We start from the raw sequence: 144,179 nt of genomic DNA on the forward strand, positions 1-144,179 counted from the left end.
TATAGTTTGCTCATTTGCTTAAAGGGTCAGAGTCCCTCGTTTATTACGTTTGCCTCCTTTCCAGGGCAAATGAACGTAGACTGTATCATAGTATGGGATCTTCCTCAACCGGCCAATGGGCTTCTTCCATTAGCTCATCTCCTTCCGTATTCATCGGTAGCTCCTTCCCTCTGCTGATCTCAACATGTAAGACCCTTTGGCTGGTCTCTCAAGATGTGGTATATTTCCAAATTAGTAGTCTTTCGTCGTAAGCAATAAGAGCTAACTCTGGTCAATTTAAAGATAATAGAGAACATATTAGCCTTGTTTGTGGCATGAAAGTTGCATACTCACAAGAACGTGGGAAGGAAGAGCCAAGCCTACAATGGAGACCCCACAGCGGAAATGCCTACGCCTTCTTTAACAAGTGTTTTTAAAAGCAGCCTGATGATGGGAATTGCCTAAGAGTGCTCGTTAAAACTCTGATAGCTGGGTCCAATCTGGACCTTGGAATCAGAACTTGTCAAGGAGTAGCCTGGACTCTGCATACTTAACGGAAAAGGCTAAGAAACATTGAGAGGGGCTCACACTAATTACACTCTCTTGTCCCTCAGGCTCGGCTCCGATTGGCAAATTCTGGGAAGAGATCATCTGATTGGCTCACCCAGGGACAGGTGTCCCTCCTGGTCCATCAGCTATAGTCAGAAGGGTTGTTGTATCAGAGAACCCTGTCCAAGGTGTCAGGAGGTGGTGCCCGAGAAGGAGAAATTATGATCAGGAAAACCACTTCTAGGTCATGCCTGTTATCGAAAAGATGAGCTGTGTACAAGTCACTCTCAAGTCTTTCTGATTCCTTTAGAATTCCGAAATAGAATTCTGAAATAGAAAGAGAAATCAATAATTTTTAAAATTAGGAAACACAGCTGTGCTAGAAAGTTGGAGGAAGTGTCCCACTGGCAAATCCAACCTAGATCGGAAATTTGCGCACAACAAACAGAAAGAAGTCAGACACAGAGTGTGACAGTGGCAAGTGCAGCGTCTGGGACTTCCGCTATGCAAGGCCAACCTCTCTTTTTGTCTCTCAGGCTCGCACCCCGAAATGTCCCCAAACTGGAGTCCATCCCTTTCGAGCTCCATATCAATCAAGTCAGGGTACAAGCTTGGAAAAGTCCCGGCACCTCACTCTTGGCTGGCTTTGGAGAGTTACTTTCGATGTCTCCTGCTCTTCCCCAAGGAGGCCCCATAGTGACTGATTTTGCCAAACGGTGGCAGCTTTACAGACAGACAGTCTTCTTTGTCCAAGGTCTTAGTCACCACGAACATTCAATAGATGGTTTTGCTGCAGGCTCACTTTCAAATGCCAGAAAAGCGTCTGGCAGGGCGGGGTGTTTGGAGGGCCATTGTTAGGGAGATTAAGTGTTGTCCCATGTTCAGTCATTTATTCAACAGCCACACAGGGAACCTCATGAGAGGAGGCACGCGAGGTCTGGGCATTTCGGTGGGTTTTGTGGAGAAGATTTTCTCTCCTTTATGGATTTTATACATAACGCCCAGGAGAAGGGATCTGGACCACAGACAGGTCGTACAGCCTCACTGTGAGGGATGCATGTTCAAGTTGACTCCAGGCAGCGTCTTCGCTCAAAAGGCAGGGCCAGGACAAGAGAAGCTACGAAACTAACTACATTGGCACGTACCAAAGGCGAGTTCACACTTTTCCCAGATTCCTTCCCGCGAGGTGCTTTGTATTGGCCAACGCTGAGAATGTCCCTTGCACGAAGCAGTTTCCACGCAGCGTTAACGCCGCCCGGCGTCCACGCACTCCTCCTCCGGCAGCAGTACTCAGGTTTTCCGGAAGGAAATCAGCCTTCTCTCCTTGTCCTTGGTCCTCCTCGTACCTGTGATGGAGCTGAATCCATTCTCTCCAGGCATGAGCGGGTGAGGTACGCCCGGCCAATCAGAGCAAGGCGTTACGCTAGTCCACAGTGATTGGCTCATGCTCGGGCGCAAGACTCGGTCAGGACCAACTTAACACAAGGAGAATTCGCTGGGATGGTGAGAGAGAAGTACATTCTCTTTTTTGATGGCAAGGCCAGCAGGAAGGATATTGCGAGCCAGTACTTCCAAGAGTCAATGAGTACGACCAGCAGATGCACTTAATTCAGTAGACAGCAGAGCAAAGATAGAGAAAAATGAGCCCTGATGACTCGTTTGTGCTCTTGGCTCCAGCTGTGCCGGAAGCCAGTCTTGTTCCTGAACTTTTCAGTTATATGAGCAAACAAATTCCCTCATTTTCCTTAAGCCAATTTGGTTTGGGTTTTTATCTCCTGCAATTGAGAGTTCTAATTAAAACAGAAATGAACAGAATAATGCACTTTGTTCATTCTGGTCCTTTAAAAACTGTCTCTCGAGCACCTGCCGTGGGCTTCTAAAAAAGTTAAAGGCACTGTCCTTTCACCAAAAGTTACCTAGTCGCTAAAAGAAGGGACAATGTTCATATATGCACAAGGTACAGAAGCACTTCTACTTCGAGCAATAAAGAAAGATTAAGTTTTGTCTGTCGAATGATATACGAAAGGGTTGAGGTGATACAAAGGGAAAGATCCACGTGGCAGGCAGAGGTAGTAGGGTCATCTTGGAGGTGAGCTAACCAGGGTCAGTGTCAAGTTTGACATGTCTTGCTCCTTAGCCAGATGGACCTTGGACCAAAGCGTTGAAGCTGAAGACAGCACTGAGAATCTCGGTCGACTTAGAGATCCACTGGGAAATCTGACCAATTCAACTTCCCTTTCTCTGCTCTTTGGTGAGTTGATTTTAGGGGGGCTAGCCCGATGCTCCAGAAGCCAGGTCAGCTGTAGTCATTGTCATCCTACTGCAATAACTGTTTTTTTAAAAAATGCCTTATCGATGTCACATGAACATTATCTAGAACTCAAGTCAACCGACATCTTTAAGCGTCTGCTGTGGACCTCACACCTTCCTTGGCGGTGAGGGCATTCGAATGTTCCACTACAAGCCACAGACCCTATATTTCAAGAGCTTTAAAATCAGTATTGACCTACACAACAAATTAGATAACCATGAAGTGCTTCTCTTTGTATTAACTGAAGCGCGAGGGTCGGCTCAGGAGGAAGGTGGTCCGAATGGAAGGCAATTCTAACGTTGAAGTTTGCTTCCTGGGCAATTTGTTCCCACTAAGTCCAACACAGGGACTTACAGAGGCACACTCAGAGTATAGCTGTGGGTTAAACGAGGTTTCCTGAAGAAAGTGTCTGAGAATCATATTTGAAAGATACAGGTCAGAGGGTGCGGGTCGCTCTGCTTCTACTTGTAAGATCTCATCTTATGAAGAAACATGCCAGAACTGTCATTGAAAACAGGGTTGGACTGGTTTGACTGGCCTTCTAAAGCCTTGTACATTCACAAGTGACTGAAAGATGGTTTATGAGAGGTGGCGTTGCTGCACGTTGGACCTCGAGCACGTTTCTCCTGTCTAACCTCCCTAGCCTTGCCCTGCTCATTAAAAATCAGAAATCAGAGCAAAGATTGGACATAACTTCATTGTAATTGCTTCAGGTAAAGGAGGCCAAGTCTTAAAGGACAGTGACTTTCCCCTGCTGTGGGAATTTTGCCGGGTCATCTTATTCTCTCACACTCTGTATTCCAACCAAGACTCGAAATGCCATTACCTCTTTTCCAGGACATCATCCCGGCAGATCGTGGCGTGCCCCTCTGTGCCCAGGAGTGGTTGGCGGAGTGAGAATATGTATGTTCAGCCTCCCTGTCTATGTGCCTGACAGTCTGTCACAGCCATCACCAACTGTGTTATCATTACCTTTGTCTATAATCGCCTGGATCGCCTTGCGTCTGCCCTTGCTGTCCTATAGTTTATTCTCCACCCAGCAGCCAGAACGATTTGTTCCAGTGGAAGTCAGATGGTGTCATTCTGCTGCTCAAAAGTCTCACTCCCTTTCTCACTCAAAGTGAAAACCCAAATCCTAATAATGGCCTGGAAGATCTCATACCGGTGGTTCTCACATGGACAGGAAATTAATACAACAATGTCTGTGCTGCACCCAAAGCCAACTGCGCCAACCACTGGAGCTGTTATTTATTCTTAAAGGTTCCCCAAGTGATTCTTTTTTATGTTATTATTATGGCAAATTTTGCACACAAAAGAGCACCTTGACCTCCATGTACCAGGAACCCAGCCCCTCCCCCCCCATCTCTCACACCCATGGCCACGTCGCTGCCTCCACATCCCCATCTTCCGGCCCCATCGTGCATTATTATGGACCAAATCCCAGGCATCTTCTCATTCCACCCATAAATATGTCAGCGTGTCGCTCAAAAAGTCAAGGACTCTGTTTCCCCAGCATGACACACAATACGACCTTCGCACCTAATGGAAGAAACGAACTGCTGTGGGGATCCACTAGGACGACTGACGGCGGCCACCTGCACAGCCTGCCTCCCGTTTCCCACTCGGATGGACCTCATCTGCTTCCTCCCACGCCCGCGCCCCTCCAGTCGCACTGGCTGCCTTGCAGCGCCCCAAACACACCGACCGCCTCGAGCCTTGGTCTCGCCGTTACCCCTGCCCGATGCTCTTCTCCCAGAGGGACACAGAGTCCCTTCCCTTGTCCACTGTCACTTGCTCAGCGAGACTTGCTTTGACCACTCTCTACAAACTTGTCGTCCTCACCCCTACATCCATCCCCCGTCCTACTTTTTATCCATTTCGCTTTGGTAGGTCCCCAACACGTACTGAATTAACAAAACGATATCCCCCCATCAGAATATAACTCCATGAAAGAAAGCACCATATAAATATTTGCTGAATAAACGCATAATGATTCAATATTATTATTATTATTATTATTATTATTATTATTATTATTCCTACATGAGAGCCAATGAGAAGATAGGATAAAGCATAAGAAGTCACAGAAATAAATACTCTATTTCATACATCTCAGAGAAAAACGATAAAATCCATAAAGCCGAAAAGGTGAGAATGATTAAGAAGTGATACATCCACGGTGAGCTATTAATGGGAGCTGGGGTGTCAGAAATAAAAGCCTAAGCTCTCCACAGCAGCAAGGACAACTGTTCTATTATATTAACAGTTCCTTGGGCTGCTTGTACCTTAGAATTAAGCCAGGTGGGTAAAAAGCGTTACCATACAGACATAAAGAAATGGTTGCAATATATCGGTCAAGCTTAGCAGTACCTAAATCCATATGCATGTATTTCTATGTTCTACAGAGAGGGAAAAAAAATTAGTGTGACAGTCCAGGCCCGAGTAGGTACAACCCCAAGCGTCCTCGCCGGCCAAGCATTCACGTTCTCTTTTGCAGGAGAACCGGATGCTGGAGTTTACGGTGTGTGCTGCCGTTTGCAGTGAGACAGGAGCATCGGCCGTCTTCCAGGTGCAGGAAAGGGCAGGACAGTTGACGGTCTCCGAGAGCTGGAGCTGCACACTCGGGTGGAACACAGTAGGGCAGTAAGGCATACTTCACTGCCTGCCTCCTCCAAGGCTGAGGAGAGCAGTTGGAGACCGTCCCTTTGGACACCATCCCTAAAACGGGTTGTTTCAAAGAGGCTGAGAACACTGAGTATTGGCCTCCGACCCTCCGACCCACCGAGTCTCACTCTTCCTGGCCGCCGAGGCAAACACGTCATGCTGTTGTGACCTGGCAGATAAATATTTGAGGGCGTCATCGCTTTGGCAACAGGGGACGTGCGTGCACGAGTGATGGCCTCCAGCCGGGCGCCCACCCCTCTGCGTTAGGAATCCAGGAAATTAGAGAGGTGTCCAGACCGCGAAGATGCTTCTCACTTCTCGACGATGACGTGGGCGTGCTGGAAACCGCCCGACTACCGTGACAGAGACGGCGGTCATCGAAGCAGGGCAATCACCTTCCGGAGTCACGGGCAGAAGTCCAGCCGTGGATGCCACCCGCGCATTGGAGTTGGGGGGTGGGGGAGCCGTACTTGCGGGGGCGGGGCCACCTCCGTTCCACGCCCATCACGCGTGTTTCAGAAACCCAGACTTTTCGCTAAAGTCGCTTGTCCTCGCATTGACTTCCCACGCTCTGCTCTCCGCAGGAAGAGGGGCCACGTCCCCAAACGCCCCGCTGCTTCCTAAACGCACCTCAGGGGAAGGAAGTTTCGCTTAAAACTCACGTGCGTTTTCTTCTGGGCTGTTTTGCAGCTTGCGGGTAGTAGAGACATATAGGCTCATCTTTCCTCCCTATTAGAAGACAGGAGAGTTTTCGCGTGGAGTGATCGGACGTCTGTAGATTCTCTGATCCCTCCCAGAAGTATCGAAATAAGCATCGTGCCGAAGTATCAATTGCTGCGATTTTGCCCAACAGACATTTCCTTTTGCTGGCTTTGGAGAAAGCTGGAAAAAAAAAGTGGGTACTTTCCATGGATTAAACCCACATCTCTCTTTCTGTAACTGCTGGAATGCTGTCATCCACATCCACCCGACCCTTCGAGGAGCCGAATGCAGCTGGCTCCTGGAGCCGCATGGGCGACGACAGAGTGAGCGGCTGGGCGGAAAGGCAACTGGTCTCCCGAGGATGTCGGCAGCAGAACCTGGACGTTTGTATCTGCAGCTCTGCCAAACCTTGAGTACGTTTGTAAACACCACAGACTATGTCACGATGTTTACAGCATATGTCTTATTGTTAAGAACTATTGTAGAAGTATGAGCAGAGTCTATTCCTTAAAATATTTTTTATATAATAGTCATGGCATCCAATTATACAATAGTAATTGTGAATAATTATACCAAACCCCAGTCTGTTTTATGACTACTTCTCACGCTGAGCTCATATACTCTATATAAACACCATCTGTATCAAACATAAAAGTCTTTATTTGTTCTCAGAACACAGGCTCACAAAATGGAGCTTATTAGTTCTGGGGCCGAGCAGTTTTGTGGCTGTTGCCCGGGTCCCCGTGAACCACATTCGCTGTGTTGTTTCTTTGACTTAAGGCCCAGTTACCTGTCTGCTCAGGCTCATGGCAGGGGTCATGGCCCACGTGTACAGACCACGGACACACTTCTGCAGAGTTCTTGTTTAGCATTGAGTATGCTTAAGGGCTCTGCAGAGTTCTGTTCATTTATTACACGCGCAATGATGATTTCAGCACTTGGACTTGGCCAAGAGTGGTACTTTCTGAATTTCCTTCGGTGAAATGTTATCGAGGTGCTTGGATAGCCAGGCTTTTTCCTCCCAAAATCTCGAAATGAAGCTTTTTCCCTGAAGGGGCCCCTCATTATGTACAAGGTTTTAACAATTAAAGAGAATAACTTTAAAAAATGTGACTCTGATCTCTGCACAGTTTTGGGTTCAAGCATTTAAACCTCTATTGACAACTACCTAATTTATTCATGACCCCGACCTTCGTATTTTGTTCATAATATGAACACGGTACATATTTTGTATCCAACAGGCAAATAAATTCGTTCTTCGGCAATAAACAAACTTCAGGAATAATTTAAAAATAAACAGAAATTTCTTCACAGAAATTAAGCCCCAACCCAAGAAAGGTTAATTTGTGTTCATTCTAAAAAGTCATTCTGCTTTGACTGTTTTTGATTTCTGGGCTCTTGATGATCAAAAAGCAAATATTGTCACTTTTTCAACGTATTTAAATCTTGAAAAAATTTCCTGATCATAGTCTTGATCATCTTGCTAACAAGATTTTAGGATTTAAGCTGTGAAAAAACATGCTTTTTTGGGAGAGGGCAGGAGAGAAGTAAGAAATTTCTACCTGCAAATAGCATGAGTGACCATGTTCTACACACAAAGCAATAGAGCATTTACCCCATGGAAATGTGTTCTGCTTTGCAAAGAACTATAGCTGTATTCGTGTTTGTTGGCCAAAATATTCTGAACATTATTAAAAAGTTACATGCTAAGTATGCCAGCATTCGAATGCAATTTGCAAAAATGTTATTGTGAAGAAAAGGGGGCCAGTCCTTCTAGGTAACTGTCCAAACATCCGAAGAGGAATGTCTTGATTTGGCACCCCCCAAAAAAAGTACCCAAGAGGTCAGACTATAAGTAGGTAATTTCCTCAGATGCTATTATTTGTCTACTGGTTCTCCACCAACACCAATTACAAAGGAGAGAATTAAAATGGGCAGAAAAAGTAAGGATGGAAGAGCAAGTCTGAGTCCTCTGGACAAAGATCTTATGTCAACTTTGCAAATTACCGATTAAGGCAGGTTTGAAACATGGCATCAGTTTTGCTTATTGTGACAAACTGAAAATTAAGGCTCCCCTCTGTATGTCGCAGGGATGACCTATAACAAGAAATGTTACCGAAAGAATCTCGGTAGCAACGTATCCTTGGATGTGAGGCCAGCTGGCCAGAAAGACAGAACAGGCCAGAAGTCTGAAAACGAACCTGGATCTTAAAGTATCCACGACTCTGTTGATCCTGGATAAGTCAATCAAAAGCCCCCAAATAGTCAATCTCCATGATGCTCATGTCTGCTCTTCCAGAAGACGGTGTTAGAATTGTCATTCGTCTATAGTCAATCTCAGCAGGTGGCTGTTTGCAAGGGAGCTTCGGAGATCTGTTCAAGTTAAGACAATAATGAAATCTCGTGGACAGGGGATGAAGTATGAGACGTTCTCACCTCTCAATCTCCTTGGACGAGGGGAAGACGGTATCAGGACACACCCCACGGAGCAGTATCAGAGTCGCTGCTGTGTAATCCGTCGGGAGATGCCTCCCCTCTACTGTCATGGACTTGCCATGTTCAATATTGATTCGCTGTGTTCCTTAAATAATGCAAACAAGGCACACCTACCTGATGTTCACCCATCTGAATCTTCCTTAAAACCTGCTTTTTTTCTTTTTAAACATGGAGAGCAACATTATGCTTTGGCACTCTGACGGCACCTCCAGCCCTAAGAGTCGCACGCGACAAGTCAAAGCTGTTTGCCTGAATACAAAATAATTAGAGAGACCTTGTTAGAGAAAACAATCAGACTGGAAAACATTCACACCGAAAAAAAAGTGCCATGTGGCATTATGCCCCATTGAGAACATGGGCTTGGTGACATTCACTCTGGTTTACCGCCTGACTAGCCACGAGGAAAATATGGATTAATTACTCTCTTTGGTACTATATCTGTCACCGACCGAGTCACACACGTATGTATGTACTTATACATCCTGTATATAACTATGACAGATACAAATGTCAAATATATACGCCGCATGTACACAAATTTTAGAAGGTTAATGAAAATAACAGACCTAGAGTGAGACAATGTCGATTCCATTTCTGACCGGCCTCTTATAAGCGAAGGGATACTGGAACGAGCCACGACTCTGTGCCTCAGTTTCCTAACTTGTTACACGAGGTGAACTCCTGCCCTGTCTAGAGAAGGACCCGGATGAGGTAATAATCCACGAGAAACCTGCTTTGAAAAGTACAGAGCACCATACAAATGCTAGGGATAATGAGGTGTTTTACAAAAGAGCATTATTCCTTTGCGAAGAAGTGCGCATCCCCACCCAGTTTCCTATCTGTGAAGGTTCTTCTTTGAAATTAAATTGAGACCATAACCAACATGCCTCCCAGTGCTGCCTGAGGTTTTACTCAGCAACAAAGCAAGGGCTTCTTTTCATCATTCATCGCATTTGAGTTCAAGCACCAAGAGGTACTTTTTACCAGTGGTGAAAATAGCTTTCTTTTCACAGCAGAAACACAGAAAATGATCTTCCTCTCGATGCTCACGGAAGGATAACGCTTCTTCTCCAGTCCGCGCCGACCTCGCCTGGATCCGGCTCTGTCGGCGGAGCGGGCTTGCACCGGGGAGATGGGCAGTGACGAGAGAGGGCACGGAGCGTTATTTATGCATGTGCATAAGGAAAACAGAGGTAACATTTGCCAACAGGAACCTCGTCCCATTTTCCCCTTCAGCTTTTAAAGTGTCTTCTCAAAAGTGAGTTCAGGTAAAATCCTTCGTGCAGTCAGTCAATCACCTGTCATCACAGCCCCCTGACTCAGACACCTTCGGTGGGCTTTGTGAGTTAGACACAAGTCCCTCGCCGGGCAGGTAAGAGCGCAGGCTTCCTTCCCCGCGTTCTCTCTCGCTCACCTGCCCCAGGGCACTGTGCTCTATTTGTCATGTTCTCCGCTGCTGTTTTGATGGTGCCCGTGCTTTCAACATGAATGGTTTTCCCTCCCGCTTTGCCCTATCTGAAGGTATTTCCTCCTCCTACCGGGATACAGCTTCCATCTTGGCCCGCTGAAATCCCACCCAGCCTTCAAGGCGCATCTTAAATGCCAGGAACACCATGCGGTTTTCCCCTATCCAACTGCAAGCTCTTCTCTTTCCAAATACATTTTAATTTCCTCGGGTTAAAAAACCACACACACACACACACACACACACACACACACACACAAAACCACACACACCACCACCACCATCTACATTTGTTCCGAGTCTTTTTGTTGGCACACTAATCATCCTATTTGGCGGGTACTACCTTCCTGGTACAATTTAAAAAATAAAATAAAATTAAGGCTCCTTAAGTTAAGGATGGCTCATTATTGTTTGAACTTCCACCATGGAAAAGTTAGAATATATACAAAGTAAACAGAAGGCCTTGTTTATTTTTGCGTCTCCTGTGGGACCTATCGCAGTGTTTTGCATGTAGCAGAAGTAAATTTAAGTAATTAGGGCCGTAGGCAAATGGAGCCGTCTGCATATGTAGCTCGCTGTTTCCTAGATGGGTGAGCTTTTCCTTGGTAACACGCTGGCACACACAGCCTCACACCTGTAGGATCACCGCCAGTGCGGGGAACGCGTTTATCTTGAAAGTTACTTCAGACAGCCAGCAAAGCTAACTAACTATATTTGAGGGGATGAAGAGAAAAATGTGTACGGTTAAAAATAGTTTCTAAGAGAATTCTTATCTGGTCGTGTATCTGTGTGGTGTGCCTAGCGAGGCATGTTCCTTCTCACTGTGCAATACTTGATGGATACCCTACAAAATCCGAGGGCTTGCTACACATATCAGAAGGAGTTTTTCTTCACTTCATATTATTAACTGATACAAATTTTACTGACATGCTTTCCCCTTCCCAAAACCTCAACCTTAGAGTCTTAAGTCTACTATTTCAGACACTCTGTAAACATGCCTTGAGTTAGCCCAATAATTTTTGCTATTTAATATGTGTGTATCTACTTTGAGGGGCAGAAATGAAATCCTTAAAGCAAAACCAGAATCCTAGAATGAAAGATTCCATGCCCAAGCTGTGTCATATCCAATGAACTCAAATTGACTGTACACTGCATTATTCAGTTAGTGCATGGGAGATCAATAAACATGGGGAAAACCCACCCGGCTCCCCACTTTCCCATCCGATTCTAGAGGGCCGAGGCGGATCATGCTGCTGTGATGTGTGCCACAGCCCCGGCAGGCAGGTGGTGCATAGGCACCATTCAAATTTGGCCTATTGAATCCCAACTCCTCTAACTCACCATTCATGCATAGCAAAACACCATCTGGCTCTATTTTGCCTCCAGCAATCACAGCTGACCAAAAAACGATAATAACAGCTGTTGCAAAACAAAAGCCAAACAAAGGGGCTGGGGATGGGGGAAGGAAAGGTTAGATCGAAGTCCAGTGCTGAAAAACGCTCTGTAAAGTGAGAACTGGGAGAGAGACCACGCAGACGCCCGCGGCCCGCCGAAGGCGCAGGGGAGAGGACTTCTACTTAAACTTGAGATATTAATCCATCTGTCTAGAAAGCCTCCCAACCTCTGTCAGGTGGTAATGTATCGTTGATATCATGCCCCACGAAGGCATTTAAGCTTCTGTTCTCAGAGTAGGGAACTCATGACCCCATTGTTGGCTAAAAAAAAGGAAAACTCCTCACGTTCTTTCATCGCAAGGCGGTACAGGTTAATGCAGGAAAGAGAGAACGCATTTAGCCAGAGTAACAAAATAACGAATAACGTGCACACAGCACGGGGAGAGAGAAGCGAAGGTAAGCCCGATGCAGGTGGAGGCGCGGGGAAGCCTCCTTCATGACCGTCCACCACTTAGGAGGGAAGGCATTTAGGCGGCCCACTAATCACAGAGCCCATCTTCACGCATATCTTTCATTACCCTGATTTATTTCTGACCTGCAACCAAAAAAGTACACCAAGCGTTTACCACGTCTTCGGAGCAGGACCCAGAGCCACGCGTATAAGCCGAAACACAAGCGGGTTTACAATGTTCTTTGGCGACGCCTGAGCAAGATAATCTGGTGCCAAGGTTGGGGGAATTCTTTTCACCGATTCAAGCCTTTTGATGTTTTAAATATAGAGTTTTGCCTGATGACTAATTTTTGAAACCGTAGTAATTGAACGACTACTTTTTTTTTTCTCGAAATTGACCATCAGTGGTTTAGCAGCATTTAATCAAATGTGATAAAACCCAAGATTTTAAAAACCGTTTATGAGATGTTCCAACACCTGCTTCTAACTGCAAACAGTTGAAAACAGACTTCACTTGCAATTAAGTCTTATCACTAGTGACATTTTTTTTTCCAAGCAATACTTCATGGGTTTTCAAAATGACAATTACAGAACTAATACACAATTACTGTCACATGCAGTTTAGCAATTAATTTTGAAGACATTTGTCTAAAGGTTTCACAACAGAATATAAAATGGTTCTTATTGTTATGTAATGTTAGTTTCAATTCACAGAAAATCTTTTACCATCAGCCCTGCTTCTTGACGGGTCTGATGCAAGCAGATTATGTCTTTGTGGAATATAATCGCCCCCTTGTAGACGTGATTAGACATCAAAGACCGTTTGAACACTGATACCTGTCAACTAATGCATCTTATGAGAAGCTTCAATTTAGACATAAATTTTTCTACAGCAAGAAATCTATAAATTTATAATTAGAATCTCTTGCTGTTCAATATTTGTACATAATACAGAGTACGAGAGGATTATGAAATATTGAAAGCTGAATTCATTATTTATAGCCCACAACATACAGCAAATATTCTTTGAAATACAACAACGTGGAGGAATCCATATTCCCTTGTTTTTTGAACGTCCCAGTAACCAGGGACAGTACTTATCACTCCCTCATTTTTTTTTTTTTTTTCCAGATTAGGATTCTGGTCAGGGTTGACACTTGCTGTTTTTAATTTTCATTTTATCATAAGCAGTTTAAGACTGTTGCCAGTGGTAATTTGCAATTTTTATCAAGACCTCTTCATTATAGCTTCTGACGCGACAGATGCTGTAATTAATCATGCAAGACAACTGGGGACCGTGGTCACAGTGTTCTCCAACAGGAGCCACTGAAGAGCGGGAAGAGGGGGTAAGAAATGGGCACTGAGATAATTATTTTGGCTTAAGAATTAGTATTCATCATCAGTTTTAAGAGCAAATAACAACACAAAGCCAGCTAGTTCCAGCCCCATTATAGAAGATGACCTCCCCTATACTCACCTTGCCTCTTGCATCTTAACAAGAAGATAATTACGAATATGTTTTTAATGCTTTGTCATGTTTTTTTTTTTTTTTCAGGGCCTTGGTTTGGGGCAATGCTATCTAAATTCTTAGCTTGTGAGTATCATGTTTCCAGTGGAAAGCGGAAGACAATCTCGGGCTCAAATAGAAGTTGGTACGTGGCCTGTTTCCCCAGCTGATACGTATTCAAGGAACCAAATGTGAAATGTGACATATCATTTTATTTGAAAAGTGAACAGTTTCCTGGTTGTTGCATCAAAATACAGTCCACAGTTTTTACTGAAAGGTGTTTTATTCTATAGCAAGATAAAAGCATTTTCGTTTTAGTTAAGCAAAATACAAACAACTTAATTGCTGCTATCGTAACTCATAAAAAAGTATAAAACAGCATAAAAACACAATAAGCAACGTAGCAATGAATGGTTCATGTCACCAGTGTTTACGTTAAAGCCTCGTTTATGAAAACTTTACAACACATGTTATGAAAACTTACAACTTTGAAAGAAAATATTTACATTGATTATTCGGATGTGGTGCACCTCTTAAATATTCTACCAGTATTACATCATAATAAAAACTCTTGTTTTCTTTTAAATCTTAACTTTTGTAATAACTGTTTTCATTTAAGTTCATTTCCCTTTTAAAAATACAGTGTTTTTATTTTTCGAAACTTGTCACTCAAAACACAGAATATAATATTCACATTCTTTTCTTCTAATCGGAATGAGTATGATGGGCTAACAGCGCTCACGGATATTGTTACGACATGTAGGGTGGTTTGATTTGGAGGAGTCATGGGTAGAAAGTGGAAACGAATCAATAATTGAATCTAATCACTTGCTTTTTTTTTTTTTTCTTTTTTTCTTTTTTTTTCTGGAGAGGTTTCGGAACAAAAATAAGACCTTTGGCAAAAGTCTGTGATTTACATTATTATTATTTTTTTTTTATGACAAAAAAAATGCCATCAACTATTCATGTCATACAAACGATTGTATGAAACTGGATCTTCGTATTTCAGGTAGTTAGGACTGTGCTTTTTATGTCTAGGGTTTCGGAAGTTCAAACAGCCTCGAAGTGAGGGTTTCTTCACTTCTGGAGAACTAAGGCCGTTTCTCATGACTCAGAGAGACCAGTTTACAGTCATCGGCATGTCCCGGGATTCACGAAACGGTCTGATTCACATATTGTAGGTCTAGCCTGAATAAATAAAAAAGGCATCACATAAAAGAGCACAGCTTTTCTCGTTTAAAAACAAAGTGGTTTAGAGTCAGCTAAGAGATGATGCTAGCTACACTGCAGTTCTTATTGCCTATCTAATAGACACCCGAGAGGACCATGTGATCTGTTCCACATGTCTGCATAACCAACACCGACTCACAAGTCTCGGCCACAGACGGTTTACCCTCCGCTCGCCTTCGCGCACGCCAATCCGTCCGCCACGTGCGTCTTCAGAAAATACTGACCTGTGATAATACTTGAGTCTGTGTCTGAGGCTGTATCTGTGACGGATGCTGCTGAGCGGACGGCTGGGGGCTCCCGATGGCCGGGATGGGGGACGTCATCTGAGAGGTGACGGGGGAGTGCTGCCGAGGAGAAGGCTGAGACGGGTGCTGCATGTGCTGCAGCTGCTGCAGCTGGAGCTGCTGCTGCAGCTGCTGCTGCAGCTGCTGTTGGCTGATTTGCTGCTGCAGCTGCTGCTGCTGCTGCTGCTGCAGGTGCTGCTGCATGTGGTGCTGAAAATGCTGCTGCTGCATCTGCTGCTGGATCTGCTGATGCATCTGGTGCTGCTGGAGCTGCTGCTGCTGCATCTGTTGCATCTGCTGTTGCTGCTGCTGCTGCTGCTGCTGCTGCTGCAACTGCATCTGATGCTGCTGGGTTTGCATGGAAGGACTCACCTGGGCGGAGGATGCGGAGCCCACCATGGTGGTGCCCATAGAGCTGATCAGCGGAGCCCCAATGTTCGACGGCATGTTGGCCGCGATGGTGACCGATGTGACAATCTGGTTCATGGGCAGTCTCATGGTTAAAGGCTTGGGAGCGATGGACCTAGGGAGCGACTGCTGCAGAGTCTGAGGTGAGGCTGACACTGTTCCGTGCTGAGAAAGAGGAGGGTTGAGGAGGAGGGAGGACGTCAGATTGGTGGACGCCAGGGTCTGCTGAACAGAACGGATGGTCTGGGCTTCTGCAGATTCGGCGGCAGCCTGCATTTGGGGGAGAATAGTCCAAAACATTGAAATAGACACGTATTTAAAATATTTGGGTATTTTTAAGTATTACGAATGGCTTATAAAAAGCCCACTGTCGTGGGACTTTTTAGCTCATCCCTGAGGTGGAAGCAAATCCCCCACCTCTTGAATCTAGGCTGGCCTCGTGCCTTTGCTCTGATCCACAGACTGTGGTGAAAGCGAGGTCTCGGTAGGCCTTGCACTCTTCCTGCCCTCTTCCCTCCTCTCTCTCTCATCACTGCCACGTGTGTGATGACAGACACGTGTCCCAGTTACCCCTCTCTCAAGAGCCAACTGGCTATCATGTATGTCAATGAGCCCAGCCCCATCTCCCGACTCCCCTGCCTCCAGGACGGCTGCAGACAGATGAGCAGAACTAGCTGATGCTGTCCTCTCTGGCCTAGATCTGGACCACCAAGCCAGCTAACTAATACTCCCTGAGGTAAGTCCTCATCGTTTTAAGCCCCTGGGGTTTATAGCTGCTTGTTACGCAGCACTCCTGTAGCAAGATAACCAATGCACATATCTAAAGCAACAATTCTTCAGCATTGAAGTCTCAACTAACCTCACCACCAAATAGTAACACGAGTCCAGACTGCGTGAGTTCAAATCTGCCTCTATGACTTGACAACTTTGTGATGTTGCTCAAGTTAATTCACTCATTTGTTCCTTGATTTCCTTATCTATAAAATAGGGTTTTATGGTATTTACCTTGTGTAGGTATTTACCTTGTAAATTAATGCATATGTGTGAGGCATTTAGAACAGTGCCTGGTCCATGGAAGCCTTAGTAAATGTTAGCTACTTTTTATTAATTAACAATTACTACAACCAGAAAATTACTGGTCCTAGAAAACTTCAAAGCCCTGTATTTGCATGACCGTTTATAACAGTGATCACTTGAATATAAGAAAAGCGACTGAATTCCTTAGAGATCTTTCACCGAACATTTTCAAAGATTTCCGGAATTTATCAAAGCAGTCACAGTTAAGTGGAGAACGTTCAACACTCAGGTGACAGAATAACCTGTTGTTAAGATCGACAATCTATCTGGGGCTCAACACGGAGGGAAACTACCTATTACATCATTACCTTTGCAAAGATCAAGCTTTTAACTAATGCAACAGTGACTGGAACGATTCCTCCTAAACCATTTCTTCTTCTTTTTCTTCACGAAACTGAGGTTGCTAGAGGGGGAAGGGGGTTACGGAAGCACACAAGGCATCAAACTGATACCCGCTCTTCTAACATGATTTTTGAATGTTTCCTTCTAGATCTTTATTGCTCAGACTTATAAAATATACTATTAGGAAGGAACCTGAGAAGTGACCTTATATGGGGAGTCACTCGATGTTGGAACAGCCATTGTCAACAGCTTCTGTCTGAACACGTTATCATGACTATCAAGCCTCTGTTCATCTTTTTGATTGTTGTGAAGATTAAAAGCGACAGTAGAGTCACGTCTTAAGAGACCGAGTCCTCGGCTCTGAACGCAGAGGCGTAAGTTATTTGCACATGTGATGCGACTCCACTCGTTATTTCTAACGTGGAGGCTGGAAATCCTGTTCCCTGTGGCCTTGCTCCTTGGATGAGTTCTTTCTTTATCTAAGGCACAGAGATGAAACTCCCTCACGTGACGGCCTTCACATTCGAGGATCAACATCGTATGTTCCCAAATCCTCGCTCCCCCGATTCTTTCAATTATTTGAACACGATTTGATTTTCTAGTTCTCGTCACCACGCCGGCAACCCTCCGGAGGGCCTTACACGGGTCGCCATTCCTCTTTAAACGGCGGGGTCCCCACACAGAACCAGCTCTTCCGACGCGGGCCGACCATCACGCTGTACGGTGAGATGTCGCTTCTCGTGAGATGACCATTATTAGAGGCCATTTCACACTTTCGATTCAGGTTGACGTTATTCGAAACGTATACCTCAAGGACTATTCCAGTTGCTAGCCAAGACTCTGAATATAAAGTTAAGATGCCCTCAAAATGCACCTACTTGAGGAAAATACCATCGAGAAACAAATGAACGAACAAACAATATTTTAGATTTATCCTTTTAACGTTAACGTCCATCCTCCTGGTGTTTCGGAGTCACTGGATTCCACTGAGAAATATTTCTGAATCCTGTTTAGAGTATCCAAACACTTGATGAGCCCAACCCTGGTCACTATTTCCTCAATGCCTTTTGAGTTATTGGCTCTTGGCTTAAATCCACGTGTGCTCAATTATTCATGCTTTAATGCACAAAGATCACCTCTGCCTGCTTCTGGGTAAATGAATGAATAAACGATCCACTTAAGAAGTTCAAGCACATCATTACTCTATTCGTGTTACTCTGTCTCATTAGCCATCAACGACTTCTCAATTCTTAATATCTGTCGGCCACACATTCAGTCGCTTCCTGCTAATGAAAAATCCGAGGCCAGAATCGGTACACCGTCTTTCAACGTGTGTCTTGCAGAGTCTCAGAAAGAGGTTTTACTTATTGACCTGAAATTTCCTCTTTCTAACGAAGTGGAAAGTGTCCTACACACTGTCAAAGACAGCGGGACCTCTCTCGCTCTGCTTCTGAGTAGCTGCCAATAGCAGATCTTAGCAAAAAGGAGAAACAGCTCAGGTAAAGAAGAGAAAAAGGGTTAACCCCACTCAAAATGGCTTGGCAAGCGATGCCCGCCATGCCCTACAGGGTACCATAGGCCACAATAAAATGGGATCTCTACCTGCCAGGGGACAAAACCATCAAGAACAAAACCATTAGTTCAAATTATCCCCCCAAAACCTCTCCAAATTCCAGGAAGGCTTAAAGACAAAGTTAATTAAATGTTAAAATAATATAATGGAATAGCTCAGTCTTTTTGGATCAAGGTGATGATAATCTAGAGGGACATTTGTTTCATAATACATCAGGGTCCATTGCATACTCTATGTATAATACAGATACATGTCTTCTTCTTTTTTTTTTTTTCGGTACTTGGAGCATCATTTTATTTTAAATAATCATGAAGTTTATTTATTTATATGATGTGGAACAGTTTGGTCACAAATGCAATCTCCCCGACTGCAATAATGTAACCACTGGAGAAATTTATGATATGATGTCTAAACATGCCTGACAGACACGCCTCCCAGTTTAAGTGGAGGCCGTTACCACACATTTGAGTCCGTGATGAAAAGAAAAATTAAGAGGCTATTTAAAATTTGTCTAAATAGATTCAACACACGCACACAGAGATCAGTGACTCTTTTGGAAACAATTTTGATTTAGCGGCTCGAATTAACTCCTATTTTTTAAGCCCTCACGACAGGAATCTCTCGTGGAAACAAATAAATGGGTGCATTGTTCAAGACGCTCTCGTTTGGTCACCTCTAAGGGGAACTGCGTTTGCGCTTTCAATGCTCAAGGGCTGTTTCCAACTTTCGAACTAAGCTAACTCAGAGACTGGACGCTCTCTCGCTTGCTCTCGGGTGGCGGGGGCGGGGAGGCTTACCTTAGAGACCAGGCTGGCCCTGTACGCAGCCAAGGCCTTCAGGTATTCCTTTTTGGCAGCTTCTGTTTTCCTTTTATACACCTGTTAAAAGACCACAATTAGCGCCACTGTTAGCCTAGAAATTCTGAGCCCTACAATAACCGTTGCACGACTGAGGTCACAGCAAAACTCACGTAAAGAGTTGGTCTCGGTGGCTTTGATGTTTAAGTGTAAACACACACACACACACACACACACACACACACACACACTACATCGAAACAAAACCGAACCCATTTGCCCTCACTGGAGAGCAATTTTGATGTTTACTATTGCAAACAAGAAAGTGTTTTAGGTTGTAGCATGCATTCCTTGAGAGTAACAGCTGAGGGCCTCATGCTAAGGCAGAAAATAAGGGAGCAAAAGGAATGAAATTTGCTGCGAATGGTTTAAATTAGAGAGAGTAACGCGTTTCTCCATCAACATCTTCTCTCCCTCACACACAGTTCTAAACTATACCAAATCAGAGAATGAAAACGCCACCTCCAACAGGTAGAGTGTATGAAGACAGAAGAAAAAAAAAAAAAAAGATGGAGGCCTCTGGACCTTGGTTTTCTTTTGGAGAAGAAAAAAACCAGAAATCAAATAACATGGGAGGTTTTCATTAGTGAGACCAGTGAGTTATACATGTACTTCCCAGCATATGAAACACAATTGGAGATTCTTTTTCTAACAGTGGTCTGGATGGCTGCTGGGTGTTAGACTAAGTGCAACTCTTTCTCTCCAAAGTTTCAAAGTTAGATGCAGCAGTTGAGGCCCTTAGGTTACGTTTCTGGGGTAGAAAAATCCGTCTACTTCATAACAGCAACTCGCTCACCTCAAACAAACAGGGAAAATCTGTAGGCACACTATCCCAACAAAACCAGTGAGTAAAAATGAGTTCGTGGTTTGCAAAGAAAAAAAAAAATCAAGGGTTTTCCACTCGTCGACCCTGAAGCAATTACTCTGTGTTATTACTAATCAGGTCTATCCTTCCGAGGCTGTGTAAAGTTAACTCCTATTCATGGTCACGGGACTTTCGTGCAAGGAGTAAGGGGAGGACAGACCCCCAAGGAAGCCATTTTTTCCTGCACTGTGTGGAGTGGCATGAAGAAGGGAGAACAGGAGACCAGGCCCCACGGAGGCCTCTCACACCAGCACGGCTCATCTCTCAATACTTCTCAGACTGCCGAGCTTTCAAATGAACTTGGAATACAATTTCAAATGCTCGGTGACAATAATGAGACACGTAGAGGCGGCTTCAAAGTTTGGAAACCCACCAGGACAGCACAAGGGTTCAGAAAGATGATCAAAGAAAAGGCAGGCGGGATGGACCCGATCGCTCCGTACTGCCCGTTCTGAACAAAGGAGTGAAACTTCCACCTTCTTTAAAATGAAAAGATTATCATCAAAGTTATCGCTTGCCGGATACTACCTGGATTCCCTCCAACTCTCCTCCGAATGGGTTGTGAACGTGCACCCTTAAGGGGACTGAAAAATCCATAGAATCAGAGAGTGGTTTGGCTTTTATAGGGGGGTGTGTGTGTGTTTTAATTCCACAGCTTAGAAAGGCTTGCATGAGCAGCGGTCCTATGCAGCGAATGTATTCACTCGGAAAAGGTGTAAGGAACACACTGGTAGCTTTGTAACAGGAGGTGGCCGAGATGGGTCTTGGCCTCACCTGCTTTTGTTCTTCTCCGAGGCTGTCCCACATCGATGCCACGATTTTGGAGACCTCTCCAAAGGTAGCGTTGGGGTTTTGACCTTTAATAGCAGCCTGTGTGTCTCTGAAAAACAGGGCATATGCTGACACTGGCTTCTGAGGCTCGTTGGGATCTTTCTTTTTCTTTTTCTTTGGAGTCTTGGGCTTCTTGCCAGAATCTGGAGCGGCTCTCTTCTCTCCAATGGCCTGCAAGGTATGAAGAAAATTCACTGCCTGGAATGCATCTGCGGAGAATGCAGCGAGACTTAACTCAAGTCCACAACTGTCCCTTTAAAGGTTTGGTGAGGCGTCATCAACAGATGAATCAGCACCGGACGTGGGGAAGGGGCGAATTTGCTTAGTTAACTGGACAGCAGAGATTAGCATTTAGAACATTGATTAATGAGACCCAGAAGTATCTTCAATGCATTCACAACATATGCTCTAAATAGCAATTATGAGTAATGAAAAACAGAACACTCTGTACCAGGCGATGTTATATATATGTGCGAGGCCACATGTGTATACATAAACAAAATGTTTTATAATTTCAGAAGTTTCAGACATGAACCTGAAAAATATTCAGGATGTTGATCATAGCCAGCTATTTTAAATGAGGTCTCTTGCCATGGTCATATGCCATATGTGTGATCGGTCTATACTGATTTTTTTTGAGGCTGATTTTCTATTTTACCAGAATGTTACTTTGCTAATGTGTCTCTGGAAACTCAAATGGAAATGAACTAAAATCCCCGAGCTTGTCCAATAACGGTAAGGCCATTTTTATTTTCTAAAATAATAACGTTAGAAAATAGGACAACGAGAAATGTAAAAGCGTCGAAACTCCTCGAACTGGGGAAGGAAGGAAATCGATACTCTTCACAAAACTGAAAACCTGTAACAGAGTAAGAGCTGATGCTTAAACTCACCAAGGCTAAAAAGACTAAGAAGATATTTATTGCGTATGGTAAGTGTGCCCCCCCCCCCCAGAAGAATACGGACGTAGAGAGCTCTGTGAGATCAAAGCCACAGGAATGATATGGTACAGCTCTCCACCGTTATCCATCAGCTCTGCGAGCTCCAGATTCACCTGCCACCATCATTGAATTTCAATGATCATAAAGCATGCTTATCAGAGAAGCAAGGGAGATGATTTATCAACCTCGTTTCATCCCCCTAGATTATAACAGGGCTATATTGAACATACTTTTGCAGTTAATTTCATTGACAACGTTGAAGTGTTTGATGAAACCTGTTTTAAAAGCCAGGCTTGGGCAAGATCAACAGAGACAGATTCAAGTTACTAACAGATTGGCTTTTAATGGCCTTGAGACTTAAATCCTAATGTGCATTTTCCAAGAGTATCATTCCTTTCAGAACCAGGGACATTTGGAACTTAATCCAATTATTAAAATTCTTAGGGAAGAAAGGGTAAGTAACCTGTCTTTGAGAGCCCAGAACTCTTCAGGTTTGGAAAACCAGCGGTCTCCTTCTAGGTAGACTTATTTTTTTTTTTTTTGTATTATTTGAGTGATAACAACATCTGTACTTTATAATTTACATATTTCAGATGGAAGTTAAGACATACCTCACCTCTCCTTCGAAACGTCATCTTTCCTAACTCATACAATTAATTTAATTTTATAGACTGCGTAGTCTTTTATCTAAATTCTCGGAATAGGTAAGACTTGTTTAATTCTAGTTAATGAACCTGAACTTGCAAGGGAGTCAGATGACTTTCAATTAGAGCTTCAACTGGAGCCAAGTTTTCCTTCAATGAAAAAATATTGGTTTCGCTACAAGAAATAAATATAGACATAGATTTTTCTAATTGAGTCAAACATCTATATTCTTTTCTTGGAAGAAAGTTCGGCCCTGTTTGCACCAAAAATAATACCCTGACCATTGACAACATGAAAGCAATTTCCAGGGCAGCTTTTTCCAAATAAGAGGAGTTCAATTTCCTTCTCTGTAAAACAACATTCAAATGTTGACAACCTTTGTATGTCTTTCTTGGATAAACTTGACTTGGCCCAATCATCACTACCTTTTAAGAACAAGCTAGAAATGAAGACTATCTCACAGTTTAAACAAAAGCTCAGAGTTAATTCTCCTAAACAATCTTTTCTGTAGCTGACTCAAAAAGGTTGGGAAAGGTGGAGAAATAGTTTTTCCTAAAAGAGACATGATCAACATTAAAGTTAATCTTTCTTTCTCGGGCAAGTCGCTTAAAAGATAACAAATTGGATTCCTTGTCTTTACACAAAGCCTCGGCCTTCGCTTAAAATGGAGCAAGCTGAGGAGTCACAGAAAAGGTTCTCTGAGACATGACAACTTTCGGATTGGCACAGAGGTCAGTATCGAATCAGTGGAAACGTGAAAGGTGTCCATCTGAACTCTGTATCACCACCTATAACTCGGCCGTGCCTTATTCACGTCCCTTGAGTTGCTTTAATTATGATTTCTCGCTTCCCCTCACTGAAGTCCTCCTGAGTCTGAGCAGGCTGTGGGTGCATTTTCCCACCCATGTCCAACTAGGAGCCAACACGTTGCCATGGATTCAACCCTCTCTGACATCCCTACAATGTGACCCTCACCTCCCTTCTCTTTTCATCCTCTCAGTCTTCTCTAGCTTCTCTTCTTCCATGTGCTATTTAGACATAAATGATGCTCGGGGTGCTGCTGGCTTTGACTTGCCCCGTGCACACGGAGAAATCCCCATGGCTTCCACATCTCCACATCTATGTGCTGATGGTCCCAAGTCCATATATAGTTCCACCTCCAATGAACTTAGACTCAAGAATAAGCACCTCAAATTCAACCCAAACCATGCCAAAGTCTTATCTTCCCCATGGGGAAAAAATAACCCTCTTCTCTCTCTGGGTTGGTCCTCTTAGCTACTGATACCCACGCACTCGAAAGAAACCCAAGTTATCTTCTATTTCCTTCAGGTTCCAGTGGATCACCAAAACTTGATGATTTTCCCTCCGACATGTCTCACGACTCTGGTACCTCAAGTCCATTCCTTTCTTTACTAAAAGGAAACACTTCATAAATAAGGGGCCTTCTCATTGGTTTCCTTTTTTCCAGTCTCTCCTTATGTAATGCCTTCTACATACAGCCGACATGACCTTTTCAGAGAATGGATCTGCTTAGGCCATTGGTCCGTGCAAATCGCCAGCTCTCAAACACCATCAGGAGAAAGCCGACCACATTTCGGCCGTTTCTTTCTTCGATTCCTATTTCTTTCCTCCCAAACTGTTCATGATACCCATGAACTGGCATGTACTTCCACTGCTCCCCTTACCAGCCTCTCTCTTCTGCCTCACCAACGTTTAGGTATGCTCTTAGACCTAATTCGAATATCACCTTCCCGATAAAGCCTTCCTCAGATCATTCTCACGCAGAATCGATTACGACCTCAGCCCACCAGAGGCATCAATTATGCCACTAATCACATTTGCAGGTAGTTTTCCACACTGCTCTTCAGCCCCAGTGGGGAGTCCCGTGGGTAGTAATTCTCTTGTAAATCTTCATATTACCAGGACCAAGTAAAATGCCAAGCACAGAGTAGGTGTACAACACATAATTAACGAATAAGAAATGAGTAACTGAGTGCCCAGAATAAGTAACTTTAATGAAACAGAATACTTTTCTAGGCATTCGGAAAAGTCATATCTGCAACTAAGTTTTTATTTTAAACTGTCTATTTAAATAATATACATTTCCACGGCAAAAACAAAGACATAAAAACAATTAGAACTTAAGAAGCGATCAAGAGCATGGAAGGGGCAAGGCCACCAAACGTGGCAGCTGTCCGGCCAAGTGCCCAGATGAAACTCACCCCCGTGGACAGCGACTCAGAACCAGAGGAGAGTTTAGAGTTACTGGTGAGTCTTCTGCAACCTCCCTTTCTGCAGATTAGGAAAATGAGGCCGATTAAGGGTAAATGACTCGCTCAGAGCCTTACAACTAGTAAAAGCCAGATCTCCCAATTTCCAGTTGAACACTCGTTACACACAAAATAAGTAAAAAGAGTGAAGAAAAAAATTAAGCCATTGCTTATGCAAATACTACTCCAAATCCATGAAGAGAAGAAGGCAATACCATGAATCAAGTTCAAAGACATGAGTGTAGGGTGCTCCCAAATCCTCTGGACGGTCACGCACTACGGCAGTGAACTTACTCTGCTGGCTTCGTCAGCGTCCTCTTCATTGATGGAGCTGGAAGGGGAGGGCGTTGCCGACTTGCTTGCCGGAGGCGAAGGAGAAGTGTGGGGCATGCTGGCGCCTCCCAAATTCAGCCCCAACTGGGCGCTGAGCTGAGACTGGTTGATGGTGGTGAGCTGGGCGGAAGGCATGACCCCGGCGCGAGCAGCATCGGTCATGTGGACGATGGACCTCATGATCAAAGAGGGGTCCTGACGGTACTGTGACACCTGTGTGTGGCTCTGATCCTAAAAAAGGCAACAGAGGGGGGGACGCTCTTGATTTTCCACAATATCAGTGGACTTATTGGGAGTAGGGTAGGGTGGGTGAAATGGGTGAAGGGTGTCCAATGGTACCACCTCCCAGTTATAAAATAACTCGTAGGGATGTAACGCACAGCATGGTGACTGTGGTTACTGCATATTTGAGAGCTGCTAAGAGAGCAGATCTTACAAGTCCTCGTCACAGAAAAAAAATTTTTTCTAACTACTTATGGTGATGGATAGTAACTTGACTTATTGTGGTGACCATTGCATAATATATTCAAATACCAAAGCATTACATTGTACCCCTGAACCTAATATAACGTCAAATGCCGATTACACCCCAATAAAAAAAAAAAAAGAAAAAGAAAATCAATAAAATTAGAACGTTAGCAGTTCCTTAGACAGGTGTGATCTGTTGCAATTTTGATAGGTCTGACCTATTCCAGGATGATGGTCTCTATTAATTTAGTAACTATAAAGACTCATGTCAAAAAGACGAGACATCGAAAGCACGAGGCCCAAATCATCCAGCCTCATCTATTTCATGATAGAACTGTCACTGGGTGACTTAAAAATAAAAGCCCTCTACTGGGTGTTTGCCCCAAAGGTTCGAAAGCCCACATCCAAAAAGATATTTGCACACCGATGTTCATAGAGGCATTATTCTATGAACGTGGCCAGGACATGGAAGCAGCCAAAGTGTCCTACAATAGATGACTGGATAAAGAAGCTGTGGTACGAATATACAATGGATTATCACTCAGCCATAAGAAGAGATGAAATACTGCCACTTGCAACAACATGGATGGACCTCGAGATAATCATGCTAAGCAAAATAAATCAGACAGAAAAAGTTGATATCACTTATATGTGGGATATAAACCTAAAAGCAACAAACGAACAGGACAAACAAACAGACTCATGGACATGGACAACGGACTAGTGGTTACCAGAGGGTAAGGGGGAGGAGGGAGGGGGAAGAGGGAGGGATACGAGGGAGGGGGAGGTAGACGGGGTAAAAAGGGTTAAATATGTGATTGACAGAAAGAAATCTAAATATGGCGGTGAACACACAATGCAATACATATATATATATATATATACCTTACTGCTAAATCGTACACTTGAAACTTACTGGATTTCCTTAACCAATGTCACCATGATAAAAAATAATAATAAGTAGAAGACTATTGGGAAAGAAAAGATCAACTTCCAGCTCTTGCTTCTTCATGAGGAAACGGGTGACAGAGAAAGGGCTGACGCGGAGGTCCAGCCCTTCCAGGCCCACCTGCCCACCAACTGGCTCAGCATCCTTCTCCCACACAGAGCTCCGGTTCCGATACCCTTCGCCCAGCTCTGGGACAGAGGGAGAATCGGCTCTCTCTATTTTATCGCTCCCAGGAATGCATGTGACTTGCACAGAGGATGGGCTGGCTGCACGGCACAGAGCAAACATCTGTTTGCCTCGAGGCATGCTTTCTGCAGAACCCTCCCGTTAACCGGAGGGTCGTCCCATTCTGAATTACGGAGTCAGTGGCATCTGGAAGTCATTCAAAGTCTTTAGGATTGGATTTAGCCTTTTTTCATCTTAAACCTGCTTTGTTTCTTTTTGTTCAACACACGGTGATTTAATGTACTAATGGATGTTTTAAAATATGGGTAAAGAGGAGGTACAGATAATCAGAATTTAAAAACTTCTCTGAAAGTTGCTGCAGTCACTTCAGAATTAGTCTTCTGTTTTTGGCAGTCACATAAAAGGCTTTAATTCCTTTTTTTAATTCCAAAGAATCAAAAAGTGAAGACATGCTTTTCAAACGACTTACTTTAAGACGTGTCATTTAACCTGAGTCTGATTTTATCGAAACCAAATTCTCTTGACTCAGAGTGACCCAGAATCTAATTTTATACACAAGCCTATGAATTCTCCACTGTTCCACTTTTGAGTCTTTCTGATAAGGCTTATTTTTGCTCTTTATAAGAAACAAACGAATTATAAATGACTAAATTGGAACACTTACTTTCATTGTATTAAGTATACAAATGCCACCAAATAAGAAGCCATAGCTATCCATAGAAAACCAGGTGAATAAACTGTGATCTAGCAAACTACAAAGTATTATGAAGCTTTTTTAAAATAATGAATTAGATTTATGGCATTGACCTAGAGCAGGGTTTCTCAAATTGGGTCTGTCAACATTTTGGACCACATAAGTCTTTTTGTGTAGTCTGTTCTTTGCATCCTAGGATGATATAGCAACCTGGTCTCTATTTTCCTGATGCCAGTAATGCCAGTAGCAACAACCTCCCTCTCCCTCCGCTCCACCAGTCATAACAATCAAAAATGTCTCCAGATGGTGTCCCCCAGGGGACAAAATTGCTCCCAGTTGAGAACCACTGACTTAGAGTCACATGTACGACATAGTAAGTGAAAAAGCAAGTTGCAAAATAAACATAAAGCACAGCTCCTTTTTGTTTAAAAAGAAAAGCACATAATCTGAACTCGCAACAATGGTTATATTATCAGAGGTAGGGTTCGAGGAGTAAGAAGGGGGAGGATTTTAACTTTTAACGATTATAAAGACACAAAACAAAATAAACTAAAACACTTTAGTCAGGAAAAACTAAAAAGAAGATATACGTGTAGTTAAAAGTCTATAGCTAATTGCTAGGGTTGAATGCTAAATATATAAAATTTCCATTGTTTAATAATTTTTGAGTTATCAATTTCCTGTGGCCTCCCGGAAAAACATGTCCCATGTATCAGAACAATCCCACTCTTCCTTGTCTCAATGACAATATCCTCTTCCACGCTTCTGAAAATATTACTTTCTGTGGTAGGCATCCCTCTGCAGTCGTACGACAAAAGTGGATTTTATATGATTCGCCTGTCCTGATTTTTTCTTTGTTAGCATTCTACCACATGGTTAGCTGCTTCTCTTCAACAACGCGACTCAGTCACTCTTCCACGTTCTTTGAAAGTTCCACCATTGCTCGCTCATGCCACTTCTCGCCTCCAACTATTGGGGAATCGAGCCATCTAATTCTTACTTTGCTCTTCGTAATATGCCTTTCGGAATGCTTTTCAAAAGCCCTTTCAGACTTATTAAATCCGAATGTTTTAAAATATCTCCAAACTTCCAGAGTACAATTAAATTAAGTACTTTAATCCTGACTGTGTAATAGTAAATTAGTTAACTGGCATGGCCACAAAATATGGCTTGCACAGCTTTCTCACGAAGGGTTGTTTCGCTCTCTATCTATTCCAATACCTATGAGAATCGGACCGTACGGATGCTCGACTGACTCCTCCCACACTGAGAGCATTTTCAGATGGATCTCATGGCCAAACGAAAGGCCAGGAAGTACGTTTTCTTGGCGTCACCAGCTCTTCCCGAATTTCACCTACATTTGATGCTTTTCTCATGGACCTGGTTGCTCGTGAGCTCCTGGTGACCGACAGCCAGGACTCACGTACCGAAACAAACAATAAATGCTTGTTACTCTGTGCCAGGATGTGTGCTAAGCTCATTGTGCATTTTCCAAGTGAATTTTCTAAAGAGCCTCCGGAATTAGATGCCATTATACCCGATCACGGATAAGAGAGATTCCATGGGCCACAGAGCTAGCTAGTAATGCTCGAGGGAAAAGCCGTGCTGTAGGGAGCCACGGTGCCTCAGTGGTGGAGGTGTGCGTGTGCAGACAGAGAACACGCGGGTGTCAGGCTCTCCACTGCCACCAGCTCCCTTTAAGAAATGCAGCTCCATCACTTGTTTTATAAAATTGAGATTCGTTATAACATTGCACTAAACATAATCATCATCATCATCATCATCATCATCATCATCATCTTCTGCAGTGAAGACAGTGAAAACCACCCCGGAAAAATACTGGCGGTGAGGCCAAGGCCTTGCCAAAACTTATAGAGCCATCCAAATAGTTTTCAAAACCCTCGGCCCTATCTTTCCTGTCCCCATTGGACAATATACCAAGATCCTCCAAAATATTTTCAAGGAACCGCTGACGCACATAAACGTACCAGCATAGACCATGCCCCACAGTTATCGGATAACTTTCTATGTGTGAGGATTACAGGATAAGATTAACCATGAAAATGTCTCTTCAGAGATTCGAATTCCTTTAGGGCCACTAATGATTAACAACAGCCTTGGGGAACTTGGTGTTCCTTAAAGACTCAGATCATTTTCCATTAAAAAAAAAAAAAGTTAATCCTTAAAAGATGCTCCCTTTGATCTCAGGATTCCCACTTAAAAAGAAAAAGATGTCAGCCCAGGTCCAAGATATTTATTGAGCACCTACTATGTGCCCGGCCAGAGAAGCCAACACACCAATACTCATATCTTTAAAATTAGAAAGTTATCTTTGTCATTGTTTCAAATATTACTCTAAACATAATTTAGAATGGACTAATAAACTTACTATGACAAAGTGTAGGCAAGAATAATTCATACATTTATATACTCCTTCAAAATAGCTTAATTTTTCCTAGTAGCAATGACATGGTAAGGAAATGTAAACCATGGATATACATTTCTTATCCATTCTTAGGATATAATCTCCCCAAATTTAATGCCATTTATAAATCATTACCTCTGTTATTAAAGTCTTGGAAATTTTACTAATGATGAGTGACAGGCAAAGCAACTAGTGGCTTCTAAGAGGTGGCAGGAACTACTTTAATTATTAGACAAATACAACGAAAATCACCTTGGGGAAGGGGAAGGAGTGTCTAAAAGCCTGTGTCTTATCTGCATGAACAGAAAACATGTACGTAAACAAATAACGACGTCAAATTATGATGAAGAAAATAAATAGGTTATACCAACAAGTGTTTTTGGGAGGGCGATGCCCTTCGATTGGGTCGGTAGCAAAGGCCTCGTCGAGATGACATCTGAACCGAAGCCTAAAGGATGAAGCGGCGTCAACCGCCAAATGAGGGGACCGGCGTGTGCAAAGTCTGAGGCGGGAGCAAGCGTGGCGTGCGTGAGAAACGGGCAGGAGGCCAGTACAGAGGGCGGCCGGGCGAGCACGAGGAAGAGGTCAGTGCGGTGGGCCCGGGAGGCGGGAAGGCGCCACATGATGCCCGGGAGGGATGCGGTGGGCCCGGGAGGCGGGAATGCGCCAGATAATGCCCAGGAGGGAAGTCAGTGGACGCTTCCCTGAGCACGTGACCCACCGAGCCACGGTGTAAAGGAGAGTAGACGCTAACAACGCCAGAGGTGAGGGAAGAGCATCGCAGGCAGAGAAGGTCAAGTGCAAAGGCCAGGGGCGTGAGGAAGCACACCGCGGGAAAGTAAAGGAGAGCGAGGGCTGCTGGGCCGGGAAGGGCAAGGCTGCCCGTGAAAACCAGGAGGCAAGTCATGGCCACAAGGTGACACGGCCTGTGGTCTGTCCTAGGAAGTCTGGATTCTATGCAGTGCGGAAGGGCGTCACTGGGAGTTGAAAGGCTCGGTCTATGTCTGATGGGGTTATTCATTCCGATAAATATTAACGGGTCCTACCTCACGGGCTACCCATCTAAATCAACTGTGGACAATCTGACTTAAATATAAATATAAATCCAGAGCTAACATCTCAACCTGTGATCTGAAGAGTCCCCAAGGATTAGTTTTTGCATTCAGAGGAGGTCACCAGAATGGGAAGGCCTCGGACTTCTAACAGGAAGGGCAATGCCTTCTCTTGGCCTGTAAGGACGCTTCGACAGGGCTGGAATGCTTTGTGGGTGTCTTGGTGGGGGGAGCGCTTGCCTCCTCTCTCCACCTGATGAAAGGGCCTCTTTGTTGTTTGTTTGTTTGTTTGTTTGTTTTTAAACAGGAAACCAGGATATTTCTGGTACTGCTCCTTCATTTCCTGAAACCCAATTTTATTATTGAACATTAATCGTTTGAGTGAGCTGTTAAAACCTAAGTCATTTTATATGAACAAAGGAAACTTGAGCTCACTAGCATAAAGGAAGAACTGAGGTCACCCTCGTTCAATGGAAGACCAAATAAACATTACGGAATAAAAATAACACCGTTAGCATTGTCAAAATGCAGGGTCCTAAGGTTCTGGGAGGGAGTTTTTGCTTTCTCTTATTTAAAAAGGACCGAAGAGAGGTGTGAAGGACATATTAGACCCAAACTGAGACTTCCTCCTTGACTTAATCAGGACAAGAACACCTGAAAGGTGAAAAGCATCCTTACTGAGTAAATCGCTCTACTACATGAGCACGTCCACACTCTACCTGAGGAATGCGAGGGTTTGCCGGGTGGGGCGGGGAGTGGATACGGTTCAGTCTTATTTCCTAAGCCAAGGAAACCCAACTTCCAGTCCCTCCATGCCATCCTCAGCACGGGGTGGGGCGGGGGCTTCTCTCTCCCAGCCCCGGCATTTGTCTTTGAGCTGCCCATATCCACCTGCACCGCGGTGGCGCTCCTTTTGCAAATATAAGACACGAGCTTTCAAATTAATTTTTATTTTAAATATCTCCCTTTATTTTTCGATTTTATCTATTTTTACTTATTATAATGGTGCTTACTTCCACTGGGTTGATTTTATCATAAACATTTCTTTAAAAATCTAATATACGAACAAGTGTAATTTACCCTCCATCTACTATTACAAGCAAATATGCTCTATCATGATCCAAAGTTAGATTTTCGTAATAGAAGAGAATATCTAATTAAGGAGAAATCACCCAAACATATTAAACGGTGTGACTAAATACATTTTTACCATGCTGCTTTTTAAATCAATGCTTCTTGAGAAATGGAGTAATTAAACAATTATCAGTAATAAAAATTGCTTTATGTTAATAAATAAGTATGCTCTTAACAAATATGGAATTAGGGGCTAGTAATTGTATACTCAATTATTGTTATGTTCAATAGCTATGTTATAATTTTATTTCCAAATTAACAATGATCAATCAATAGTCATGCATAGCTACTATATTCCTAACTCCAACAGACCTCAAAACAAATGTAGTTATGCCAAAGGCATGCCAATGATAATTACAGACCTACACACCACAAACTTTTAACTTCATCAAAATATCTGCACTGAAATAGATCATTTTTACTTAATAACTACTCTCAGGGTTATAATCAAACATACCTACATGGGAACATCTTGTGAAAAACAGTCTTCTCAAAAGTTAATTAATAGTTTCTTAGCAAAATAAAATTTTCAAGAGTTTATCATAAAACACTTAATGGTATTTTACTCATATACCCTATCACTCCTTTGTTTTACCAAGAAGTCAGCTCCATGCTTGTTTAACCGAGTCCTAAATTAAAATTTTAAAGAAGACTTCCACTTTTACAGCTGTTTGTACTTTAAACTCCACTCCTCCATTTTGATTTAATAGTTAAAGTGTGCTCTTAAGAACAAATCAGTATTCTTTCATTGTCCTTTCCTTTATTCATATGTATGGTCAACAAATGAAATATTGAGACACACTGTTCCAGGCCAAGGGTGACAGTAATAAATGAGACAGGGGAGGGGAGGGGACAGGCCATGAAATAAGCAAAGGAGACCATCGCGAAGGGTGACAGGTGCGATGGAGAAGAGGAAGCGGGGTACCGGTACGACTCTCGTGCCTCTAAAGGAACGTTCGAGTCACCATGCCAGTGTTGTTCGTGAATCCGAGGGATGTCAAATGGCGTCTCTGCTGTCCCTGAAGTAGATAACTATAGGCTATACGTGCTAAAGACAAGATGCAGGGAAATAAATCACAGCTTGACTTTCTAACAACACTTTTCCTTGAATGTCATACATCAAGCAAGTGATCATGTGTCACACTTCGCGACAGCTAATTGGATTTCGCAGAAGTTTGGACCATACTCCTACTTACATAGATGACCCTAAAGTTAACTCGGCCTTAAAGACAACATCCATGTGTTCAAGGTCAGTAGGTATTTACAGACCAAGAATAAAGACTACTTATTTTAAGCTATGTATACTACAGGGCTTTTTGCTCTACAGAGAAAGGCAGCTCATAAAAATGTCCATGGCCTGGGCGTATCAGGCACACAGTTGTCAAGGTATAGTGACAGCTAAATTCAAGTTGGTTTTTGATGCTAAGAACCCATTAGCTGTCATCAGACTGTGAATTTTGGTAGCATGCAGAAGAGATACCGGTAATCAAAGAAACAATTTTATGAATAGTATCATCAGTCTCTAATTATTAGGAATAAATCATAGCACTTAGTAGGCACTCAGTAAATATCTGCTGAAAGTTAATACAGATTCAATTTCAGTATCTGGGCTTTGGACAGACAGACCCCAGCTCATTCAGAGTTTTTTGCTTACATAAGTTGTGCCTTTTCTATTGTTAACTTATGATAAAAATATGTTGTGGCCATCACTTGACCAAAAATTAGTATTGCTGAAGTAATCATTCAGTCTATATGAAAAATTGTTAAGCTTCCCCCAATGGCTAAGGGTAATCGCCTACAGGACTCAGCTCTGCAGACTCCACTGACAACGGTGTGAACGTGTTCATAACGATAATCAGGACTTGTTTTAATAGAACGTTCCATGCATTAAACACATTAATGACCCATGAAATAACTGTTTTATCTGTAACACATTAAGCAACGTTGCTAAAACAACGTATTAATTGAAAGTCTGCTGGTTCTCTTAATGCAAGATTTTTAAAAGTATACAAATGGCATGCCAGTCATTTTGCAAAAACAAAAATAATTCAACTTCAAAATTAGAGCCATACCAAATGATCGTATATTTAAAAAAAACCAAAAACCAAACTTCTAACATAAGCCTGGTGATTTTAGATGTGTTATTTTTATATATTCACATTTTTTTTTTCTGGTCAAAAATGACATCTGTCTAGATGATGACTTATGAGTCTTATGAATATTTTAGAACCTTGTAACTTTCTTCACTGCATGCTTATTTTCTATGGGACTTTGTTCTCTCTTTCTCTCTTTCCTTAACACGTACAGGGACTACCATACTCAAATATACCTCCCTTACTTCCACCCTTTTCAATTTTCTAATACTATGTTTGACATTTCTAGAGGACCAGTGTAGCATTTTCTATAAACACATGCTACCCCAATTAAATCCAAAACATATCAAACAGAACAGGTCAGTCCTCTAAACACGAACTATAACATACGAAGAAAAAGTATGTTGAATTATCAGTGTGTTTTATAAATTCTCTTTTTGGGGAGCATACAAAATATCAGACTGGAGACAATTATTTTACTGTCTGTTTCTTGGATATCAAAGAGAATTTTGAAATTCATCAAAGCTAACCTTCTGTTATGTACAACAGACTAAGCTGAAAAGAATGTTAACAAGTTCAATTTCCATTCAATCAGCACTACTGCTCTCTGAAATGTTTCATTGCAGGAAAGAAATAAAAATAATCTATATGGTAATTATGAGGATGAATCCCCCAGTAACTTCCAGCTACATGAAAGGTCAGTTCTATTCAAGATATTTTATCAGTCCCCTGCACATACTCCTGTCCTGTCATTTTAAATCTGAACAGCATTTTATTTTCCCATTTACAGCTACCTGCAGAATTAAGTACTTAAGCCAAATAAGAAAAAAAAAAAAAAAAAAGAATGTTGAATGCTGGCAAAGGCTATAATAGCATAGAGATAAATCGTTCAGCTGCTCTGTCTCAAGCCTCTAGGGCTGCAGATTTTTCTTCTCCTGGTGCACTGTGGGTATTCAAAACTTGTTCAACATGATTTCATTTCATTTCAGGCACTGCCTGAGAAAACTAAATTACAGAATCAATCATACAGAAGGTCAGAGTGAGACTTCATTACAAGTATTGCATGCTTGCATGAATATCTTTCATTTATGACTGACCCAATATGTCACAATAGCTGTCTAGTAAAAATAATCCACTTTCTGAAATTGATGTACTACTGATGTCAGTGCTACTCGCTGAGCAGATTATAGAGAGGTGTTAAAAAAAGAAGAAGAAGAAGGAAAAAAAAACCCTTGGGCACGCGCGTTGTAGATTTTTCGGATTGCAATCTTTTGTAGATTAAAATAATTTCCAGATGATCACCTGGACTGGCGATAATGCTTAGAGGTAAGGCATTTTTAACCAGAATATACTGCTGATGTCTATTTGCCAACCACATACTGCTTTAAAAGACGCATATGCACAACAAGCAAACCGAGGCTGTTCTTTGAAGTCACAAACACACCCACTTTCAATTTTTCAGCGACTGGCTTTTGAATACGAGAGCATTATTTGCATATTTTGGAATGTGAATGCTAAGCATGGATCTCGTTTTAATCCCCCCTTTCTGTTCCTCCTTTCTGTTTTTAAATATAATGGCATAAATTTAAGGAAGATAAACATATCGTGCCTGTTGCCAACAAAAATGCAGCTAATCAGTAACGTGACAAACTGTCACTCTTTCGAAAGGAAAACCAATGAGGCTCTGAAGAAAAGCTGGTTCAATACAACATAAACAAGCTGGCGTTTTTTTGTTTTTTTTTTTCCTTATGCGATAGTCTTAATTCACCATAGCAATCCTTCCCAGCCAGCCATATTCATTTGGAAAATAAAACTTCTTCCTTGCATAAGGTATGAAATATCCATGCACACAGAGACGCCGAATGCATGATGTAGAAAGCATTATTTATTATTTTCCTGGTGACCTTCCTGAGGGAGCACTCCGAGGAGCTGCCATGGAGTATTACGATGTAGCCAGCCAACTCGGTGCCCGGAGGGAGATATAGAAGAACCTTGACATAGCCTATTTTTAACCATGCCTCTGGCGATTCTGAATTCAAGTTTATACGTGAACATGGCAGGTAGTACATAGTACAAAGCCAACGACACATTGTATTCATCATAATTCTGTCCTAGTACATTTTATTTTTTCCAACATTTGTGATTTAAAATCCCATGACATTTCTTCAAGGTGAAATTCTACTAGAATTTTCAACAAGACGAGGTTGTTTCGAGCCAAAATAAATACCATTCGGGGTTAGCAAAACTTCAGAAAGGCACCAATAAATGTGATGAGATCCACATTTAATGCCATGATGACAGCCTGCACTTAGCTTAAGTACTTATACTTTTAAAAATCAATGAAATAATTCAACTGCTTTAGTGATTAGCAATACATTACAAAAGCAACATTAAAAATTGAGTCCTCTCTCCCAAAGCCAGTCCGTGAAAGCATTGTTCTTTAAGTGTATGTGAATATCATAATTATTTTATGATTCCATCTTTAGTTCTTTCCAATATAGTAAATTCAATTGACCATGAAATGAAATTTCATAGTCAAAATGCCTCCTTTACACTTTTTTATAGCAGCAATAACAGTTTTATAGCTTTAAGGCAAGGTAATTCATCAGATGTTTAATTTAAAGGCAGATCCTTATATTATTAATAAATATTTACCAATTTAATAAAGTACACATTTTAGCACGCATTGTATGGTCTTTTAACTATTTCCACGACTTTAATGAGCCTCGTCGAGCATCTATGAATGACGGTGAACCCTGGCAAGCTCTCTTGGTGACTAAACACCCTTTTTATTTTTATTATCTTCCAGGCACGACACCGCAAGCATGATCGTAGAGCAACAGAGACAGAACCCTCCTCTTCAGTGTCAAAGGGACAAAAACGTAAGAAAGTCCACAGGAAACAATTATTTGTGATGGCGGGGAACATTTATGAATACTTAATGACCCTTTCCCGACTGTTGGCTGCATTCTTTTCCGACAAAAAAAAAAAAAAAAAAAAGTAAAAATAAAAAGCCCCGATGTTCGGCTCAAACACAAAAGATCACAGGCAAAGAAAATTATGTTGCTGCAATCTTATTGGGGAAAGCAATCTTATATTTCAGAGAGCGCGCAGAATCTCTGCACTGTGAATCCACTACATATTTTGCAATCGTCTGTTGTCATCTGGGAAATTAACAATGAAATCGGTAAACATCACTGGCATGGCCTAATGTGCAGAGAAATATGTAAACAAGCAATAGGATTTGTTTTTTGTTATACCAACACATCTGTTTCATTTTATCAGGGTTAAAAAGAGAGAGAGAGAGAGAAAGCCCTATAAACTATTAATCTTGTTTTAAAATGTCTGCTTAGTACCTCACCTAGATAGACGTGCATGCTTTATAGACTATGGCGGAAAAACAAAACAAAACAAAACAATCCCAGCAGAAGACTTTAAAATGCTTTAGAGGATTTACTCTGGTGATTGCTGACTATAATTGCACGCTAAGAAAAAGAGAACTAAAATTATTGCATTAGTAAACTTGGCTCTCTGGAGTGCCTTATTGGATGTCGATGACAATAAATAACACAATTAGGTATATTCCACACCATAAGCCACTCTAGATTTTCCTCTGCTGGTTCTGAGCAATCATTTTTTCTCCCTGTCTCTGTATCACAGTTTGTTATTTCCTTTGAGGTAGAGGCAGATCGTGTATCATAAACGTTATGTCATAATCCAACAAATGCCAAAGACCTAGGCACCTGATAAGAGCTTCCATCTCCAAAATCTCACCCTGAACTTTCAACTCAAGTAAGCCCCTTGGTTGAACCAAAGGCAAGGGAACACTGGCTGTTTCTAAAGCAATGAATCAGACTCCTTAACAATCATTTCAGATCAGAAAGATCTTGTTGGATCATCCTCTCTCATGTAACTATCAACCATCCCAACACCCTCTTGTCCAATACCAAGGCATGATCTAGCACCTGTGTTCATGTGGCACTAGGAAGTGAACCCCCATGTCCACTGGCAGCTAGGCAGGAGCAAGTCCGTGCAGAACACGGACTCTCAGACCTTCACCACGAGAAGTGCAAAGGATAGAAAGAAACTCCCGAGCAATCAATTGGCCGCCTACCATATGTAACCCACTGCCATGAAGCACGCCATCTTGTTCCACGAGATTTCTTGAGATTGTAATGGAAGGAAGATCCAGGCTCTGTGGGGGAAACTGGGGTGTGAATTCACTTCCCTGGGAAGGCACCGGGTCGCCGAGGCCTTGAAAGGGGAGGAGCACATCCGGCATGCCCAGGGCGGGCTCCGACTCTGGAGGAGGCGTGATCGGGGGGATTTCGAACTCCTCGTCCCCGAGGCTTGGTGTATGGAATGTCTGCTGCAAGGAAACAAAACACAGATATCTTCATAGTCTGTTCCTGTATCTTATTTCTCCCTGGAGGGAAAAAGCGAGATTTTTGCGTGAAAACACGACATAGCTAGGCCAAATATTTATCTCTCCAATGAAAACATCTTAAACACAGATTTCCATATAGAAAGTTTTGCTGATCATTCTGATTAAAGATTTAAGTCTCATTATCATATGGTTTTAATGGAGTATCAGTATTAACAGTTTTTTAATGCGTACTTAATTAGCAACATCTGTCTTTGTTGTTAGTGGGAGCATCAGCGACATTAGATTTGGCTATATAACAAATTGCCACTTTATTGATATGTGAGTGAAACAGCTCAAACCGCTTACATTATCCACATGCTTCATGAAATGCTGACGGTTTTTAGTGCACATACGCATTAATCCAGAAGTGAACATTACACATATTTACTTTCTGTCACAACATATAAAACAAGTCATATTAAATTTGTGGTTTGCTTCTTAAATTTCCTTACTGGTATATTCCCAAGTGTGTTGAAGGCTTCTAGGGAAAGTGTTCCTGTTTGTAAGACATTTTATATAAGGCCTATCACAGCATATAGGCATGGGTTCCGGGGCTTTTATTTAAAGGATAAGAAGTTATTTTCTTTCATATGAAGATTTTGATAAGTATTTATCAGAACATTTTTCTACCAGTGCTCAAATTTTAAAGACCACAGAACGAGTATAGAGATACACTGACATAGATAATATTAATTCCGTTGATACTGCTCACTTATCAGAGTAAATAACGTACTTTTCTTCACTGTTACTTAAAATTCTCAAAGACAGTGTTTCAAAATGCAGCCTCGTGATGTAAACCAGGGCTGCCTTGTTCAATCCCACTAACCATCTTTCTTAAAATAGAACTTGGATTTGGGGGGTCAGGATCTAGGATATTATTTTTGGTAGGGTGAAGAGATTGGAGAATATTTTTTATTTCTAGCTCAGAGGGCCAAAATTATAGTTCGTTCATTCATAGGAATATTTTTTGAAGACTGTACTGGTGTAAGATAATTTGAATTTTTATAACTGGTCAAGAGAATGAATTTAGAGCTGGCAATCATCATCCTTCAAACTAGCAATTGATGATAGAATTTAACAACCAACTGAGAGAAAACAGAAACAAACTAAAGGGGGTGGGGAAGCATTTCTTGCATACAGAAACTGTCAACTGTTATTTTTATCTCACTAGAAATAAAGAGGTCACAAGCTATGGGAGTCCATGGCGGACAACTGAATTAACATCTTGAGATTCTTAGCAGGCTCAGGATATGCAAAACATTACAGCCCGATAACACATTTGAAAGCTAGAATGAAACATTCGATTTTCTGACATATTTACTCTAATAATGACCCCCAAAAGGTGTTGATTTCTTACTGCGGTACCCTGAGTTCTCGAACACAAAGGGACGGATTGGCTGCAAACGTGGCTGGCTAATGAACGTAACCCTATGGCTGCGTTTGCTGTTATGTTGGCACTAATGTGGTCTAGTAACAGATGCAACTGTAATTTGTGACTCATTTGCTACCCCATTACTGCTTAATGAAATCTAACATATCACATTAACAATACGGATAAACACTCATTCTTGATATGTGGCATTTGGCTGTTTTCATTACCACTGTAATTAACACTTGAAATATTATTTCAATAAATATTTAAAGTACTTTAAAAAATGGTCAGGGTAATCATGACACAGACAGAAAATACAAAGCGAATGTGTGAATTTCAAACTCGGAGCATCCCAGTTTCCACGGTGTTATCTATAGGGCAGTATCTGTGGGAAGGAGAATGGTTTCAGGCACTTCATCGACTACACGGCATCAGACCTCCAGTCCTCCTGCATTAGTTCGCACTCATTAAAATGTAAAAAAACCCAAACAAAAAAAAACTAGTTCGCTTTTAATGCAGTGATTGGGAAATCGGGCACCTGCTGTAATGTAGTGGAGTAACAATTTATTTGGGCTTTGTTTTTTGTTAAAAAAAAAAAAGATGTACAGTGAAATCATTATATTAGATTACCTCTTAAACTTAAAAAAAAAAAAAAAAAACAACTTATGCTAGGCAGTCCAAATGTAGGGGGTTTTCATTTTTACTTGTGTTAAGGAATAGAGGAGATATCTTATATAATAGGTCCCTACAGTACAATTTTTTGCAAGACAAATTAATTCTAATTAGAATTTAGTATATTATTATGTCATAACCTAATAAAACAATACAATAAAATTCTATTACAATATATAGCTGAGGAAAAGCTAAAATCTTTAACCACTTTTAAAGAGAGGTAGTATGTTAAATATAAAGTTAAGCATTCCTTGGAGAAAAAAGTACCCAAAACACTGGCTAGTTGAGATTTTTATAAAAATAACCATGTATGGCATCAACAAAAAAATATATTGACTCCTGCCACTACGCCATATGACCAACATCAGATTAATCATTTCGAGTTTCTATGATTCCTTCTTACAGATATTGACTTTTCAGTGTTTGCCTTGAACATGTTAAAGTAGTGTGTACATGGTTAAATACCATCTGTACTGAAATGTTCAAAACATTTGTTCCTTTTGATAAAAATGCAAATCTGGAGAACTGTTGTATCAACATATAACAGCCAATGTCTGACACGGTGAATTATCACAGCTGGAATTAAATTGTCTCTGAGCAGCTGCTGGCAGCAGAGCTTTCATCAATGTTTGATTCAAATGTAGGGGGAAAAAAAACCCTACAGAATGAAACATCATGTTGTCCTTACAGACGGGGCTTGTGTTCATTATCACAAACAACGCAGCAGCCAGTGCCAAACAATTTTCCCTTATCTGGGCTGTCTTCTTGGTTAGAGAGATGATGGTCAGTGTAAAAATGATTGATCTCTGAATACCCTTAATTCTAGATTCCTCATTTTTTTCCCCTAATAATTTCTCAAAGTTAATGTCTTTCCTACCGCTTGCCTCTCCCCCGTACTAAGATCATTTATGAAGCCATTAGGATTTTGACTCTCTGGGGTCAAGCTAGTTCAGTTTCCCATATTTGAATGTATTTTGCAAGATGAAGATTTCTTTTTTTTATCGCAGAGACTGCCAAGAGGAAATGCTCCATTTGGACCAATTTCAGTTCTGTTAGTTCTTGTTTTAAAATCTGAGATCTCACACAGTCTACCATTTTGGGGAAACCGTTTTCTTGATCGAATCAAAATCGAGGTTTTTCTGGAGGGCAGGCCCCATGAACCCAGATGACAGCCCTAGGTCAGTGAGCAAGAAATTCAGGAAAAATAGCGACCAGCAAGTGTTCGTTCCATTCGCTATGATAAACTGTAGACAAACCCGAGGCCAACATGGCGCTGCCTTTACATTCCATCACCCAGTTTTCCCAGCTATGCCTACATCTTAAAGAATGCCCATTCATTCATTCATTCACTCATTCATTCAACAGTTATGGAGCACCTGCTATGTGCCAGGTACTCAGCTGTGTGGATCTAACAAAAACCAAAACACTCATTTCATATCGCTGCCATCGAAGACCCAAGACACTACAACACTCTTCTGCCCGATCGTTTCCCAAACCATGGCGACTAACAAAATTATCCCCAGAGTTACGCGAAGCTCAAGTATTTTCTATTTGAACTTCCGTCCTAGGTTCCAAAATAACCACTTATCTGCTTAGATACCAATATAGTGTGGATAGATACTATAGGCTTTCTTATACATTTACTTTTGTTAGCACGTGTATTTCTTTTCATCAAGAGATGTGTGTTAATTACTATCGTTCTTAACAGCCTATTGACAAGCACCTACCAGATTATTTTATCTCCAATAGGTTTTTTTTTTCTAATTTCTCCTCCAAATTGTTACCTTATGCCGCACCAGAGATACATTTGATACTCTGCTTCTCCTTTAAAGCCTTTTAAATGGTCTAAATCACACACAACACGTGAACAGACACGTCAAGACAGACTTACCTCACTGGCTGCAAAGAAAGCGTTGTTCGCCTCAGCCATATTCATGTAGTTATTGTTATTTGCAAACTGAAAAGAAAACAGATTGTTTTAGGTTACCATGCAGCATAATAAAGAATTCTGGTGGTTTGCTTAATATTTCATGGGATTTGGAAAGAATGCTGGTGTTAAAGAGATAAAAGAGTGATTTTACTGAGAACTGTGACAGGTTTCAAAGCATCATGCTATATATACTATGTCGTCGGCTGGTTCCCCTCAGAAAAATAAAGCACAGAGTTAAGCTACCCCGATCATTCCAGAAAATAGTGTTTTTCATTGAGACTAATGGCAAAGGGAGACAATTACAAACATTTGGCCAATGGGTCACTAGTGGGTGTTGTTGACTGACCTGGCATTTGTCAGAGGTTAGAAGAAAGAGTGTCTCCCCCCGCAAAAAAAAAAAAAAAAAAAAAAAAAAATCACCCTGACATGTTTTTAAAGCATGTTGGGATTTCATAGCTTACTTTTTCAAGAACAGATGTCACAAGTGCGGGTAGGTTAAAATGTGAATTAAATGGAACAGAATCCAATTCCCAGGACGCAGATTCTATTTTCTAGCGAATGGGGTGTGGCATGAATATAAACAAATAATAAGACCAAAGAATATTTTTTTTAAATCTCCAGAGTTTAAAATGATATCTCTATCCATCAGAGCTGTTGAAAATAGTGATACTTAATCTCTCAATGTAACATTAAGTGCAAAGAGGTTTAAAAAATAAGTGGGATCCTATGAACACAGCAATTTTCATTTAATTCCCCGACACAATAGGCCATTCATACCATCACAAATAAGACTGTATCAGCATCTCAGACATAAGCTCTTTACTTCATGAGACCTGTTATCAAAATGTAGAACTTGGATTTGGGCAGAAAATGTATTTTCAGGGTTTGGCTGGTCTAAGTAGGCACGTTTTGTTGCTTTCAACATTCTGTTATCAGTCCGGCAACATGGAAAGGCTCTGCGAACGTAATTATCTGGAGTTTTATTATTTTCATGATTTTTAAATGGGAAAAGAATGCCCTCTTTTTAATAAGGTATGTGATTTCCTTCCTTGCGTGCGTCAAATGCCACATCGGTTGGGCCTCTAAAGGATGAAATGTATATATGCATTCGCTAACATAAATAGGGTTAATAATTATTTAAAGTAGAAGGCACGATCTTCCTCCCCAAAAAAGAGAAACAGGCTCATATATAGGATAGAATGTAGATACTGGCACATAGTTGTGGGAGACCCACATAAATCCTCTCGATAAAGCCACCCGCACATTTCCGGGGGGCTCTCAGCCCGACAAAGAACCTGTAGGACTCGAGAACAGAAGCGGGATTGATATGCTACACTTTATCACGTCAGAGCTCCAAGAACTAAGCAGGATTTATACGAAAGACTCTAACGGTCTCTGAGCGCTGTTACGGTCCACAGAAGCCAAATCCCACTCTGCAGAGCGACACCTCAATACACACCCGCACAATGAGCCCTCAGATTCATTTGGATAAATATCTTTACGAGGATTCCTGAAAGATGTATTTGTTAGCACTTAAGAAAGACCTTTATCTGGTTTCTCTGAAGGCAAGGGATATCAAAAGCACACAGCGATGGCTTCAAACGTATACTTATCTCCAACCCATCAAGTTGTATACATTAGCTACGTACAGGTCTTTGTGTGTCCATCACACCGCCATAAAGTGGTTTAAAAATAACTTGAAAACTGAAACCGCGTGAGCTGGTGCTCATGCACTCACATGCGCGCGCACACACACACACAATCATATTTTTCAAAGTCTCTACAACATTAAATACATGCGAGAAATGGTACAGGGTTCTGTCTTGGACTTTTTGATGAATTAACGATCCCACAGTTTAAATCTCAGGCTTCCATTCTGCACGTTCCTTATAACTATTTATGAGGACCCGGGTCACACTGTGCATGCCACGCACCAGTCCCGGCTCCCCACACCACGTGGCAGCCTTGCCTCTCAACTCCACCGTTATTTAAATGCAGGTTTTGTTGGGGAATTAGAAATCCATTTAAGGCAAACAGCTCATTATCACAGAGTATTTTTTTTTTTTAAGATTAAACTCACTTATTATCTAATAGCACCTAAAACAACAAAGAAAAATAAAATGGCTATTAAACTAAGGGCCTAAACAATTCAAAAAACAAATTAAGCTTGGAGTGAAATAAGAACTGGGTTAGAAATCCTCTTCTGAACAGTTAGTATGCGAATGTAATTACTGAAGAAACTACAGCTAATCAGCTGTGAATTGTATCCATTAATTAGTACTTGCCCTGGAGAAATGAGAAAAATCAGCAACAAGGAGGAAGAGCCACATGAGGTGGCTCCGTGTTGAGTCAGTGGCTCACCTGTCATTTGAGAAGCTCTCACCTGGAGTACTGAGCTGGGCTCACAAAGCAGCCCTCGTCTACCTTTTGTCTCCTCTGTAGCAGGCCATAATTAATGGCTTTCGACTTGGAAACCCTTGGTGATCAGGTGGAAACAGTTATAAATCATTTCAAACAGAAGCGGAGGTTTCTGAGAATAGGGGTAAAACAGTGTGGTGGGGTAGCCAACCAATGCACAGGACGCCCGGTTAAATCTGACTTTTGGATAAACAACTTTTCTTTTCTTTTTTTTTTTTAGTATAAGTATGTCCCATGCCCCATTTGGGATATACTTATACCAAATATATATATATATATATATATATATACATATATATATATGTGTATATATATATATATATATATATATATATATATATATATATATATATATTCTTTACTTATCTGCGATTCGAATTTAACTTGATGCCCTGTACCTTTATTGGATAAATCTGGCCACCTTCCTGTTGTGATCACCTTGATCCATTTGACATGCCTTATCTACTAATGCTAAGTTAGTTTTATTTGTTTTAAAATGTGACCTATGAATCCGGCTTTACTTGTTTGTGTTAAGAACAGATTCGAAAGGAAAAGTGATCCTTTGGGGGTAGATCTCTAACAAAACGAACTCGGAACAATTAACTTTAGCTGAATTGTGTACAGTTAAATCTACTTCACATACTAAGAGCCAGTGACAGCGGTAAACACATTGAATTATTAAAAAAAAAAAATGAAAAACAAAAAACAAAACAAAAACAAAAACAAAGAAAACCTAGGCCCCTTAGAAGCTCCAGGAATAAGGGGCTTTAACTGTGCTCACCACGGTCCTCCTTCAGAACTAAGGCCCCCTGGAGTATCATAAACACTCCAATATTTGTCGAAGAGAAGGAAGGAGAAATTACATTTTACCTTTGGTGTCTCATCATCACCCACCATCACTGGAGTAATTTTATCGCTTATGTTTTTACGATGAGAGCGATAATGATGATGATGACAATGATAATAATAATAGGGTTCACCCAATGAAGCCCTCTACAGACATTACTCAACTTTCCGAAGGGCGACTAAATGTAATTTATCTTCCTGACAACCGGCTAGATTGACAATTACTATCCCCATTTCATAGATTAACAGACTGAGGCTACTCACCTCAAATCAGATACAAACACGGAGTCTGACATCCCTCCGGCTTCACAATGTGTGCCGCTTACATTCCAGCGTCCACACAAAACCTGAACATTTTACTCAGTGATCAATTCAATTTTAAAACATTATTTTTATCAATCTTACAGCTAGTACCTCCCAGAGGGTATTTCAAGGTACCAAAGTCTAGTGAAATGGTCCTCAAGGAAAGGGCTCGACAACCCGGGAAGTCTGTCAAAGGCGGCAGACCACTGTCCTCTCTGGTGAGTCACAACGCCTGCTACAAAATTAAAGGCTCTGACAAGTCCTGTAGTCCATTCTTCAGCAACTATAAATGTGCCTACTATGTGCGAGACAGCACTGGAGACAAAATGGTTAAACTGATGACAAGGTTCCTGTTCAAACCAAGCTTACATTTTTCTTTAAGTGGGAGTCAGTAAACGCTGCCCCCCCAAAAAAATCTGCTGCGGAACACTTCCTTTTGCTTTCTCCCACAATACTCTGTGGGAACGTCCTTTGGGAAACCCCGTTCCGAACCCTCTCTTGACGATGTTCTTTTCCCTGAACCCTCCTTATCAAAGTTAATAACCTAATTTTGCGCCGTGGTAAAGTGTACGCATTTTGTGAGTCAATTAAATAAGAATTTCTAGATTATGCATGCTAAGCCACCCTAATTGGCTATTTCCACTCTCTATTAGCTCTCCACTGACGCTGCTTCAAAGACGCCCGGCTCAACCACAGAAGGGTCTTCTTTGCGATTTGAAGAGTCAAAACAAAATATGACAAGTCAACCGAACGAACCTCGAGTGAAACAGAGTCAACTCCTCTGAGGAGCATATAAAAACATTACAAAAGAAAGCAGCTGACTCCAACTGCTTCGACGTTCACCGAGTGGGAGGGGCATCTGTGCGGCGCACTGGAGGCGCTCAGTCCTTCCCACTTGGATAGGCTCGAAGAGCTGCGATGTCCAAAGGTATAATCCCCGAAGATACGATTACGAGGCAGAACTAAATCACTCTGCGTGGCAAACGTCCGCATCTTAATAATTCCACAAAAGAACATCTTCATTGTGCTTGGAGGTGGACTGGCTTCTGCTGCTTGATGAGTAATTACAGCTTTGGCGAACACAACGTATGAAGGACATCAATTAACAAGCAGCGTTGCAGAATTTAAAAAAAAAAAAACAAAACAAAACATTATCGAAGACCATCGCGTCCGTGGTCCATGGCCTGTCTAACTGTGTGAAGTGCCAAAGTAAATGAAAGGAGATTGTTAAGTCTGGCTCGGCCAGCGAAAGGGCTGGAAGAAAGTAGAACAGCGCAGACAATAACCCATCTGTAATCACGAGACGAACACTTCGGCTTGATGGGTCCACACAACAGCATTTTCACTGAAATTATTTTGACACCCATGTGAAGAATTGTATAGGCTTCTCATAAAGCAGCATTAACGACAGGGGATCAAACAGCTAAATGGCATACATTTAATCCTTAAAAAAAAAAAAGAAAAAGATCATCCTTCAAATTCTCTTTTCCCCCATTCGATGTGTTAGCAGACGCCACCCAATCTGACGTGCCAGGAAGGACATCCGTCAAGTCGCTCCCACAAGTGAACTGCGCCATCGTGGATCGAGAGTGCCACGCACGTTCTCACGATGGCGAAGTGGGCGCTGCAAAGCCCACACACGCTCCAAGGCTCTGGGACCTCTCCCGTGGGGGGCGGCGGGGGGAAGCTCAGCGGAGAGGACCACGTTTTAACCCTTTCAAAATATGAAGCTCAGGAGAATGAACACGAGCCCCCAAGGTGGCAAATGCTAATGACACTGATCGGGGGTGAGTCGGGGCGCCACACGCAGCATCAAGCAAGGGACGGCATAGGGAGTAAAGCCCAAGGCGAGGGGTTCGGCGAGAGCCTGCGAACAAAACCGTAAACAACGGCCCCTGGGGTACGGCGCGCAGCACGCACGCACATTCTGCCGGCCGGGTATCCACAACGAGAGACTTTCGCACACACAGATAACGTTAGACGCACGCACAGTCACAGGTTCGAACGCAAGGTGTTTGGAAAGACGATAAACTGTCAAAAAGATTAATTGCCTTTCCACGTGCTAAGAACTCCTAGACGCTTGGCTCCTGAGCACCAGACTCACGAACACGACTGCCCACCACACTTGCACCTGCATGTCAATAGGCACCTCGGTCACATGAACGAAACCGAACTCATCTTGGCCCCCAGACGTGCGCCAGCCTCAGCCTTCCCCACCTCCTTTGATGGGAACTCACGCAGCTCCGGTGACTCCGGCCAGAACTCATCCTCGAATCCACTTTCTCTCTCGCTTCCCCCCTTAAGCCATCAAAAGGCACAGGTTCGAACGATCTGTCGCCTCATCTTTCCAATATACCCAAAGCTGATCACTTGTCGCCACCTCCCCTGGACTTGCCCAGGCCCGAGCCATCCCCTTCCTCCTGGATCTCTGCTGTGACCCTCCCAGCAGGTCCCAGCTCCCCACACCACAGTCTATTCTCAACACGGAGCCGAAGAGATCCTGTGAAAATCTAAGTCTGATCACATCGCTCCTGCTCAGAACGTTCCAGAGGCTTCCTAGACACTCGGGGAAGAAGCCCGAAGCCTCACGATGGCCGCGGTTTCTTCTCCTGCTACTACTCTAACCTTCGACACCCCCGACACAACCCTGTCTCAGGACTTCTGCCCAAACGGTCACCCCTCCAGACGTCCCCATGGCTTCCGCGCTCCCCTCCCTTTGAGTCCTCCCTCAAATGCCGCCTCCTCATAAACCTTCTTTGCGGCCCTCCCCCACCTCCAGCATTTCCCCTCCCTCTTCCCCTCCTCGATGTCTCCCGTGACACTTTTCGGCATAACATTTACTGACTTTCTCCCCCGACTCGAATGTACGCTTAATGTGGGTAAGAACGTGCTGTCTATTGTTCCCACTGAGGTCCCAGCGTTCAAGAAGAACGTTTGATAAATAGTAGGTGTTCGGCCAATCCCCACTGAACGAACGAACGAACGAACGAAATTCCAGAGGTGAAACGACGGCACACGGGCTCGTTCTCCAAGCCGAGCAGGGCACAGCGCAAGCGCGTGACATTCGCGCGCAAGGGAGAGAGCACATGTCCCTCTCCACCACAAACCACGCCTGTGAGGGAGAAGTGGCCATCGGAAGAGTTACAGGGTCTAATAACACTAATATTCTAAACGCCAGAGATGCTTAGCGGAGAGAAAAAGGCTTTGTTCGAGAAAACGCACTAACCCTGTTAACAGAAGAGAGAGAGAGGCCCGGGCAGGTGAGGATGGAGTTTGCTTGTTTTCGACCAGGTGAGGTTGTTTTCAACCAGGTGAGCTGCAACAAACAGCACGGGTTCCGGCCTGCGGGCCAAAAGCTGGGAGAAGAGAAAGCCAACACCCTGCCACAGAGGGTCCAAGAATTTGAATATATAATTTGGCAGCTGGTTTTTTTTTTTTCCACCCCAATGTAAAGATTCTGTTTTTAAAATTGTTTTGCTTTATAACCTAGGTCAGAGTTTCTTATAACATGTGCTGCTCGGGACCATAGAAGAACCAGATGCTTGATAAAAAATACAGATTATCTGATTTCCGTCCTGGATTGACTGTATCGGGATCTCTCGGCCGTGGAGCCCCCAAACCTGTATTTTCAACTGGCTTCTCAGGAACTCTAAAATACACTCATATTCGAAAAAGACTAGCCCAGTTCATTTCAGATGAATGAGTTGGAAATTTTTAAAAATAATAATAATAAACTTCCCCATATACCCGACGGTCTTACTAAAATGATGATGCATCACCAGCTGCTATGGGGAAATGTAATCACTTGTAAGGTGACCACCAGCCCCGTCTTCCAAGCTCATGACCAGCCGGAGGGACGGAACAGCCTATGCTGGACCACACAGAGCGAGCGAGTCCTGCTGTCGGAGACTTCGACAAGTTTTGTGGACCCACAGAAAGAACAACAATGCCTAAACATATGGACTCTACCCAAACAGGGAGGCCTTTGGATTTTCATGATCTGGACACATTTGAGTCTGTGAATTGCATAACCATCTGGACTAGTTAGAAGTGGCAAAGAAGAAACACACACACACACACACACACACACACACACACACAACTCAACGGCACTTGCTGAACATCAGAAAATAAATTTAAGTAGAGAAGAAGATACTAAGCTTCCCAAATCGAGTTTTCTTTTCAGCAAAAATGGAGCAGTCTTTGGGTTTGTCCCAAGAACCGAGCATGACCGGTATTCGCGGAATGGGACGAAGTAGTCCGGTTTTCCTTAGACGCACACACACGAAAGAGGCCCACAGCGACAGAGAGGCTGCTGGGCGTTCACGCCTTCTGTGGAATTCCGATTTATCTCCCCACCTCCCCCCCAAAAGCCTCACTGACACTTGAGTGAGTGAGTACTTACTAGAGGCTAATGAATAGGCTGCATCTACCTTTTTGAAGACACCGAGAAGCAGCAATACGAGCAGAAGATAGGACTGTGGCTTTTAAGAGATGACGACTCGATTAGGGGGATGGGGCACGAACATTTGTCAAGCTAAGGGCCGATCCAGTGAGCGACGCAGAAGAACGGTCCTCCGGTCTAAGACAAAGACTCAAAAGGAACGGCCGCTCTGAGAAGCAAGTCCTGAACCAAGAAGGCAGGAGGAGAGGGCACCCCAGACGGACCAGCGTGGCTGCTCCAGGGGAAGTGCCAGGCGTTGAGAGCAGGGAGGTGGGCCCGGAGCGGCAGCAGGCAGCCAGGCTCGGGGCGGCCCCGAAGGCCAATCTGAATGTTTTGAAACGTACTCAATAGGAAGAAGGTCCATGAAGGATTCTGTTGGGGGGACGAGGCAGACGGAGAGGTGGAAACTGGAACTCACGAACAGTCTGAGGCGTACAGGTCAATACGGGAAAGACCAGAAGCGAAGAGACCCGTCAGGAGCGGGTCAAGGCTGGTGTGAGGTGGCCGGTGTCTGGACTGGGTGAGGAGAGGCACCAGGAGGAAGCATGGAACAGACTGGACTTCGTCACCAAACTAACTGGCTTTGAACTCCAGGCTCGTCACACTAGCTGTCCACGATAGGCGAGCTACCTAACTTGTCTTGAGCACAAGTTCACATCCCAGAGGAGGTACCTGCAAGCCCTGTAGCCGTGCTCGAGCTATTGGCCTCTGCGCGCTTCGGTTTCCCCGTCTGGAACACAGGGGTAAGCGCGGCCCTGGCCTCATCCCGGGGCCGTGAGGACCTCACGTGGCGGTGACGGAAAGCCACCTTTTCTGTTTGCACTAATGGCCACGGTAGGATTTCAATGAGGCCCGCAGAAATCAAGCAAATCCGCTTTACGACCTGCCATGGTTTACAGGACAGCACGGGAGAGATTCACAACTTAACGCAACGCTGATGGCTTCGCGACGACATTCAGAGTCAAACCTAAACCCCTACCAATTCCCGCGCGATCTGGCTGCCGCTTCCCAAACTGACTCCCTCTTTAGAGGCCGCTCTCGTCCACTGCGCTCCGGGCACCCCACTGACCGGGCCCCGTGCCACCCCCCCGGCGCCCTGCCCTGCCCACTCCCTGCCTGACACCCCCTCCCCAGGGAGGCCTCCCCGGATCGGCGGGGCTAACACGACGCGTGCGCCCCGTCTGCGGTCGCCCCGTCCACTCCCCTGCTTCGTGCCGCTGCCCGACTTCTCCGCATTCAGTTGCCCGTCTCTTCACTGTGTCCTCAGGATGGAGAGCCCATGACAACCAAGAACTCGGCTGGTTCAATGTAGCTGCCTCTGGCCCCGGGCCCGCGGCGGGCTCAGCTAGCAAGCGCTGAACGCAGGAGTAAAGGGATGAGCCAGCCAGCGCTCCAAGTTCAAGTGTCAGCTCTACCGCGCACACGCCGAGCGTCATCGGGAAGATGCCTTTTGGTCCCTCTCTGTTTCCTCAGCTCTAAGGAAGAAAGGCTAGAAGTGCGCGGGGCTGAGCTGTGAACGCAGGAGGGAGATGACAGCCGGTCCCCAGCAGAGTCCTACGTGGGAGAGGCGCTGGGTGACCGTCAGACGACTGAGAGTGAGAAGCCTGGAAAGGCGGGAGGTTGATAATCTGGGGAAAATTAATGGGTCATTGAAACATCTCAGGTAATATTCAGAGCCTACGATATCAAAGACACGGTGGTAAACGGTGGGTGAAAAGACTCCGTTTCTACCCAAGAAAAGCTCTAATGGAAAAAATACCTACGACTCCACCCAGCGGGCGCTAAGGAAGGGTATAAATATATGCCAATGCTCCCCCCGGAAAGTCGGCGGCAGGTTTCAAATGAGAGGGGCCGTTTCAGTGGGATCTCGAAGGATGTGTAGGAGTTTGAGACAAGAGCACCCTGGAGGAGAAAACGACTTGGGCAGAGGCCGAATGTCAGGACGGTGGTCCGGGAAGGCCAAGAACGGAGGGCGTCTGCTCTCCTGGCGGAGAGCAGGGAGGCTTGGAGCGGGAGCCAGCAAGTTCAGACCACACTTTGGAGAGGCTTAGCTCAAACATGCTAGGGGGATAAAAAGGCGTTCACGCTTACACGTCTGTAGGTGGAAGAAAGACGGAACCCGAAGGAGACGATCCGCCGACAAGAAGCGGAAGAATGAGGATGACTTCCAGAAGGTAAGGATAAGGTCTACTCTGTGTGTCTCCTACTGGGTTTGGCCAAGTGTGGGCATCTTTTATGTAACGACAGCAACCTGCTAAATAGAGACGCTTGGTCTGTTTTGGCTTCTTGAACGTCACTGAAATGATAGGTAAGAGAAGCCATTAGTCTGGATGGAAAAGGTGCCTCCTCTCTTTCATGTCACAATAAGGACCAGAAGGACCCTTCCTGGGCCCCAAACAATCAGACATCAACATGCGAATCTCCACTACCAGTACATGCATCCCTTGGGTTAGGAAGGGCTGTGTCTCACGATAAAGTCTAACATCCCAGAGAGGAAAGCGACTTAGCTCTCATCAGTCATGGGCACTTTAGTGTGAATTCATCTATAAGAAGTAGATCCTGCTGAGGCACACAGTAGGTATCATCATTAAAGATGCTCAGAAAACAACTCCTTGGCACAGCCCTCCTTGGAACCACCTTGACCGCCCCGGGCTGGGCTGGATTCTTCTCTTCTAGGCTCCAAGGCAATCTGTACTTCACTCTACACAGTGCTAAAATGATCTATTTCCATGTCTGTCTCTCTTGAGGGCAGAGGCTGTGTGTCTCATCGGAAACTGCAGCACCATGGACTGGCACACAGTAGGTACTCAATTGATAAGGCCATGGCCTCAGGATCAACCCCAAGGGTACTTGCAATTGGCAGCTTCGATGCTGTTAATGGCACGTGTGACTAAGCCATTTGTTTTTCTGTGCACTAGAGTCAGTCCACACCAAATTCAGGGGAACCACTGTTATGGTTTGCCAAAGTAGGCCAAGCCTCAAAACAAAATAGAAATGGAAAGTCATCGGTGATAAAATCTGAGTTTCTGTCCTTGTACCGCCAGACTTTGCAGTTCATGCTGCAGTCAAATGACTAAGGACCTCGGAGACCTTCTGCTGAAAACAAACTTCTGGGTTTCTAATGACACGACGTAGTTATACCACATACCTTAGTAAGTCTCCTGTGGGTTACTTCTCACACAACCAGATGAAATTTCAAATGTGAAAAAGGAACAAATTAAGAAGAAGATGTTCTTCAGTAGTTTTAAATGAAAATATTTTAGCTAAAGTGTTTTTTTTTCTTTAGTTCAGTCACTAAACTCCACCTACCAATGGTAAAACACACATTCTCCAACTTTGATCAAACCCCTCTATAATTTAAAATGAATACCATCAAAACAGCAACGACTCTCTACATTGCTTTCCATTGTTTGATCTCTAAAGTATGAAATTCAACGCAGTTTAAACATCATGTTCAGATGCCTAAAACAAATATACTGATATACAGATGCAGATAACGTGATAGATACAGAGATATATATATATAGGTACATAGATCAGTAATTCTCACCCAGGGGCAACTTCCGTTCCCCCAGGGAGATCTGAAAACATCTAGAAAGATTTTATTGTCGTGACCAGTGGGTGCTTCTGGCCTCTAGTGGGTAGAGGCCAGGGATGCTGCTAACCATCCCACAATGTACGTGGCAGCTCCCGCCCGAGATGTCAACAGTGCAGAGGCTGAGAAACTCCCACCCAGATCAATCCATACATTCCATGTAAACAAAAGATCACGTATTTTCAGACAAATATTACAGGATCATGTAGATGACCCAAACGCAACGGTATTAAGTGGGCACTATGCTGACTTTGGATATATCCACTTATGAGATTATTCGCTGCAATCAAGAGTTACTTTAAATGTTTTAAATATATACCAACTAGCTGGTTGTCAGCTATTGAGCTTTCCACTCATATAAACGTTCAGTTCTTTCGCTTTACCTGCTGCTAAGAATTAAGAAATAGAAATAGTTTAACATGTTCCTCCAAGGTAAACATTTAAAACAGATCAACAGACCCAGAAATTCTTCCCGAAGAATTATAAGTGATTTAATGTGTCTGTTTTTCCAAGCTTGATCGTGTTTGGTGAACCCAGCCCTGGTAGTCTGCTCACCTCAAAAATCATCAATGATGACAAGTCCCCAAGCAGATGGGACAGATAATCAATTAAATCAAAGAGGATTTCGTATGAGGTCTACTCATGTCTATGCATTCAGATCTACCAATGCCAAAGGTTTACAAACGAAACTTGATGAGAAATTATAAGATACGAAACCACGGGTATCCTTCTGGCCACTGAAACATGCCAGGGCTAGTGGTTCATAGTCTAGTGACAGAGAGCTTTTGTCTACACTGCAAGAATCTCTTGATCGCATACATTTCTCTGTGATTTTATGATTGCCTGAATTCTGTAGGGACAACTTTTTACTAGATGGGTGATCGCGTAGCTTTCATTAGTTCTCTGTCTCTCACCAGATTTGTTTGTTTGTTTCTCTAACCAGGAAAAGGCTCACAGGGGACCCTGAACCCCACTTCTGAACGTCCTGGGGCAAAAGGAAGGAGGGGAATTACAGTCCTCCCAAACAACGATTCTGAAATTTGTAATTTAAGATCTGATATCTTATATTTATTTTAAAAAGACGTTGCCGCCCCAGATTTTAATTAGTTTGAGTATGAGGCTAAAGGTTTCTTAAATATAACCATAAAATAGAATCCCTTCAAAGTAGAGGCCATAGGCTTTCATCTTGAAGATAAATAACAGAGTTCAGTCAAGATGTCAGGGTTAATCTGGTGTATAACTCGAACTTATTTTAGCATTTTATGCAAAATAACCATGAATTTCAGTATTCCTAAATAAGAAAGGCGTTTTATTCTTAGAATCCCAAACAGCCGTTGTATACTAATACATTTGAGATTACCTTAACATTTCCTTGCATGAATTTTAAAAGATGTGATTATACAGCAATTTGTAAGCAGCTCTTCTTAAGTCCTATATCAAATTTTATGCACTTCAGCAAAAACCAAATTGTATTCCAAAAGAGTGACTCAACTATATGAAGGCAAATTATACCATGTTGTAAATGCAGAGATGACCAAAAAGGAGATAAAACAGATGTAAAAATCTTAAAACAATCACAAAAGGATATTAGTGAAGCTACTTTTTTTTTTTTTAAGCTAAAGACAGTACGTGAATGAAATATAAAAACTTACTAACCTTCTTGTTATGGCACAGATAACATGCAACCTACTGGGGGAGAAAATTTTTGCTTAGAAACTTAAAAAAAAAAGAAAAAGAAAACCACTTGGCTTTAAAGTAAAATGCTAACACCCAATTAACAGGGACTCTTACACTAAGTGCACTTATTACCAACCTATACTGACTCCATCTATTCCTAGAAAGATTTTTTTTCTCTCATTGCCACTCGTGGAAGAATATATATGGGACAAAGGAAAAATTACTCCACATTCTGCAGTGCTGGTTAATAACTGAGGGAAAAAGCAAGATCCATCATAAAGCCTATCTATAAATTACTTTGGCCATAATAAAAATAAGTTAGAGGTATGATTTTTTTTTTTTAAGAACTGCAGCTGCCGTCATATCAAGATTAATATTGAAAATAACCCCTGTATAATAGGGCCCCTGGGATAAGTAACAGATTTCATGAGGAATGTCTGTCTGGCACTGGCCATAAGCTACGCCCTCCACCACAGTTCTCTCTGAAGACTCCATCCCCAAAATAAGTGCTCACGGAAAGACCACGTCCCCCCAAAAAACACAGGTCACCCAAACTATCTCTTTCATGCTTAATGACACTAATACGATCAGATTTCTCCGTGAGAAAACAAACCCTCCGAAGATAACAGGAAATATATTAAGTCAAAGTTCTTGACCTTGGCATTGACTAGAAGAGCTGGGAAAACAGCCAGAGCTCACCTCACTCCGGGGCTGAACTGGTACTGCCGCCCTTTAACGTGTCTTTTGAAAACAAGAGCGAAAGGGAAACTCTCCCGAACCTGACCCATGCACTCTCGGGCAGAATGTTTAAGAGTTGCTTCCTGTATCAGGGCAGTTTTTAATACAAGAAGAGTGACTTTACCAAAGAGACGAGATGTAACTTCTGATGGCAGAACCTGAAGTCGATGCTTTATGCGGTCATCTGGAACTACAGAAGTATTGTTTGGTGACAAATCGTTCGGACCTTGGTCTTGCGAAATGTGAATGACGGACGGTCCAGACGGTAACACAGAGTTTTCGAAGTAGCAGCGGAATTGAAGCAGAAAACATATCCTGGACGCTAAAAACGATGCAGTATATTTTAAACGGACTCTAAAGGTCATCAGTCCTCATGCACTCCAATAGTGTAGAGAAGCTTTCTTAACTAAACGAGGTCTTTCCAAGAGTCTTATTGCATCAGATACAAGCATTCTAGAAAGGCCGTTATGTCTCAAATTTGTCAATTTAATTTTAAATAATTCTAAAGTGGTTTTAATGACAGGAGAATGGTCATGGTCTAACTTAGAAAACCACAATTCAAAACCACATACGCTGTAATTTTTTCTTTAGTTTTTCGACGCTTTCTAAAATGAGCACCTACTAGTTCTGTGATCAGAAAAAAAAAAAAAAACTGACAATAGAACTCCTCTAGAAGCATTTCCTTAATCTCTCTCAGCACATAAGTAAATAAAAATCCCGAAAATATGAAACAGCCATAATCAATGTCTCCCGTTCATTCGTTTACTCGTTCTGACGACGAACATATTCTGACAGCATCTATGTGCCGGGCCGTTTCCTAAAGTACTGAAAATACAACATGAGCCAAAAAAAAAAAAAAAAAAAGACAGTCCCTGCCTTCAAGGAGCACACAGCAGAGAGATAAGACGGCAATCCAATGATCGCAGAAGAACTACGTGGCGAAACTTCGGCTGTGGAGCACGCCACGAAAAAAAGGACCCGGGGTCCGGGATGGCTCGAGAGATGACAGGAGCAAGGACTGCGGGCCGGGAGCATGAAGACGAAGCCGAGGAGTGGACGGGCCCCGGGGCTTCTCCCCTGCACGCGACAAGGGGGTTCAGGGGGGCGAGCGAGGCACTGTCCACGAACACGGCTAGGTTTGGGGCCTGTGGGACCGGAAGGGTGACGACGCCGTTCCTCGAAACAGAGGACGCTGACCGGGATCGGCCTTGGGGAGGGACGGGTGGTGGCGGGCTAAGTCGTGGGTGCGTTTTCCATGGGTGGGGACCGAGGCAGCAAGAGGTGTCTGCGGTTTGCGGGGAAGGTCTGGAATAGAGACACTTTTTCTCTCAGGCTCATGAGTGGGGATGTTCGAGAAAGCCATCAGCGTGCAGGAGGTCCAGGGGGGGGGGGCAGAACCTCCAGCGGAACCCGAGAAACTGCAATATTTGTCTATGGCCACGCCACCCAGAACGTGCCCGATCTCGGAAGCTACGCAGGGTCGGGCCTGGTTAGCACTCGGATGGGAGACCACCTAGGAAGACCAGGTGCTGTAGGCGTTAAAAAAGAAAAATAAAAGGAAAAGAAACTCCAATATTTAACAACAAACAGGACACTGATCCAGCCAAGGAGAACAAGAAAGAGCGAGATTCCTGACATCGAGAGAAAACTTGCGTAAGAGAGGGTCGGTCATGATAAACACTGCGAAAACTTGGGAGCCGACATTTGTCTGCTGGTTTTGGTGACATCTAGACACTTTGCCACTCACAGAAGGCACGGACTAGAAGTACGAGACAGGGAGAGTGCTGGAGGCCCTCAAGGAGTCAGGAAGACCAGACAGACAGACAGACAGACATGCAACGACATGGAACCATATCCAAAGAAACTCAAACACTCAACTCCAGCTTCGGTGGGAGGAGAAAAGGATGGAGGAGCCGGAGGGAAGGCTGCAGCTAGGGAAGGATTCCATCTACCAAGAAAACGTGCTCAACGCCATCATGTGATCTCGATGTGTTACGGGAGAAGAAAATGAGAAGCGTATCAATTATCCCTTGATAGATAAGCAGAGTCCAAAAACATCTGTAAAGGGAAATTCTTTTAGAATTTGGACAAAAAAGAATTTAGGTCTCAGACGCTGTTGGTCTGGGTGTGATGAGCATTGCGGAGGAGGGTGCGGGGTCCATGCCCATCACCATTTGCTCAAGGGCCACCTGAGCAGCTGAGTCACAGGTGACAAACGAGAAAAAAAGAAGAAAAAAGTCCTCTTCAGCACTGAGTGCTGACAGAAAGGGGGAAAATGAATTTTCATGACGTCCTCTCACTGTTAGGAAACGTCGTATATTAAAAGGCATCCTAGACTGACTTCACCATTTTCACATAGGGATAGTTGGAATTCAAACACACGTGCATTGCCTAAGAAACACGTCCCGTCTCTAACTGCGGTCGTCCGCACCCTGTAAGGGTGAGGAGCTCCCCGGATGTGTTCAGGAGGAAACGACGTCGGCCGGAGGAGCCGGGGTGGAAAGCATCGCTTCGGTCTCTGGGACGACGAAGCTGTGAGTGAAGCTGCCATTGTCGCGTGTCTCCTCCAAACCGTTTTAGAAACGAGGGAGCCAGGCTAGATTTTACACTCGAAGTTAATGCACGAAACGGTAACCAGAACTTCGTAATCAAGTTCGAAACCATGTCTCATGCGGCAATTTGGTTTGCATGAATGTCGACGGTGCGGCACTTTGACGCTGACGGATTTGTCTACGAAGCAATGTGAATTCCTACGAGTCTAAAGATTTTGCAATCAAACATTTAATAACTGGGAAAAGTGAGCTCCCCCCCACGCCCCCAACCCGATTCTCGCAGGTGTAAAGAGCAAAGTCCACACTCGCCGCGTCGAACCTCTGCCCTGTCCATCTGAGGTCCTGTCAGCTCTACCGAGTAAGCAGAAGATCCACTTCCGGGGCTCTGAACCTGAAAACGAGTCACTAACAGACTGCACTTTCTCTACACACGGCCTTGAGTTCCTGAACCCACACATCCCACGTTGTCCCGACTTCAGGCTCTCTCCTCCATCGGAAATGCTGAGTCCATCTCCCCTTCCTACACCCCCCTGCCCCCCGCTAGTGGCCTCCTGTTAGAACCCCACGCATTCACCACACCTCCTCTCTGCCCTAGGAACACACCCCCCTGCCCTCTCTCAGCTCAGGCCACCAGCGCTGCTGTCAACTTTGGGATCTTCGGAGCCCCCCGCCTTCTCCATCTCTTTTACGACAGTCAGCGTGTGCCGATAATAATGAATTCTTACTGCGCTTGATCAGAAGAGTCACAGGGCCCAGGACTCTTGCAGGACTAGCTCCGCACGAGGCTCTACCCAGAGAAGGAACACAGCGAGTATTTAATTTTTCATTCTCACGTGAACTTTTTTTTTTTTTTTTAGTGGAAGAGGAAATACACACTGAAAAGAAACCAAAGGTCAAAAAAAAGTAAGACACAAGGAAAAGGGATTCGCACCTTGACACTGTATTACTTGGGCTCCAGGAACCCTCCCTGCCACAAAGTGCTATCAAATCTACAATGGATTCATTTATTCAGCAGATGTGTATAAGCCTTCATTATGGAACACACACACACACACACACACACACACACACACACACACACACGGTTAGTAAGCCTCGGTGACGTGAGCACCATTATGTATCACCCACACGCATGAACACTTTTTTCCTTTAATTGCAAAATAACTGGCATACAACAGCCTTTAAGTTTCAGGTGCACATCACTCCGAGTCGATATTTGTACACATCACAAGACAACCGCTGCGGTAAGTCTAGTCACCATCTGCCGCCACGCGAAGTTATTGCTTTATCATTGACTGTGGCCCCCATGCCGGACGTTCCATCCCCGCGACTTAGTTGTGTGATGGCTGGAGGTTTGTCCCATTTAATCCCCTTCGCCTACCTCGCTCGCCCTCCACCAGTAGGCATGATCTCTTTATTATTAGGTTTCGGATCTCAGCAGAGCCCCCCGCGAGCTCCGGCAATCCCCGATAACTCCTCCTGTCCACTTCTCACGGCGGCTCTGCCGAACCCCTGCCCCTCCCCTCTGCCCCCCAGCTCTCGGCTCCGATCCTCGTCCACTAACAGAGTTTGTCTCTTACCAAGAAAACTGGCCATCGGGCGTGAAATTCTTCCTCTGCCAAGGAAAGTGTGTTCCTTCGTCCGCCTCTGCTCTACACCCTCTTCCCTCCTAGACCGGGCTCCATCGACTCACCTCACCTCCGGCTCCCCAGCCTCTCCCCCTCCCCTGCTTCCTCCCTCAACTTACCATGTTCGCCTCTCCTTCATCCTTGGGGGAGGGGACAGCGAGGGCCACTGAGCCCCTCTCAGATAAATCTCTCACCTCGCGCTCACCTGGCTTCCACCTCCACACCTCGACCTTGCCTTCGCCCTCACCCTCCTGCATCCATCTTCCTCTGTTCAGTGAGCTGCTGCCGCTCGGTCTACTGGGGACCCCTAATTTCTAAATCCCACAGACCCTTCGCCATGCTCTCTCTGTCTCAAACGGTCACTTTCGCTCCTCTGACCCGTTGAACCATTCCGTCTCTGCAAGTCACTCCCAGCCGGTTCGCCCATCCCTCAGATTTGTTTTTGTTTAACACGTGCCCTGACAAATGTATCACGTCAGAAACATCAGCCACCACCAACACCCCCCGGTCTCAATCCATGTCATCGTCCTGAGTTGCAAAGTTCCAGCTCCTTCTGACTCTTGGATGCCTTACCAAGAGTTCAAACCCAACAAATCCAGCACGGAGCTCACCTTCGCCGGCATCTCCAACATGTTCCTCTCAAGTAACGCGTCCCTCTCTGGGAAACGTCCCACCCAAGACGTTCCCCCTGGTCCTCGCTCTCGTCCTCTGCAGAAGGTCTGCCTCCTGCCTGCACACGCACCTTTCGCCTCGCTTCCCCAATGGCTTTGTCGCCCCTACCCAGCCTCGGGTCCGTTCCTCCTCCCCCATCCTCCCTCCATACTGTGTCCGGAGCGAGCTTTCTTTCCATTTATCGTCTTGATAAGAGTTTTATTGTAAAAAAATATGTATATACTAAAATGTATGAATAACGGAAAGAGTGTCGCACAGCCTGGCCCTCAGATGATCGCTCGTCACTTCGGCATGACACGTTCCCGTCTCTGTCGCTTCTCATTTCCGCAGCGTTTGCTACCTTTAAAGACAAAACTGGGGCCAGAGGGTATACGTGTCATACACTTTGTAAACGTCGAGACAGTCCGCAACCATGCTCCTCGCCGGCACCTTCTGTGATTTCTAACAGCCGCTCGGCCGCCAACGCGTGGGGCTACAGCATAGTTCACTTAACCAGTTCTCAGTGGGGTTAGCTTCCAGAATAGGAATCTGATTATACTTGACCCTGTCGGACTTAAAATCCTGCAAGGCTGACGAGAGCCTGCTGATCACAAGCTTCGTTCCTCGGCAGCGGGGAGGGCCATTCACTAGGCGACGCCCCCTCATCTATCCAGCCTCACCCCTTTCTCTTCCTCTCCGGGCCCAGCCGCACCCCGTCTGCTCCCATGATCCTTCGCTTCTTGTTCTTCCAATCCCTCTCCCAGAGCTGTCTTTCCTTCTTCCTGCCCAGTGGTGATGGGTCGTGTTGCTGAGATGCCCAGGCTGCCTTTGATAGTAAATATAACTGGCTTCTTCCTCCTTCTCCCTAATGAGACCGAGCGCCCCTCCTCTAGAAGAAACACCATGTTACCGCACATCCAAAGACTCATAGCCACCCCTCGAATTTGCGTTAAAAGAATAGAAACATTGGTTTTTCATTCGGGGGTGTCACCGGATTCTGACTCGGCTGTGTCATACTTATAACAACAGGTGCTCACACTGATCGGATGCCAAGTATGTGCCGTGTATGATGTTCGAGCCTCAAAGCTGTGATTTCACACGTACGTGGGTCATCATTTGACCGATGTACTTGCCCTGCCCGCTGACTGTCAATGAAACAAGGGGATCACATCCCTTGTTCGCTCCTTTGTTGAGTATTAAATGCCTACTGTGGGGCTCAGCGGGTACTAACTACTTCCTCTCTAGTGAATACTTGGCCCTGCGACGTCTTAATGGCGCTCTCTTCATCCTCGGAAAGTGGAAGCTGAACCACAAGCACTTTGGTGGTTTCACACCAAAAAATCAGAAGTTGACATTGTCGGCATCTTTCGAGGTCCTGTAATTTTTCTGAAGGCTTCTCGTCTCTCGTGAAAGAAGGCACCCACGGCCACAGGCCAAACCACGCTCAAGGCCATAGGCCCCATTGCCAGGGGCACTAGGAAGTCTGGCTTTCGAAGGACCCCAATCTGAACAGCTCTGCCAAGCCCCCTGGCCATGCCAGAGGCCGACTTTGAAATAGTACTCCTTAGTTGTTCCTCGCTGTATGAGTAAGATTCAGTTCTCGAAATGGACCTATACAATGCACTTAGGTATCAAACTACTTTGGAATATTTTGAAATTTTTTAATGGAACTATATTGTTGTTAGTCACTTTTAAAACTACAAAAATAAAAAAAATCCTTAACATTCTACAGAGAACGTTCATGAGAAACTGAATGTTCATGTATTGTATCTGGGACCTAAGACAGACAGCCAATCAAAATTAAGTCGCTGTTCCCCTTCCCAATTGAGTCGGGGCTCTAAATGTTACCCGGTGGTGTCGGATAACACGAGAAAAATAAAAAGCCATATCTTTGCTTCTGATCGGCAGGATGATGAAAAGCATCTTCGCTTTTTTTTTTTTCCCTCCAGAGTAGATTCTTTCAACTCCCAATTTTGTTTCCATGAGAGGCACAAGGTAGAGCAGACGAACGAACTGAAAATAAAAATAATAATAATAAAAAAAATAGTCCACCTCACTTTCATTCTGAGAACGGTCAGATGAAAAGAATTTGTTTGAAGGCAAAACAGGTGGGTTTCCCCCCCTTTCTACGCACAAGTGAAACGAGCGTGGACTGTGCACATCCGCTGAACACAGAATAAGTGGACATCACTTTAATACTCACACCTGGAAAGGCTCCCATCTTGCAAAAATAACAGGCGTCTGGAACCGGTGACCTACCACTGGGCGCAGGGAACAGGACGTCAGGACGGCATTCGAAAGGGCTTGTGCAGAATCATGTGCGAGGAAGAAATCGACGTGAGGCGATGTCGCAAAACACCGAACCCCGGGCACACACCCCCGTGCACCCCAACCCTCTTCCTCTCAGGACCCGGCGCTTTGAAAAAGCGACAGGTTTCCTTTCATCCAAGTTCGGCATTCCCATAAATCGGACCATAAAATAAAAGCGGTAATGGTGAGCTCCCAGGAGAGGCTAAAAAATAAATGTATAAATAAGCTACGGGGTGATGAAAAGCAATAAAGCACATGTTACACCAAACACTGTCTGAGGAGAGTTACTTATTGGCAAGAATAAAGACAATTGGTTATAAAGATCTGACAACTCTCAACACTCGCTTTTGTCTCTCCCAACCCACGTTTCTTATAAGAAAATTGCGACGTCTCATTTTCATCGCAGTCCACCTCGGGACCTTCTTAGAAGTATGTCTTCTTTAGAGAACGTGCCTCCTTCTTCATCCAAACGCCAAGCGCCTTCGCTCCTACCTCTTGCAACCCCACCGCTCCTACAAAATCCCCCCCTTCCTTTGGGAGGGAGGTGGTAATTATTTCCCAGACTCCTCTCTGTTTAAGCGCGTAATTCCCCAGACAGCTCTTCAGTCACCGCCACACTCCCGTTCGATGTCAATACTCGAGATGCCTTCCCGGTGTTTCTCCCCCTGTGGGCAGGCGCTCCTTAAACATTTATCTTCACCAATATTGAAAGGCTTGAATTTCCTATCTTAGGAGAGCAGATATTTTCTGACCGATGATCCAAAACATCCCTATAACCCTTCCACCCACAATTTTAGGAATAATTTTATAATCCCTTCTTCCAACTCCCAAAAGAATCCTCTCCTGCTGGCAAACAAATCTGCTTGTCATTGGTGGCAGTCACAGCTAATCATTTTCTAAAAGTCTCATTCCCCTTTCCGTGGCGGAGAACGGCTGGCTATCTCTACCCGCCTGGCATTTTGGTGGGGCCGTGCCGTCAGCTCTCGACGACGCAGTGTGAACCGAGTGTGGCTTCTCCACCTTCTGCTCCCCCTGCCCACCCCTCTGGCTGTTGGCACTTAAAAAAAGATGGCAGAGCCTCCATCAGCCTAGGTCCACTGCCAACCAGACTGACCTCGAGCTGTACAGGTGACCAAGAACTACACCTCTATTATGTTCACCTTAGTCTCCGTTTGGCATCTATTTCTGACGGCTCATTAGATTATTCTGATGAGGCTACCATCTCCCATTTACTCATTTCTACTTCTCACAGTTTTCGAGACCACCTCGATGGTTCTACAGCACCCAAATTAGTCTGCATCCTTCTAGCCTTCAAAGCTCTGATCAAACCCATCTCTGTAATAAAAACGGCCATCGGCATCCTCTCAACACGGAGATCATCTATATGACACTCACCTGCACCTGGTTCCATCACTCTTTCAATCCCTCCATCAAAAGATATTCAGGACTCTTGAGTCGGATGCAGTTGTTTCGCCAACGGGATTACACTGATTTTTTTTTTCCTTTGGATGCTCGCTTTCCTGTGACAAACCACCCACTTGTGTCATAGGTGGATAAAAGAGTTTACGTCAAACGGCCCACAGGGTTTATCAGCTCGCTTATGACAACGACCTCCTCGGCACCGCACGGGGAAGGGTGGTTAAGAAACCTTTCAGGAAGAAGTTAGTCTCCTTAAAACAGGAGTGCTGCCCACTGTGGTAGGACAGGGCATGGGTTTGCAGTCTGGGGGACACGGGTTCGAATCCCACACAACCGGCTGGGGTTATGTAAGCGCTTTAGAAATGTCTTAAACCCTCTGGGCTCCCATTTCCTCATCTAGAGAATGGAGATAATACCGCGGCTGACCTTGAAGGTCCGCTGCCCATCGGCTCACGAGAGATGTGAAGAACTCCCTTGGACCCTAAGACATCACAACAGTCCCTCAAACGACTTAGGAGTTTGGAAAGTATTTTTACATCTTTCTCCCTGAAACGTAATTCCTCGAAACCTTATTTTCTCTTCAAAACTCATTTTTTTCGGAAGGTATGGAGAACTACCATGCGATCCGACCTTCCACAAATAATAATAATTAAATAATTTGCTGGCAAGAGGAAAGTACTAAAGTTATCACCCTGGACCAACTTTTCCAAATCTCGCTGGCTCTAAAGCAGCGAACAGAGAGACCGTATGCATCGCAACATTCATTGGTGTTTTGAGCACCTTTTCCCCTTGATCATAACCCCAGGAGGGAAATATTATTCTCTCCCTAGGTTGCAGATGCAGCAGGTGATTCTCAGAGAAGTTTAGCATCCACTTCAAAAGCCACACAGTACCTGCGCATGTCGTGGACAGAGGATTTGAAGCCAGTCTGTCTGATGCCGGATGGTGCGGTCTTAACGACCACCGCAGGGTGCAGACACAGCCCCTGTCCTTCCAGAGCACCCAGAGAATCTCCAAATTCCCCCAAAATTCATCTAGAAATTCTCCAAATTATCAGGAGGGTGGGCAAAAGATTATCTATAAATCTCTATTTCGGGATAGTGAAACTTGAGTATTAATACATTTTCTTCCATTGACTGTCACTAGAATTTTGGCATGAGAAACTCTGAAAATAACCTCTACCCCATCATCAACACTGATCCAATATGACCGTGATGGACCTCACCCCACCCCCCGGCCGATGAAAAGAAGCGCTATATCCAGTTTTACTAAACGCTGTTCACAGAAAGAGTATGGAATTCTACCGATGACTTTCTCTCATTATTTTCTAACTGAAGACTTAAAAGCCCACATAAAACAGGAACTAGGAGTATAAAAAAAACACACACACACATGTAAAATACCATATAATCAAGATTGTTTAAATGTATAAAACTGTCAAGTAGATTATCCTTTATGCAATTCAAATGAGCCTTTGGGAGACAGAATTAACCGAGGGCAAACAAGAGCTTACCTTTAGAAGACAAAGAGTTGGCTTACATCAAGTTGACACTTCCAGATAAGATACTGCATTATACCAGGTTATACTCGCACTAATAATTTTTGATTGGCATATCATTTGCCACTAACGACTGCTCAGCCTCCATGGAGCACACACAACCTACTATACACCAATATGAAAGATGACTCTGTATTGTTCAATATTTACAGGGTGCATTATTTTATAAACGCTTGAGTTGGCATCAGTTTTTTTGTTTTTTTTCTTTTTAAAGGCATTAAACCTTTCAGATCAAAACGATCCCCTTTGTCTCACCAAAGAAGTACTTTCGAAAGACAGGTGACAATTCTGTTCAGAAATTTTCACACACAGGCTAAGCAAATGTTCAGTGGTAAAAGCCGAATTGCTTCGTCTGGCTGCACAGATTTGTACAATGCCTCTATTTGTGTATTCCTGAATATCTTCTTTCACAGTCCACTTTTATGGGGAGCAAAATCAATTTTCTTCTGGACAAAAAAAAGTGAGATCTGGTCTAATGATTTTAATCTTTTAAATAAACATGAACTAAACTTGGAGCACAAGCTTTTCCCTTAAGAAAAGATCTTTGTTGCTCAGAAAAATCTCTTTCAACCGATGAACAGTTAATGCCAGCAACAATCTAACCTGGAAAAAAGAGATGAAAAATACGTCTATCTACCAGTGTTCTTTGAAAAGAAACAGCAAATGTTTAACACACACACACACACACACACACACACACACACACACACACACAAATCTTGCAACCAAAATGATCCTGCCCCAAATGCAGACTGATGTTAAGTTTAATTTTCGAAGCAAATTAGGTTCCCCAATTCAATTTTAAACAAATAGAAAATGAGAAACAGAAAACTATAACATAAAACTTTTATTGCTACTTTGCTAAAAAAAAAAAAAAAAAAAAAAAAAAAAGCACACTCATGTTTATGAAATAGAGTCTCCCTGAGCTTCAAAAGGGGAATTATGCTGAGATTCGGCAATGCTTCTGGAGCCCCACAAACACCAGCCCAGTGCAGCTTTTCTGGGCCTGTCTCAGGCCTGCTAATAGTTATTGTTTGTACAACTGTAACTAAGTACATTACCAACCAGTTGTTCAATCTATATAAATTTAAGAAACACACATTGCCAAGGAGTGACTCATATATCAGTCTATTATATGCTATGGGGCTGACTGTATTAAACAAATCACTCTGCCTACAGCTGAAGAATGGGAGCTATATACGGAGCAGAGGTTATTGTCTAATTTAAATCTTGGCTCGCTTCCCAGTGCTGTACAAGATTCCAATTTGTGGAAATGTTGCTCTTTGCTACTGCCAGAAAGGCTGCAGAAAATGGTATTGGGAGCCTTCCAGAAATATGTCTGTGCAATGCCAATCAACAAGTCACTAAAGATTAACAGTATGACTGTACCAAATTAATTTAAATTATAGAAACATATGGCTAGGATGTTTGCTTTGCACTTAAGACAACACCTACCTCACAAAGAGCTATACGTTTCTTACCCCGCATCACATAATATCCCAATGTTCGGATTCCTGCAAAATGTGAACATCAGCTAATAAATCGGGGGCTAGATGTCCTTGCCGAGCCAATCAGTTTGCCTGTTTTAGAGTCTTATCCGTAATATAGTTGAGGCATATGGGAACATACTTGTTATTACAAGGTATTTCTTTCTCCCACAAAGATATAAAGAAAAAAATCAACATTATTCAGCGACTGAAAACAATTTGCTCTATAACGTGAAGAAAATTCTAGCTGTACTGAGATTCGCCAAAGAACTCGGAGGATGATGCAGTCTACTGCACATTATTCCCAATTCTAAAATACGATATTGGGCTAAGAATTTAATATACAGCCAAGAGAAATTCACCAATTACATGACCAAATCGTGAAAATCAAAAGACAACACAATTTACACCCCACCAGCTGCTCTCGGGATATATTATATTCATGCTGCCTCCCCATTATTTTCATGGGAATCTTTAATATATACAATCATGTCATCAGCCAAAAGGGGGGAAATCAATGGTACTTCAAGTCGCAGTAATACATTAGTGTGCGCTGTATTTCAACTGAATATAAAGGGAACTGTTTTATGTTTCTCTCCACTGCTTTTCTATTATTGCCTAGCTAATGGAAATACATCAAACAAATGTTTTACAAGAGCAATAAATATTAAAGTTGACCTATCCGTCTGGGAGAAATGAGAACAATACTGCTCACTTTTAGCCCAAATATGACACTGATAAATGGAGCGACGAGATCCCATCACACTTTCAACAACCTGGGCCGGGAGCCCCCCGCGTGATCCCGGTACCAACAATTTTCTTCATTCATCTTCATTAGGCAGTCACTTGACCTGCCTCCCGACGTCCCTGTCAAATCGGCACCTTTGGGGGGCTTGTGCTCTCTAACGACACAGCCTAAACCTGCTCTTTGTGTGTGTGCGTGTGTGTGTGTTTTTTATTATTATTCTTTTTAAAAAAACCCAGAAGGCCTTGATGTGAATCAAAGAGGGTGCAAACAATCCTGCCAGAGGCGAAGAGATATGAAACGTTACTCGTGATTAAAAGGGAAACCACAGTATGTAACTGGTCCACGTGGCCTCCTGCTCGCCAGCCCATCGCCCGCGTGGCGGGAGGACCCCCCAGTGTGAGAACGGGCAGCCCCCCTTGTGCCATAAGAAGACAATTACGTATTCAAACGAAGGGCATACGCCAGGCCCCATCACAGAGGTGGAAACGCGCTCCGTTTGCTTGCTCGGTCACAGTTGGAAGGGAGCCGGGATAGGAGAGGAGGGCGTTCTCACCCTCACGCAGCCGGTGGGTTCCATCACATTAGCGGCTTCACATTAGTGCCATTATTTTCTATTTCGACGGCATAATAAAGAGAGGTGCTGATTTGATTATTCCGTAATAGTGGAAATGAATGCCAACGCAATATAAAATTGCTGTGATAACACAAAAGCTACTAATATGATTCACAAGGCCCCCTGGAAATCAGGTTTTATAACTATGATCACAGGGGAAAAATTAGCAAGCCAGTAGGCAGGAAGGCAGGAAGGTGCCACCGTGCCGGTCTTAGCGACACAGGCAGCTGCTCAGATAAAGCCAGGCGGCGTTCGCTTCGGAAAGATGCGAAATCCGGCCCCTGTGAACTCTCCGAGAGGTATTCCTTTCGTTTTTCTTCATGGCACGCGTTCCAAATACTCATCATGGTAACTAAAGCCATTTGTGAATGCAGTAGTCGCACAAGGTTTGCTGAGTCATTAAAAACAAAAACAAAAACAAACAAAAACAAACATCAAGGAGAGGATGCCAGGGAAAATGCAAAGAACCCATCACTTCTGGAATCAGAGTTTTAGGACCAGACTTAGTCTAATGACTCACAATAAATACAGTGATGAAGCGAAACTGCTGAGGGTTTTGGTCGAAGGCCTTCTTTTATTCCTGTCTCCCGGCCTGAATTAAAAAAAAAAAAAAAAAAAGTAAACCTCTGCTGTGATATTTCTAAACCAATCTCTTCCCTGGGAGTCTGGAAGGATCTAAGACCCACCTGAGGATACTCTCAGCTGGCAAAGTGCACACCTGGACTCGCGGTTCTGCCAAGCCGAAACTATGCTTTCCCCATGGTTTCAAACACAGACCTGCCTGGACAGGTAAAGGTGAGCAGAGAAGCAGCTGAACAACCCTAGCGTCATCCCAGGTACCAGGTAAGAATGCAAGGCCCTCTGCGAAAGCTCCGTCCGAGCCAGTTCTCTGTCACGTGTTCTGAGAATGGGCAAGACATCTGAGATGAGCAGAGAACCAAGGCAGGCATCAGTCTTTGGCCTACACACCCCAGAATCTGTGGCTCTAATGCAAGAGCTGCGATGTTCTGCCCTGACCCAAAGTCAAGGGATGATACCTGACGCAGGCCAGAAGTCTCCCATGTCTGCAGAGACAAGGTGTTCTAGAAACGGGAAAGGGTTTGCTGATCATGCTTTTCATCTCCAAATAAAAGCGATTATGCTAAATCTAAGATTTTTTAAAACTTTCTAATATTTAATTGGCAAAAGAAGCCACATCGCATCCAATCGTACCTGTTCCTGGCGCTGTGCCTTTTCTGTGTTTAAACGTCTCAGTAATTGGAGGAAGCAACTCTGTGACTCGAACAATAACGAAGGGGTGTGTAAATAAAACAGGTACATCTCACGCACACCGCCTCCTGCCACAGCCTAATTATCAACAAATCGGCCCCGTTAACTGACCAGGGCTGGTACTTCATCAGTATTTGGTCATGTGAACCGATAGCATCACGCAGGGATGTTTTGCAAATTTTGGAGAACGCTAAAATGCTGCCATGTTTCTCTTAAGCTGGGTCCCATAGAAGCATTTCTTTCCAAGAGCGGTGAAGGCTGAAATCTGTGTTCCTACTGGATACCAAGGGCTGGTCTCCAAAACCCTCCGACTACTGCCACTGTGTTCTGGTTTCTCGTGTCCGTTTTAGAATAATCTCTATGCCAATGTGTCTTAAGAGTAATAATATTATCTATTGAGCATCTTCTGTATGCGAGGCATTATCTTATTTATCCTTCACCACGAGCTTATAAAGTAGGAGCTATCAAATTTCAGAGAATCTAAGACACTACCAATAGTAGGACACAATCCAACGACATGTTAAAAATAGGAAAAAATGTGTGCCTGGGTCAAATATAGCAATTATGATGATGATGATGATGATGATGATGATGATTGCAGTCCCATTTACCACTAAGGAAGCAAAGCTCAGAGAAGTTAAGCAACTTGTCCACAATCACACAGTAAGAAAGCTGAGGCTCAAACCAAGAATGATTTGATCCTGAAATCTTAAATGCTAAATGAGCAGTGTCTAATTTTTTATTACGCGCCTCTGGTAAAGATGTTCATGTAGATAATAATAGTTAACATTTCCATATTACTTACCAAGGTGTCAAGCAGTTCAAAACCCGTCCCACACATATGCTAACTCGTTAATTCCTCACAACCACCGCCAGACAGGCACCATCGCTACACCTGCTCTACAGGGGACCTTGGACCAGGACACGGGGTGAGGCAGACACACGAGCTCCGGGGTCCACACTATGGAGCCCCTGTACTGCCTTTCTAAAAATGTGGGCACCCGCCCCCAACCTTGGCAGGTTTACTTATTTACAACTTTTATACGCAATTACCCCCATTCTGATATTTTATGCATATTTCCAAAAACATACCAAAAAAATTATAACAAGAAAGGATAATAGAAAACATAGAGATAATTACCGATATTTTCTTCTCCAATCCTAAAGGCCACTCGCTGTGCTATGTGGACCATGCTGGGGAAAACTCCTGCCCTGAGCCGCTAATCTAAACAGATTTCTTTGATAACCCTCCCTATCTAGAATGATTTATAAGAGACGACCAAGCCACCAACTGAGGCCCCCTCTGCCTTCCTTCTTATGGGGTAGGGTGGACTCTTCTCACCATCCTGCAATTATTTGAGAGAAGGAAACAACAGAAAGGGAAGAAAGATATCATAGTTTCCTATAATCTGAATACTCACCCAATAAAATCCGGGCCATATCACTATGAAAGAAAGGGGTCACACTATCTTCCCAGGTGGCTTCTCAATGCATGATTTCTGAGACGCTGCCACTCCGTTTTTTTTTCCCTGCAAGTTCCTTCCAGTTCTATAATCAGACAAACAGTTAGGCATTTCCTGAGTGCCCACTGTTTGCTAACCTGTGCGCAATACCAGGAAGACAAAAATAAAAGCTACGGCCATTCGGGAAGAAGATTTCAAATTTGAAAAAAAAAAAAAAAAGGAAATCGAACACGAGTGGAGAAAGCTACACTCTCCCATGCTTCAAGTTTAATTCTCATTTCCAAAATGTCTTCCCTTAGATACTAGCCAGAGAGCCAGTTTCCGGCAAGATAAGCAGCAATAAATATTATGCAAGTCAAACCTGCAATATCTTCGAGAAAAGGAAACAATTTCCAATCAAAATGTAAAAGTCTGCTCTCAACGAAAAGTACAGATTGAGAAAATATTGCAACAGCAAAGAAGGGAAATTACCATTGATCCAGCCTGCCATGTCTGCTAAAAAAAAAAAAAAAAAAAAAAATAGTAAGGTTTTTAAGAAAATCTTTAGTGTTGAGGTTCAACCAATAAATTAATTACATTGTACTCAAAATGAAGAGCCCTCAAATACAACTTTTTAACACAACTAAGAGCAGAGGAAGTAGTTTAAAATCATCACAAAAATAAGAATTCTTTGATATTCTAATGAAGACTGAGCCTCATTAACTCAGTTTCTGGTAATTTCAAAACAGTGTCCTATAATACTGCTGCTTGTGTTAAGTGAAATATTGGCTTGTTGGGAGTATAATATTAACAATAACAATGCATTTTCGCATGTTATTTTAAACCAGGATCAGCAAACTTTTCCCCAGAGGACTAGAGAGTAGACATTTTAGGCTCCGGGCCAGCCGTTCTCCACTGCCACCACTCAGCTCTGTCTGCTACAGCAAGAAGCAACCGCAGAAGGCAGGCAGTAAATAAATGAATGAGTGTGGCGGTGTTCCAATAAAACTTTATTTATAAAAACAGGCACTTGACCCACAGGCCACAGTTCACTGGTCCCTCATTCGAATTAATTTGCGTATTTACTTTATTTTTTCAAAAGGTTGATATTTACTGGAGTCTTTCTATCATAAACATTGTTTGTTCACTAAAGAAATCTGGTAAAGTCAAAAATTCAGAATGAAGAAAGAGCCTTGACCTACAAAGTCACACAAGGCTGGGTTCTAGGCCAGCTGCGGGACCCTGGGCAAATGACCCACCATGTCCGGGTGTCTGTTTTAGCACCTGTAAAATGGAGACGATGACAGTCCTGCCCTCTTTGGGTCATTCATTGTGAGGCCCAGACAAGTTCATGGGTGTAAGGCATAACCCTATCGGCCACCCTGGGCCAACTGCAGCTACCAATCTCATTCTGCCTGACCTCTAAGATATTATCAGCATACCCAGCACAATGGCGACATGAGTAGGTACCCATATTAAAGGAGTGAGTAAATAAATGAAAGGAGGGAGAGAGATGGCAAAATTTTACCTTAGTTTCCAAACTAAAGTATGACCTGTATCTTCTAAGGCTTTACAAAAAAAAAGAAAGGCAACAGAAAGTAATAGTGAATATTTAAACCACACCGATACGTTTTCTAGAGGAAATCCTATAGCATTTGTTTTTCTCTAACTGCCACAGAATAAGAAATCACAAGTAAAGGAAAAGAGATGTCGTTTTACAACGTTACTTGAACCAAAGGATGTGCTTCTGGGAACCACACACATTTATAAATTAACCCGTTTCGATATGATGAAACCGGAGTCCAAGAACAAACGTGTCGGATAATTACACGTCGCTCCAAAGCCTGCTTTGTTGTAGTTTCCAACGTCGAGCAGTCATACTCTGGTATTTGTTCTCCAACAGAATCACCACTTTCCTATTCACTACAGCATGTGATGAGATATTTAATAAACAATAGGTCATGGAAACCCGGGGATTAAGTAGTTTTTTTGTTTGTTTGTTTGTTTGTTTCAGCAACGCTGAAAATGAGGGCAACACGTGCCAACCATTTTTGGTGGTGCAACAGTTTTCGTTGCTGGGAAAGGAGGAGAAAGCCCGGTATGGAGCAGCTCGGGCTCCAGCACGAAGGGAAATGAGAACCGCGTGTGGCACGCACGGCCCCGCACGCTCACATCCGCGGGGCCGCGCGGTCGCGTCTGCGTCCTCTCCTGCTCGCGGGGCACTTCCAAGCACAGGCGAGAGAGTCGAAGCATGGCAGAGATGCGGTTTGCTTCACCGATGAAACAAGAGCGGCTCTTAAACACCTACCGGGGTAGATGAGTGAAGGATCAAGCAGGGAAAGGCGAGGCAAGGGACCCGACCTAGGGAAACAGAGTGGAGACCCGAGGGGCCCCGGGGCACAGCAGTCCCTGGCGATGTCCTAAAAGGCGAGAAACTCTGAAAGACATGGTGGGTGGAGCTGGGGATCCCTGTGTCGTCCCGTTTTGCTACTCTCATTTGGGTCACCGAGGCGCTTAAGATTTAATGACTAATCTATGCCACCAATAGCTGTGATTTTGATTAACCTTTCATTCAAATAACAATAATCGTCTGGCTAATCCATTTCGTCAGAGGGCTCACTTGTCGGCTCGTTTTGTTAGTTATAATAAACTCTAAATGCCAGGGTCTCCACACTACGCATTAAACAAATCGATTGATGATTTGGAAGCGTAGGAGTAATTGCACACAACGTTCAACAACAGAACTAGATTGGGTTTTCGGGAAGCTGATGGATGCCTGGATTTTGCCCCCAAAATCACAAACCATTTTGTCATCCAGGGAACGGTGTCATGGGTAAGCCCCAAGTTGCTCCTGGAGAATGCAAAACAGTCCGAATCACATTCGACAAGCTAACCATTTCATATCACAGGAATTAAGGATCTCTAGGAAAGTCTTGATTTTTATCTAAACCTATTTGAAACCTTGATGGTGAATTTTAGTAACTTAGCCCTGAATTGATACTCTTAGTTAAAATTAAAATCATCATATAAGAAGGGTCTTGATATGAAACTGTAAGCCTATTTTATCTACATCCAAGTATTTGGGGAGCGCGGTTCAATGAAAACTCTTCTTGGGCTAAAAACGATTCACAAAGCGCCCCTTGGTTTCAAGTCTCACTGGGCACCTGCCTGAAACACACAAAATGCTCAAGCTCCATTCCTCAAGGGCCTAAAAGACAAGAACCAACAGGAGCATTTCCCCCAACAGGTAGATGCCAAGCCCAAGGTGGAGAAAGGAGAGAAAATAAAGAAGATGAGATTTCCGAACAGAGTCATCATTGCTTTCATCTCAACCTAACCCACCAAGCAACATATCTGATTGGATCACAGACAGATTAATTATAGACGGGCTGCCGTGTACAATGCAAGGGCTTCGTGGATTCTTGGTCTTTCTTTTAAAGTAGGAGAGTTCTAGAACAGTGGTATAACCCATCATAGGGTCATGGTGGCCAGCCCTCTACCATGAGATGCTCATCAAGACAAGCACATCGGTCAAGTTCATGCAGTAATCAGGACCCTTTACAGGCTGCAGGCAAGGTGCAGGCAAGAGGATTCTTACCGAAGGGGAGGAAATTGTTGGGGGGGGGGGGACACCATTTATAATGATTTTAAAGATTCGAAAACATGACTAAATCACACATTAACACTCTCCTCCTTAGAACTCTGACTCTCCTTAGGATGTCCTTCTAAATTTACTCCTTCTAAGAGGAGCTAGCATTTATAATGCAGTATTGTTTGAGTCAGATTCTCAAAGGAGATTATCATTGGAGGCTAGTGCATTTAAATAGCTGGAAACCTTGCTCAGGGTCACCCACAGAGATGTGAATCCTGCTCAGACTGTTCAAGGCTTCTGACAAAGCAGAATGACCCTCAAGGCGATGGGACCCGAGTAGTTCATATTTCATGTTAAAATGTGTGGCACCCCACTTTTTAAAACAGGGGTTACACAGACACCTAAGAATTACATTAAAATCTCTCAAAGTTCCTCAAGAAAGTTGATAGTTTCCCAGAAAATCAAATTACTCAAAGAATCAGGGGCAGAGGCAGCCATGACTTTTGTATGATCGCAGAGGTACTATGTGAAAGAATGCAAAATCTGTGTTTGGAGAGTCAAACGAGAGGCTTGGAGGAACTGCTGCGAGCCGAGTGACCTTGAACATGATTCCTGCACCTGCCTGGCCATCAGCGTGCTTCCGTGACGGTTTAGAAAGACGAGCCCGAAAGGGGTCCTGAAGTCTTCATTCCAGCATGTACACTTCTCCGCATGTATTTCAGTAAGCAAAACAAGCCACGAATGAGGAAAGATTTAGGAAAGTATTATGTCAAAAATTATTTTTGAGGAGAATAATATATACCCAACTACTTCCACATTGATCGAGCAAATGAAGGCCATGGATAACCCATAATATCAGTTAGTCCAGAACTCATACTGAAGTCCAGAAGTTATATACTGAGAACTGAAATCATTACGTAATTTTTAGTTTGCCTACGATCTTAATTACACTTTACTAGGGCTCAATACTATCTTTTTTCTTTCTTTCTCATATCTATCTATATTGTATTATTTGAAAATGACTTCCACTCATGTCAGGCGGCAGAAGAAAGCCCAGGAAGGAGTAAAAGTAAATCAAATGACTCAGGTATGTCACAAGGTAGCTCTAGAGTTTGCATAACTACGACAATGTTATAATGAGTTTCCGTTTCACCAGTGAACATGTTTAATATTTGATCAAAAATACTGAGCGATTTTGACTAAGCACTGTAAGCTAAGACACACACTAGTCACAGCAGAACTCCTGTAAGTTTCCACTACAAAAGTTACCCTTTGATTTAGAGAATTAATTAGCCATACAATTATCTGGAGACGTTATGACGAAGCCAGATCTGGAGGGGAAGGTAAACACAGATACATTCTGGGGAAGAGTTCGACATCACCTACTCGAGCACAATACCCTGCCCCAAACCCAAGCGCCGCCCCTGAGTGAACACGTGACAGGAACTCTTGCATGTCGCACTGGGGCAGAGACACAAGGGTGTCTGCAGGATATCACTCAGAACAACAAAGCGTGGGTAACAAACGTCCGCCAACAGAGATGGCGCGTGCTTACGGTGGGACGGTGTACAGGAGCGAGCAAAAGTACTACAGCCCCGTGCATCAACTTAGACGAACATCAGAAAAATGATAATGGGGCGGGGGGGGGGAAGGGGGAGGGAGGAGCGAGTCAGAAAAGAAAAGGTACAATATAATTCCGTGTATTAAAACAATCAGAAAGACGCAAAATTGAACAAGATAGTGTTTAACGAGATGTCTGGTAAAACTATTTAAAAAAAACAAGGGAATGATAAATATAAAATGCAGACACGTGAGTACTTTTGGGGGTGGGGTTGGAGGGAGTGGGAGACGGGAAGGACATGGGGGGCTTCGACATTATTAATAACTCAGTTTCATTGGTCGTTGGGCAAGTAGGTGATTATTATATCATTATTCTTCAGGCGCACTCATTAATTATCTAATTGTACGTAAGATATATTTCATAATTTAAATTCACACGTACAGCTATTTATACATGTATGCATTACATATGTAACAATTAAGGTTAACATGCAATAAAAGACTGAATAACACTAACAATCAAAAATGACTGCTGTTGATAAAGTAATTCAAAAGGAAGCATTAGAGTATTTCCAGAAATCCTGGTTTTGCGACGTTCAACCTGAGATAATAAAGTTTAGGATGTTCCACTTTGTGTATCTTTCTTCTAAATGTCAAATATGAATAAATGTTTATTTGGAATTATCTCTATAACCATGCTTGAAGCTAATGGTGCAAGTAAAGCTCTTTATATAGCCTCATTGTGGGGTTTGAATGCTTGTCATTGCCGTTTTATTACAAAGAACAGCTAAAAGATTTCTTCCCAAGCTAAGAAAAAAATAGTGCTATAATAAGGTATCTTAGATTAGTGGGTAAAAATACTCCTTTTAGAGAACAAAATATAATTAGTTTCTATTCCAAGTCTGTCGGTGTACGCTGGTAACCCCGACAACGATACACGAACCTTTTAATTAGTATGTTATCTTTGGTGCAATTAATAACTTGTACCTCATGCTATAGGCAAATTAAAGTTTTCCCACTAAAACCAAATTTTTCAGTGTAGTTCTCAAAGTGTTTTGCCATTTAAATGAAATTTTAACATTCAGACCTCTTGCTCCAAAACACATAAGCCATTTTTTCCCAAGCTAAACAGCTTTTCGCTATCAACAGTCTTTCAAATATTTTACCTAAGACAGAAAATCTCATATTAAATTCAATTTCACACTTGCCAATCACACGTACTCACTTGCAATTCCTCCAGATAATGCGATGTGGCCTAATGTGTGTGTGTGTGTGTGTGTGTGTAAATGTGCACACACAAACACTCATAATGTTGAAGTACATACAAACACGTTTACTGCTAAGTATTGGTTAAAACAAACAGACTTTTAGCATATCCTCTTATTATGTATTGAACATGTTTGACATTAGCAGCTCTATTAATTAACCTTTAAATCTGAATTGGTAAGTCATAGGTTTAAGGTCCACAGTACTGGTTCTCAAGCTGATGTCATAATGTCGAGTCATAGTATTTGCAAGATGAAATCTAAAAGGACCCCCAGTCCCACCCCTCCCAGAAACCAGAGATATTCGCTGCTGGTACTGATGAAGATGGAACTTGCCAGTACAAAATCAGTGATGATTTGCTAAAAATGAAGCCGCTTACAAGTGAAAATGCAAGGTCCTTTTTTACCTGTCTTTCCCTTTTCTCTTATGACAAGTGTGGAGAATCTCAAAATATTTGTGTCCATAAAGTGATTACAACGAAATGATGGACAAGACATAAAATACTAAAGAGAAAGGAATAAAAGTCATACTTAGGATGAAGGCCTTAAAAATTTAGAGGAGATATGTTGAGCAGAAATACACATAAACGTTTATATTAGAAAATAAAAACTGAATTTAGTATTGCTGGATTTAAATTGGAAATAGCTATCTGAACTCATGACTTTAACAAAAAGTTATCTTTTCAGCTCTCTTCCTGAAATGACCTAACAGTGGGAGTCTTCCTTCCAGAGGCCCTGGAATGGAACGATGTCCGAATTTTAGACTCTAATACTATTCTCTGCTAAAAGGAATCAGAAGTCCTTGGAGAAAAGTTGATTCCACATGTCCGGACTGAAGAACATCAAGATCAACTGGAACCTCCCACAGTTCTCCGAAAACAGAAGTGCTTTCGGGAGTGTCTGGGGTGATGCCCAGAGGGCCAAAGAGAAGTTTAAGGAGACACCCACGGGTCACGCTCTGACCATCTGAGCATCAGCAGATTATGAATTATAACTAATCAGAACATGTGCATCCTATTAAAAGCTCTGAATCCAGGCCATTACAATAGAAAAACGAACGTAAAGTATACCACAAAAAGGTATCTATAATAGGAAAGAACCATGAGTGTGAGATATTTTAAAGCAAATTTGAATGGGTGGCGAAGGGTTCACAGATTTGGATGTCGTGTTTCTCCTATCAGACATGTACTTCTTTATAAAATACAGGTCTGCGTTGTTCCTTACGCATGTTGTTTGAAAGAATGAACACAAGAGCTCTGAGTAATCCAAAGAGTTCTAGAAAAGTGAGGACTAGTCCAAGAAAACACAAAGGACCCCAGCCATCGGTTGGAAGAGTGAGTCTTAAGGTCTTAAGAAATGTGAAAATGATGGCTTTAAAAATGTGGTACACTTTTAAAAAATTCGGCACGAAACCGTGTTCGACTTCATAATTTCAAAGAATACTTAAAACCGAACGCTACGGCTAACCAAACATTTTTTTGAAAAAAAAGTTAATAAACCTCCCTCCTCAAGTAAAGTAAGGATCAAACACAAGATGATATATGGAAACTGCCGATCCCTGTGGCTTGTTGGTACCTGGTAGTTCATCTTTGAGACAGGTTGACCATGAAAAGAGTAAGATATTTGTTACCATACCCCAGAAATCAGGACACATTCTGGAAAAGACACAGAAATATTGGCTCAAATAGATTTTCTTTCAACTGAATTAAAGGGATAAAAATGTGTCTCAGAAACAGTTGCCCAAGCGCCAGGGAGGATTTTTAAGGAAAAACTACAAAGCTGACGGATTATGTTTCACTCCCTCAAAAGGATTCCAACCCAAAATGTTCTGTAACCCAGAACTTTACTCCAAGGGTATTTCAACCATCGTGAGCCTCTGCTTTTCTATTTACCCAGAGTCAATGCTCGATGTCAATTTACACCACAAACACGATGTTTATTATTATACGCCAGGTACTATTCTTTGTGCTTAAGATGCAGTTAGCAACGAAAGAGACCAAGGTCCCTGACCTTGATGAGTGCGGACAGGCAAAGAGACATGCATAAGAACCTCAGATGAAGAAAATAAGATTATGTGACTTAAAACAACGGGGTGGGAAGGATACTTTTGAGAAGGGGTATAGATAGAGAGGCTTCTCAGAGGAGGTGACGTTTTGAGCTGAGAAATAAATGAGAAGGAGCTGGCCTGACCAAGAGTTGGCGGAAGCATTCCTTGCAGAAGAAAGAACGAGTGGAAAAGCCCTGGCATTTAAAAGAAAAAGAGGAAAAAAGAAAGAAAGCTGATATGGTTTAAGCAACATGAATGCAGCAGGGATGATACCTTCAACATGGACATAAAGGAAGGAACTCAGAGAACATGGTGTGAGCCACGTAAGCAAAAAGAATACAGAATGCCACTTAAGATCGGAAAGTTTATCAGTTTTCTTCTTGCAATTCCAAAACCTGTGTATGTCCATAATATCACATGGAGTCCCAGAGCTGTGGACGACATGAACCACGAAAACGCAGACAAGACAGATTCTTTTAAGGGCTTAAGAAAAAAGACGTGGAGATGCCAACACGAAAGGCTGAACCGATCGCAGCCCAGCCCAGAGAGGACTATTAAGGACATGCTCTGTAGCGGAGGCGACTGGTCCTCCATGCTCACACGTGCCCGCCGGAGCCATCGTGATGGGCAACCCCATCCTCCAGTCGACGAAATGCAGCGCCACCTCCGTGTTCCAGAAACACTCTGTGTCCTAACTGCGGACACGTGGCGCAGTCATCACGATATAGTTCACGTATGAAAATACCGAGGGCCAGGCCTATACTCCCGAACATTCACGTAACTAAAACCATCGCAAGGGCAAAGGCATGAGTGAAAATTACAGACATCTAGACGAGACAGAAATGGAAAAGACACTGAAAACTACTTCTCTAGCAGCTAAAATGGGGCAATATATGCAAAGCTCCTCGCGGAATACCTACAATACTGTGAGGGTACAGCAAATGTTAGTTCTTCAAAAGAAAAAAAAAAGTAACATGATTTTTCTGTGTTGCTTCTATTCTGTTTCTAAAACTAACTCTGTTGAGTAAAAGCACAGTGACCTAGAATCGGGAAGGAAAAGCCAATCTAAAATTGAAAAACCTAGAGTGTAGAACTTTTAAAAATAATGGGAATTTCCCTACTCATTTGATTCATTAAAAATACTTAAAAGGAGGACATCTTTTCCTAGAGGCTTTACATATGTGACTCTTATAATGGGCCTGAGGTAAGTATCCTAGCTCTTTATTCCTGAAGAAATCAGGGTTTGGAAACATTAAATGATGTAAACAAATGCATGAAGCTAATAAATGGCAATGGCAAGAGTGAAACCCAGAGTTTTTAGGCTCCAAATCTGTATTTTTTTCCATTATGAGACTGCCTGTCAAATATACAAGTTTAACAAATTTCAGATTATTGAGGCTTAAATAGATATCTTTATTATTATTATTATTATTATTATTATTATTAAACATCGTAGGTCTACCCTTGTGATTTTGAGGGTCACCTCAGCCATAAAGAGACAATGCTTACAGATTTACCTCCACATGGCTGGCTTTGTGCAAGAACCCGGCTGGTACTTAACTATTAAACTACTCACAGCACACGTCACCCGTCTTTCAAACAGCCATTTAAAAAGGAGAAAAAGTAGGTATTGTTTTCTCAACATCATTATAAATGCTAAGCATAGTTCTAGAAAGTTCAGTAGAACCAGAATTAGAAGGCTTGCAAAGACGGTGGTAGGATAAGTATATTGGAAGAAGACCAGTAGGTTCAAAATCTAAGAAAAGGTATTTACATGGGAGATAGGAATTACCTTGGAGAAAGAGGCAAGCTTTAAAAAACCAGAAAGAACATATAACTTTGTAAAAGAACCCAAGAGAATACAAGTCCCATGAGAGCAAAGCTTGTTTTGTCCCGTGGTAGATGCTCAACAGGTGATGAATGAATGAATGAAGCGAATGGATCACTTACAAGCATAGCTATAAAGAATCTACTAAAACATTTTGTTTTAAGTGGGGAGAGGCATGCTTTGCCCCTGTCCTTGGTGCTGAATAATTGCATTTGTCTAGATGTGAGAGCATTTCTGAATCCCGGCCCACTGGGGTCCAAATTCTACCAATTTTTCTCTGAATTTTCATCCTTATGAAATTTTTTTAAAAAGGGTTTTTGTTTTTTTTTTGAGCTGTAGAACAAATAATTCCGCAACTCCTGTTCTGAGTCTGCGTAGCCTACTGCACACACTTTCAGCACTTTTTCCGTGCTTAACACTTAGAAATATTTTCCTTCCTCCCTTGGGGATGTTGGGCGTTCTGCGTTTCTCAGCCTCCCCTGATGTTATCCTTTAGTTTAAAAATAACAGTCATTATCACTCAATTATTCAGCGATCAAGTGTAACGCCAGGTGCAAACGAAAAGCTTTGACAACACAAAACACGGGAAACGCGCCCTGGTCGCCGCAAAGGGTGCAAGAGCCTGGCAAGGGAGCACGTCGGTCGCTCCCTAAACCTGAAGGAGGTAAAACAGAAGAATAGAGTAAGCAAATTGTTTTTTCTTTCTGTCCTTATTTTGGCATTTTTCTTCATATCAAGACAAGGGTACCTGAAACAAAAAGTGTTACTTGGCTTTTCAACTTCTTCACAGTTCGCAGTGGTATGATCAAAATCTAGAATGTTTTCTACTTCATTTATCTTTGCAATTGATCTTTTGAACTAGTGAGTCTAAAATATCACTAGCATGACCACTCTACGTTTTCCTCTTTTCTTTCCCATTTATAATTCATATGCATGTGAATCTCTATATGCACACCTACACATGCATAAATCAAATACGCACATATATTCATTTTTTTAATTAAAAAAAAAAACTCAGAGAATTAATTATATATTTCAAAACTGACTTCATCTGGTCCAAAACCTTGAGATTGCAGATGACCTCAAATGTAAAATAACTTTCGAATTTCACAGATATCCAACCGAACAAAGATTATTAATATGGTTGAATTAAAAAATCATCTGATTTAATATTTTTATCCATTTTCAAATTTCAGAAACTAAGTCTATAGAGCCCTGTGGACCTAACACTATAAGAGACAAATTACATTATTTCCCCATATAAAAATAGGATGAAATAGAAACAAAAAAGTTTAATTGTAGGAGAAAAGGACCTGGACATTACTTACATGCTTCTAGAATAATCTTTCTCATTCATCAGCAACAATGAAGGAGGAAACTTGGCAAGAGAGCCAATTATACTTATTTTCCTAAGTAACAAATAATCCGGGGTATTTAAAAATCTTTTTCACTATAACCGATATAAACTTTTTACTCAAATTTCTGACATTTCCTCTTTCTGATAATGACTCGACATTGCCAAAACGTGGCCGAAAAATGAAAAAATTAAAATATACATGCTAACCATAAAGGTTTAGCAATGTAGATATATCTAAACATTTACATACCTACTTGTTTAACTCAGTTGCCTAAAACATAATGTACATCATAAACATCGTGCAGACAGGGCAGATCAGCGGTAGGGGCTACGGTGGGCAATGGGCCAAGGGAAACTTTTTGAGGTGATAGAAGCATTCTATATCATAGTGGAAGTTGTCACGACTATACGTATTTATCAGAACAAAATGGGCGAATTTTATTATATGCGAATACCATATCAATAAATCTGACCAAATGCGCCTGCGCGCGCGCGCGCACACACACACGATATACCATGACACCTAAAAATAATTTCTATAGAGTACCTATCTAGAACAGAATGTAAACATAATTAAATATGACCCGACATAATACTACAAAATACACAAATAGTGATTTTCCTATAAAACTACCCACGCACGTGTGCGCACAACACATACACATACAAATTATGTTACGGCATACTAAGTACAAGAATTACACACCCCAAATACAGAGCAGAAAACAGATTTCCTACGCCCTGCCCTAACTATCCCTTACTCAGGCCCATCCAGGCTAGGGCTACACTGGAGAATTTCAGGGAGTGTCTTAACTCACACACTCTAGAAACTGGGACTCTAGAGACTGGTTCCAGACACTTCGGTCTAGTCTCACCTGACACCCAAAGATTTTGACTAGGAGAAAAAAGTGGCCCGCCTACACCTATACCTCTGCTATTCATACCAGAAAGAATTATTTGGCAGAGAAAGAAATTCAAACACTGGAAGGAAAAGAACGGAATGGCAAAGCCAGGATGGTTTGTTGTGGCAAAACCCTGTGACACAATGACAGCTCCCTCCTCCTTGCTGATACCCTGGCCGGCCCCCAGGAGTGTCTACAAATAGAAGAGAAAAACTAATCATGACAAGTGTAACATATTCAATAATTTACAAAGGGACAGGCTTCATGCATCTTCCCTACAAGTTCAGTATTTAAAATCCTAACCGCCCTCTACACTGACACCACACCAAGAAAATTAATAAATTGGAGACACTGCAGTCTTTCCAAGCAGGTTAAACATACCAAGACCACTCTGAAAATATATAGTAAAATGCAAAAGTAGAACAAAACGATAGTTTTAAAAACATAAACTATTATGAATACGAAAAGAAGTGTCTATTTAGTCCATGTGTGATCCCTCTCCAAGTAAAGGGGACACGCATTTCTGCTTCCAAAAAAAAAAAAAGTCTTTGCAAACTCTGTAATACATACATGTGCTTTCAATTTTATTTAATAAAAAGTAGGGCAAAGTGAAAAACAGGTGTCTCTACAGATGGAGTGTGCTAAACACATGTAACACCTCTGATAATGCTGAATTCCCTACCCCCACTTTTGGAATTTAAAACATCCCTAAAAACCTGCATTTTCAAATATTGCTAAATATTTAGAATCTAAAGGAATGGGGTTTGTTACTTCGCACAGTAACACGGCTTCAAATAATATTCCAGGCTCGTTTTGAAGAACTGCATCGATATCTTTTCCATATATACTTAACCTCCTACAGATTTATTTGATTCTCAATAATTACTATTCTCTGGTAAAAGGCATATGTTATTACAGTGCACTGCGCTCCTACAAGCTGTCCGTTCAGTGTGTTTTAATAAATCTCTGCCAGAGCTGTATAAATTTGATCCTGTTTAAATTTAATAAGGATCAGAATATATCAAAGCACAAATACCCATGGGAGAAATAGATATTTTGCATAGTTATTGAATGGCCTATTCAGGGATACAATATGTAAGAGCCAGACCATCAACCTTGAATTAAAAAGAGAGATTAATGTGTTCAAAGCTGGCTACTTGTTAAATAACAGATGAAATTAGTATTTAATAAAACATCTTCTCTATATTGCTGCTAATGGTATCAGTCCTAACACAGCTTTAATATCAATATTCCCACGCAGAATTCTAATATTTACAAGAATTGTCAGCAACATATTTCTCAAATATCTACATTTACTTTGATAAAATGCAGTACTAACAATACTGTATGGCACAGAGATAGACGGCAGCTTACATTAATTTAGAAATGGGGCTTAATGTCCATCTGAACAACATAAATTTTAAAAAATCTACTCTACTTCATATATTTCTCACAGATTTCAAGCATGATGAACAAGGAACTGCTTTTCCAAACATTCTCATCCATGATAGAGAGGATGTTTCTGATTTCGATCCTAGTTCGATGATCATTCATATTCTGTGGTTGAGTAAATCATTTCTATTTCTATCCTAATGTGTACTTGATTGTAAACACAAAGGACAATGACTAATGGGCCCAGATTCAGAAGGGGCAAGAAAGTACAAAATGGCAAAATGTCACTTCTCAGGAAATCCTCTCTCGAAGTGAGGGCGACTTTTGAGACACCTACTTGTGAAGGACATCAAAGAGAAACGGTACCATCACAGAGAAGACAGGTGTAACCCCCAGCCATCACTTCTTACTCAGGAAGAAGCCGTAAAATGACCTACAAATACAATACCCCAATGGCCAACGGAACTGGAATGTAAACATGTCAGGTAGGGCCAATTTCATGAGGTACTGGTATATACGAGCCTAACATAAAAAAGCAGGTCTGTAAGAGTAATTAGTGCATTCAAAAAAGAAAAAAAATTCCTGAGATGGTCTCTCTAAATCCATTTAAAAAGTGGCTCTTGGCGGAAAGCCTTCAGTTTAAAAAAAAAAAAAAAGTAGTATAGTTCATTATACTATAACTTTTCGTGAGAGGCAGCAGGACCAGCGCCTTATCTTAGGCAAAATACAGTTATAACAAAGAGAGATACAAACGTGGGCAGCGTGTTAATAGCGAGCAAAAGCTGAGAAATTCTGTTAGATGTTACGTTTGTGCTGTTCACATTAATAGACTCTCCCCGAATTTAGGCTCTTGCCTCTAGATCGGTGTCTGCCAAATTTCAATGATTTGTATACCAACTTGATGAAATTTGCCATTTAAAGCGGGTCCACATTCCTCCTTAGCCAGAATCTTGGGGGCGGATGTGCTTCACAGTTGAGAGTTTTTAAAATTTAGAAAAGTAATACAGAACATATTCCATCTACTACATAATACCTCTAGTGGCCTGGGGACAGCACCCCATAATTAAACACACAGGTATTTCTGCAGCAAAACGTCTGAATATCACACAAAGGGACATAAATACGGAACAAAAACAGGATCAAAGGAGTTCAGTTCGGGTTCTGCTACAAATGTGTTGCCATAAACTAATTGTTTGTTTCTAAAACTTTGTTTTTCAGGAACTTTAGAATTTGGGAATTATGGAAAAGGTATTGTGAACTTTTATTTCTCTATCATTTCAGTCTTTTGAATACAAACAATTGTTTCTTTATTAACAAAAAATTTTATATCATAAGTGGAAAACAAGTATCCCTTGCCATCAATTGAATATAACCACCAAAATAAATACAAAAGCAAAGTAACCTATTTAATTCTAGCAAACTCCTAACTACAGAAGGATTTGTAACAGAGTCCTGCATTCTGACCCCTCCCTCCATCCCTCCCTCACTCCCTGGGCTCCCTCTCTCTCCTTCCCTCCATCTGCCTTTGCCTCTCTCTCCCTCTCTCAATGTCTCCATAGAAAAAAAGAGTTAAGCGAGCATTAGGTGATAAAGATATACTGGCACCAAACTGAGATTTTTCTCATTGATATAGTAAGAGAGGCTTGAAAGGGAAAAAGAAATGAAATGCTTTCTGTGTAATTCAATATGCTTTAATGACATGTCTTTGTGGCTAAAAATCAAATCTCGTCGTAGCCATGGTGGAAGCTCACCACCTGTGGCTTCCTCCAGTCCTATGCCAACTCATCCTAGGGTTATCTCGTGTCCCCGCCGGATGTTTGAAAGTACCGAGCTCTTCAGTATTCAGCTGAAAAGAAACTTAAGCTATATAAGACTATAGGGGTCCAGGAAGTGCTTCATTGTACATAGAACCAATTTTGTGCTTATTAAATAAGTTTTGCATTTGTCTAATGGCTCCCTGTGCAGAAGACACTAACGACCAGAGTAATCAAGTATGACAGCAGAGATCAACTGCGTGCACACAGCCCCAGTGGATGCAAGCACACTCTCTCCGATGGTCCCACGGCCCTTCAGAAGTCTTGGGGTGGTTCAGAGCAGTGGAGCTCAAACTGAGATCCCCAGACCTGCACCATCACAACCTGGGAGTTCGTTTGCAAATTCTCAGACCTCATCCCAGACCAACTGAATTAGAAACGCTGGGCGTGGGGCCGGGCATTCTGGATTCTAACAAGCGCTCCAGGTGATGCCGATGCTGTGCGTTAAAATCTGAGAAGCACGGGGTAAGGAGCATGAACCAGACCGTTGATCTATCCCTCCTAGGCGATGACCTTAAGCGAGCGGTTTAATCCAGCCATGCCTCTATTCCGTCATCGGTAAATGATGACATTTGCATGCTTTACATTTATGAGGTACTCACCTCATAGAGTTGTAGAGGGTGAAATTTATTAATACATGCAAACTGCTTAGAATAGTTCTTGGAAATATTCCACGAATGTGAATATCATTCCATGCCGGTTACACAAAACGTTTACCTACAGCTAATAACGATCTTTCTTTTCTTTGAACGATGAAGACGTTTAGTAACTAAGTGCCTGATTTAGCACTCGGAATCAAGGTGCACGGGCCTCGTCTCCAGACGAACTGGAAGTCCAGCTCTACTTCAGCAGAGGAGGCCCCGCGACAGCCCACAGGCTACATAAGTGACCCTTCAACAGCTTTGGGTGAGTTGCCAACATTTTTTAAAAACTGAAAAATATCAGAGTCAAGATTTCTGGCTCCCATTGAAAAATGGGGTGCTCAAACAACACTGGCCTACAGTTCCCTGGAGCTACTGGTGGTCAAAGGGCACTATTCTTTAAAGGAGCCAAGTTCTGCTCACCACGCCCCCTGCAGGTCAGCTGCAGTAGTGTACCATCTTCCTGGTGTCCATGACATGTAGGTTTGCCAGCCCTGTCCTCCTGCAAACTCCATGAGCTGCAAGGATCCTCTCTGTTCATAGGATGATCAAGCATCCAAGGTTGCCCGAGACTAAGGGGGTTCCCAGGACACAGGTCTTTCATGCTAAAACCAGTAGCGCCCCCCCCCAAAACAGGGATGAGTTGGTCACCCTATCCGACTCACACATGTCACTCCCAAATCTATATTCCCAGTGTCCCTCTTGATAGCCTACTCCCCATTTCCAACTACCCTGGGGAATACTTCCCTTGTGAATCCCACCTTTGCCTCAAAAGACACTTTCCTTCATTCATTCGTGTATTCTGCAAATACTTCTTGAACACCTCGTGTAATGAATGGCTGGTACGTTTCAGGCAAAAGGGAGGAAACAATGAAGAAACGAGACAAAAGTCTCTGCCCTCGCAAGGTGACGGTCTAGCATGGCAGAGGCAGGCCATCAGTAAAATAGTGCATGTTTTAAGACCAAACGCCCGGAGAAAAATGAGGCCGAGAAGGGGGATGGAAAGTATCAGGGAAAGGGAAGAGGATTCGGGTTTAGATAGGAAGACCCAGAGCAAAGACACTGTGGAGGACAGGGCTTAAGGAAGTGAGGAGGGAAGACAGGAAAATAATATCTGAAGAAAAAGGGTTTGAGGCAGAAAGGAGGAAACCAAAGGCCTCGAGGTGGACACATGCCTGGAGTTTCTCAGCGAACACAGCTGCACAGGTGTGTGGCGGGCGTGCCGTGAGGCAGGCCTAGGAGATGACGTCAGAGAGACCGTGGCAGCCACCAAGTCAAGGCCGTGCAGGCCTTCGTGGGGCCTTGACTCTTAGTGTGAATGAATCAGAGAGCCACTGGAGGGCTCTGGGCAGAAAAAAGTTAACAGCACTAACCGGACCCAGCTCAATTATTTTTCTAGGATAGTCATCTACATACAGTTATTTATTTTTTTTGTATGCAACTCAGTCAGTTTGAAGAAACTAGACCCCACTGCTATAATCTTAGCACCCTTCCCATTAAACACGGGAACCACATTTAACAGCAGGGGGTCCTCTGGCGACAAACTCCAACCCAGAATCAAAGAGTGAAAAGCAAAGCTGAGCTCGGCTCAGCTACTGGGGTTTACGCACGGCGGCCTAACCCACCATTTCCCCGGAATATCTCTGTTTGTGAAAACATTCTGATGAACGACACCTTTTTTCAGTTCATGAAATTTTCAATATCAGAGAACCCTGAATTCCTGTTCTGAAACCCATTGGGCCATTTTTATCCTGCCTGTATTTTAATACAGCATCAATATTTAACTACTCATTAAATGAAGTGTGACTTTTATAGTGAAAATGTCAGTCTTTGCAGTTCATTAAATTCATTTAAAGTATAGCTGCTTGATATTTTTTTTTCCCCTGGAAGAATAAAGGGACCGTGAATTGAAGGCATAAACTTAAATTTAAGCATGTGTTTTCTTCAAAATTAACATTCAAGATCTGTAACATTATTCCTAAGATTGGGGGACTGGTTTCATCCTCTTGCCTTCCACTTAGTGACTGTCATTTTTATAGGGTATGGAGCTGTTTATCACAGTTGGTTATGACCAGTGATGTCACTGTGAGCATTAAGATGTCATAAGCTATTATGAATCTCTGGAATTCTGCAGGTACTATTAAAAAAACATTACCTTGAACTATGGCATCAGAAAAAATCAACCATGGAAGATGTGAGACTTTAATAACTCACTGTATCCAACAGGGCCTATAAGTGGTCTATTTCAGTTTTTAAAAAAATTATTCTTATAAGAAATTAGGCTGCATGAAAGAAAAGGATGTATTAAAGATGGGATTTGCGAAGTGAATTCAAATGAATTTTTTAGATGTTTGCAATCCTTTCTTCCTAAAATTGCCATGATTTACATGTGTGGAGCAGTAAATGCAAATGGTTTCAAATCACCCCAGGGACGTGTACATGATCACAAAGTCTCCCAATGAGATTTCGGGAGACTTTGCGGAACAAGACGTAAAGGAAATGAATACTTCGATGCCCTTCCCCTTCCTACGAAAGGCTAAAGGGACCCGAGTCTTGTGACAAGAATAGGCCACGCCCCTCCCCTCCTCCCCTCCGCACTCTCCCCTCGCACTGGCTCCTGCCGCTTTCTCATGTTTAGAGAGCTAAGCATGACCCTCGGTGTGGCCCGGTCTGGAAAGTGCCTAAAAGATGCCCAGACGCTGAAGCGTGACAGGCAAAACCCTTCGTCATCGGTCCCCAACTCTGCGCCCCCCCCGGGGAACCCCATGTTCTGCCTTTCCGTGACTCCCCGCCTTCCTCTGCAGGATGCTGCTCCCTCGGCCTGGCTCCCCCACCCCGACGTTCTCCCGTGAAGGTAGCGTCCCACCCCCTCCCTCCGCGAAAAAGTTTCTTCAGCCGGAGTGATCATTGTAAGAGAAAACGTCCAACGCTGTTCTATTCTGGTTTCAAACATCCAAAAGGCAAGAAAGAGGGGGAAAAAAAATGGTTTGGGGTTGCTTTTTTTAAAAAAAATAAAGTTGCAGTACCTGACGCTTCACGCCTTGTCGGTGCTAAGCGCAGTGCACCTGATCAGGTACAGTACATGAAATATCGCGAGACTCCTGCCGATGACTGCAAAGGCGTTAGACTGGGGAGGGGGCATTGGCCACGCATTTGCAAGGAATACATTGCGGTTGGTTTTTCTTTATTCTTTTCCTTTAGTCCTTGTCCCTGAAGCCTTCCTACTAAGAAGGGAATGGAAGGAAAACTCACCTGGAGTCCCGGGCACCTATGTAAGGTACTAAGAGCACATGCGAAATAAAATAATACATCAAATTCTACGTGGGGCGTCTGGCCACTCGCTCAGGAGCATGCACTTTACCAGTTTGTCGCCCCTAGAGGGACAAATGGTCGTTTCAATTCGGTGGCGACTGCCAAGCATTCGTGGATTTATCTCGTTGCTTCTGCGCCATCATCAGGGGTAGTGGGGGGCATGAACCACAAAGGCAGAAATTACAGGCTGGCCTCTGATCATGCCCCTGCACTTTCCCAATATCGGGGAGTCCATCTAGGTGCCCTGGGGCAGGTGACATGCACGCACATACGCGTACACACACACACACACACACACACACACACACACACACACACACACCTTCCAACATTTTGCCCCCTCCCTCCCTTCCCCATTGTAGGTAAGGACAGTCATACTGTAATGCGAACCCGCCAGGTACACCCAAGAGAGAAACTGAAAAGAAAATGCACCACGCGGCCCCCATCGGAAGATGCCCGTAATTGAATTATGTGTTCCCATCTTTAAGCAGGAAAAGTATGGGTCTGCCCGTGAAGAACGAAACATTCCCCCATTTTCGTCTAGGTCTTCCGGAATTGGCTCTACAGGACTCGCCACGTTGTCCCACGTAGCTATTTTTTACAAGAATTTCCCACTGCCTCTAAAAAGACATGCTCCAACATTCCCACCGGCTTAAGTGTTTCTCATAGTTTTCAGCCTAACGTTGTAGTTCCTCAAGTTTAATTGCCCCAGAACCAGCCCAACACCGACAACCAACTGAAAGAGGATGGAATTTTTCCTCCATAAAAATCTATTCATTGAGATTCTACCAAGCCTGGAACGGCCAGAGAAAGGTTCAATAACCAGGGGGAGAAATGAGGTGCAGAAACTCAAAGAGAACAGAATCGCCAGGGCAGGAGATTAGGAAGCCAGGAGATGAGGGCTCACTGAATTAAACATTCTTAAGCAGACTTACATACATAATGAATTGGTCAATTCTGTCCAATGTTTCTGAAAGAGATTACCCTTCCGACAAGCCAAATGAGTGTTCGAGGAGGGGTAGCTCAGATGGATTCCCGAACAAAATAAGTGTTAATCACTTTATCTCCCCCATCTTTGTGTGTGTGTGTGTGTGTGTGTGTGTGTGTGTGTGTGTGTGAAGAAGAGCAACTTTTCATTTCCATAAAGCCTTGAAATCGTTGGCTGGCGGAGGATGGGGGTTGGGGGAGGGCTGGTTAGAGGATGCAGACAATGAAGTCCCTGAAAAGGGGGATTTCCTGACAATAAAACCCTGATCAGAGCCAGAGAGGGGACATTGTCTGCAGTGCGAGCCCCTCCCTTTGGGAATTCCAGGCATGGGGGGGAGGGGAGGGCCGGGCCGCAGTGACCACCGCTGTGGGAAGGGTCGCTGTGGGACGGGTCGACCAGGTAGGCTCTGAGACTCACTGCTTGGGAAACGCTGGACCGGACAACACATTTGCTTGGAATTTGTTCTCTGAAACCCACGGGCTTTCTTAAGACATCCTGGTAACCGCTCAAAAAAAAATGTGTCGAGTAATCAGCCTATAACATCTTTAAGCAAAGGATACTGAATATCAGCATAAATTCTCAAGACTAGTTACGGTATCAGGAGTTTCCTCCACTCTCGGGCTCAGGGCTGGGGACCGAGCAGCGAACAAAACAGACATGGCCACCGCTCTCCACAAGTCACAGTTCTAAGGCCAAAACCATTCCTCAAAATCCTACACACCCCATGCCACAGGCAGTAGCCCTTCTGTACCTATGTAAGGAATGCATGAAGGAAGACAGGACTTCTGAGCTTGGGATTCATGCGTCTCAACTTAATAACAATAACGAGTAGATGTACTGGGAACAAGCAAGCACGTGAAAGAATCGATGTGAGTTGAGTGTGGCCCCACAAAATCAGAAGGAGGAATGGGACGAGATACGTAAATACTTAGTCTGTAGATCCTGGCTATTAAGCTAAGACAGCCAATGCGCAGCACCGGTCCTTGGTGGTGTTCTGACATTCCATCCCAGACAGCTCTGCGACGGGGTTCAGGGACCTCGAGACACAGGTGGGCCTAACTGAGCCAATTCCCCAGTTCAGGCACGACCGTTCCCTATAATGAATGAACGCAGACCTTTTCTTCTCAATCCACAGAATCACACAGCTTTGTAAATTTTGAAGACATTTTACTAACCAGAGAGGTGACCCAACAGAAAGGAAAAAAAAAACAGTTGGCAGGTGGCAAGACGGGTGATTCTTGCACCTGGTCCACAAGCCTCCTTCCGTGGCCACTGGCTACCCCTCACGATAGACACTGGCCTTCTTAGCTATGTATAGTGGCACGTGCTGATGGAGGCTCCCTTTAGCACCAACAGACCCGAGAAATAAGTGCCCTGTATTGATTGAGATAGGTGCCCCTTGTAACAAAGGAGTAACTCTTCCCAGTTAGCACTTTCTAAATGACAAAATCGGAAAGTTTTCCGAATTATTCCTCCAGCTCAGTGGCTCTCAACCAAGGGTGATTTTGGCTCCCAGGGAATATTTGGCAATGTCTAGAGATATTTTTGGTCATCATAACCGGGGGTACTACTGGCGTGTACTGGGGCAGAGACCAGGGATGCTGCTAAGCATCCTACAGTGCACGGGACGGTCCCCCGCAAAGGATTACCTGGCCTAAAACATCAACACTGCCAAGGATGAGAAACCCTGCTCAAGTTATACACCAAGAACAGAGGAGATGTTTTGTATATAAATGGAATATTACTCAGCCATAAAAAAGGAGGAACTCTTGGTATCTGCAACAACAACATGGGTGGACCTAGACGGTATTGTGCCGAGTGGAGTAAGTCAGACAGAGAATGGCAAATGTCATTTTGCCATTTCACTTACATGTGGAATCTAAAGAACAAAATAAACAAAACAGAAACTCACTCCTAGGTACAGAGGGGAAAGGGATTAAGAGGTACAAATCGGCAGTTACAAGACAGTCACGAGAATGTGGAGTACAGCCCAGGGAACACCGTCAATAACACTGCGTAAGTATGCATGGTGTCAGACGGGTACTAGATTTATCGGGGTGATCATTTTGTAAGTTATATAAATATCTAATCACGATCTCAATACACCTGAAACTAATATAATGCTGTATGTTAATTGCAATTAAAAAAATGTTTTAAATAAATAAAATAAATAAATCTGGGGCGAATGCACCTTAAAAAAAAATAAAAGGTCCATCCGCCAATGCTTAAGGTGTGAAGTCCTCCCAATAGTTCTGTTAAAATATGGGGGTGTTTTTGAGGCAAGATTCTTCTCCTATAGTCTACGTTCAGCAGTCTATCCACGTGCTAAGAAATTCACCTGAGCTAGGAATATAACACTAAGTTAGAATATTATGATGACAGTAGCTAACACAAATAAAGTGCTCGGTAAAGAGCTACAGTCAATATTTACAGCTACCTGATGTCGTAAAGGCTATTACTACTCTCTACAAGGTGTGCTTGTTTATTACCTACAATGACCCCATGTAGGAGACGGCCGGAGAGTCCGTTCGAACGTAAGTGCCCTCTGTGAGGCGGGACTCCGCCTGCTCGGATCACCGCTGTCTGCGCAGCACCCGGCACAGCTGGGCACCCCTTTTAGAGACAGGGACAATGAGAGGCACAAGGACATGCTGGAGCTCAGAGCCCATGGGTGGCGGAAACTGGTTCCAAGGGGCCTCCGCCCTCACACCTGCCAGCCCGCCCACTGCCCCACATTCGGGCATCACCGAAACCCACTAGGCCGCCTGGGTCTAAGAACCTCAGATACACCGCACCAACAACCACGTGAAGTCGGAATGAGTCAGGCTGCCTTCTGAAGCTACCAAAATAAAGTTTTCCGCTGTTCAGGAAGCTGATTAAACAAAAGGGTGACCCCGAGACAATGGCGAAGGACATCCGCGTCGCCACGCGTCACGCTAAAGCAATCTCAGAAGGTGGCCGCTTTTACGAGAGGCTTGCTCACTGCTTCTCTCGATTCGAGCAAGGCTCCTGCGGGCACCGGGCCGGCTCCCCCAAGCCGACACAGCAGCGCCTTCTCCAAGGACAAAGTCCCTGGGCGGGCTCAGAAACGCCTTCCAAGCGCACAGGGGCCAAGTCGTGGGTCGCTGGGAGGCACCCGTGGCCCAGTCAACCCCTGACCACTGGTACGATGGACCCCACCCCAATGCCAGGCTAATCTTAGCGCAGTCTTCGCGTGAAGCGAAAACCACATCTTACTCCATGAACGCGGACGCCGATTACGGTGCGATGTGAACTTTCAGGAATTCATGCTTTTTAAATGATCGGGGAGTCCAAATATTAATTTAAAGGCTTGGGAGTGTGCCAAATTTCCACTTTTCATCATTTCAATAGATTCCATAATTCCGAAGGAAATATTCTATAACGAACACAAATTCTAACAAGTGCTTTAAACTGAGAATTATATTCACCCCTATAAAAAGACCAAAAGGAGAAGGGATAAGAGTTTGTTCTATAGCTTTACAATATTGACACAACGCACAGACTTTTTTAACGTGGAAATTTCTCTTGTAGAAAGATACAAAAAGTACCCTTGACACTATACAAACACATTTGTTGCACTTATAAGTATTTATTCATAACCTGCATTTCTCCACAAAAGAATCAGGGTTGACTTTTAAAAGTATATTTGATTCTAAAAAGAAGGATAATACTAAGAATCGAGGCAAAGAAAAATGAATGTTAAGACAGTAACAAAGCCAGGATGACCAGCACATAGGAATTTATATCCTCCTGTTTTGGACAATTATTAAATGGATTTCATGTTAAACTCCAAGTTTCTTGGCAGCCAATGGAAAGAGAGAGAGAGAGAAAAAAAAAAAAAAAAACAAGAATAACAAGATTAATAGTACCCATAAGATAAGTGATTTTTTTCAGCTCTTCCTGATACAGTAATGTAAGATTTTCTGGTAAATCGTCATAAAAAAGACATGGTGATATATAATGAGCGATGTTCTAGACAGAACCCCCCAAAAAGGACATTCACAGGACTCTTATTCATGATTCTCCTCAATGCAAAGTGATGTCCCGTAGGGGCAGTGTGTGCGAGTCCACGAGAGGGACGGACCCCGCGAAGGCAACTGTGGGGCGGGGTGCACGACAGCGCCCCGTGCACCTGGCAGTCCGGCGGAAGCCTCGCATTGAACTAGGTCACCTTCCCAGAAAGCTCCGCCTCTTCCCCAGGTCATTCTCCACAAACCTATTTTCCTACAGCACGGTTTGCAAGAAAGTGAAAAAGGACTGAGTCGCTGACTTCAAGACTCCAGTTTCCGAGAAAACGCTAAAGGGCCAAACTTCCGTGTCAACAAGGACGTAGGACAGCAACATGTAGATCAAGTTAGAGATGAAGGTTTGAGGCCCTGGGGTAGATGGCGAAAACGGCCGCCATTCTTCATACCTCCTCGTGCCCATGCCTCTGTGATGCGATTTCGCGGCTCCTCCCTTTGAAAAAACTGGAATCTATTTCCTTCCTCTTGCCCTGACTCTTGACCTGCGTCGGGCAGCAGAATGCAAAGACTGTGACCTTTCGTAGCCCGTGCTCAAGGGCGCTTGTGTGCTCCTCGGAATGCCGCTGTCATGAGGGCTCTGGTGTGCACCTCGGCATGTTAGAGGTGACAGACGACATGCCAAAAGAGAGACCGCAGCCGACAGCCAGCCAACCTCCAGGAGCAAAGCCTCCTAGCCAACCTGGAGGAGTCTAGAAATACAACGAGGAGAAGAATGCCTCCCCACTGACTTCAGCCTGAACGGCCGACTTGCAGAATCACGGGGGGGGGGGGGGGGGGGGGGGAGTTTTTGTTTTGAGCCATAAAGTTTAATTTGTTACACAGCAATAGGTAACTGATACAAATCACGTCAGGGTGGGAACAGCTAAAGGCAGAGAGCAAGATCTACATGCTACGTGGAAAAGAGACAGAGTCGTAAGAGGAAGGCCAGGCTCTGGAAGGATGGTCCCAACGGCTGGAAAGAGAAGAGGAAGCAGCGGTCGAGGAGGGCCCGAGGAGGGACGACGAGGGGCCCTCGGGAAAGATGTCTTCCTCGAGGAGCTGCTCAGAGAGATGCTCAGGAAGGCGTCCACAGCGTCAGACCGAAGTGTAGCTGTAGATGGTCCTTTCTCTAGACTTGACGACTGCTAGTGCAGCCGGGGGCCAGAAGCACCAGCATCCCCAGCATTCCCAGCATCCAGCACCCCCTGGGGATGTGTCAGCTACACCAACGCGAAGGCCCCCCCCCCCCCGCCCGCCCCAGACCTGCTGAGCCGCCTTCCAGCCGGACCCTGGATGGTGACAGGCACAGGGGTAATGACCGGCGCCCTGCCGTGGCCTCTCTCTTCTCTCCCTCCCTCCATCTCTCTCTACCCTCAATCCCGCTCCTACCATCTTTTCCACTGAACTTATACATCTGGATCTTCGGCCACCTTCTCTTTCTGCCCTCGTAGCTCAAAGAAAGAGTTAGCAAGCTTCGTTTCCAGGCTCACTCCCCTGTCGCTTACACCAGCTGACCGCCCTACCCACCTTTCATCCCTCTCTCTCTGCGTGACTCTTTACTCTCTCCCTCGAACCTTCTCAGGTGCCGTCCTGAAAATACCTTCTCATTAGCTCACCCTCCTCACTCGAACTGCCACCCGCACATTCCTCTGCGTAAACACATACTCACGTACACACACGAATGTACCTACCCACGCACGGTACCAGCACCTTCTAAATCAGATTCGGATCTTTCACCAAACACTCTAGCGCCTCCCCGGTTTGGTCTCAACCGACCACATGTCCCACAAGAGAAAACTTCTACACAGATGCGAATTTATCCCCATAGGTCGCCCCATGGGGACCCCCTGCAAAGGCCTCCCTCGGGACCTCGGCCACGGTGTCACGCTCTGCCTGAAATTCCCTTCCCCTGTCTCTCCTCCTCCGAAACCCCACAGGTCCTCCTCATCCAGTCCAAGCCTGACAGCTGCCCCGAGCTCCTTTACCCGATGGCACACGCCATCCTTCGGGGACCTCCCCGCTCACCCAGTCTGGTGCTCCTGGAGCACTCTCGCCCACACTGATCGCCTTCGTGGCCCCCTTAGGTACACACGACAACGCACGCGTGCACTGCACGAGCACGCACATGCACACGCACATGCACACGCACACGCAGCTGCCCTGCCAAACCGGAGGCTCCTCAAGGCGGAGCGCACCTCAGCCCGGCCCCTGGCCAGAACCGCGTTCCTGGGAAGCATCGAATGAATGGCAGCGATGCCACCCGCACCGAACGAGCACAGGCCACTTCTGGTGTCCACGCGGCAGCAGCAGCATGGCGGCCCGAGCCCGGGGAAGTCCTCGCCGTCGTCACACGCCGCTCCATCCAGCACCTTCTAGGGACTTTCCTCCCCGCCCCGCCCCTGCCCTCCCTCGCTGCGACAGCAGCATCTCGCCCTTCCGCTGAAGAACCACGAGGACGGCCGTAGCCACCGCCATTCCCGAGACGTGACTTGGGGCCTCGGCACGGGACCCAAGTCCGCCCGACAGGCCTCAGACCCAGAGAAAGCCCGAAGGCAAGCGGGCAGAGAGGCTCTCGGTGTCGGGGAGGCTGAGCTGTGGGCCTGTGACGTGGAGCTGCTTACGGGACATCCTGCCCCCCCACCCCGAGGGGAGCCAAAGAGGGGACACGGCTAATATGAGAAAGGCTGAAAACCCCTTGAAACTCGGGGTCCAGCGACGCTGGGAACAAAACTTACCATTTCTTTGATATTTAACTTGAGGACTTTTTACCACTTGCAACCAAAGGGATTGTCACTAATAACAACAGTTTTAACCACGCCTCCATTAAAGGTTTTTATTAGAATTTTTTAAGTAAGTCAAATAATACGAGTTGAGTGTCTCGTTAAAGACATGTACCAAACGGACCCATTGAGTATGCTTTTGAAGTACTCCCTATTTCCAGACTTAACTTACACTTTTAAAAAAAAAAATCACTTCCAACCAATCATACATATTTCATACAAGTTTTCCCGTCAGGTCAGCATTTGGGACTTCTACTTCCTATATGGAGAAGATTTTTAAAAGGAAGTGTAAAATTGATTATTCTACAGTACACCAAAATCCCTTGCTCGTTACAAATTAGCTATAGAAATTGCTGGAAAACCTTACAACATGGTATATCTACTTCCACTACGTCGATGTAAAATATGAAAAAAACTCCCATCGCCGTATTTAATATAATTCTGCAGAAACAATTTAGTCAATGTAGAAAAGGCCATATTGAACTTGCAACATTTGGAACAGAAGGGCCCAGCTTGAAATCTATCTCCTCCAAAAGAATGACTCTATTATCATTCAAATATGTATTTAGAATGAAATACTTCTTGATACTGGCCAATTTGTTTAGCTTACGGACTGTCAAGACCGTCCAATTATTCTTTTATAAACAAAGTAAAATTAAATTAAGATTAAAGGCAGAATGTTAGACATATTAGAAGGGCCATTTTCCAATATCTGGTGTGTTTTACTCAAGCATGGAACGTATCTAAAAGAACGCAGTCTCCCCAAGTATGAGATTAAGGGTACAAACGCGGGAAACAAAGAAATAAAATGATCTACTATGAAACCCACCAAAGGCTCATATAAACCTCGAATGAAAGCTTCCACACCTTATATTTTAAACAAGTATTTTTGTTTGGGCTTTTTTTTTTTTTTAACAGCTGGATCCAACCCTCAAGATATATTAAGTTTATAAGCATACTTAGCAAAAATCCTATCTTTCTTTATTGCACAGAAAACAGATTCTCCAAGATACTTATGACATCAATAACATGTCACAAAATCCAATCTGAAAGTGCGCGGCCTACACTAGAAACAAAAAGATGTTTTAACTCATAAATGGCTGATAGGGTTTTAAATTGTATTACTGCAAATTTTGCATCATTCCCACTTAATGACAACCCTTGAAGAATGTTTCTTTCCAAATGGCTATTAAGGTAGAAAGGACACATCATCATGCAAACACACACGCACCCCTTTATAGTGGTGCAGTAGGGCTCCCCAATTTTCTGAGTTCCATACGCTACTTCCTGAATCGCTGTCCCTCTACCTGGGAAGTTGCACTAGCGAACACCGACCCACCCTCAAGACCAAGGAGTCACATCCATTGCCATCGCTGTACTGCACACCGCAAGACTTGACTTGGGTCCTTTAGCCCTGAGCTCTCGTGAGTTCCAGGGCGCAGGTGCAATTGCCTGCCTACTCGATGTCTCTCTGGCAATCATCCACCAAAACAGCCAAAATCAACTCTTCCCTCCAAAACCAGCTTCTCCTCTTGACATCTCTGCTCCTGTCCAAGGTCACGCCATTCATCTAGGGCCCAAGTTCAAACACCCTGAGTCATCACTGCCTCCTCTTTCTCCCTTCTCAAGATACAGAGACGCTCTGTGCAGGGCCTTCCTCTCCTTCACACGCGCATCTCCTTGGTCCAAACCCTTCTCACGCCTGTAGTTCGACTGCATAAAGGCACCCCCTTTGATCCCCCTCATCTCTTGTTGGACCTACACTATTGTCGTCAAAAGCACAGATGCACCTTCAGAAAGCACGATTCCAACCAAACCGCTGGCCCCCTCGAAGTCACGCAGATGTGCTCAGTAGCAGGCAGTGTTCACAGTCTTCTTCCTTGCTAACAGAGCATAACACCAACTACACCCATGAGACCCTGTGCCCAGCCCCAGCAGATGTAAGAATGGTCCAAGCAGATCACTACAATCCAATCTCTTCCTCCTTGTTCAATGATTGGCCCAGGGGTGAACATGTGATTTTTTTTTTTTTTCTGGTCAATGAGATAAAGTCCAGTGGAACTGTCGCCAAGAAAGCTTTTCCTTCTTGGCAACAGATGCACAGAGAAGACGGCGCTCTTCAGCCATCGCTCCCGCCCCCGCCACGACCGCTCCTTCGCTTCCGCGTTTTGCGTGCTGTCATGCAAGGATGCAATGTCCAGAGCTACGGCAGCCACCTTGTGACCATGAGGAGACCGGTAACATGCCACGGATGGCGGAATAAAAAGAAGAGCAAAGAGGGCCCTGGAAGACGTGACTTAATCACCCGACACGGCCTGAGACTGCCCATGTAAAGACTTCTTTATCAGTTAACAAGTGTCCTTCACGTTTACGCCACTGTTTGTTGGGCGCTCTGTTGCCTGGGGCCCAGAGCGCTCTAACTGATAAACTTACAAAGAACAAACTCTATCTTACCACTGATGGCCCTCCGTGACATGCTACTTGCCACACAACATCAGCGTCACCTGGGAACGCCACTGCAGACTCATGATGCGGCTCCTCCGGAGTATCCTCTGTGCCCTAGAAAGTTCTCCAGGTGATTCCTGTGCATGCTGACGACCGAGAAACACTGCTCTATAACACGATCACAAATTACCTTTTCCCATTTCACCTACTAACCCACATACCACGAAGGACGCTTGGTTAGTATTTCTCCAGGAACAACGACCTCACTTTTTACTAGGTTTGAGCATCATTTGTCGCCTGTTTAATGTCATCTCTTCTTAATCAGTTTTCCAACTTGAAGCCTCCGGGGACCTGCGAGGACTACAGAGGGCTGGATATGAGAAACGGCAAGCTGTGGGGTACATGGTCACTTTGGGGACAACCAGCAGAAGGCACCATGCAAGGGTACAGGTCCGGTATGGCCAAATTTATGATTACTTCTAAAGAAAAGCTGGAAACCCAGATTTGCATACGAAGATTTTTAGATGCAGATGACTAACTGAATTTTTTAAAAGACTGTTGACAATGCGGTCCCCAAGTGGGTTCAGTGTCCCCAATGTGTCACTTGAGACCTGAAGAAGATGGTACTTGAAACACCTGCACGTCCTTTCGAGTGTTGTGGTCACATACACACACGGACTTCATCTAAAATGACTACCATTAACTTTCCTGGGTAACTGTGGGCTAGTCTCCACCGAACACGGGACTTTCATAAATATGCCACTGTTCTGAGTGGCAGAATGAGGAGCCCATACACCTCTAGTTAGTGGCGGCGTGTTTAATCCATGAGTCACGATAAACCAGACACTTAGAACGACAAGCTTCTCGGGCGCTGACCAAAAAAAAAAAAAAAAAAAAAAAAAGCTTAAAATATGAGAAAAAAATTAATTGGCCACACCACACACACACACACACACCACAAAATTTAAATTAACAGATGCTTCACTAAACATCTACAAAATGCGAACTTAAGTCAACTAATCAACAGTCACTCAAGAGGTGGTATATCATCACCTCAGAGTTAGGATGTGAACGCATCCCGACGTCTGACACCGGGCAGGGAAGAGCCCGGCCCAGCGGTGCTCAGAGCCTGCCGGGGTCCTGGGAGGCCCTGCGTGCCGCCCGCCACCAACCTTCCTGTCCTAAACCCCGTCTTCGCCATCGCAAACTTCTTTCCCCAGTTCCTCCGCTCACTCCCAAGCAGGATCCTCAGCCTTAAATGGGGTTTTCAACGGTGGCTGCAGATTGGAATCACCTTGGAGCTTTTAAAAAAAAAAAAACACTGCTGACCTGGGGCCCATCTGGAAAGAGTCTTATTGGGGAAAGGTGGGGTCCGAGTATCCTTAACAAGCCCCCTCCCCCACAGCCAGGGCCGAAGAAGAACAGCCAGGGCTGAGAAGCCACCATTCCAGAAGCATTTCTGAGAAACGTTCTCTGAGACAGTAATCTTTTCCCATTGTTCCATCCCGTTAGCTAGATTTTCTGCCTACTGCTGAGGCTTGGCACAAAGCAAGATCATCAAGTGGTCTGATTATCTAGAATAAGAGTCAGCAAACTTTTCCTGTAAAAGGACAAACGATAAATGTTTCAGGTTTTGCAGGCCATAGAGTCTGTCACGAGGATGCAGCTCCGCCCCCGTGGCATGAAAGCAAGCGCGGAAACACATAAACAAGTAAACAAATGAGTGGGGCCGTGTTCTAATAAAACTTTATTGATGGAAGCAAACGTGAGTTTCATGTAATCTTCACGGTCATGCAATATTCTTCTTCTCCTGACTTATTTCGACCATTTAAAAAACGTACAAACCATCCTTAACTCGCGGACCATGCAAGAGTGGGCAGCAGGCCAGATGTGACCCAACGTCTGCACTGTGCCGACCCCCGATCTGGAACGATTCTACCAACTAGAATTAACCCACGACAGAATCCGAAGGATCAGGTTTGAACTACACTGAGCATGATTAGATGCTACCTCCTCCACTCACTCAACCTAATCGTTCCCACGGCTGGATGGGGGAGTGGCCTCGTGCATACAGTTGAACGTAAACCATAAGTCGCTTCTTAAAAAAAATAAGTCTGAATCCTCATCTGCATACGAGTTTACCTAAGACAAAAGTGACAGAGGAGCAAGAAGTACACGAGCATGTTTTGAGGGACCCACAAAGTGATTTTATTTGTTCGTTTGTTGTGAACACTTAAAAGTCAGAATATTTCACATAAAAATCCAGATCATCCTCCTCTTGAAAAAATACTTGCAAAATGTGGAGTGACTGGGCCCAATGTTGGCATGGCAACAATCTCCCAAAGCTGGAGGAGGCTACCCCCTCAACCTGGCATGTTATCCACTGGACCACAAACCCTATCTTTTTGTAAGTTAACTGGCTGTCCCTCTAGACATTTGAGTTTATGACCCCTGGTCCGAAGTCCTTGGAAAGATCTTATTTCTCTTGCGCAATGTGGCTTAAATATCTTCTCTGAAGACCTGACACTGGAAAGTATTGAAATCTCCCAATCTGCTCCCAAAATTCAATGCCCCCATACTTCAGGCGGTAGAAATGAAATCATTAGTTATCATGTGTCAAGCTCACAAGGTATCAATCTAATCCCCTTCTCAGTGAGGTCTCAATTTGAACCACAGTCTCCAAAGAAGATAGACAAATGACAAACTGCCCTTCAGGTCCTCTCATCCTTCAAACTGGCCGAGACAGGGGCCCAACAAGGTGGAACGAAAGCACTCACATCACGTCTTAATTAAGCATAGTGATTAATAACACACATCATAATCAGAAAGCAAGGTTTGAGACTGATGGGTAAAAACAATGCAGGACTATTCCACCTAGGGTAAGAAGTCAATAGCCATATTTTGAAAGAGGGGGAAAAACCCTGAGACTGTGGAGAAAAAGCCAGTGACTAGAGTCTAGTCCAAGTTCATTACTAACACACTGTGTGATTTCACCTTACGCCCACGTTAAAAACAATAGTTTGTTTTGGGGTGACAAACTTTGGACAACTACATGTCTGTTGGCATGCTGCATGTTATCTTCTTACTGTTGAAAAGATAAATTGAACCCGGGGAAAGAAAAATTCCAAATATATGGGTAATGAGTCACCAGTTCACTTAACATAGGCCTTTTGGTTAAAAAAAAAAAAAAAAAAAAAAAAAGTGTTAGTTTAATTTGTTATCCACATCAGAAAAAGAACTGTTCAAACAGTAGATTTTCCACTTGAAAATAAAATGGAAATTAGCCCTCAGAAAACAGAGACGACTTTAATTTTATACATCAGTGGCTGGTTCATGAATTATTAACTGATTTTAATGATCCTGGCTATATTTTATTTGAAGTTATTCTCCTACTTGCAAGGACTTTTGAACCCTCAAAACTCTTTCATCCATTCTCCATAGACACTTTCATGAGCGCTGACATTTAAAAAGGATCCATATACTCACAGAATGTAAAGATAATACACACGCAAATAATTTACACAAAGGACTCTGGTCATTTGTTAAAGAGAGAAATGAATGGGACCCTATTATTCACGGTTTGTAAATAAATTTAAAGATAAGCGCTAAGTTTTCACTTGTTAAACCTGGAACGAAGGGTTCTGTATTTCTTCTAAAGTTTCCCAGATGGTCATTAAAACAAAAAAGGGCAGAAACATACTGTCTTTGAAATCCATCATTTCCCATCCAGAAAGATAATATATGTCAAGTTAAGTCTTAAAGAGAATAGCAATCGCAGGTATTTTCAAAGAACCCAAGTGCACGTCTTTGTGTGCTAGTTTCTACATTTTCACTATAAACCTATACTGAATAGCACACCACTTCAGACACACAAGTTAGCTGTGAAACAAAATACCATAAACCTTTAATTAGCACTTGCCGTTTTATACCCATAAAGTTAATACTTCCTCTTCTACTCTATTCTCCCTATAAAGAAAAATTACGGGGAACAGAATTGGGTTTTTCACTCCTGAAATTAAGAACAGGAAACTATAGTTTTGTGGCTCCGTTTAAAGATTATTGTTTTTTTATTTGCAAGTAAACGCAAACATCCCTTAAAGGAAGTACAATTTGATTTCTACCAATATGGAATGTTGTACCTAAGTTTCATAAGTTGGGTATACACAACTTCTGAGGACCAGGGTGCTGAATTACTAAGAAACCAAGTTATTTCAGGCAAACAGCTGCATTCAGAAAATGTCACAGCAAACCAACTTGCATCCTCACTCCCAAAGTTGAACATGCATCTCAATAAATAATGTCTGTTTCCCAGCTTTCTATACGTGCCCTAAAATAAATGCTCTGAATTTAAATGAACGCAAAATAGCTTCTCGAAAGGAAAAGAAAAAAGAAAAAAGAAAAAAAAAGGAAAAAAAAAAAGAAGAGAAAGAGAAAGAAACACACACAAAACACCCACAATTTCCTCTGGTCCCTTGAAGTACCCTTGGGATCCCAGTGAACAGAGAGATTTGCCACGCATTGCAGTGACTGGATTAGTACAAAAGGTTTCTATTTTGGTGTCATTCGAGTGATGCTGATCTTAAATCAGAGAAAGTAGTTACATTAGGCAAGGTAATGGCTTCCAAAAATAAGAGGCTGCCCAGCTATACAAGGCTTGCGTACACAGGCTGAGTTGTAAGGAGATAAATAATACCCCACTGGAACAATTAGATGGAGTCTCAGAAACACTACATACTTAATTAGGCTGCCTGAGTCCCTAACTGAGCATACATAGGGGACTTTTTAAAAGCATTTAATAGCCCGAGTAAATCCAAAATCAGAGGACAGACACTAAACCTTAACTCTGGCTACAAGGCCTTTTCTCGCTTCTCTTTCGACGCTTAACGTTATCACTCCTGGAATTCGGAGAGGATGAACGCCCCCCACCCTCAAAAGGATTAAAACACACTGCATGAGGCCCCTGCTTTCTACACTTGTGAGGAGGCCCCTCCACGCCAGGCACCCAGGCACGGAGCTGGGCGACGATGACACAGGGGTGAGGGAGAGAGACCCTAATGGTCGCTCACAAACTTCAGCACTGGAGTTGGGAACGCAGCATAAACAAATACGCAGGGGCGCGAGCCTGCACCAGCCGCGGGGGCAGAGCGAGCCCCACGCTCCGCGCAATTCCTCCTCTTCCCGTGATGTATGCCTTAGTTCTGTATGGCACCTTGCTTTCAGCGGGCTCCTTATTTCCTCCTCCGTTATCCAAGCAATCATAAACAAACTACGATTTGGAAGAAAAAGGAGGGAGGGGGGAGGAGGAGGAGGGAGGAACCGGGCTGGGGGGGTGGGGGATAAAGGAGAAAGAAAAACCACATTCAAAAGACACAAGCCATCCGGGCACAGCTCTTTCTCTGAATATCGCCCTTAGGGTGACGTTGCCTCCGAAGCTTGGCCCCCAGGGCGCGGGGCAGGGCGGGGACCGCGGGGACCGCGGGGCCCCGGCCCGAGGGCTGCGGCTCCCGCACGGACTCGCCGCTCCCCGCGGCGCCGGCCGCCCGGCGGCGATGCGCCTTCGGCCACCTGAAAACGCTCGGTCCCCGAAGTCGCGCCGGGGGAAGGTGGAGGAGGTGGTGTGACCCCAAGGCGTGGCGTGGAGGTTCCAACCCTGATCTCCCCGAAAGGCAAAACTTACCCCTTGCCCCCCAAAATGAAAGCTTAGGGAGACACTCGTGCTAACCAGGGAGGGCCGGACACCCCCGTTCCGCGGTCCGAGCGCCCCAGGAGAGGGCTGGCAGCAAAGGCCACCGGAGGGGGTCCCCGCACCCCGCCCTCCCACCCAGGACACGCTCAAAAGTTTGTTCGTTTCGTTCCCTACGCGGCCGGGGGTCCGGCTCGCGTGCGTGGGGGGAGGCCAGATGCGCCTGGGAGCGGGGCGGCGGGGCCATCGGACCAGGGGATCGGGGACCCCTGCGCACCCCCCAGGGGGCTGCGGTCGCGTTTAGTAATAACAACAACAAAGAATCGCACGCAAGTCCCCCCTTTCGGTCTCGGGCTGCTCCTCGCTGCTTCGGGGCAGCGAAGCCGAGTCGGCGGGGTGGGGGCGGGGGCCAGCGGGAGGAGGGGCGGGGGGCAGAGGGGCAGAGGGGCGCGCCGGCGGAGGGACAAAGGTGGGGGTGGGGGGAAGGGGGCAGGAAGAGTCGAGGGAGAGAGTTGGACGGAGAGGCGTGGAGAGGGGAGGAAAGAGGGAAAGAAAAGTGCGGCGGGCGGGTGGCGGGCGCGCTGGGCGCGCCCGGGATGGCGAGGTGGCCCCCGCCCCGCCGCCCCCCCCGGCCCGGCCCGGTCACCTTGCTGTAGCCGTAGTACCCCAGGCACTGCGCGAAGTCCAGGCCGGCGGGGTCCCCGGCCGCCGCGGGGTAGAACCTCACATCCATGCCGGAGCCGGGCCCGGGGCCGGGGGCCGAGGCTGGGGCTCGCCGCGGCGGGTGCCGCTGGCTCCACCGTCGGGGGCGCCCGGCCGGGGTGGCCCGGGGGGCGGCGCGCGGGACGCCTGGCCGGAGGGGCGCCGCGAGCCGACCCCGAGGAGCCCGGGAGCCGCGGCCGCCGCACACAAAGGCGCGGCCACGCGAGCCGCGGGAGAGCGGGAGGCGGCCCGGGGGACGCGCCCCGCCGGGGCACCGAGGCAGCGCTGCGCGCGGGCCGGGCGCCGGGGGCGCGGGGCGCGGCGCGGGGGGCCCGGGGCGACGCGGAGAGCTCAGGTGCGCCGGGCGAGGCTGGGACGGCGGCCGCGGCGGATGGCCCCGCTCCTCCTCCCCGGGCGGACTGAGCAGAGGAGCCGCGGAGACAAGGGGCCCGGCCCCTCCCCTCCGTCCCCCCTCCCGCCTCCGCCGCCGGTCCCCTCCCCGCGCCGCCGCCGCTCCGCCCCTCCCACCGCGGGCAGCTGGCGCGCCGCCCGCCCCGCCGGTGCGCTCCCCGGCCCGGCCCGCCTCCGGGCGCGCGCGCCCCGCCCCGCCGGCCCTGCCCCGCGCGCCCCGCGCCGCGCCCCGCGCGCCCCGCGCCGGCCCCGGCGCCCGCGCCTCGGCCGCCCCCTCCGCGCGGCCCCTCGGCTTCCCACCTCGCCCCCTTCCCTCCCCGGTCCTCTTTGTCCCCGCTGCCTCGGAGCGCTCCTCGCGCCCCTCCCTCGCTCGGCCGCCGCCAGCCCCGTGCCCCGTGCGGCCCGCCCTCCGCCTGGGCCGCCGCCGCGCCTCCCGGCCCGCGGCTTCTGCCCCCCGCGCCCGTCCCTCCCCTCGCCATCGGGTCCCCTTGCCCGCCCCCCTGCCCGTCCCTCGTGGGCGCCCGTCCTCGGTCCCCTCTACCCCACTCCTCGCCGAGCCCTTGCGCTGTGCCCAGCTCGGAGGCGCCCGGCCCGGCAGCGGCCCGCGCGTGCCTCCCGGTAGCCAGCGCCCCGTGTACACCTGTAGTGTTCGCCAGAAGGGGTGCTGGGGCCTGACCTTTCACAGGTAGGCGGACCGGGAGCTTCCCGGGGTGAGCCTCGTGTCGGTTCCCTCTGTATTTTCTTCGCTCTTGTTTGTATTCGAAAGGCATTTGAGTAACTGGATCTAGGCGGATCATTCCCTGCTCTGAAAGAAAACGTCCCCATTTTCCTAAAAGGTTCTGGGTGATTAACTTCCTCACACTGCACTCACCCACCCACCTCCACCCCACCCCCCCTTAATTTCTTTCTGTTTCTTTAAGCTACATTTTTTTTTTTCGTCCTCTCGGATTTATTGCTTCGGGCTAATTTGAGAGTTTGGCCCTCAGCCTTGGCGAAGGAAGGGACTTCTTTCTATACTAGTTACCAGCGTTAGGAAGAGGCGCTGAGATTTGTCCTGCCGGGGCTCTATCTGGCCAGTCTCCCCTGTGTGCACGCAGATTCTTTTGAGCTGAAAACAATTAAAGCCCAACAAACTCAGAAAGAGTTTTTTTTTTTTTTACCTCCCCCTTTTCTGCCTAAAGAGATAAAGTGACTCAGATTGGGGGGGGGGGGGCGAGGCGAGATTCAGAAAGGGATGTATATAGCATAGTCACCTTGACACGTATAAATTAAGTGTGGTACGAAAGGAGGATCCAAGCCAAAGTCGGTTCCTCTGTCCCATTGTTTCTGGACTGGCCCTGCAGGAATTTACCAAATGTTTGCTGACCCGCCCCTCCTTAGTCCAAAATAACATATATACCCAGATTTTGCTTCACTGTCTTTGAAATGTTCATGCTCATGTGAATTCCTCCATGCACACACATTAAAATTTTATTTTCTCCTGTTAGTCTGTTGTATGTCTTTTGACTTATTCGACCAGCCAGAAAAAGAAAAACTAAAGGGGTGAGGAGAAAGTGTCCCCCAACCCAATTTGGTGTTCTAGGGGCTCCCGGAACCGGAAGGGCAAAATGGACACATTTTTTAGCTGACACTAACTAACACTTTTGTCCCCATCGCCAATCTCGGCTTTGCTGGCCTGGGGGCCTGAACTTTTCCGCACAGGCATCACATGGATTTCTTTTCATTTCTTCTGTTCTCTACAGGAGGCACTTGTGCTTGGTGACACCTGTGTGTGTACCTTCTCCCAAAATGATCTTTCTGGAACCAAGCAGAAAAAAAAAAAAAAAATACTTCGATTAGGGGAAAGTTTGTGTATTTGCTCTTCTCTCAGAAACGTGTGTTTGGAGGCGGCATGAGAGAGCTGTGTGTATTCAGGAAAAGGAACAACTGGCCCACATTGTCCCTGGGTTGACACCGATCCCCCCCACCACCACCACCACGAAAAAGCTTTGGTCTCCCCTCCCGAGCCTCCATTGAACACTGACAAGCCAGCGGCGCTCCCTAATGGCCCAGCGGGTTGCACAAATTGGCAGTGAGCTGAGATATTATCAGGACAACACCCCATTGAGCAGGGTCTTGAAACACAGAAGTGGAGGCCCTCTCTCTGGGCCACCGGGCGCCTGCGGCCTTTCCACCAATCAGAGCCGGAGGTTGCAGTGGCCACCTGTTGTCTCGCAAGAGAACATCTTTTAAGTTTCACTATTAGTATTTAACAGTGGCGTATAATGCAGCATCTGACCACGGGAGAGGAGCAGCCTGCTGATCGGAGGTACCAAAGAAAGGAATTCAGTTTTTCTTTTCCCAGATAGTTGTTAAAAGGAGCCCGAAAAGACTGGGAAGCCGCGTTTTCCCTTGCACACGCACATTCCTCACCTCTGCTTCTGGAGCCCTGCGAGCCTGATTACAGAGGAGGAAGGAAAAGATCATCGAAGTCATAGAGAGACTGAACCTGACGATGTAATCAGGCCTGGAGGATCAGGCGCACGGATATTCGCAGTGGAAATCCCACTAGCTGCGCGACCGGGAATTGCAGGTGGGCTTCTGTGTTGTGCTATGCAGCCTCAGAACTCAAGTGAGACTCCCGGGATGCGCCTGCGAGTTAGGAAAACTGGGTCATATCAGAGAACCACCTCTCGGCCACTGTTTTGGAAAAGCCTTACTCTTAAAATCCCCCTCCCTGTTCAGACGCAAATGCCTTTGGGAAGAAACAGTTTTCATCAGCGAATAATATTTCATGATGATGATTTAGGAGATAAGGCAAGCAAAAATTCGGAGTACACATCTTAAATGGGGGGGCGGGGAGAAACCATGACTCACCTGAAGATGTGTATGTTGAGGCATTAAAAACACAGCAATCACTAGGACAGAAAGAGGTCCTTGGGAAGGCTGCAGACTCCCCGATTTTGCACACGGTCAGGCTCCGTGCACTCAGCCGCTATGTTGGGGTCCCTGCTCTGTGCCAGACACTGTTCGAGGGACTTGTGAATGAGAAGGAGGATTCCTCAGTGACACATGCGGAAGTCTCAACAAAGACTGTGCATTGATACATACGCACGTGTACACACACACACATGTGCACATGCCCTGTCCCATCCAGTGACCTTGAGATCCTGCCATGATGTAGCCACTGCTGCTACTGAGAGAACATTCTTGACAAAGTCACATCCTCGCAGCCCCCAGTGTGCAGTGCGAGGGAGTCCTCTGTGCCTCCGAGACATTTGTGAAAGAAAGCTCAAGGGAGGGGACCGGGCACGCCCAAGAGCCTGAGCTGGAAGAACCCTGGCCCCTGCTTGGCACTTACGTGGTACTTAAGTCAGGAAAAATGGCAAGGAAGACCAGAAAGAAGGCAGGGAGGGAGGGAGGAAAAGGGGAGGGGGAGAGGAGAACAATGTTTTAATAGTGGACTATCTTACCTAAGAAACCTGGTTAAGGAAACGTGAGAGAAGAGCGAACCCACAACCTTGAAGGCCTTTGTTCTCTGCTGTTTTAGATCCTTTGTATGCATTACAAGGAGAATTATATGTTGTTTCACTTACGACTGATCTGATTAAACTCCCCATTGTATTCAGAATACCGCCTGATTTTAAGGGTTCCAGCGGATTTGAAGCCCATCCATTAAAAACTTTAGAACGATGTCTTCGAAAATGTAATGCAATTGTAACTGTCATGTTATTTATCATCTTAAGGGTGTCCTCTTTTGCGGTCTGTCAGCGGTTTTGTTTCTGCAGTGCCGTAGAGAGAGGTTTCCTTTGTCCTCGGTCAGCCTTGGATTTGAAGAAACTTCTCCAAGAACTCATCTTAAACATGCTTTGAATTTATGCTGAGCCGTGCTAACAGTTATCGATTTAGAAGGGCTGCACAAGGATTAGTTATGCAGCCAAAATACAACTTCTGGGCATAAGAAAACTCCTGTAGGGTTATTGTATGATTTGGGTCAGAATTCTGAGTCTCATTAGCTTGATGTTTCTAATGGACTGGTCGGTGTCATCCAAGAATCTCAAAAAAAAAAAAAATATGAGAAAAAAATACGCAAACCATAATGGGAAAACTATTTTACATCTTGACAGAACTCTGAAAACTTTATTTCTTGACTTCATCTGGCTCCAGATTAAACAAGAAAATCCCCATGAAGACTGCATTAAAACTGCTGAGTTACATCACCAAAGATCTTACTGGCCCACCCCCCCGCCCCGCGTTCAGGGGTCTGTGAACAGTAATTTAACCCCTCTGTGTTCTGCTTGCCCAGATGAGATGAGGGTACTATTAAACATTATATACGGTTTAATTTTCTTGAGTTTTGGTGATGAAAAGTCCTATCCAAATATTATGATCCTCATTTGCAATATGTAATGTAGCCAAATTAACAGCAGCTCCAAATGGAATTTAACAAGGCCAAGGCTGCTCAAGTTTCTTCTCATCTATTCCCATAGTAACAGCTAATGCATTATCTCGCTGAAACGTCTCATATCTGGTTGAATGTCTGAACTTGGCCTCATGTCATAAAGCGTAGCGTTTCCATCCAGCGTGGATTCTTGGTGTCTGTACAACTCACCTCTCTGAAACTCGAGAGAGATCCGAGTCGGAGTATCACCACTTCGCATTCATAGTCTAAATCACATGCAGATCAAATCGAGTCGAGACCTGTGGAGGCTCTCACGGTAGCGAGTATACACACACGTGCTTTCGAGGAAGCCTGCTGACCTTGGGGCGCTCGTCACAAATCTCCAGTGTGGGCTAGAAAACTAATCACCAGTAAAGACATCCACACAGGAATTACAGTCTGAAAAGAAAAAAAAAAAATCCCCAAACATCGTCATTATTTAAGTTCTCAATGAAACAATGAAAGCAAACTTTCCTGGTCTAGAAATGTGGACTTCTTTGATACTTTTACGTAAGTAAGAAAACGGTAAAAAATAAGCAAACTTTTCATACACGATAATAAATATACATTTAGTTATGTGCATGGAGCTGATTCTCATATTACTATAATCCATTTTGACCATATTGTTCTCTGTGCCACCAGGCATGGGGAAAGCTCTAGAAAACTAATAATTTTCTCGGTTGACTCTTACTTTTAAAGAATTGATACACCCTTAGGTTCTGACAGATATATAGTAATTATGGAATGGTAACCCCTCAAACCCTAGTAGCGAGAAAACACTGAGCTGAGAATTTAGTCCCAGAAATATGAAGTGTAGCAAGTATTTGCAAGTAGCTCTTCAATAAAGCTATTTTAAAAACCAATGCACTCAACACAATCAGGAGGTGTGCAATTTTCAGTGTGTTTACACCCTGCCTTAAAAAAAAAAATCCTTATTCACAGAAACCCTAAACTGTGGTCCTGCCTGTTTTCTGAAATATATTCTATTTCTTTTAAAGTGAAAGAATGACCTCTTTTGCAGGAACAATTTTCAGAGACAGCGTGTTTATCAAATGGTTTCTCTGCTTTCATAAAAACAATTTATTTTCACTGAACTCTTCAAGATAAGCATCAAAGCCAGGAAGAATGTACAATGAAGTTTATAATTACACTCCAGAAACAAATACTGGGTACTTTTTCTTTTGCTCAAGTAAAAAAGGTTTTTTTTTTCTTCCCAAAGAGACAAAGGTATTGATGGGGGAGGAGGTTTGATCCCAGAATGGTTTAGATCAGGAAGCTCAGAGGGTTTCCAGCAAGGGGTGGGGGGCACTACAGCGTCACCCACAAAGACCACTGGCTGAACAATGAAAGCTGGAGACCAAGTGCTCTCTTAGCGATGAGTGGAGTTCGGTCCATTTTTGATTCTTCACCAAGGGACAGCCATCGGGGCATTTGGGAGAGAAAACCATTAGACGGACACCTTCCCATGACAGTTATCTACCCTCACACGCAAGTATCACTTAGAGCCTCCAATTTACATCACTTCTTCGATCAATACCCACGTGTCTGGGTTTAATTTATATGGCATGTTATTCTTAATAGCTGGGGAACAATAAAACTATAAAAATTACAGAGAAAAGAACCGAGTCTAATAAAGACTGTGTTCCTTAAGAAATGAGAAACAATTGCGTTTGATCACAGAAGAGCCAAGGACTAGCAGGGAAATCATCTCCCCTAATTTACATAGATCTGTGCGTGCCAAACAGATGAGTGTTTGCTTTTCGAGTAATAGTGCAGGTGCGCATCCTGCAGTGACGAAATCTCCAACTCATCAGACTGTTTTGCCAGAGTGGGACATGCCCTCTTTTCTGGAACAGTTTCAAGCTTTTCTCCCCAGCCTTCCAGCCACCTGTTTATAGAGTTCTCCTCAGGAGTAGATGCGTGCAGTTAGAAAAGAGAAAATGAAAATGAATGACCTTGTTTGGGATTTATAACAAAGAAACTCAGCGAAATTAATGCTGCAGGGCTTGACCTCTTGACCCGGGAGAAAGAGCCACCTCATGGCTTTGTGGCCAATGAACAATAGTCCAGTGGCTCCCATTCGTCCATCCGGCCTGACTTTTGGACGGGCGTCAAAAGCTGCATATCCGAAATATTAAATGTTTTACGAGAGGATTTGTGCTTTTCTAAAAAAAAAAAAAAAAAAAAAAAAAAACAGCATGTTTAAAGAAGTGAGACTGGTTAGCTGAAGAGCTTATCATTTAGTTTTATCTACGCAGTGTGTCCTATGTCAGCTTGTTGAAGAAAAGGAGAATATTAAAAATTTCGAACTTGGACTCCGGGAATGGTTAAAAATGTCTCACAGAAATCAACTAGCGAGGTGGCTTGACTAATAGTTCGGGAAAAATGCGCTTTCCTCCTCGTCACGGCTGCTGGTGGGAAAGGAGACTACGACGTCCTCCTGTTACGTAAACGCAGTGTGGATGCTGCCTCCCGGGGTTGTGCGACGTAACAGCATTGCCGCTCACCCCAACCTCATGGCCCGGAAGCCCAGGGCCGGCAGGCAACGAAGATCACGACGGGGGAGGCTCTCCAGGACTCGTGCGTGCTGGAAGCATCCGGAGGTAGAACCTGGTAGAAAGTAACGCCCTCCTGACTTGTGAGTCCGGCCCCAGGCTGCGCCCGCCACCACCTGCGGCCCGCTGTGGGCTCCCTCCTTCGTCCGCCCAGAACACGTGTGCGAGGGTTCTAGAGTTTTCTAGATCTTGAATCAAAATCCAAATTTGATTCCCCTCCTCATGTCGCTTATTTCTTGTCCTGTCTGTCTCTGCTACAACGTCTTTCACTGTTTTTATTTTGCCCCAGGAGTTAATAACTGTTGTGTTTTTTTTAAAAAAAGAAGGACTCTCTACTGTTCCTCAAACTATCTTGTGCATGAGAAAATGGGGGTGATTGCGCAAGACGTGCAGATGCCATGCAAACACTCCTCCGGCTGTGACAACCCTGGGCGTCTCACCTCTTCCTTCTGATCCCACAGGGACTTCCTCACGCGCTTCTTTCTCCCCAACTTTCACCGGGGACGTCGCAGCCATAGATCTGGAGACCTCCCTACAAACCTAGTGACAGTGACAATGGCAATGACAAAATGAGAGCCATCGAAGGGCCAGCTTCCTGGCCAACTCCCAGGCCCGGAGAAAGGAGTTTCAGAAAGCTTTGCATTTAACTCGTCTAAAGAAACCTGTTCTGCAGCCAAAGGCCACAAGTCTGCCTTTGTTTTACTGAAAGACCGAGTTCTCTTCATCCAGAAAAGTCACCAGACGCGTTCCCACTATGTGCTTGAAGGCCAGAAGCATTCCCACTGTGTGCTTGAAGGATGCGGGGAAGCACCAGGTGCTACAGCTGTGTTTAATGGGGGAGACGGCATAGAATGGGATTCCTCCATCTGACCCGGAACGGAAACTTACATTTTTCGCTGTTCAGAAATGTTCTACTGTGTCTTTCTAGCTGTGTGGGGCAAAGAAGTTTCCAAAAATGGAAGAAAACATGATCCTTGTCCACATTAAAGAGTCTAAGACATGGAGAAGGTGCTGTAATGATGAAATATTGTAATCAATGCCATAGGAGAAGGGTTCCCATCAGCAAACATTGATTGACAGATATTATTGCAGATAATGTGTTGGGGTGCTGCTTAGAGACGGGAGAGCCATGTGTGATCAGGATAATCAGGGGAGGCTTCCTGGGGGAGGCATATGACCATAGAAAGTATTTGGTGAGGCAAGACAAATGAAAAACTGTCCCAGAGGATGGTTTTGAACACGGTTATTAAAGAGAAGAGGCCACACGTGTGGAGAGACAGGGTCGTAGCAGCCATTTCTCGGGACGCTTACGCTGCAGTCACAAATAATCCCTATCAGCTTCCTGGGTTATCACGGCAAAGGACGACTCCTCATTCACATTCCCGTCCGCCTCCAGCCGGCTGCTGCTCTGTTCCTTATTTTCATGTCGGGACCAAAGCAGAAACAGAAGCTTCTACCTGGTCATGGGGCGAAGGGAAAAAGAGGTGTGGAAGCATGCCACAGGGCTCATGGCTTCTGCTCACATCGCTTCGCATTTCACTGGTCAAAGCAAGTCAGACGGCCGAGCCCGAGGGCCGTGGGGCAGACAGGATGATCCTCCCGCAGGGATCGGTCTGCTTGGGAGAGGCCCCGATATTGTGGAATAATGCAGCCAAGGACGCTGGAAGACTTTTTTTTTTTTTCTTTTTAGAGACGTATCAAAAGTCTCAGACGGAAGTACAATTGTTTAGCTGGAGAGTAAGTGTTGAAGAGAAGAACTTGGGGAGCTGAGATGCTGGGAGTTGGGGGGAGGGTGCGGGTTGGGGTAGGTAGGGGAGACAGGGTGAGGAATGGAACGTGATGGAGTTCTGAAGGCCGGGCAACTGAGGTAGCGCCTCTGCAAGAGGCTGCGTGGAGGATGACATAAAAATCATGGCCGGGCGCTCTGGCCCAAAATTTGCTCTGACTCCTATATTATAGCAGACTCATTTAACAGCTAAGGAGTTTATACCATGTGCCAGTTGTGGTTCAATGTAAACATCTGTGTATATGTATTTTTAAAAAATTTTAATCCTCATGGTATCCCTCTGAAGTAGATAGTATTCCCTTTTCTTAAGTTGAAGAAGTAGGCTCTCAGAGGTTAAAGGACTTGCTTAACGACACAAAGCAGCGCAGAGGAGAGCCGCAATGCAAACTGAGGTTTTTCTACTGCATCACCACGGGGCAAAGAAATAAAAATGTCACCTTTCTTTAGTATTGACGTGCTATTCTTTACCTTATACCCACAGTCTGAAAGCAAGGTTAATACAATACTATTTCTCCTCAAGCGGAAGTTGTCATTAAAATGATGTTTCTATAACCGCTCCTTGCAGAGTACAACTTAATAAGTGAATAAGGAAGAAACAAATCTTTATCAGAGGTACTTATTATAAAATCCTGTGGCAGAGACAGTTACCGTTTATTAAATGATCATGTGCTGTGTCTCATGACTAAACTTTCTTAGCCATTAGGTGAGAGGTCAGAGCTGGTAGGCAGCCTGCGTGCAAATCTCTCTTGCCCTACTGCGCTGTCCTTGGAGGCCAGGTGTTCCGGATGCCGTAGGTAGAAGACAGAGAAGGGCCATTGATGCCTCAGAATTTATATGAGCAAAAACGTTTTTTTTTTTTTTTTTTTTTATGACGTTGAGCCATGAGATATCAGTGTTTAATTGCTGCTGCAGCACTGTGCAGCCCGGCCTGATCGATTCAGATCCCCCTGACTTTAACTGACTCAAGGACAGGCACCCCATCTGTCTCGCTCATTGCCTGATCTCCCACTGGTGAATCCAGGGTCTTCCACAAGGTATATGCACAATAAACACGGGTCGAAAGAAAATCAATGAATCTCAGATCAGGTCTGGTCTCTATATGCTCTTTAGTTAAGCCACCTGTGAACCGTTTCTAGAAACCAGTGGTTGATCCATCTTCCTGAATTATCATTGCATGGTATCGCTTCTGGAATTAAGATCTTACTACACATCTAATCATTTTCAAACTCCTTCTCCTGGCATTCGAGGTTCTCATAATCTGACCTAGATACTTATGATTCTCTCACCATATCTTCCTGATCTAATCAGTCACTGCTCATGGACACTTGTCTCCCCATCATTTTTCTACTGATCCTGGAGGACATATTGTGTGTTCTCAAGCGAATCATTTCAAGTTTCTGAGCCTCAGTTTCTCGTGTTTCTCATTGTGATCCGTAGCAAATGAGAGAATACATATGAAATTTGTAAATTATGTAGGATTGTGAAAATATGAAAAATCCAAACTTCTGTTGTATTTGTTTTTGTTTATAGACATTAACTGGTTAATAGGATAGAGGCCTAATGTTAAAGAAGGCATAAAATGTTTCTATTTTGGGAACGTATTATATTTGTCAAAAGTTTCCCTGATGATCTCGTACATACAACTGCTCTCTAGGGAACATTGGTAAAAAGTTGAGTCTACTCGGGGTTCATTCCCTCTTCTTTTGGGGCCACATTTATCCATGGAAGATCCTAGAATGATGGCCCAGTTTTCACACCCCGTGAGTCGTTTCGTCTGGCTGTGATGCTTTTCAGGTCAACGACACATGTGCAAAAGAGTACAGGAGGCCTGCGAAGGCTTTCCTTGCTCTTAAAAATCGACACTCAAGAATATAGACAATAATTTCATTTTCTGGACAATGTCCTGTCTGGCAACGTTGCAACCATCTTGTCAGATGCGAAAGGCTCTAGCCTGAGGTCAGAACTGACATGCTGAATGAGGGTGCGGAACAGGAAACACGGAAAGAATACAGACCTTTGACAATTTCCTGAGTCATTGAATTAACCACCCGGGAGCTGTTCCCCTCCTGATTTCTAGTTATGTGAACAACATCTACTCTTATCCTGTGATCCAATGAAGCCTCGGTTTCTTGCTACATGTAACTGAGAGCCCTGAAATTTACTTAGCCTTGCTGTGTTAGGGCTGGGTGCCTTGAACACCAGAAGCACATTTTCTCACAGTTCGGGAAACCAGAGAAGCCTCAGATCAAGGTGCCCGCAGAGTTGGTTTCTCCCGCGGCCTCTCTCCTCGCCTTGCACACGGCCACCTTCTTGCTGCCTCTTCTCACGGTCATCCGTCACAAATCCCTACAGTCTCTGTGATCGTCCTAATCGCCTCTTCTCCTAAGGACAAGAGTCACACTGGGTTCGGGCCCACCCTAACGTCCTCATTTTAACTTTAAAGGCCCTATCTCCAAACGCAGTCAAATCCTGACGTATTGAGGGTTAGGGTTGCAACATATACATTTGGGAGGAAACACAGTTCAGCCCATAATGCTTGCTCAAACCAAAAAAAAAAAAAAAGAAAAAAAAAGTTTATTTTAAAACTACAGAAAAACTCACAGAATCAGAGTGTAGGTTATAAAGTTTGACCTCATGGGAACTGAAAACCACAAGCAGCTCTCTCTTTATCTATTTCCCTCTTTCTAATCTCAGACTTCTATTTCTCTCAGCATGGATGCTTTGGTTCCTTTTTTTTTCTCCCTACAAATCAGCCCTCCACTCTCCTGCTCATACAAGGCCCATTGGTGCCCCGCGATGGTGGCCTCAGCCTCTAAGTCACGTGACCCTCCTGTTTGGCTTCCTACAGCTACCAGACTGCTACCAGTTTTATTGAGTTAAAATTAGCATACTGCATTGCATAAATTTTAGGTAGACGACGTAATGAACTGATATATGTGTACATTATTAAAGGATTTCCAAAATAAGTCTGGTTAACATGCAATAGCTATACGTTTTGTGTGTGTGTGGTGAGAAATTTTAAGATCTACTCTGTCATCAAGTGTATACCAAAATCTGGAGATGGAAAATCTACTTGGCCCAGTTTTTTCATCCTTGGTCCAATCTAATGTGGTCAGGTCTACGAGGTCTCTGGCTGAGTTAGTTCACCAAGGAGAAGATTCGAATGGGAATAAAGTACTTGGCCGTTCTAGAGGAATGTGGGAACCGTGGATAAATTTATACTTATACTGTGGATATACAAAGAGTGTTAATGTATTATTAACAACCTGCAGAGAAGCCCTCAGTAAAGTCTCATTTTATCCTACCCTTGATTCTGATTATTTTAAGTTTTCTGACATTTTAATAAATAGCTTAGATTAGGACATGCCCACTAAATTTTCAGTTGACAAAATGATGAAAATGTTAGTTGGAGACAAAATTCAGACTCAAAATGGTCATAGAATGAATAAGATGAACATTAGGTCAGTATTAACTTCCAAAATTTGCATGTCAGGATTCACTTAAAGAACAATGGGATGGAGTTTCCACCTTGAGCCTGTATGTAAATTGTAGCATTCTGTGTGACCGTATCTCTCTAAGAAGATCTTGCTCTTTTTTAATTAGTCGCATGCTTTAGTTTGGCTAAGTAAGTGTTTTCTAAAAGTTGGAACATTTCTATAATTTTGGTTTCCCTTTTACTTACAGATCAAGTAGATAACAAGAAACAGTATTTTTGGATCCCCACAGGTAACTCACCAATCTGAAAAATCCCTGAGCTAAGAGACTTCTCCCTAATGTAGCTTAGTAAGGGGAAGCTACTGTAATATATAGCATGAGTCTAACCAAAATACTGTCTCTCCCTATAAAGCTGGATACCCTGTAAACTTGGCTTTCCCCAGTTAGGAAACAGGGGTAAAGACAAGCTCACTTTCCAGATGCTTTGTCTATTATGCAATTTTTATTTCTTTAATTCTTTGAAATCACCTTATTATTTTCCCCTTATATATGAATAAATCCTCACTGAAAACTGAAGCCCAAACATTATAAAAATATATAGCATAGAAAATGAAATACTGAATAATGAGTAACCATGTAAATGGTCAGCTGACTCAGGTTGAATTTCTGTGTATATTCTAACAAAATATTAATATATTTATTTTAATGAATATAGGCTCATACCACACATTATTTTGTAGCTTCCTTTTCCCACGTAACTGTATATCCTGGAGCTTGCAATGGTACATGCTCGTTTGCTGCACACCAATCCATCAGCCAAGGACAACTAGAAAAGCCAGACAAAATATTTGATTATTTGGTCTGCAGGGATCAAAGAGCTACCAAAGCTGCAATGACTCAAGGGGCTAAAATCCTTGAGCAGAGGTAAATGCAAAGAGGGGAGCTCAGCATTCAGGGCCTTAATCTGATTCACAAGCAGTAGCTGAGAAGCTGAGCAATGCTTTCGGCAGGGTCACCGTACTAAAGGGGAAAATGGGAGTCTAGAACCCAGTAAGGAAAAGCAACCGTGATAAGCATCCCAGGTTTTCAGGAGCCATTGACAAAAGCCTATACCCTAGAAATATGTGTAAACCAGAAATAAGCTCTCCCAAAGAACGAAGTCCAGTTTTAATAAACTCAGTCTTCGCCTGGATTAGGTCATTTGCCTCTATTCAGTATGCTCGAAGTAAAAGCAAATTTGCTTTGTAAGAAAATGAAGTTACCCAGAGACTCGAAGTATCTTACTGTTTTATATACAACACCCGGCATCTAATTTTAAGTTCCCAGTCACTTCAGAAGACAAAATCACATGACAGAAAAAGTAGATGATAGGGTGTCCTGATGTTGGAGTTCTTAGATATGGATTTTAAAGTGATCATTAATACGCTAAATAAATTATAGTATGTAGAATTTCAGCATAAATGCTACAGTTTTATAGTATAGTTTGAATTTAGAGTAAATGAAACATCCAATTTTGTTCTTCTCAAGATTGCTTTGGCAATTTGGGATCTCTTGTGGTTCTATATAAATTTTAGGATTGTTTGTTCTAGTTCTATGAAAAATGCTATTAGTATTTTGATAATTTTTGCATTGACTTTATAGATTGCTTTGGGTGTTTTGGACATTCGAATAAAATTAACTCTTCTAATCCATGAGCACAATCTATCCTATTTATTTTTTCATCTTTTCATCTTCAATCTCTTTCATCATCATCTTATAGTTTTCAGAATATAGGGCTTTTACCTCTTTGGTTAAATTTATTCCTAGGTATTTTATTATTTTTGATGCAATTATAAATGGGATCGTTTTCTTAATTTCTCTTCCTGATAGCTCATCCTTAGTGTATAGAAATGCAACACATTTTGGAGTATTAATTTTGTATCCTGCAACTTTAACGAATTCATTTATTAACGCTAATAGTTTTTTGGTGAGTCTTTAAGGTTTTCTATATATGGTATCATGTCATCTGCAAATAGTGATAGTTTTACTTCTCAATTTGGATGCCTCTTCTTGTCTGATTACTGTGGCCAGGACTTCCAATACTATGTTGAATAAAAATGGTGAGAGTGGTGGGCATTCTTGTCTTGTTCCTGATCTTGGAGGAAAAGATTTCAGATTTTTACTGTTGTTGAGTGTGATGTTAGCAGTGGATTTGTCATATATTGTGCTAAGGTATGTTTTCTCTATATCTACTTTGTTGAGAGTTTTTATCAGAAATGGATGTTGAATGTCATCAAATGCTTTTTCTGCATCTATTGATAAGATCAGATGATTTTTACCCTTCATTTTATGTAGTGTATCATGTCAATTGATTTGTGGCTATCAAACCATCCTTACATCCTTGGAATAAATCCCGCTTAATCATGATGTATGACACTTTTAATGTATTATTGAATTCAATTTGCTAAATTTTTTGAGGAGTTTCGCATCCATGTTCATCAGGGATATCGGCCTATAATTTTCTTTTTGTTGAAGTTGTGTCTTTGGTGGCAGAATAATACTGACCTTGTAGGATGAGTTTGGAAGTGTTCCTTCTTCAGTGTTTTCAAGGAGCTCACGAAGGATAGGCATTAATTCTTTTAAAAATGTTTGGCAGAATTCACCTGTATAGCCATGTGATCCTAAACTTTTGTTTGTTGGAAGTTTTTCAATTACTGATTCAATTTTGTTTTGAGTAACTGGTCTGTTCAGGTTTTCTGTTTCTTCCTACTTCATTCAGTCTTGGATGGTTGTATGCTTCTGGAAATTTATCCATTTCTAGGTTGTCCAAATTGTTGGCATAAAATTGTTCATACTATTCTTTTATGATCTTTTATATTTCTGTCGTGTAGGTTGTAACTTCTCCCCTTCATTTCTGATTTTATTTATTTGGGCCTTCTCTCTTTTTCTTGATGAGTCTGGCTAAAAATTTATCAATTTTGTTTATCTTTTCAAAGAACCAGCCTTAGTTTCATTAACCTCTTCTATTTTTAGCCTCTATTGCATTTATTTCTTCCTTTATCTTTATTTCTTCCTTTTTCTGTTTATAATGGGTTTTGTTCTTCTTTTTCTAGTTCCTTTAGGTATAAAGTTAGATTATTTGTTTGAGATTTTTCTTGTGTCTTGAGGTAGGACCGTATCACTATAAACTTCCCTCTTACAACTGCTTTTGCTGTTCCCATAGATTTTGGAAAGTTGTGCTTCTAATTTCAGTTTTCTCAAGATTTTTAAAATTTCCCTTTTGATCTCTTTATTGACCTATTGGTCGTTTAGTAGCATGTGGTTTATTCTCCACCTGTTTCTGTTTTTTCCAGTTTTCTTCTTTTAATTGGTTTCTAATTTCATACCATTGTGGTAGGAAAAATGCTTGATTTCAATCTTCTTGAATTTATTGTTCTGTGGCCTAACATATGATCTATTTTAGAGAATGTTCCATGTTCTTGAAAAGAACGTATGTTCTACAGTTTTGAATGACATGTTCCGTATTTGTCTATTAACTCTATCTCACCTAATCTATCGGTTAAGGCTAGTATTTTCTAACTAATTTTCTCTCTGGGTGATCTATTCATTGATGCAAGTGTGGTATTAAAATCTCCTATTATTGTGGTACTGTCAGTTTCTCCCCTTATGTCTGTTAATATTTGCTTTACATATTTATGTGCTCCTATATTGGGCACGTAAATATTTACAAATGTTCTGTCTTCCTCTTGGATTGGCCCCTTTATCATCATGGAATGCCCTTCTCTGTCTCTTTTCACAGTCTGTTTTCAAGTCTATTTGTCTGATATGAGTATCACTACTGAAGCTACCTTTTCATTTCTATTTGCATGGAATACCTTTTTCCATCCCTTTGCTTTTAGTCTGTCTGTGTCTTTCAATCTGCAATGAGTCTCTTGTAGGCAGCATATAGGTGGGTCACACTTTTTATCCATTCAGCCACTCTGTATATGTTTTGATTGGAACATTTAGTCCATTTACATTTAAAATAATTATTGACAGGTATGTACTTCATTCATTCTATTAATCAGTTTTTTTTTGTTGTTTTTGTAGTTCTTCTCTGTTACTTTCTTCTCTTGGCCTCTTCCTTTGTGGTTTGCTGGGGTTTTTTTAGTGTTATATATGAGTTCCTCTCTCTTTTTATTTTTTGTAGGTTTTTGGTTTGTGGTTATCATGAGGTTTATGTATATTGGCCTATGTATATATATATAGCAGTCTATTTTAAACCGATAGGCATTTAAGTTCTAATGCATTCTTCTTTTTTTCTAATGCATTCTTAAAGTGCTACATTTTTACTTCCCTTATCCCACACTTCATTTTTGAGTCATATTTTAGATATTTTTGTTTTGCTTCTCCTATTTATTGTACTTATAGTTGATTTTGCTACTTTTTTCTTTTAACCTTTATAGTAGCTTTTAAAGTAGCTGATCCATTGCCTGTCTTATACACATTTGACTTACCCGTGAGATTTTCTTTAATATATTTTTTGTATTTGGCTTTTCTTTTTCGCTTAAAAAAAAAAAAAAGGACCTTTTAACATTTCTTGTAAAGCTGGTTTCGTTGTGATAAACTCTTGGTTTTTCTTGTCTGGGAAATGCTTTATCTCTCTTTTTAATTCTGAATAACCTTGCCAGGTAACGTATTCTAGTTTGTAAGTTCTTTGATTTCGACACTTTAAATATGTTCTGCCACTCCCTTCTGGCCTACAAAGCTTCTGCAGAGAAATGAGCTGATAGCCTTCTGAGGTTTCCGTTGTATGTGAGTTCCCAAGGAAGATGCCACAGGCTCCTTTGGAGGTATGGTGACACCTATGAACCTTGTATCAAAACCCTGTATTTAAAAGCAAGAGATAAATTAGAAAAATCTGTGTTAAGTAAATAATAGGAAATGTGGCAAAAACTGTGAAAGTGGTTGTGTCATGATCCAGTGAAGAACGTTGACTTCCCCCGAAGAGGTGACTCTAGCGGCTAGAATTTCAGGCCCACTTCAGGCTGGCGATTGCACTGGACCGGGCTTTGAGCAAACCTCACTTGTCCATTCGATCGACATCTATTTGCGGAGGTTGGGGAGAGGGCATTGAACAGGACGAATGACCGACTCTCAAGGTGTCTCCATTCTGGTAGAAGGGTACAGAGCAGGAGCAGGCAAACACATTCGAAAATGAGATAACTGTAGAGGAGTGACTTCTCGGGGGGAGTGAGGGTAGGAGTTTTGGTTGGCCCCAGGTGGGTCCAAAACAAAACAAAAAAACCCAGGCTCCCACTCCAGCGTTGCCTGGAAAAACAGAGAGAGACAAGCCGGGATTTCTGGTGCATTACCATAAGGAAAGGAATAAATGTGTATTCTCTCTCAGTTGCTCCTCTCCACACCTGGGCAAATGGTTGTTTACACAGGCACATCACCCGACCGCTCCCTGAAGGTAAACAGCTGCTTCCTGCCTTTCCTGCTAGCACAGATTGGGGCCCTGAAACACTGTGTACCCAGGGGCAAGAGGAGGGCTCCTTCCTTCAGGTTTTTATTGATTCATTCCAGCGAGACTTGCTGAGAGCCTCTGACTACCTGGCACGGTGGCAGGTACCGCGAATACAGTAAGGAACAAGAAAGAGGACACTCCGCCCTGGACCTATATCCACTCCCTGTAGGATCCGGGGTCGTCCGAGCTAGAAGTGCCTCTGAGTCCCCAGGCCACGCGTCTCATGGTGCAGGTGGGCACACCAAAATCTGAAGAGGGAGCGTGACGTGCCCCAGATCCTGATCTGGGTCACGGTGGATGTCGAGCTCATCAGGTCTCAAACTCCTTTGTCAAGTGCTTTCTTCTACTTCTGAGGTCGTCATGGCACGTAGTCCTTGAATGGACTCTTCTTGCTAATCCAGTACATTCTATGCCAAATTATCATGGGGGAGGGAAAGGAGAAACCAGGCCTCCCTCCAGACACACTAAAATGCAATCCAATTCTAAGTCCCTAAATCGCTTCGTAGACTACTTGACCTGGCTGGATTGGTCTTACGTTTATCTACCATCTCCTCCAGGGGCCCGCCCCAACGTCAGTTCTCCATTTTGAAATTAGCAGAGCCTGTAATTAGGACAAGCATACACTGCACCTAACCATACCTTATATTTTCATAACACATTGCCTTACCAATTGTTTTATTCGTCTGTTAAATCAGCAGGTGTTTCCTGAGTGCCTACTGTGTGCCAGGCCCTGTGGGAGATGCTGGGATTTAATGTTAAAGCAAAGAGAAACATATCCCTGAACTGATCCTACAATCGGTCTAGTCTGGGAGGTAAGCATTTGTCAACAAAACGCACATATAAATATAAATTTATTACTGTAATAGATGCTTGTGTTAGTTCAGGTCCTCTAAGAAACAGACACCAAGGTGAGCCTAAACATGCGAGAGATTTTTGGGGTGTGAAAATAGGGGGGAAGCCAGAGAAGCCTGGAGAGATGGCAGGCAGCAAAGCACTTCTGTGAAGGAGAGAGAGGGGTCATCTTGGACCGCAGTGCAGTTTGAAGGAAGTCCTGCCTCTTGGGAAGGTCTCCTGTTCTCAAGAATGGACCAGCCTTGGTATTCCTACCTGGGGAGTGTGGCCTCAGAGAGAGGTGGCGGTGGATTCAGAGGCCAGCAGCTCGGGGTGCCAGGCAGTGATGCTCCCCTCAGCACAAGATTTGATGGTGCATCTTCATCGCCACCATGATACTAGAAAAGAGGAAAAGGTGGTAATAACAGAGGATAAATTAGAGGGCCTTGATCTGGTCTAGGAGAATGGAGATTCCCTGAGTAGGTCATTTTGTGCCGAGTTAATGAGGTAACAGCGAGAGGTTCCAGGGAGAGGGAACAGTGAATCCAAAGGGCCTGTGGCAGAAAGCAGCGTGGACTATTCCAGAAACAGAAGGACCAGCGTAGCTCAGTCGAGAATGGCATGTGAGGCTGGAGAAGCCGGCACTACTAGGGAGTCCCACAAGGTCTTTAAGCAAAGGATCCACATCTAAAACTCACCACGACAGACGGAGGGTAGAAGGTGGAGTAGCATGTAAGCGTCTGGATTTCCAGGTCGTTTAACCACAGTGAGACGGGTGGGAAAGGAAGAAGGGAGAGGCTGGGGCCCGGATGTCATACGCTATTGTTAGGGTCACACTAGATGCTCCTACGACAAATATAACTTGTAAAGATGTGCTTAGTTTGGCCCAGGCGATTGTTTTTAAAATTTTTGAATGTGCTGTCCATATTTAAAAATTGGGCAATTCTACACAAACCTTTGGACCACCTGCTTCTCTTAAAAAATCTGATCTGGCAACACTAGGCCCGTGTTTCTGTAAAGAGTAAGGACTGCTTCCGTTATTTATTGATAGTTGATCAATAAATATTTACTGAATGAGTGAACGAATGAATGAAAATACAGAGGGCTATAACCAGCACGCACTATGGTCATGGAACCTCTCTCAGCCTGAAAGAGAATGTGACTTAAGGTTAAGTCCAATGTGCACTGGTAAATGTTTAACATTGGGATATTAAAAAAAAAAAAAAAAGGCCCAATTGATAGCACTTGCCAATTTTTATGCTATAGGTATTCCCGCCATGGCTGATGTTAAGCTACCAACATGACGTTTCTAGACGTGGAGTGAGAGGTGAGCGTGAGCAGGTTTACGATATGTTTCTAGTCAGTCTGAGCACAGCACTCACGAACGTGAGGCTGGAATTACTGCATCACTGAAATGATGACCCAGAACTGTGCCCGGAACGTAGCAGGTGCTCAATAAATATTTGTTAAACCAGGAAGTGAATGGGCTGAAGCCCACGGATGGGAAATCAGCAGGAAACAGGAAAGGATAAGAAGGGGTATAAAGAATTGGGGTGCTGATCCTGGGACCACGGTGAACGTGTCCTGGGTCCTGGGACACAGGAGAATGGTGTCATTTTTTTTGACCATTAATCTTTCAGATTTTCAGATCCCTCATCGGTCAAATGAAGGGGAAGGTTTGGATGATCTCTCTAAATCCTCTTATAACCCCATGATGTAAATTAGTGATTTTCGGCCATTATCAAAAAGTGTGATTATCTTTTCAAACAAAATATCAGAAATCCGATAAAAGGAGATGCACATCTGTGGGATGCCCTGATCCTTTAACTCGTTAGTTTCCCCCGAAGTCCCTTGCAATAGTCTTTTAGATTGGCGGCCCCAATGAACCACATCTTCCTGCGTCCACACCCTCGTGAAGTCACTTCCTCTTGAATCTGGGCTGAGCCTGTGAAATGGTCCAACCAACGGAATACAGTAGAGTGAAGCCAGGCCAGTTTCTGGCCTAAGCTTTAAGAAGGTCCTGTTACTCTGCCGGAGAGGCCATAGAGAAAGGCCGTGGTAGGCTCATGGGGAAAGAGAGAAGGCCTAAGACTACATGGAGTGAGAGCGAGAAACCCAGCCACCCCATGTGCCGACTGAGCCCATCCCCAAATCGACCTGCCAGCTGAACGCATCTGCAGGAACGAACATGGCCAAGACAAACCCACTTCAGATTGCATAGTCGTGAGCAAACGAAACCGTTGTTGTCTTAAGGTTTTAGATTATGTTACAGTTGAGACTCTGTTAAAGAGGCGAAATTACCTAAATAGCCATCGGCACAAGATGGATCCAAACAACGGAGAACTGCACAGCTATTAAAAGAATAAGGCAAGTCTATGTTTGCCAATGCGAGATGATCAACGAGATTTACTCTCACGCGTGAAAACAGCGTTCAGGAGAGTGTGTAGAGTACAGGATTCCACCTGTTCTGTAGGAAGATAAGCATGTGTGCTCATGTGTGCACATGTGGTGTGTGTGTGTATGTGTGTGTGTGTGTGTGTGTGTATGACTGTAAATGCATAGAATGTCGGATATTTCTGGAAAGATAGCGTGAAGTGGTAACGGAATGGTAGACTTGCGACGCGGGGACTACCTTTCACTGCCTAACCTTTGCACGTAGTTTTTACACGTTCCCACTTATTACCAATTTAAATCACAGAAATAACATTTTGACAAAAACAAAAGGAAAAAGGGTGAGCTCTGTGGACATAAAGTTGCCGATAACGAGCTATGACACTATAGTAACACACCGTTCTAGTAACCTTGATGATTTAGGTCTTCGATTAAATTTTCCTCAGAAACAGCACACGGGAACAGAAGGGAGAATTAGAAATGAAAGGGATAATTACTAAGACCCAATATCAGTTCTCCAAGAGCAGATCATACTATACCAACCAATTTCCATTTTCGATTAAGCTACTTCATTGATAAACACTGATCGAAGCAAGGCCTCTGGCTCAGTCACTCTTAATAGGGTGACCGGACAGTTGAAAGGGGATTCGCTGCTGATTCCAACCAACCGTACTCATACTCTGCCCAGAAATCTCTAGAGATGGGCCATAAAGTGCGCATACCTATCCTTGTTGTGTTCAGTAGTCTTTCTTTGGTGATTTGGATGAAGATATGGCAGGAATGCTAACCAGATTGATAGACGGCATCGATAGGGAAGGAACGGTTTGTATATATATCCAATGGCAGGAGGAGGAGTCAGATGGTATCGACGGTCCAGGTTAGTATGTCAAAACCAACCTTGTATAATTTAAGAGTAATAGAATCTGTATTTAACATCAAAATAAAAAAAGTCAGCTAGCTATGTAAGTAAGTGCAGGATCAGACAGCTAGACTGACGGCAATTGAGTCAGAAAAGACAGGAGGGTTTTAATTAACCCAAAGCTCAATATGACCCAACAACGGAACTGCTTTTTGTGTTTAAAGCAATTTTAAGCCATTTTGGTAACACAGTAATAAAGTATTCTTTTCGGTTGAAGAGCTGTGATGATCCTAATAGATTCTGTGAGGGACATATTACCTCTGGAGTATTGTGTGCTCAGTTCTGGGTGACAGAGTGAGCAATTATACACAGGAGGGGTTTGGAAGGCATGTGGCCCAAGGAATAGTTATCAGCGCTTGGGATAAATGAGAACAAAATGATAATATTACAGGAAATAACAGTGACCGCCATCTATTTGAAGAGCATTCGAGTGTAACAGGGAGTAAACCTATTCTTTATTGCTGTACGTTTTAGTCAGCTGGTGCCGCATTTACCTCTATTTACCTCTAATGTCGCCGGTGGGGGTGGGGGCTGGAGTCGGACGGCTCTGGTGTAGGCGTGGCTTGGGCTTGTTTTCAGGTAGCGGCTTGGCCTCCGTTTTGTTTCGTGTATTTCCTTTTCTCTGGGCATCAGTAGGTGGGAATAGTTTTCTCGTCACGACGGAAGCCGCACCGAAGGGCATTCCTTGAGGGGCACACACATCGAAAGCCTCTGCTGGCACCACAGCCGCCGACACCCCAGTTGCCCGAATCAAGCCGCCCAAAGTCGGGGGTCAGGGAACTATACTTCAGCTACTGTGAGACCTTGGGAAGGGAGCTCGAGGCGCTGGTGTCACGGAATCATGGCGCCATCGGCTTATCCTACCTGGACTAGGAGGGCCGAACCGGAGTCCGCGGGCTAACAGTGTAAGAAGATTAATTCCGGTATAATGGAACTGAAAATAACCCCATTGATCATTGAAATGGTCAGACAGCGGTTAGACAGAGTCCAGGGACTCATGTCCCAAGAACGTCATCCGTGGAATTCCAGTATCACTTAGATGGTTGGCATCCTTCCACCCCTAACATCCTGCGACTCCACGATCCTCATGTCCCAAGAACGTCATCCGTGGAATTCCAGTATCACTTAGACGGTTGGCATCCTTCCACCCCTAACATCCTGCGACTCCGCGATCCTCTTCTGCCTCGCACCTTTCTCCCCAGCTGTGACATCCGGAGGCTATTTCTCCTTGTGCCATCTCCTGGGGAGCTTACTTGTCTATGGCTCGTTTGCGTTCCTGAGTTTCACGTGAATATTCCTTGTCTTTGCAACTGCTTTGGCAGTATTTCGGGGGTACAGCCAGGGTCTTAAACTCCTTTCATCCTCTACAGCCACTAGCTCAGCATCATACACCGAGTCCTGAGTCCACCCCATCTGGCCCCAAAGCATCTTCCCAGCCTCATCGCCTACTTTCCCACCCTGTGGTCCAGCCCAACGGAGCTACTGGCCCTTCCCTACGCACAGCCTCTGCTTCTCGGGGCTGTGCTCCCTCAAACGCCATTCTCTCTTATCCTCACAGGCCCGGATCCTGGCTAGCCCACCCACGGGAAAGCAAATGCTGCCTTCTCTGCATGTTTTCACCGATACTCCACCCAGAAAGAAGTTTCTACCTCTTCTCAAAAGCCCTACCACTTCTAATGATGCATAAGATTTTCATGGGGGTAGAAAAGTGGTTCTCAACCCTAACCCTTTTCGGGGGATTTGAGAAATTTCTAAAACATACATGCCCAGTCCTTATCCCAAGATAGTTTCATATTACTGATCTGGTAACGGAAACCAAGGAACCTTGGCTTAAGCAATAAAAACATTTAGCTACCTGATATAGCGAGGTATGTAGAAGTGATTGATTCCAGGATTGGCACAAGAGTCCAAAAACTTAGGCTCTTCCTGTCTGTCTGATCTGCGAGTCTTAATGTATCAGCAATGCCTCCCCTCATGGTTGCAAGATGGCTGCTGTAGCCCCAAGCATCACATCACAAACCGGCATACCAAGCAGGAACGAAGCAGGCGCAGGAGAGGTGCTCTTCTCACATGTGTCTCTTGCCAGAGAAAGAGAGCCCAGAAGTTTCTTGCAGACATTTCCGTACATCTCCTCAGCTAGCACCGGCCCACACTCCCATCCTGGACCTATCACAGGCGAACGACAATGGGTCGTCTGGAATGCTTTAGGCCAGGCACTGTTGGGGCCAGACTGTCTTGAACACAACCCAAACTCTGAACTCTACGCAAGAAATAAGGGAGAATGGTGCATATAAACTGCAACTCGTACACCTAGGCACCTCCAAGGAGCAGTAAGCTTGCCAAGGGCAGGAATATGTCCGTGCCCACGGCGGCTTTGCGGGTCTTCAGAGATACTCCACGATCACTTGCTAAGAAACAGAACCCTCTCTCCCCGGGCTATTGTCTCGAAAGCTATTTTTATTTGACTATAATTCAAGCAGTCCCCGTGCCCCACTTATTCTGACTTCTGAGCGTGTTCATTTCCCCAGGATCTCCAAATGTAAGTCAGGTTTTCACTGAGACCCGCAGAGCCCTCGGAGGTGTAGAAATCATATAAATATGTGCTAATTATTTAGGTTCCTAGAAAAAATGTGTATTTACGAAGAAAGCCGGGATTAAGCTCAGCTAGCATGTAAGATTTTTTTCTCTCCTTTTATCACCTGCCGTGAAGCAGGATGGGGAGAGAATGTGTCAGGCAAACTGGGGATCAAATACAAGCGCCAACGTTTTACTGCCTGCGTGACCTTGAGCGAAATATTTAACCTGAGTCTTGGTTTCCTCACGTATAAAACATGAACCACCTCCCAGGAATGCTAGATGGACCAACGCTGATAATAACTGTAAGAATAGTAACAACTACAAGCTCGTGAGTGCCCACTCCGTGGCCCTATTCTAGGTAGTTAACGTACATTACTATTTTTAATCTTCGCAAAAACGCAACGAGGTAGGGGTTTGCATGGCTCCTGGGGCTCAGAAAAGTTAAGGGACTTGCCCAAACTCACACGGCTCATGAGCGAGGGTCGAACGCAGACAGATGTTTGACTTCAAAGGTGGCGATGGAACCGACTGCTCGATATTTCTTGGTTTCCTTTCTCCCTTCCTCCAATGATCTGACGCTATCCCCAAATCATCAGCATGCTTGCTACAGGCACTCCTTGCCTTAATTCTGTAGTGCATCATCCTCTCTCTCTTTCCTCTGTTTGGCTCCCAGGTAGGTTTAATATGTTTTTAAATGCCCAAACACGCAATGCCCTCGTGAATATATACTTCTTGTGGACTGTCCTGCCTTGTTCGGGTCACGGGGGAGTGGCAGGCAGGCAGGGAGAGAGAACGACAAACTCCGACAGCCTCTGAAACTCCGTTTCTCTGTTTTCACTTTGTTACTCTGTGAATTCCCAACCCCCCCCCCCAACCTTCCTTTTGCTGGAGAACACCGGCCTGGTTTCGCTCTCCTTTTAAAATACCCACGGCCCTCTGCGCCCTGATCACTCCGGCAGTAATGCCCCGAGCCTCGCTAATAGCACAATATCCTTTTCATAGCAAGGTATCGCAAACGGCACAGAAGACTTTTGTGCCCGGCCAGAATCACCACACTCATCTCAGACAGCGAGCACCGGCCGCCGGGTACCCTCATTCTCTCTTTTCGGGAGGGGCTGGTGTCGGCTTTCATGCTGCCTCTTACAAACCAGGAGCTCATGCTCTGTCCTCGGGCTGGTCGCCGCCAGTTTCCATTTCTGCCGGGCGTCAGGTGACCAGGAAGTTCCTGCCCAGGACTGGGGCGTGGGCTGGTCGCCGGTTGGCATTCTCCCCGAGGTCTGCTCTGCGCGTTTCTAGAAACCTGTTCGCGTCCCGCCTAATCTCTTCGCTCCACGAGCACGGTCTGGGGGACACGTCACCCCCTTCCTTCTGCGCGTCTGCCGTCCCCTCTGCTCATCCGCAAGGAGCTGTCGTCCTCACTGCCAGGCCTGACAGCGAGGGTCACAGTGTGGGCAACGCAGCCCGAATCTGCAGTGACCACAGAACATGCTCTAGACATTTAAGAGGACTATAAGAAAACCTCCGATGTGACTTTTTTTATGAAATACGAGCATAGCAGAGAAATTTGAGAGAGCCTGAAAATAGGGTAATTGTGGTTTAATTGGAGGTGATAAGAGCTGTCGTTGATTGAGCCCGTGATAATGCCAGACACTCTCCTAAACAGGCTCTATACATTATATTATGCAATCTATACACCAAGACTCAGAGGAATATATTATTATCACCCCAGATTTACAGGGAAAAGGAAGGCGAAAAGCAGTTAAGTAATTGGCCTAATAGCTTGCTGCGAGCAAGTATCAGGGAAGGGATTTGAACCCAGACTTTGGCTGGTTCCCAAGCCCGCGAGCTCAGCTACGGTTCCCCAGCTCCGCTCGCTGTTTGCTCCACGCGGCACGGTCCACTGTTCCGTATTTGCCTTCTGGTTAATGTTCACTCCCTCCGCCGGGAGTACGCCCCGTCAAGGGCATGGCGTGGGCTTCCTGCTTCCTGAGGCTCGCTGCTCAGTGTAAAGCAGCTTCGCTCCCTTTCAAAGGGACGTCAAAAGTGACAACCCCAGGCCCAGTGGAGAACCAAGAGCTGAGGCCAGCGCAGGACTGGCGACCACGCAGGACGATGTCTTTCTTTTGACGTTGCTGAAGCTTCTTTGATGGCGAGATAGACCAAACATTATCTCCCCTTCAGACAATCCCAGAGGACGTGTAGGAGACCCCCAAATACTAGGAAGGGGTCGCGGGGGATACATGGATTAAGGAAAGGTCCTGACTCACTCGAATATTAATGAAGGGGAAGTGTTATGAACAATTTTTTTCTTGTGTCGCAGAATCAATCCGGTGGAGGGGACGCGGGCATGGGAGTCAGACCCGGGCTTGTGGGGTGGCCTTGGGCTGCATTCTGGGCATTTGGGGCCTGCGTCAGCTCCCTTGGTGGTGAACTAGAGATGACAAATGCGCCCTCCTAGGACTATTTTGTGGATCTATGAGATTTTGCATATAAAGGATCCAGCAGATACCTGGGACATTGTAGCTGCTCCAGAAACAGGAGCCACAAGCCTTGGAGACTTCGCTTGGCTCACGCTGCAGGCCCACAGCATCTGGGGTTCGCGCTCGGCCGTGCGCCTCAGCTGTCGAGTGGGAGGGGACTCACCGGTTCCACTGCTGATTCGGTGGCCTGAGCCGGGACACAGAGCCCAGCATCTCACTCTGCCTTTTACGTATTTTGAGAAGAGTAATGGGAGTTTATGTAGCATCTTGAAAATCTAAAATACTGTTATTTACTTCTTTGTTTTCACAGAAAAAAAAAAAGAGAGAGAGAAAAAAAGAAAAAAGAAAACCAAAATTCACACTTATGTCTCCGGCTTGGCGGAGCGAGGGAGACCGGGGAGTGGCGTTCTTTGATCTCTCCTTTTCCTGCTCCTTTTTTCCCCTCCCGTAAAATTATGCTGCAGAGAAAACCGTGTCTGCTTTCACGGCCACCCACCTGGCCGTCTCGGTTTCCTCGTCTGTTGAGATGTGTTTCGTAACAGCCGCCCCGCACACCTGCCAGGTCGCTGGAGGAGCCAGACGGTCAGACGGGGAGATGCGAGGCGGTGTTCGAAGCCGGGCGCGGGGCCTTCCTAGAGGGCCGAGGCGCCGGGCCGGGAGCCCAGAGTGCGGCTCAGGCGTCGGCAGCCGGCAGCTCTGTGATGCTGGGTCCGTCATGCACCCCTCTGAGCCTCAGCGTCCCCGCCTCGCAGTGACAGAGCGGACCCTGGCCCCCGGGGCTGGAGGAGCCGTGAGCTCCCAGTGCGGAGGAAACTCGGACATTGTGTGCGGAGGGAAGACACCTCCTCCCTGCGCTGTCGCAGGTCGGTCCAGGTTGCCGCTGCCCGCGGCTGTGTTTCGTTTTGTGGTCACTGTTTCTCGCACAGCAAAAGCACAGACACGTGCACCGCTCGCGATTTTCAGGAGCGTCTGCGGTCCCTGGAGGGTCGTATCGTTCCCCCGCCTCTCACGAACCGGAAGCAGGGTGAGGGCGAGCCACCCCGAGGGTGGGCTCTGGGCGGGGACCGCGCGCCCCACGTAGAAGGGGCAGCAGAACTCGGCGCCAGCGGACGGACAGCGGCCAGACCTGGCTTTTCAAAGAACACCCATGATCTTGATTTTTTTTTTTTTTTAACATAGAATCGACCCTACAGGCTCAAAAATAACCTCAAACAACATAGGAAGAACTTGGTTTGTCTTTCCAAAAGGGCTGGAAACCACCATGCGTCCATCGGCCTCGGGGCCCAGAGTGGGGCTGAAATCCAGAGAGCAGAAGGAGGCTGCCCGGCTGGTCCGCGGTCGAGGCGCCACCTCCAAATGCAGCAGTGACGCCCTTTGCCCCCCACGGCCAGCTCCTCGATTTCTTGGGCAATGCGAGTTCTACCCCACGGGGCTCCCCTTTCTAGAAAGGGAATGGAAGGAGCGAGGGACGGATGGAGCCCAGGGGAGAAGGAGCCAGCGAGGAGCGAGGAGAGAGGAAGATCCCCGACCGGCACTCCCTCGTGCGTCACGCATGCCCGTGAGGGGAACACGGGCAGGGACCCCTTCTTCACCTGCTCCAGCACCTCCCAAAATGACAGCGCCCCCTGGGCCGGGTTTGGCTGCTGCCCCCCACCCCCGAGCACAGAGCGGAGTGCATGCAAACCCCGGGGGACCCTGCGCTGCCGTGCCCTTGGCCTCCGGCCCCCACCTCGGATCTCCCAGGAAGCCGGAGGAGCGGCTCGCAGGGCGGGCTCCCTCCCGCCCGGGGCCCTGCGCCCCGCCAGGCGAAGGGGCAGATTGTCAAGCACTGCGCGTCTTATCAGAGGTTATTAAAAACCAGCAACCGCCCCACCTGCCTGAGCCGAGTTCCCGGCAGGAAGCGGGGTGGGGGCAGGGCAGTCGCAATGTCCTCAATGACCCCCGCTTCCAGCCTGACCCTTGACCAACCTGCTTTCTCGGGGCCAAGTCAGGGGATGCGACCTTCTTTCTCGATTTCCTTCACCCCTTGGCCGCTCCCCGCCGTGCGGGGCTGGGTAGAAAACTGGGCCCCCAAGTCCCGGCGTGGGGGTCGCAGGTGCAGGTGCCTCCGCCTGACGCCTCCACTCACCCGCCGGGTGACGCAAACGCCCTGAGCGTCGCTGTCCTTAGCTCTGACATGGGGAGAACAAGGCAGAGCGCTCGGCCTCAGTGAGGAAACTCAGCAGATGACGAGTGTAAAGCATTTACCCCAGACGAGGCGCAGGAGAAGCTGTCTCCAGTGGCAGCTCTAGATGGGGACAGGAGTCTCTGGAGCATCCAGATTCACAGAGAGCTGTAGGTGGGGGGTACGAGCCCCCAAACGGCGGGCCACCGCGCGGGCTGCCAAGCTTGGGCTCCTTCCTGACTCGTTTCCAGGGGGCTCCCCCCTCCCACCTCACCTGCGCGATGTGGATCACCGTACCTGACCTCGCCCGGCTGCCGCGTTGACCGCCCGGGCTCCCCCGCGCTGGGCTTGTCGTGACGTCCACCGCGAGTGCTGAAGGGAGGATAAACATGGCTGTCCAGGTGGACACTGTGGAACGTGGGCCGACAGGCCAGCTCACAGTCTAGGAGCCGACGATCCAGGAAGAGATGGAAGAGATCCCACGTGGGATTTTTCCAGGCGGAAGCTGTAGCCTACACGCTGATGCCCGCTCACCGCCTCGCAGCCCTTGGCCTTGGGGCTCGTGGGCATTGCCGTGGCCCACCTCCCAGTGGCCGGCCTCTGCATCTCACCCGGGAGCCACCTCTGATGTCCAGAGCCTGTTCTGCCCACCAGCTCCACAGGGCAGGGGTCTCAGAGAACTAGTGATTGATGGGAGCTGCTGTATAAACAGACCCGCCCCTTCACCTCTCTGTGAAATAACTCCCAGGGGACGTCTACACTGGCTCCCCAAGGTCCCCGACTGGGTTGCGCCCCTGCTGGCCCCTGGCCGGATGACGTCATTTATTGGCCGTCTCTCTGCCTTCTAACCCCTCATCCTTCTCCAGGTATTTACTGGGATCATCTCCGAATAAGTTCCTAGCACTTGAACCCGTGTCTTAGGAACCAAGTTAGGTTAGATACAAACCGAGGTGCCAAGCTGAAGATCCCAAAGCGCTATGACGTCTGCACGGACGGCAGGTATTAGGGATCCACGGTGGGGACATGGAGAGAGGCCCCTCGCCGTGGTTTCCCCAGGTGGGACACCGCGTACCTGATACCTGCGCTCCACGAATGCAGCTCCACGCTGGTTTGGGAGCAGGCTTCCTTGGCCATGTCCCTGGAGGAAGGGAGCCAGGGGTGGGCTGATGCGAGAGGCTGGGACTGTGTCTCTGAGCTGGGACCACGTCCCCTCTGGGGGCTTCTCGGTTTAAACACAGCATCTGAGGTCAAGAGGAAACACTCCATCTAGGCAAACTGGAGTTTAATCTTTGTGTTCTTTTCCATTTTTCTTTTTTAACAGAGGTAAAATGTAAAAACACTTGTCTCTGGACCCTTTTTCTGTAAAGATAATTAATAATAATAATATTAACAGTAATAATTAGAAAAGTAAACCCAGCTGCTGAGGCAAGCCCATGCTGTGACAATGAGCGAGACCAAAAGCCACGCTCCCCAAACCACTAAGGGGACAATGAAATAAAAAGTGAAGCTCAGAAGCGCGGCTGCTTCTGAACGGGGTGACGGGTGTGAGACTTAGTCAAGGTCTAGCTTCATCTGTGAAAAACAAAAATGTAGAAAGAAAATAGAAAAAAAAAACACACAATAAAATGTTGACACTCAGAGCCAGCACTGACACTCCAGTGGAGAAAATTAATATGTCAATTTATAAAAAAGTAATAGACAAATCTGCCATCTCCAAAAAGTCACCCGCTCCACAGAAATGTTTTCCCTCCGCACTGACACAGAGTTTGAAAATCTCACAGAAGCCTGAGTGTAGGTGCCGAGGCCTTAGAAAGAGCAGACTTTTCTTCAAAGAAATTAGATTTTGGCAACAAATTCAGGGCCCAGATGATTTCGAGGAGGACGAAGTACACGCAGACCCCTCTCCTTCGGTTCTTCAAAACAAACACAGTCATGTCCAACCACTCACAGGTGTGTTTCCTCCCAAAACAAACACGGAAACAAATATTTACAGAGTTATGAAAATTCAACAGAAGTCACCTGGGCACGAGGTTTCCCCACCTGTGCCCAAGATCTCCGGGCTGCCAGTCTTAAACAGAAAGTCACACCTCCTGCCCACTTTGGGGCAGGAAACCCTTGGGGCGAAGAGAATTAGTCCCAGAATGTATTATCAGGATAAAAGCCACATCTTCTCAAGAAAGTGTTCCCAGCTCCAAGGAAAGAAAGGAATTTAGACGATAGGAATGCCAGTGGCTTTTTTTTCCAGTGATTTTTTTCCTTATCTGCCAACAGTTGCAGAAATGCCCTAAAGAGCCGATGACCACTTTGTGAATCAATCCATTACCTTCATCGACAGCACAGAGTGTGGTGTTGGCTGTTGGCCTGACCACCTTGCATCATTTCTCATTTGGCTGTTTGTGGGAAAGGCACCTCTTTGCTTTTCCTCCTGAATGTCCCAAACGGGAACAGGTCTCAAAATTAGGACATGCAACTGGCGAGTGGTTGTTGTCAACACTCCTCATGCCACCCTCCTGCATTCTTCGGCGAATCTAGAGGACTGGGCAGGAAAAGGAAGCGAACGTGGTTATGGATGGAGGAAGGAAAGGAAAGAGAAAGGAAAGGAGGGGCAGAAGGTGGAAAAGAAAGGGAAGGAGGGAAGGAAAACCGGAAAAGAGATGGAAAAGAGGAGGATGAAAAGGGGGGAGAAGAAACAGGAAAAAAGGGGCAGAAAGGGAAAAGGATGGAGGGAGGGAGAGACACACACACACACACAGAGACAGAGAGAGACAGAGAGAGAGACAGAGAGAGAGACAGACAGAGACAGAAAGAGACAGGGACAGAGACAGGCAGAGACAGAGAGACAGAGAGACAGCGAGCGAGCCAGAGGCAGAGAGCAGAGGACATGGCGAGCCTCTTCCGTCAGACCCGCGTCGGTTTACCGCGAAGAACCAGATAGCCTCTCAGTGAAAAGCCGAGATGAAGCTCACGACGTAATTTCCATTATGGTAATGTTGCTTTAAAATATATTGCACAGAGTGCGGCAACAATCAAATTATCAATTATAATGTCTACTCAGAGTAGAAAAGTGTTGCAAACAGAGGCCTGATTACCGCTTCAGCACATCCAATCTGCATACTCATTGTTCGGTACAGGGAAAACAAATTATCTTGTGTTGGCCCCAGTTCAAATTTAATTAAATGAGTGCAAAGCAATTATAATAAAGTACAATAGTGTAGTAATGAAAGGAAAATAACTCATTAACCTATTAATCTTTATTTATGTTCCTCTCAAATAACTATGTAATTTCTTTATCACCGCATCCCATAAGAAAAAGGAGGGTCTCGTTGCCAGTGGTCTGGCTTAACACGTCCTATTTGGTTACGATGCCGTCACGTCGACCATTTATAACCAAGTTTTCTTAGCTTTGGGCCACCCCCAAACCGGCCATCGCACCCCCTGCCCACACATACGTGCACGTGGTCCAGACCTGGCGCTCCTCTCCCACGTTTTTTCTGACACTTGTCAATGTGCAGGTGAATCTCTCTGGAAGCTGAGACGTGCCACAGCGTAAGGGACAGGCGTCCGGCCACGTCTGCTGCGTGAGGCCGTGCAAAGCGAGAGGGCCCAGTGCCCTCAGCCCGAAGCGATACTGCGAGCTCACGCTTCGCCGTCCTTCCCAGTCGGCCAAGTTCTTCCCACGCAGGATCTCACTTGAGCCTCCCAACGACACGGCGATGTAGTTTGATTTACAGGTGAGGAAATGGAGTTTGGGATCAGGTACGTGTTTTGCCCAAGCCTTGAAGTACGGGAGGGTTCTGACGTCCACAGCCTGTGTGGACTAAATCTTCATTTCTTTGCCCTGGAGCCTCACTACTCAAAGTGCAGTGCAGGGACCAGCAGTTTTGGAGTGGCTGGAAGCCCGCGGGATGCGCAGGACGCCCTGGTGACTCAGACGCACGCAGGGCTTCGGGAAGCATCGGCACTGCCCCATAACCACTCTCCCTTCTCGGGAGAACGGAGGCTCGGACAGGTCTCCCGGGGCGATGATTTTCCCGGGGCTCTCGGAGCAGCTACTTGGCTATCTGGCAACATCCTGAGATGACCCTGAGATGACCTCTAGCGATCCGGGTTGACTGACCTCCCCTGGCACGTCTAGAAGTGGAGGATGTAATAAACGCAGAAATGGTTTCTCTTTGTAGACCCACACCTGGCCCCCGAGCCCTCACTCCTCCCTTCAGGCAGAGGAAGCAGGCATGTGTCAAGTCCTTACTCTGTCCACGTGTCGTTCCATTTAACCCCCACGAGGAACACCTTTCTCAGGGAAGGCGGCCGAGAGCAGGGGTGCGTGGCATGCCTAACGTGGCCTCCGCAGCCGTGAGTAACAGAAATGAGGTTTTGCTTGGCCTCAAAGATTATGCTACATTTTTTCTCAAAACAGTAAAAGAGAAATGACGGAGGGAAGGAAGGAAGGGAAGGAGAGAGAGAGGCAGGGAGGGAGGGAAGGGGAGATATGAGGAGGAGAGAGAAGGGAACGGAGAGGAAGGCAGAGGAAGGGAGGGGAGGGGAGGGAGGGGAGGGGAGCCGGCGAGGCAAAGCCGTAGTATGGAAGCCATTAGTGCTGTTCACCAAATATCTTCCTCTCTGACTCTCTGAGGTATGTGAAGGTTTATATTTCCTGCCTCCTCGGGAGGAGGCGGGGGCCACAGGAATAGTCTTACCCAAGGAATGACAAACAAGTTCCATGTTTCATTTTCCAGTCAAATATCTAATCGCCAGGGGACGCCGTATAGAGTTCCTTCCTCCTATCTGCCACGGCGATTGGCGATACTCGCGTGAGTGGCTGTGCCATCGGCCCATGTCCCAGAACGAGTGCGCAGACTGGAGACCTCCGTCAACCTGTGACGGACGCATGACATGCCTGAGAAAAAATAAGCCTTTGTTTTTCTGAGCCACTGGAGCTTGAGGTTGCTTGTTACAGCAGCATAACATATCCTGACTCTCACAAATGCTGATCTGGAAGAAAAGAGAAATATTTCAAGCTCATACACTGCATTTTTTTTTTTTCCGCTTGAAACTCATGGCATTTCCGTAAAATCGGTAGGGCATAGATATCATTTATTACATAGTTATTAGTTATCATTTACTAAAGATAATTTAATAAGGACATAGAAGTCTAAGTGCCCTGCCCAAGGTCACCGAGGTTATCAGTGGCTGTGCGAGCTTTGAAGCACATGCTACCTGAGGACTAACTTTTCCTCCAGCACATAAAATTTCCTCCAAGCAAGACTGGAACTCCATTCCCTGCCCTTCAGTCCAACTCAAGCCCCAGATGGGTGCATCTAGCTGTGTACTCAAGCTTCCTTTCCCTCCTCGCTCAGGGGAATCCAAGTAATTGGACAAAAATCAGGCCAAAGGAAAATGAGAGTGTGTAGCAGCCGGCGGGTGACGGCCTCGGGTCCGTGCTGGGGGCAGAAAGTCCAGAACGACGAGCCGGCTGTGAGCAGCCCAACCATCCAGTTCTGGTTCGTTTCTCTTTTGATTATTTTGAGTTCTCTGCGGCACCGAAGGGCGAACGTCTGTGATGAAGGGAGCATCTTTTGTGATATGAGGGCAAAAATACTGAATGCTATTTTACACCCAGTAGAACCTTTCTTGAATAAACTCCATTTAACCACTTCACCGAATTAACCAAAAACTCTCCCTTCCGCCTATAAAATACACTTCTCATGCGCCTTGCAGGCTGAAGGTTCTCACAAGCGGCCCTGCTGTACCCTCCGCTGAGTGCTGTGTTTACCAGGAACTCACGTTCATCTCCGAACGCGCTGTTTCCCACTCGTATTTATTATTGTGATTATATGCAAGAATGCAATATGATCGACAAAGGTAACAGAGAGAGTTCTGTGAAAACTAGATCAAATGCTTTGGAAATATTTGATAACAGGAAGGCACTCAAAAGAGTGTTGGCGAATCTGTAAAAAATTGAGGAAAATTGTGAAGGGCTCTATGGAAACAGCTCTGGAATATTCTCTGAGCCTCTTTAGGTTGCACATTCTATTTTAAAGAAAATGAAACTGAAACTCAGAAAATACGTCGTAAATGTGCTTTATGTGAGAAAAATAATCTAGAACTATCAGCGG

The 144,179-nt window shown here is 44.7% G+C and overlaps 1 protein-coding gene across 2 annotated transcripts; it reads right to left on the reverse strand.

The window, feature by feature from the left end:
* Positions 1–13,548: 13,548 nt before the first annotated feature.
* Positions 13,549–109,859, reverse strand: TOX3 (TOX high mobility group box family member 3). Of its 2 annotated transcripts, none has more exons than XM_016142407.2 (7): positions 109,694–109,859; positions 42,537–42,602; positions 38,290–38,544; positions 25,136–25,405; positions 20,929–21,156; positions 19,230–19,310; positions 13,549–15,710 (listed from the first exon to the last, which is right to left on the reverse strand). In XM_016142407.2, the coding sequence occupies exons 2-7, from the start codon at positions 42,579–42,581 to the stop codon at positions 14,958–14,960; spliced, it is 1,632 nt and encodes a 543-aa protein (XP_015997893.2). In that variant the 5' UTR covers positions 42,582–42,602; positions 109,694–109,859; the 3' UTR covers positions 13,549–14,957. The 2 variants fall into 2 exon arrangements, with proteins under 2 accessions (XP_015997893.2, XP_015997892.2); XM_016142406.2 differs by lacking the exon at positions 109,694–109,859 and adding an exon at positions 108,551–109,042.
* Between the last annotated feature and the right edge of the window lie 34,320 nt (positions 109,860–144,179).

This window comes from Rousettus aegyptiacus, unplaced genomic scaffold, assembly GCF_014176215.1.
Source record: "Rousettus aegyptiacus isolate mRouAeg1 unplaced genomic scaffold, mRouAeg1.p scaffold_m13_p_14, whole genome shotgun sequence".
Taxonomy (NCBI): domain Eukaryota; kingdom Metazoa; phylum Chordata; class Mammalia; order Chiroptera; family Pteropodidae; genus Rousettus; species Rousettus aegyptiacus.

Excerpts from the sequence above, each read along its gene's own strand:
- TOX3 (XM_016142406.2), bottom strand. The coding sequence starts at position 108,637 with ATGGATGTGAGGTTCTACCCCGCGGCGGCCGGGGACCCCGCCGGCCTG. Across the intron at positions 19,311-20,928 it reads TCGGAGAAGAACAAAAGCAG|GTGTATAAAAGGAAAACAGA; the intron begins GTGAGGCCAAGA and ends GTCTTTTAACAG. Across the intron at positions 15,711-19,229 it reads GGGCCAGCCTGGTCTCTAAG|GCTGCCGCCGAATCTGCAGA; the intron begins GTAAGCCTCCCC and ends CCCCAAATGCAG.